Source organism: Thalassophryne amazonica, chromosome 1, assembly GCF_902500255.1.
Source record: "Thalassophryne amazonica chromosome 1, fThaAma1.1, whole genome shotgun sequence".
Taxonomy (NCBI): Eukaryota; Metazoa; Chordata; class Actinopteri; order Batrachoidiformes; family Batrachoididae; genus Thalassophryne; species Thalassophryne amazonica.
The window spans coordinates 53,239,154-53,383,332 of NC_047103.1; the positions used below are offsets into that span (position 1 = coordinate 53,239,154).

Below are 144,179 nucleotides of genomic sequence, written 5' to 3' on the forward strand. Positions count from 1 at the left end.
CGTGGTCTGCCCAACCAAGACTGTCCACTGTTCCCCTAACAACAAACCATGGGTAACGCAGGAAGTCAAAGCTGTCCTCAACAAGAATAAGGCCGCCTTCATAAGCAGAGACATGGAGGCGATGAAGGCAGCACAGTGGTAGGGCTGCAGATACAGAATATTTTTGAAATGTAGTATTCTAGCAATTATTTAATCAATTAATCGAATAATCAGATAAAAACATTTTTCTAATTGAATTATTCGAGTTACTCAACTAATCGTTTCAGCCCAACACAGAACGAGGTGAAACAATGCTTGAGGGAAGCAAAGGACAGCTACAGGAGAAAGGTGGAGCAGAAGCTGAAATAAAACAACATGAAGGAGGTCTGGGAAGGTGTGAAAAACATCACAGGCCATAACACAAATTAACTTAACAACTCCTTCAGTCAACCAGGTTCAACCAGTCCGTGCCCCCCACTCTCTCCCTCACTGCAGACATCTCTCATTCCCTCAGCACACCTCACCCCAGACATCACAGCAGCAGCACCCTCCTCCTCCGCAACTTCAACACAACCTTCTCCCTACATCACTGTGGACCACATCAGAGGACAGCTGAGGAAGCTTCATCCCAGGAAAGCTGCAAGCCCAGACAAGGTGTGTCCCCAACTACTGAAGACCTGACTGAACTGGGAGAACCGCTAAGAAGAACCAGCCCAGCGAACTGAATGGCGTGGTACTCACTTCACACCTGATGAAGACGTCGTAGTGGCTCTTCCTCGACGTCCTCACCCAGGTGCAACACACCCAGGACTGTCTGCAGTTTGGATATCGGGCAGGTGTTGGTGTGGAGGATGCCATCCTCTACCTGCTACACTGAGTCCTCTCACACGTGGCTAAGGGAAATGGCACAGTGAGGATTCTCTTCCTGGACTTCTTGAATGCCTTCAACACCATTCAGCCCCTTGTGCTTCAGGACAAATTGAACAGGATGCGAGTGGGCCCCTGCCTGGTCACTTGGATCTCCAGCTACCTCACTGACAGGCCGCAGTATGTCAGGTTGAGGGACACCATGTCTGACACTGTGATCAGTAGCACCGGAGCACCCCAGGGCACGGTGCTGGCCCCTCTTCTCTTCACCCTGTACACCTCTGATGTCTGCTACAACTCTGAGCTGTGTCACATCCAGAAGTTCGCAGATGACACAGCCATTGTTGGATACATCAGAGATGACAGAGAGGAGGAGTACAGGAGTCTAGTGAAGGAGATTGCTGCCTGGTGCCACACAAACCATCTACAGCTCAAAGGAGCTGGTCATTGACTTTGGGAAGTCCAGACCAAAACCATAACCAATTCTGATTGAGGGAGCTGAGATGGAGGCTGTGGATTCCTACAAGTACCTCGGGCTGTGGCTTGACAGCAAACCCACACCAACCACCTGTACAGGGAAGGACAGAGCAGGCTGTACTTTCTGAGGAGGCTGCGGTCATTTAACATCTGCAGAAAACTCCTGTGGATGTTCTACCAGTCCATAGTAGCCAGCTCTTTTTCCTCTTTTACACCGTGGTGTGCTGGGGGGAAGCACATGCAAGAAGGACACATCCAGGCTGGCTCCATGGTTGGCATGAAGCTGGACTCTCTGGTGACGGTGGCAGAGAACACTGGACAAACCGATGGACATTATGGACAATGCCAGTCACCCTCTGCACACCGTCATCAACAACCAGAGGAGCCTCTTCAACCCCAGAATGCTCCTTCCCAAGTGCAGAACCAACAGACTGAAAAACTCCTTTGTCCCTCAGGCCATCAGACTATACAACTCCTCACTCAGGGGGAGGAGTAACAGGAAGACAGAGGACGGGAATGAGAGGAACAGTAGTAGTAGCCAGTAAACCAGTAGTGATCAGTATGTCTAGTATTTATATTTGTGTATTTCTATTTCTATTTGCAAATTGTTTTTTTTTTTACTTTCACTTTTGATGCTCTGTGTGCTTATTACCAGTGATGCCGGTAACGCGTTACTTAGTAACGCGTTACTCTAATCTAACCACTTTTTTTAGTAACGAGTAATCTAACGCGTTAATCTTTCCAAATCAGTAATCAGATTAAAGTTACTTCTCCATGTCACTGTGCGTTACTATTATTTTTCATTGTGGGTCGATAGCAGCATTAAACTTGGTCTGTGGGCAGGGGATCGGGGTTCGACTGAACTGCACACTTTAAGTGAGCTGTGAGCTTTTCATCCACGGTTTTTTGCAGCTGCTCGACTCGTCGTCTCTTAAAGCACGGTGATCAGCACACCTGCACTGAGCTTTACAAAGACATTTTTATACTTTTTTCCTCCTTTATTTAGAGCTGAGCTGAGCCGCTCCGTATCTGCACATTAAAACAGCTGATCCTCCGCGACGCGTCAACAACTAACACTATTTTCCACTCAAATGCACCTAAACTCTCTGAGGACCACATGATGTGAAAACACAATAAAACTTTCTTACCTGTAAATCTGGTCACATTTTCTGCATAAATAAATGTTATCCATTCTTTGTGCTCAAACGCCAAAGTAGGGGCGAATCCAGATGGAATGGGGGCGTGGGGGAGGGATGTGCCCCCCCACAACACCCCTAGATTAAAGGTCCAGTTTTGAAGCCTTTTTTTACTACAACTACTAATACTACTTAAAATAATATTCATTTCGACAAGTAAAATATTTAGAGAGAATTTAAATGTTAGAAAAATGCTAGAATGAATTTAATAGTTACATTTATAAACAATGTAGGTTCGAAATTGCAAGTTTTACTGTTACAGTGCTGTCAACAGTTAAATATGAGGTCAAGAAAGAGGTCTTTATTTTACTTTTTATAAAACAAGTATTTATTTTCATTGAAGTCAAGAAAGGGTGACTATAAAGTGAGTTTTGGCAAAACAGGTATCATTGTCATGTTGAGGTGGCAGAGGGTTGTTGTCAGGAGCTGGGAAAAGTAACTAAAAAAGTAACTAGTAATCTAACTTAGTTACTTTTACAATTGAGTAATCAGTAAAGTAACTAAGTTACTTTTTCAAGGAGTAATCAGTAATCAGTAATTGGATTACTTTTTCAAAGTAACTGTGGCAACACTGCTTATTACCCTGTGTGCTGCTATACAATGCTGCTGGAACCTCAATTTCCCTGAGAGAGTCAAGTTCTACCTAATCTAATCTAATGTTAGCTAGTGATAGTGTCAAAGTTACTCGGGCTATCTTCCAGTTGTTTTTAACACCAACACCCAAATCACCAGTAATAATCACAGCTGCCTAGTCTGCAAAAATATGCATTAATCAAACAATCAAACCAAGTTCAGCCTGTTAACTTTAGCTTTTTTGGTAACTATGGAATTGGGGGGATGATGCAGATGCCCACCTGGTCTATGGGATGGATTCATCTATCCATGTATTCACTTACTGTACCTGGTGACAAGAACAGATAGCACTTTGGGATATCGAGTTGGGCAACCAATATGTGGACTTAGGTTTGATTCCCAGACATGGTACCTGCCACTTAATCTGCATTGTCTCAATCCACTCAGCTTGTGATGGGTACTGGTCTTGGCCGAGGAAGTAACCTGTGACTGAATGGCATCCCATCTAAGGGGAGTCGTTGATTCTCATCCGTGTCACTCTATAGAATCTCGGGATAAGCCCTGGAACCAATGACCCTCAGGGCCTACATACACCTGGTAACCTGTTTGCTTACTGAAAGGTGTACACTATGACCCCTATGATACACAGGAAAATCTACACTTCAAAAAGTATGCACATGACGTACTGACTAACCCGCCACCAGATGTACAAAGAATACAAATCATAGAAAATTAATGATCCTGAATGACAGGACCATCGCATCAGGCTTCTTTCAGTCCAGCTCTTTTTTTACTCCCTTCTGTTTATACAAGCAGCCAAGGTGGCTGTCTGACAAGCCACAACACCCACTTTTTCTTTCACAAAATGTCTGGTCAGGTCTGGTCTGATGTGTCTGGGTCCAGGCCTCTGAGCATCAGGAAAAGGAATCAGAGAACAGAGCTCCGCTCTCTTCCACACAGACAGCAGCGCTCTGCTGTTAGAAAGACAGACAACCAGTCAGGACGTCAGACTTTGTCTTTCAGCTGTTCGGAAGTGGGAAAGAACATTAGGGGTCATTGTGCTGCTGCATTCCGGCGCGGCGGCCCGACTGTTTTATCCAGAAGCTGTGATCCCTCAGCCTGCCCATCACTCCATCTGAAAACATAATTGATTGGGATATTAAATGGGCTGTGCGGCCCTAAATAAAATTCCATGCATGCTTAATTCTCCAGTGTGGTTTTGGATGCCGGACACTTTCTTCCCCGTCCAGACTATAGTGTTACACGCTGGACTGTCTTAACTTCGACCACCTCATAAAATCTGCCTCATAAATATTTTTTACATGTTATTTAAACTATCGCAGCTCTCTACGGTTCTGTGTGGTTTGATATTTGCAAATTACACATTCAGATGCCTGCAGACCTGATAATAGCATGATTATCAAAGAAAAAAAATAGTCTATACTGCATGCAGTGTTACAGAAATAAATGAGAAATTAATATGAATGAAGCGAATTCTTTGTGGTCATGTTGGTTTAGCCAAAAAACATTTAAAAATGATGTTATTTAAGTGAAGCTAAAATGTGGTGTATTTTACAGCTCAACTACATGTACTGTAATTAGGATGTGGCTATGTTGTGTTTGGTCTAGACGTGCACCAGTTCCAGTTATGATTTGCTTCCTGATAGGATTAGTCACCAAGGCTCTTCAGTGTCAGTCACAGCCCCAAGAGACTGTGCAGGCAGATAAAACACAGAAACAAATAATACACCTTTTCATAAAATTAACACAGGTGTCTTATAAGCAGCTTGTAAAATTTGGAACAATAAACAGGTAATAGATGCTAAAGAGACAAACCCCAAATTAACCTATTTTTATGTCTCTCAGAAAAAACACCCATTTGTGTGCCTGTTGCTATAAACAGAAATGAGCGGCCTTCCCTCCCTCTGTGTGGCCATGTCACACAAAGATCAAGTAGTGGGAAGCGGCCTCCGATGAAGTCCTACTGGAAGAAGAAAAAGTTGCAGTTCCTTGACAGGCCACTTGACGCTGCCTCCAAAACAGAGCACATTCCCATTCCTATCTAAAACAAATGCAGAGGAGGGGGAGAGCTGGCAGTTTTGTGAAGTACAGAGGATAAAATAAGTATTAAACACGACACCATTTTTCTCAGTAAATATATTTCCAAAGGTGCTGTTGACATGAGATTTTCACCAGATGTCAGTAACAACTCAAAGTAATCCATACATGCAAAGAAATCAAACTACAGATGTGTATAAATGTGTAATAATGTGAAATGACAGGGAAAAAGTATTGAACACCTGAAGACAGGGAGGTGCAAAAAGGCAAGAAAGCCAAGACAGCAGCTGAAATCTATCAGTAGTTACAGAGCAATCCTGCCCCTTGTCAGTGCAAATTAATATAAGCTGGTTCAGCTCCAACTGATGGCCTGGAAAAAGTTGTCTTAGTACCAAGGTGTCACACAAGAAGCATCTCATGATGGGTAAAAGCAAACAACGGTTATATGTATGTGGTATTTGTATTTTAGTCACTTGTTAAGTCTCATTTTGGTTTTGTTCTGATAATCTCTTTTCTGTGTGTATTACTTTTGTTACTGGTTTTATGCTCTGTTTATTTTATTCTGTGTAGTCATTAGTTGTATTTTTTGTTAAACTTTTGCCACTTTAGTCCCGTTCCAATTTGGGCTCTAGTTTTATTTTCTTGCTGATCACTTTCTGTTCATGTCAGTAGTTTTTTCGTCTTTGATATTTGCTTCCTCTTTGCGTTAGGCATTTCAGCTTTTTCACATTTGGTTGGGGTTTGATTTTCAGTCAGGCTGAGTCTGCTTCTGTTAGTCACACCCACCTGTCACTCTACTCCTGTCTCACCTCTGTCTTGTCTGACCACGCTCCTTCCTGAACCTTACCTGTACCTGTCTCTTGTTCACACCCTGATTGCCATGCTTGGTATTTAAGCCTCACTGTCCCCCATGTCTTTGCCAGTTCATTGTGCTTTCTAGTCCTCGTTCCAGCCTTTTTGTCTTGCCCTGATATGCCCTGCCGTGTTTTGACCGTGTTCTGCTTTTGACCTTACTCTTTGCCTCAGCCTATGACCATTGCCTCGTTGTGTTTTGATCAGCGCATGTTTTTGACCTCGCCTCAGCCTGTCACCTGCCTGTACCACCATCTCTGACTGTCCACCTGTGTACTGAATTCCAGCCTGTCTTTTAGAGATAAAGCCTTTTTACTCTCACGCCTGTCTCTGAGTTTTGCATTTACGTCCATCCACCTTCTGTGCCACGCCTACTGTCACCATGACACAACCTTATTGTTACAAAACATACTGATGGTACTGGTTATAGGTTTTCTAATCTTCTGAATGTTCCAGTGAACGTTGTTGGGGCCATAATCTGGAACTGGAAAGAGCGTCATTTTACCATAAACCGGGCATAACCAGGTGCTCCTCGCCAGTGGTGTCAAAAGTACACACATTTGTTACTTAAGTAGAAGTATAGATACTGCAGTTTAAAAACACTCTGGTAAAAGTTGAAGTATCAACTTGACCTCTTTACTCAAGTAAAAGTGAAAAAGTATGTGCTCCAAAACCTACTTAAAGTATAAAAGTATAAAGTAACCTTTAAAAAAAAAAAGATGCCACTATATGAATTGAAAGCTTAATTTAAAAACTGATTCGTTCTACATGTGGCCCAAGACCCAAAACCCCAAATTACCCCCCAACACCACCTGCACGAAAATGTTTCAATTCTAGAAGCTCTGAAATGCAATCTGGGACTATTCCAGACAATAAACTGCAGTGAGTGCAGCATCCATTTAGTGAAGGAAAAAAACAACAAAAAAACACAACTTTCCTTATTCAAATTAATTCCAGTAGTATTCTGCTCTTACTAGGATGCAGCAGTTTTCTAGTTTGGCAGATAGTTCTGGAGGAAATCACTGAAGAAATTAACAAACTGAAAATATGGTTTGACTGAAACAAACGGTCATTAAACTTAAATAAGACAGGGATGAAATGGAGGAGTAAGAGTCACTAGGTGTTCACAGGAAACATTTATGTACGTATGTATTTATTTATGTTGGGTGGGCCGCCAGAAGAGGAGGTACTGCTGGCCCACCACCAGAGGGCACCCTGCCTGAAGTGCGGGCTTCAGGCACGAGAGGGCGCTGCCGCCACGGACACAGCCGGGAGTGACAGCTGTCACTCATTAATTCCTGACAGCTGTCACTCATTCTTCATCATCTCACTCCATAAAACCCAGACGTCATCTCCACCTCATCGCCGAGATATCGTACTTCTTTGGAGGTAATCTTCTCTGCCAGTATTCTGTGATTTCAGGAGGTATTGTTTTGCAGCTGTCAACCAGAGGACCGGCATGGGTCGCGACTGTTTCGTCCTACGTCTGTCAGATAAGTGGTTAACAGACGCTGCACGAGTGTGTGTTAGAGGTGGAGGTGGCATTCCCACCGTTGTTGTTACGGGGTGTACACACACCCACACTTGACTGTCTTTGTTCTTCGCCAGCAGTACCAGATCCGACAGTCGGGGATGGTGATCACCTGAGAATTCGGGACTTGGCGGTTCCAGTATTCACCAGGTTCGGCGGCGGCGGAAATCGTGTGGTTCCGGCTCTTCTCAGGACAGACATCTTCTATCCTCGAGCCTGCCCACACGTCACCTTTGTGATTTGACTGTAATCATATTCTGAGATTGTCTGTGTATTCGTTGTGCACCTTCACAACATTAAATTGTTACTTTTTGGCTCATCTATTGACCATTCATTTGCGCCCCCTGTTGTGGGTCCGTGTCACTACACTTTCACAACAATTTATGTATGTTCATTGTTAGTTGCTTTTATATTTTCTGTTGTGTTTCTATTCAGGTTCTTTTTGCCTCTTTCTCTAGAATTGTATATAATAATAATTAGATTATTAATATATAAACAAAAATAAATTTAAGAAATATTACAATTTGAAAACAAATGCACCCGAACGTGATGACGGCTGCAGTTGCTAAATGCTAACTTTTAACATTGAAAATGCCATAGACATGCTAACGCGTTAGCGTTGCTCCCGTTTTTAAGTTATAAAATACATCTATCAACTGTTTCAGAAGACCATAACAGGTCGATTTAACATAGAAAAGGTAAATAATACTCATAGAAGTATGCTCTTTAGGGTTTTAGCGGGGGGAAATTAAGCGAAAGAAAGAAAGAATAAACGAAGCAATGGTCGAAGCATTGCTTCAATCTGCGAACCACTGCTTGGTTCACGGTTCAAAGCAAAGCCGCGCTGCAGAAAAGTTGATTACAGGCGCACATGACATGAAATATATATATATATATATATATATATATATATATATATATATATATATATATATATATATATATATATATATAAACATTAAACTGAAGCCAAGAGTAACGAGGCTGTTTGTTTTAAAAATGTAAGGAATAGAAAGTACAGATACTTGTGTGAAAATGTAATGAGTAGAAGTCAGAAGTAGGCAGAAAAATAAGTAATGGAGTAAAGTATAGATACCTAAAAAGTGTACTTAAGTACAGTAACGAAGTATTTGTACTTCGTTACTTGACACCTCTGCTCCTCGCATGATTTCTGACAGAGGACTTAAAAAAAATTCTCAGGAGAGTTGTCCAAGAGCCAAGGACCACTTGTGGAGAGCTCAGAAAGACCTGGAATGAGCAGGTACAATTGTTTCAAAGTAATGCACTCAACCACCACAGCCTGTATGCACATTCACCATGCAAGACTCCACTGCTGAAGAAAAATGTTTAAGCTCGTTTAAAGTTTGCTGCACATCTGGACAAGCCTGTGAAATACTGATAGAATATAGTCTGGTCAGATGAGACCAAAATCAAACTCGATGGATGCCATAATACACACCATAAATGAGGAAGCTTAGCCGCCGTTAGTTCCCCCCTGGCAGATCCCGAGCAGCCGGGAAAGCAGGCTGACTGGGTGACTGTGAGGAGGAAGCGTAGCCCTAAACAGAAGCCCCGTGTACACCGCCAACCCGTTCACATTTCTAACCGTTTTTCCCCACTCGACGACACACCCGCCGAGGATCAAACTCTGGTTATTGGCGACTCTGTTTTGAGAAATGTGAAGTTAGCGACACCAGCAACCATAGTCAATTGTCTTCCGGGGGCCAGAGCAGGCGACATTGAAGGAAATTTGAAACTGCTGGTTAAGGCTAAGCGTAAATTTGGTAAGATTGTAATTCACGTCGGCAGTAATGACACCCGGTTACGCCAATCGGAGGTCACTAAACTTAACATTAAATCAGTGTGTAACTTTGCAAAAACAATGTCGGACTCTGTAGTTTTCTCTGGGCCCCTCCCCAATCAGACCGGGAGTGACATGTTTAGCCGCATGTTCTCCTTGAATTGCTGGCTGTCTGAGTGGTGTCCAAAAAATGAGGTGGGCTTCATAGATAATAGGCAAAGCTTCTGGGGAAAACCTGGTCTTGTTAGGAGAGACAGCATCCATCCCACTTTGGATGGAGCAGCTCTCATTTCTAGAAATCTGGCTAATTTTCTTAAATCCTCCAAACCGTGACTATCCAGGGTTGGGACCAGGAAGCAGAGTTGTAGTCTTACACACCTCTCTGCAGCTTCTCTCCCCCTGCCATCCCCTCATTACCCCATCCCCGTAGAGACGGTGCCTGCTCCCAGACTACCAATAACCAGCAAAAATCTATTTAAGCATAAAAATTCAAAAAGAAAAAATAATATAGCACCTTCAACTGCACCACAGACTAAAACAGTTAAATGTGGTCTATTAAACATTAGGTCTCTCTCTTCTAAGTCCCTGTTGGTAAATGATATAATAATTGATCAACATATTTATTCTGCCTAACAGAAACCTGGTTACAGCAGGATGAATATGTTAGTTTAAATGAGTCAACACCCCCGAGTCACACTAACTGTCAGAATGCTCGTAGCACGGGCCGGGGCGGTGGATTAGCAGCAATCTTCCATTCCAGCTTATTAATTAATCAAAAACCCAGACAGAGCTTTAATTCATTTGAAAGCTTGTCTCTTAGTCTTGTCCATCCAAATTGGAAGTCCCAAAAACCAGTTTTATTTGTTATTATCTATCGTCCACCTGGTCGTTACTGTGAGTTTCTCTGTGAATTTTCAGACCTTTTGTCTGACTTAGTGCTTAGCTCAGATAAGATAATTATAGTGGGCGATTTTAACATCCACACAGATGCTGAGAATGACAGCCTCAACACTGCATTTAATCTATTATTAGACTCTATTGGCTTTGCTCAAAAAGTAAATGAGTCCACCCACCACTTTAATCATATCTTAGATCTTGTTCTGACTTATGGTATGGAAATAGAAGACTTAACAGTATTCCCTGAAAACTCCCTTCTGTCTGATCATTTTTTAATAACATTTACATTTACTCTGATGGACTACCCAGCAGTAGGGAATAAGTTTCATTACACTAGAAGTCTTTCAGAAAGCGCTGTAACTAGGTTTAAGGATATGATTCCTTCTTTATGTTCTCTAATGCCATATAACAACACAGTGCAGAGTAGCTACCTAAACTCTGTAAGGGAGATAGAGTATCTCGTCAATAGTTTTACATCCTCATTGAAGACAGCTTTGGATGCTGTAGCTCCTCTGAAAAAGAGAGCTTTAAATCAGAAGTGTCTGACTCCATGGTATAACTCTCAAACTCGTAGCTTAAAGCAGATAACCCGTAAGTTGGAGAGGAAATGGCGTCTCACTAATTTAGAAGATCTTCACTTAGCCTGGAAAAAGAGTCTGTTGCTCTATAAAAAAGCCCTCCGTAAAGCTAGGACATCTTTCTACTCATCACTAATTGAAGAAAATAAGAACAACCCCAGGTTTCTTTTCAGCACTGTAGCCAGGCTGACAAAGAGTCAGAGCTCTATTGAGCTGAGTATTCCATTAACTTTAACTAGTAATGAGTTCATGACTTTCTTTGCTAACAAAATTTTAACTATTAGAGAAAAAATTACTCATAACCATCCCAAAGACGTATCGTTATCTTTGGATGCTTTCAGTGATGCCGGTATTTGGTTAGACTCTTTCTCTCTGATTGTTCTGTCTGAGTTATTTTCATTAGTTACTTCATCCAAACCATCAACATGTTTATTAGACCCCATTCCTACCAGGCTGCTCAAGGAAGCCCTACCATTATTTAATGCTTCGATCTTAAATATGATCAATCTATCTTTGTTAGTTGGCTATGTACCACAGGCTTTTAAGGTGGCAGTAATTAAACCATTACTTAAAAAGCCATCACTTGACCCAGCTATCTTAGCTAATTATAGGCCAATCTCCAACCTTCCTTTTCTCTCAAAAATTCTTGAAAGGGTAGTTGTAAAACAGCTAACTGATCATCTGCAGAGGAATGGTCTATTTGAAGAGTTTCAGTCAGGTTTTAGAATTCATCATAGTACAGAAACAGCATTAGTGAAGGTTACAAATGATCTTCTTATGGCCTCGGACAGTGGACTCATCTCTGTGCTTGTTCTGTTAGACCTCAGTGCTGCTTTTGATACTGTTGACCATAAAATTTTATTACAGAGATTAGAGCATGCCATAGGTATTAAAGGCACTGCGCTGCGGTGGTTTGAATCATATTTGTCTAATAGATTACAATTTGTTCATGTAAATGGGGAATCTTCTTCACAGACTAAAGTTATTTATGGAGTTCCACAAGGTTCTGTGCTAGGACCAATTTTATTCACTTTATATATGCTTCCCTTAGGCAGTATTATTAGACGGTATTGCTTAAATTTTCATTGTTACGCAGATGATACCCAGCTTTATCTATCCATGAAGCCAGACGACACACACCAATTAGCTAAACTGCAGGATTGTCTTACAGACATAAAGACATGGATGACCTCTAATTTCCTGCTTTTAAACTCAGATAAAACTGAAGTTATTGTTCTTGGCCCCACAAATCTTAGAAACATGGTGTCTAACCAGATCCTTACTCTGGATGGCATTACCCTGACCTCTAGTAATACTGTGAGAAATCTTGGAGTCATTTTTTATCAGGATATGTCATTCAAAGCGCATATTAAACAAATATGTAGGACTGCTTTTTTGCATTTACGCAATATCTCTAAAATCAGAAAGGTCTTGTCTCAGAGTGATGCTGAAAAACTAATTCATGCATTTATTTCCTCTAGGCTGGACTATTGTAATTCATTATTATCAGGTTGTCCTAAAAGTTCCCTAAAAAGCCTTCAGTTAATTCAAAATGCTGCAGCTAGAGTGCTGACGGGGACTAGAAGGAGAGAGCATATCTCACCCATATTGGCCTCTCTTCATTGGCTTCCTGTTAATTCTAGAATAGAATTTAAAATTCTTCTTCTTACTTATAAGGTTTTGAATAATCAGGTCCCATCTTATCTTAGGGACCTCGTAGTACCATATCACCCCAATTGTTATGTGTCGGACGCAGCTCGGAGAACCGACCAGCGTTTGAAGGACCCAGTATGAAATAAGCAGAGCACGGTACAAAGGCTAACTGAATTTAATACATAACAGTGAAAATGTAAGAACAGAAAGGTGCGGCCTGGCGTGGTGCGCTCCCAGCAGCGCTAACGGTCCGGAGCCAGAAGCTGTTTCGGACCCAAGGACCCCGCCGACACCCCCCAGGTGGCCGCAACAACCGAGTCTGTGAAAGAAGGAACCATTATGTGAGTCCACACTCTACACACAGAACACTTAAAGGTGTACAAACAGCAAACACTTCCTGGCTTGATTGCTGATCAGCTTCCAACCTGCAGGCATGGAACATCCAGTTCACAAAACTCCACCGCAGTGGAAGCTGATACATGACTAACAAACAGCTCAATACAATAAGGTGTGAGGGACACCACATTTACTGACTGTATAACTGTTAGTCACAAAATCTAACGTACCTCAGGAAGTGTGCTGACGAGCGTGAGACCTCACCCCCTCCTCTTTCACAGACTGTGCATCAAACCTGGACGTTTCTCAGCATCCGCTGCTGATGAGATGGCTCCCGAGACGACGATCTCACCCGTCTGGTCACAAGGTCGAGTCTCTGGCAAATACACACTGTGCACTCCAGACTTAAATGCCAACATGCTCCAATCCATCCAGATGCACCTCAGCTGTGAGTCCTGACGAGTCGCAGGTGATCAGGGTGAGGTCCTGACAGCCTCAGCAACACAGCCACTCAGTCCCAAATGCACGCCACCTGGGAGGAAAACAAACAGACAAACAAACCGGCAGCCAGGCCCCCCCCAGCCATATAACACCAATAGAGCGCTTCGCTCTCAGACTGCAGGCTTACTTGTAGTTCCTAGGGTTTGTAAGAGTAGAATGGGAGGCAGAGCCTTCAGCTTTCAGGCTCCTCTCCTGTGGAACCAGCTCCCAATTCAGATCAGGGAGACAGACACCCTCTCTACTTTTAAGATTAGGCTTAAAACTTTCCTTTTTGCTAAAGCTTATAGTTAGGGCTGGATCAGGTGACCCTGAACCATCCCTTAGTTATGCTGCTATAGACGTAGACTGCCATGATGCACTGTTTCTTTCTCTTTTTGCTCTGTATGCACCACTCTGCATTTAATCATTAGTGATCGATCTCTGCTCCCCTCCACAGCATGTCTTTTTCCTGGTTCTCTCCCTCAGCCCCAACCAGTCCCAGCAGAAGACTGCCCCTCCCTGAGCCTGGTTCTGCTGGAGGTTTCTTCCTGTTAAAAGGGAGTTTTTCCTTCCCACTGTAGCCAAGTGCTTGCTCACAGGGGGTCGTTTTGACCGTTGGGGTTTTACATAATTATTGTATGGCCTTGCCTTACAATATAAAGCGCCTTGGGGCAACTGTTTGTTGTGATTTGGCGCTATATAAAAAAAAAATTGATTGATTGATTGAAATGACACCGCACATCAGCCTAAAAACACTATATCAACAGTGAAGTTTGTAGGTGGGAACATCATGGTGTGGGACCATTTTTCAGGATCTGGCACCAGCAAACTTCATATAACTGAAAGAAGGATGAATGGAAAAATGTACTGAGACATTCTTGAAAAAAATCTGCTGCTATCTACCAGGATGATGAAGATGAAACGAGGGTGGACATTTCAGCAAGACAATGATCCCAAACACAGAACCAAGGAAACTCTCAAATGATTTCAGAAATTGAAAATTAAGCTGCTGGAATGGTCCAACCAATCAGCTGACTTGAATCCAATAGAAAATCTACAGAAAGAACTAAAGATCAGAGTTCATAGAAGGGGTGCGTCGAACCTTCAAGATTTGAAGGCTGTTTATGTGGAAGAATGGACCAAAATTACACCTGAGAAATGGATGTGACTAGTTTCTCCACACAGGTGTCTTGAAGTTGTCATTACCAAGAAAGGCTTTTGTACAAAGTATTAAATAAATTTCAGTTAGTGTGTTCAGTACTTTTTCAATATGTCATTCCACTTTATTTACATATAACTTAATTTCTGTATGCATTTGTTTTGATTTCTTTGTACGTGTGGATTACTTGGGTTGTTACTGACATCTGGTGAAAATTTCATGTCAGTAGCACCTTTGGAAATATATTTACTGAGAAAAATGCTGACGTGTTCAGTATATGTTTGGTCCATTGTATGTTTTTATTCCATAATAATAATTTCTTTGTAAGTGTACTGGTCTGTAGAATGCCACACAAACAGTATCAAATGATCATGCAATATTAAAATGACTGTAAAACACAATTACTCATACTTTAAGTTGCGTTTTTCTTATAACAGTTTTTGAGGCCCTGAGACTTGTAGGACAGTATGTCCCATGACGCCTGTCACCCCAGAGGAGATATGAAGTTATCAAATGGTCCGAGGACAGGGTCATGGGACATACAGTCCAAAAGACTTGTACTCTGGTGCGACTTATATACTGAAAAATCACATAGAACCCAATTTTCATATTATCATTAAACTTGAAATTCATCGCACATTTATGAATCTTTATCAGGATTTCATAATTTGTAATGCATTTATGATGCATTAAATGTGCCGAAAAACATTTGCACGTGGGGATCCGCGGGTTCTAGATTGGGGAGGGTTATAAAATATAACATTTTTCAAGGGTGGTAATAAATTATGCAAAGCTTCTAATATGAGTTGGAATGGCATGTGAGTTCAGAATGTTTGTAGAACCTTAGACCTCAGCAGTTTTTAGAAGAACTCAAGCCTTTTTTTCCTGTGAATTTTTTTTTTTTTTTACTTTAATTTACCATCTTAATGTATTTATAAATTATTTAGGTTCTTGTTGCCATATACACACTAGTATTATCATTATTTTATTTTTACTTCATTTGATTTTTAAATAGACCACAATGGAAAGAAGTGTTTTCACTTTCTAGTGTCATCCATGTATTTTTAATGTATTTATAATTATATTATGTACTTACATTAAAGTTATTAAATAAAATCACAGATGCATGCACTCACAATTTTAATATAAGGATGATTCACAGCCCCCTGCTGGAATGGTATGTGAGTACAGAATGTTAGCAGTGTCCATTGTTCAGTGTTGTTGGCTAATATCTGTATATCTGTAGTTTCTCCAAAAATATTAGTTCTATCAATGGTCCATTTTGACGGCATTCATCCTTGATACAAAATACATAAGCATACCAAACAGCAAATGTCAGCTCTCCAGTTTGTCCGTGATCGACATTATAGACATGCACACACAGCATTGTGTCTTTTCTGCATTCTGCTGAAAGCAGGTGCTTTTAATTTTACCCACCCAAGACAGTGGCAAAAAACATCTCACTCACTCATGGTAATGGCAACATGACACTTAACTAAACCAATTGAACTACAAAAACACATCACTAACACTAACAACACCATTAGACTAACATGAACCACAATGACATTTAACCCCCCAAAACCCAGAACTCCCATGGTGCATTGCAGCACAATGTCCATTGTTCACTGTTGTTAGGCAATATCACTAATTTCTCTAAAAATATTAGTCCTATCAACTTTCTATTGTCACAGCGTTCATCCTTGACCCAAAATACATAAGCATACCAAACGGCAAATGTCTGTTTGTTCACGAAACCATACACACTCACGCACACAGAAGCCACGTGGCTATTATAATATAGATATTGCTACTTGCATCATTTTCTCTATAACATTAATATAGTTTTGACAGCTTTAATATATTTACATAAACTACAGCACCGCGCTTGTAGAGCACAAACCTCCGTCAACATTAGTTTCCAATTCCACAAAATTTTTACCTTGGAGAAAATTTTCAAGGTCAAATTCCTGTTCGAAGTGGCTTTTCATAAGCTTAGATGTGATCAAATGTCAGGCGTATGTATTTAGTTCATGCACTTGAATCAAAGTTTGTGGGGGTTTTTTTTCCAACTTTTTCAGTTTTTGAATTTTTTTTTCAGATAATTTTCACAGAACATTGACCATCTCTGCTATGCACAATTTGTCATTGCTTGTTGGCACTTGGTTTCTGACTGATAACTGGTTGATAGACAAACAGGCATAAAATTGGAACGTCCACCCAATTTTGGTGGTGTACGTAAATCCATAACAGAAAAATTAGAGTAATTGAGGCACTTTTGATTGACACATAATGCAAAATGTACACCAAATGGGCTTTTAAATATTAAATTCAAATGTCTACAAACTCCACAATCTGGATGCGATCTGGATAAAACTTTGTCACGTGATAGTGAGTGCCAGTCTGGACCTCACATTCAAACATGAGAGTGATTGGGGAACATTTAAGATATAATGTAAAATACATTAAATGGGGTTTTCAATGTTAAATTTAAATGGCCACAAAATGTGTAATCTGTATCAGATACAGATCAAACTTAGTCAGTCGATAACGGATACCATCCTACATAACTCCCTCGAATATGAAAGAAATATGATCTTTTTTGACAGTGGTATGAGTTTGAAAATTCGTTCAATGTGAAAGACAGGAATTTTTTTTCCTAATTTTCCAACATTTTTCCTGACTTTCCTGATTTTTTTTTGAAAATTGAATCATTTTTTGCCTATCAGGATATGAATCTTCAGTAAAAATGTTATAGTGACATATGAAAAATTGTGGGTTTCAGGCTGTTCACAGACAAACAAACAGGAGTGAAAACACAACCTCCTCCAATTTTGTTGGCGGATATAAAAAACTGAGAATATGTAACAGTTCACAAATCAGTTTTTATTAATTTAAACACAATCAAATAATAATGTCAAAAACATATGTACACATACTTTTGCAGACAATCTTTTGCAATTCACAATGAGGCCCATGTGGTGTAAAGTATTTCCAGTTTGCATTTATGCAACATAAAAAAGCGTGCTGTATGAATCTATAACACATTTCCTCTATTTACCTACTATTACTTTGATCTAGCAGCAATACGTAGATACCCCGCAGCGTGAGGGAGACTTTGTTTTGAGAACAGAAAGATCACAAAATGTGGTCAAAGGGTGCATGTCTGAACTGAAACGTAAAGGCCGACAGCGGTCATGTGCAAAAGAGGGAAAATGAGAAACACAACGAATTGGTTTCTGTTTAAGAAATTCACAGTCGATAGCACATGTCCTGTATGTTCACAAACCCTCCAAGTTAGTGGCTTTTCTCTGCATGTTAATTATGGTTTCCCCATCCACAGATGTAGAAGCGCTCTGAAAACTACTGCTGTTACAAAGCGGGACAGTCGAACTAAAAGCACTACATCATACAAAATGATGGGGTTTGTTTTGTTAAAGCGCTTGTATAAAAAGGTAATAAATCCTAATTAAGCGTGTGCTTGTAGAGGAGCTCTGTCACTAAAGTGGTTCCCAGGAGGTGCAAAAAGTGTGACGTATTTACACTTTATCGCCACCACGCTGAGCCGAAAAGGCTAATATAGGATTCTACTGCAATGACGTTTTCGTCCGTCAATACGGGGTCAGGGCTGCAAGCTGGTGAGACGCCATGAGGACACAAGTAGTGAGCTACGTCTCTGATGGACCAAAAAAAAAAAAGTTTTTTTTTTTCTCTTTGAGAAATGAATTCTGTTGTGGTATATAAAGATAAAGAAGTGACTGGAGTTTCCTGTAGTTGTGTCACAGAAGAAAACTCAAAGTTCATTGACACATGACATCCATGCTTTTGGTCTTGACAAAATTATCACAAAAATCCTGTTATCTACACATTTGTTTTACCCAAAAAAACAAACAAAAAAACACAACACTTTTCGGCGTCGCACAAGCTTAAGTGCGATGATATGCCTTTTTTTGTGTAACTTCGGTGAAAAAGTGTCACCACCTTTCAAGCGCTTGTACTTAATGTATATAGGAAGGAATAGTCCAGTGATTACAAACTTACACACACACACACACACACACACACACACACACACACACACACACACACACACACACACACACACACACACACAAAAAAGATTTCCTCTGTACATGATTGTCTCAGCACTGTAAATAACGTTGTTGTTTTTTAAAATTTCCTTAAATTATTAGAAAACCCCCTTTTTTGTTTCTTCCATAAATGTCTTCCTCATCTTGTGGCTGATAGATAATATTTTTCTAAGATGAAAAAGGCATGAGTCTTTTGTGATGGAGGTACCCTCAGTGGCAGGTGGCCACTCACAAAGTCTCTGTTCATAAATAAGAACTCCCGCACCAAAGGCTCACAGAGAAGCAGTCCCTTGTGTGTCTCTCAGCCGAGGGGCGGACACCGGAAGTGATGGAACACTGGGGAAAAGGATAACATGAACATGAGGACAAGAGCAAGAATGTTTGACAAACTTTTACCACCAGTAGTTGTGGGCGTGTTGTGGTTTGCTGTTGATGACTGTTGTGTTGTTGAGGGGAGTGGCAGGCGAGACCGTCTGTTTCTCTGCCCTCCTCACAGGTGTGAACCCTGACAGAGTCCCAGCGCAAAAAAGGTACCGTAAAACACTTTGACAGCTTCAGAACGCAGCCAATTCACAGTAACCATGGCAAGCAGCTGCAGTGCCTTAATGCCGCCTCTCCTCCGCTTCCGCCATACAAAAGTTTAGGGTTAAGACAAAATGCGGCCGCACGGCAGCACAAAAACCATGTGCTAAGCCCCCGTCCCTTTCCCTTTATTCCCCCACTCTCTTCTTCTTCGTGTCTTCCTGCGTAGTTGAAGGCAGACACCAGGCAGCACAGGGGGCTTTTTCTGAGCTGTGAGGTCTGCAGCAAGCGTGGGACGGTCGCTGGAGGGCGAAGGTGAAAGGCTGGAGGGCGTGCTGAGGTGGAGCACGCTGTATGATGGAGGTGGTGTCGTGCTACAAGTACTCCAGATCAAGAGCATGGTGGAGGGCCATGAGGTCTGAATGGCTGGAGATCCTCCAGAAGGGCATGTTGTGCTGCAGGACGACAACAGGGGGTAGCAAAAAAAAGAAAAAAAAAATTCAGTTTTTAAACATTATTTGCATCATTTTCAAATGTACCTGCATGTGAATGTTTCAGCAGTCAGACAAATCCCAGCTTTCAGACATCAAACTATTTAATGATTATTCATACAACAGCTGTGGGAATTTTTTTCTGCCTATCAGGTTCAAAAGACTGGAAGACATTAGCAAGGACCGACACCCCAGACCGTATTCCTTTCTTTATTTCTTGTTCCTCTTTCTGTTAAAGCGGGTAGATGGGGTCCAGCAGAGACGTCAAACTCTTGGATTACACTTGGATTAGAACATACATTCACTCAGTGCCCCCATTCACAGCATCTTTGGGGAGCTGACGCACCAACACAGGCACAGACGTGGGGTCCCGGCTCCATCCTGATCAGGCCAAATGCTACACAGACAACAGCAACAACAAATGGGAGGAGCAGGGGGCAAGCCCCAACTAGGGCATGTGCCCAACAAATCAACAGATGCCCTGCCACTGCACCCGAGCAGGATGACCCAGCAAAAAGAAACCACCTCAACCAGGCATGACAGCAGCTTTTTCTTTTTTTGGGGGGGGGGCTCTAAAAAAGGTTGTTGTTCAACAGGGTCCAGAGAGGTAGTGTGCTAGTAGGGGTCCAGAGGGCATCCATGGAATTTGAGCATTTATTTATTTATTTGTTTGTTTGTTTGGTGCATTTAAAGAGAATCTTAAGTGTTATTTTTATGAATCTCACTGGTATGAAAGTACTTGTTGCTGACCGTCACTGATGACATGCAGGTCATGGTTTCTTCGTGGAAAAGTTATTAAGTGAGACCGATCAAATGTTTTTGTTTTTACTTAACATTCAATAAAGAAGAGGAAAACATGACAGTATCTACTGATACCAACACCCGATCTGTTGCTTGTATTTTCCAAGATATTACACTTATAAAGTGCATACTGCAAGCACATTAAAGCTCATGTATTTGTTTCACAGTTTAACAGCTGTGCTATGCCCCCCCCCCCCCCAAAAAAAACCACCTTCAATCCAATCTTCTCCTTCATGTTTTATTTTTTTATTTACTAAATCTAGGTAAACTGATTTGTGTTTGTTGTTTAAATGGCTCATTAATTCCAGTTAGTGCAGAATTGCAGGAATAAAACTAGAACACTTGTAAAGATTGAACAATGTTTTAGTTGTTAATTTTTTTCATTTTCTGCCACTTATCCAGGTCTTGGTTGCAGTTGCAGAACCCCAAGCTCATGCCACACTTCCCCGTCTTAGCCAAGTTTTCCAGCTCTTTCTGGGGAATCACAAGGTATTCCCAAGACAGCTGGGAGATGTAATCACTAGCATGACCTGGTTCTTCCCTGAGCTCTCCTTCCAGTTGGATATGCCTGATAGCCCTCCCGAGAGAGATGATCAGGTTGCATCCTCACCAGATCCCTGAAACACCTCAGCTGGCTCCTTTTAATGTGAAGAAGCAGCGGCTCTACTCTGAGTCCCTCCCAGATAATTGAGCTTCTCACCCTGACCCGGAGTGTAAGGAAAAATACCTGATGGAGGAATCTCATTTCCGCCGCTTGTGTCTACAACCGTGTTCTTTTGGTCATTACCCAAAGCTCGTGGCCACAGGTGAGTATAGGAGTGTAAATTGACTGGTAACTCAACAGTCTGACCTTCTGGTTCAGCTCTTTCTTCACCACAATGATCTGGTACAGCATTCGTAAAACATCAGAAGCCACCCCAATCTGTCTATCAATCTCACGTTCCAACCTACCTGCACTCGTGAACAAGACCCCAAGATACTTAATCCCCTCCACTTGGGGGAATAAATCCCCTGACCGAGAGGGAACAATCCACACTTTTCTGAAAGAGGACCATAGTCTCAGCTTTGGAGATGCCAATCATCATCCCACTTAGTTGTTAAAAATACATAAATTCTTGTTATTAATTATTATTGTTATTATGTGCAAAAATATCTTTAAAATAACTTCAGAAGTGGACTTTTCCTCCAGAAGAGGGGGCAATCTAAGTTATGAATCAATCTCAGTTATGAATCCAGTTCCGGATGAGAATCCAGGCATTACTGTAGGAGGGCGGGGCCACAGTGTCAGCTTAGATTGAGTAAAACGTCGGAACAACAGTTACAGAGTTATATGAGTAGACACGCAGGACTGATCCCAATAAACCTCTTCCTGCCCTCAGTTGGACGGAAGGTAATGAATACAGTGACTGAAATGATCCGAACCAATTTGTACACCTGGTTGATCACCGTGCACACTGCTCTACATGTTGCCAAACAGTGTGCTTCTGACTCATTCCTCAAGTGCACCAGTCTAGACTTTTATACAGCAAACTAATTCAGGAACTGTGTGTGTGTGTGTGTGTTTTTAACTGTCTTCTGAATGAACCTCCGGCCTGTTACTATGTCACTGCAAACGAGCTGTTGTTCTCCAAGCCGAGCTCGGAGGAGAAACCCGAGTCGTGGAGAATGAAAGGAGCTTGTCAGGTAAGAGTCCTCAGCTCTTCTGTGTGTGGAGGCCATTACCCCCCCCCATCAAAGGTATGGCCTCTCCTAGGCATATGTTCCGCTTAGAAGATCCTGCACTGACCCTTAAAAAGCTCTTTGCTTTTTGTTTTGTAAATTGTCTTTGCTTTTAAGTTTAAAAGCTGGAGATGTTATCTCCCGTTCCCTCCCAGGTGACAGTAATAACTGAAGGCGGAACTGTTTCTCAAATTGTGGATTTTTTTTTTTTTTTTTTTTTTTTAAAGGAAAAAGTGAAGGCATGAGGGCTGAGAGAAGTTTTCGACATTTGCTTTGGTAGTTGGACACAGTGTCACGTCTGATATGCGCCTCCTGACGGGTGAAACTGTTGTGTTATTCCAGGTCCTCTCTGATGTTGACACAGAAACCTTTTACCGCTTAGTATGTCGTGGGACTTGCACCGCTCATATGGGAAAAAAATGGCTTATCCTTCCATCAATGTCACAAGTCATGGCTGAGTAAAAATATTTGCATCTGTTTTCACCCACAATAATCCTTCAGCACAATATTCCCAGGGCGTGGCTGCTTTTCAAACACACCTATTACTTTACACGATTTACAGAGGTGAAGTTTGCCGCTTTGGCAGTCTGCACTCGTCCTCACGCCTCACTGTTTATAGAGGAACCGGTGGGAAATGAGCTGTAGGATTTTCTAGCACCTTCTCCTCGTGAGACTGGTTAGATTTACAGAAAACAGCCGACATGGTCACAGCAATGATTTGATGTTCACAGATTCATCACACAGAACTCCTGCATTAGTCTGTTCCCACATGTTTCAGAGATACTGAAGCAACATGAGAGATCTTAAACTGGAAGAAATGTTTTGTTTTGTGTTTTAGCCAGATGTGTGTAAATCTCAAATGAAAGCAGTAATCATTAGTGCTGATCCGTGAGAGGAATAAATGGTAAATGGACTGCATTTATATAGCGCTTTTCCATCTGTATCAGACGCTCAAAGCGCTTTACAATAATGCCTCACATTCACCCCGATGTCAGGGTGCTGCCATACAAGGCGCTCACTACACACCGGGAGCAATAGGGGATTAAAGGCATTGCCCAAGGGCCCTTAGTGATTTTCCAGTCAGGCGGGGATTGGAACCCATGATCTTCTGGACTCAAGCCCAACACCTTAACCACTAGACCATCACCTCCCCTAAAGTTGTTTAGGGAGTTGAAGTTGCTCTCATCTAGCCACAGATTACAATCTGCCAAAATGTAGAAAAAAACAAACTCAAAAACGATTTTCGCAGCTGCTATTGGTCTTGTATATAACATAATTGGATTCTGTTTTGTAGTTACTGTTCTTCTATTATTGAGTGTTGGTTTTTGTTCATGTGGCTTCCTGCTGGCTGTATGACAAAGTTATTCTTGATCCTGAGGGAATACTTGTGTTCCATTTTAATGTCCTGGCCAGAATATAATGCAGTGAGTTTTATGCTATTGACAAAAGGATAGCTCATAGCTTAATGAATTATACCTCCCCTCTCTCCTATAATTCTACCCTTTCAAATTAACAATAGTAGCAACTTACACCTTAACTCAAGTGACCTCTGGTGACCAACAACTTCTAATGGCTTCTTTTACAACACATGCTGTCATTATGGGGTATTGTGAGTAGAATTGTGAGGGGAAAAATTAATGTATTCCATTTTGGAATGAGGCTGTAGGACAACATAATGTGGAAAAACTGAAGCGCTGTGAATACTTTCCGGATGCACGGTATACCTGACAAATATGAGTTGTCTTATGATCATGGACGAGTACTTTGCATATCATACATCCAAAACAACAGCTGGTGGCAAACACTCATGAAATGAGTGAGTCCCTCTTGTTGTCTTTAACTCTTGCACAACAGACAACAGGTGAATGTCATGCTTTTAGGTAAAATGTATACGCATGGTACTGGATTGTACTATTCTGCATTTTAACATAACAATTACTTATTTAGACAACTTTAACAAGATCACCACAAGAACCAGTGTATAATATTCACAAATAACACAATCAGACTAATTTACAATGATTTACAGTTCTCGAAGGAGTCCTTGCAATCCTGTTTCTATGTCAGAGTAAAGTACGAGGTCTGTCCGAAAAGTAACAGAACTTTTTATTTTTTTTCAAAAACTATATGGATTTGAATCATGTGCGCTTGCATCAGCCAAGCTTGAACCTTAGTGCGCATGCGTGAGTTTTTTTCACGCCTGTCGGTTGCGTCATTCGCAACCGACAGACAGTCTCACAGGACATGTTGTGGCATGCCCAGCTGTTACACAATTTCTTGGATACTCACTCGACTGAAAAGCCACCGAAAGCCATCTGAATCTTCCAAATGGTTTCCAACATGGAGGTGTTTGTTGTGCGCCATGAGCAGCTCCGTCCCGACGCGCGAATTCTTCCGCACGTCTTTCATTACAAAATCTCCTGTAACAGTGGAATGTGCTGATGTCCACATTTTCTGCGATTTCTCTGGTAGTCACACGATGTGCCGGATCAACACAGCCTTCACTTTGGAAATGATCTGGTCATTTCAGCCTGTCGATGGCCGCTCAGAGCGCGGCATGCCCTCCGCCGGTGTGGGCCATCTTTAATCCAGTTGTAATGGTCCTTAATGTGTGTGACGCCGATAGAATCTTCACCGAAAGCCATCTGAATTTTCCGAATGGTTTCCACCTGGCTGTCTCACACAGTTTCTGAAAACATTTTCATGGAGCAAAGCGGCAGTCGCTCAGCCATTTCCCTGACAATGAAAATCCGATGAGGGGGCTGGACCAGTGCTCACTCAAAGCCTGCCCACAGGCGAATGACACAACCGACAGGCGTGAAAAAACTCACTCATGCGCACGAAGGTTCAAGCTTGGCTGATGCAAGCGCACATGATTCAAATCCATATAGTTTTTGAAAAAAATAAAAAGGTCTGTTACTTTTCAGACAGACCTCGTACTCCCTTGACCATTACAATATAGCACGAAGGAGTTCCTTTTGACTACACATACTTTTATTTCAATGTTGTTTTTGCAGCGGAGGTATTGCATTCACTCTACCACAGTGTTGTGATGAAAAGGGAGCTGAGCCAAAAGGCGAAGCTCTCGATCTACTGGTCAATCTTTGTTCCTACTCTCACCTACAGTCATGAGTGTTGGGTCATGACCGAAAGAATTAGATTGCAGGTACAAGTGGCCGAATTTGGTTTCCTTAGGAGGGTAGCTGGTGTCTCCCTTAGAGATAGGGTGAGAAGCTTGGTCATCCGTGGGGACCTCGGAGTAGAGCTGAAAGGAGCCAGCTGAGGTGTTTCGGGCATCTGGTAAGGATGCCTCCTGGGTGCGTCCCTAGGAAGGTGTTCCAGGCGTATCCATCTGGGAGGAGGCCTTGGGGAAGACCCAGGACTAGGTGGAGAGATTATATCTCCACACTGGCCTAGGAACACTTTGGGATCCCCCAGTCAGAGGTGGTCAATGTGGCCCAGGAAAAGGAAGTCTGGGGTTCCTTGCTGGAGCTGTTGCCCCACGACCAGATCCCAGATAAGTGGTTGAAGATAAATGAGTGACTGAGTGTTTTTGCATCAGGCACTGCCAAGGGTGGTGGCCAAGTGGTTAGTCAGATTAGATTAGATTAGACAGAACTTTACTGATCCCTTAGGAAAACTCCCTCAGGGAAACTGAGGTTCCAGCAGCAGTGTATAGCAGCACACAGGGTAAGAAGGACACAGACACAGAGTCTCAAAAGTGAAAGTAAAAAGAAAAACAGTTTCCAAATATAAATGTAAACACACAATATAAATACCAGACATACTGATCAATAAAGGTTTACTGGCTACTACTGTTCCTCTCATTTCCGACCTCTGTCTTCCTGTTACTCCTCCTCCTCCTGAGTGAGGAGTTGTGGTGCACTTGGTTTCAGTGCGGAAGGTTCCTGGTTCAAACCCCACCCCTGCCGGTTTCTCCATGTAATATGGAGTTGCATCAGGAAGGGCATCCAGGGTAAAACTTGTGCCAATTCAACATGCAAATCCATATTAGATCTGCTGTGGCGACCCTGAGTAAAAAACAAGGGAGCAGCCGAAGGGACGTCCTTTTTTTTTTTTTGCATCAGGTGTGATTTTGTCTTAATAAAGACAGCAGCAAAATCACACTATGTTGTGTTCTTTTCACAGTACTTCTGCCCATCTCTTCCTCAGGCCATGTTCTGCAGCCAGATATGTTTCATAAAACCCCTAAACAGGGACTGTTCATGCATGTTACACATATCTTTTACAACTTTTCAAACCTACATTTCTTTCCCTTGCTTTGCATCACTTTCCTCATCCCTGAGTACGTAGCTCATCTTATATCATTACGCAAGCAGTGACCTTCTGCATAATGTTCTGCCTATGGATAACTGACTGACTGATGTGATGACCAATTTACACTGTTTATTGCACTGCTACTTTATGCAATTGAAGATGGTTTTCCCTTCGCAATGTGCTTTTATTAGCGTTATTTTCAAATAAAAGCATTATTTTTACTGAATTTTTATTGCAGAAGCTGATGGCTAACACAAAAAGATGAGTTAAATAAGAAAGAAATGGGATGTATTCATCTGTTTTAAGCTAACAGGCTTGTCATTGCAGTAAATATTGTAATTTCATCAGCGATAATGTAAGTCTCGTTTATGTGCGCTCTATTTACGTCATGCCTGAAAGGGCCTGTCTAGCGTTACACATGCAGCATTCACACTGCTCAGGGCACTGAGCAGGAATATATAATTATGCCATCTCTTTCCTCCCCTGCTTTGTAAACCTGAGATGGCGGAGGAAGAGCGCTGATTACACACTACGGACTTTCTCTCTTGTGCTCGGACGCCCTGTAAGAAGTTGTGTGAATGAAAGTGAAGAAAGAATGTTGAGGAGAGCTTTGGAATGGTATTGCAGGTATGTTTTGTGCTGTGCGGAGTGTTCAGGATGAACTGCTGACCTGACAGTGTGTATTTATGACAAACAGTTTTTGCCACCTCTTACCTTTTTGGAGCCTTGCTCCTCTTCCACTCCATCTCCAACGACAATGTAAACAACTTTCCTCCCAAACCTTTGAATTACTCTCTCAAAGCAGCTCTCCTTCCCTGTGGAGGAGTAGACAGCAGACGGAGGATGTGAGTAAAGTGTTGCATGGATGCAAACACACAAGCACAAACGCACACACTCGTATCTAACCGTATGCAATCCTCAAGTTGATGCGAGAGGTGCTATGCGACAAGAGCGCCTTCAAAAACACCACACATACAAACAGTGGAGAGTGTAAACAGTTCATGCTCGGACAGGAGACACGATAAGATCAGTGAGGAGATAAAGCCAATCTGAAAAGCATTAACTGTGTCCTCCTCCTCCTCCTCCCCAAACCCAAGACAAATAGATCAGCTAAATCACACGCGCATGCGACAGGAGAACCTTAATGCTCAGAAGAACCCACTCTCTTCTGTACGTCTGCGCAGATGGGCCTGAAAATGGCACAGCAGTCAGGCTCAATGTTTATTTTACATTGAAACAGTGAAGAAGAAGAAGAAGAAGAAGAAGAAGAAGAAGAAGAAGAAGAAGGAGCGGAGGAAAAGGAGTGAGATGTGTGTGTGTTGGGGGGGTTGTTGCTGTGGAATGACATAAATGTGCAGAAGTGGTTTCATATGCAGAGACTGAGCAGAGGAGGCCTGGGGAGGCCCAGCTCCAGGAAAATAATCCCAGGCTGATTAGCCCAATTCCTTCATAGAGGAACATCAACCCTCTCGGGTGACCCGCTCCCTCACCCCGTCCACGCCTGTGTCCCGTCACTCAGCTAAGCGTGTGTGTCTTAACTATTTACACTCTGCGCTTTCACAGTGACAAGCATCCGGTTCAGAAGTGAGAAATTACAAAAAACCCACACAAATCACACATCACCCAGTGGAGCATTCACCTATTTTGGTTGCGCTATAAATATTTTCAATAGGAAAGACGATGCCCAATCCGTAGAGCAGGACCTTAGCGAGGGCAGGGATGAGCTGTGTGGTGGTCACCAGGATGTTCACACAGTTTGACCTGTGAGAGGAATTAGATGACAATGCTTTAAATCAGTGAGAGAGGAGAACAGAAACACAAACTAAAGACTGTAATGGAAGCGTACTTTAAATAAGTGCCACAATGTTGGACAATGACTGACTGAAATGCAGCCTCATTTTTAAACTCTAGTTCACATACTTCTGTGGGACTGGATACATTTTTTCACTAAACTCATACCTTGAGTGGATTAATGTTAGTGCTTTCAGTGCCAGTGTTAACCAGGAGTCCGTCAAGGCTTCAATTTCTGCTCGCAATTGCAACCAGGCTTCCCTTTTGGCCGGGCCCAGTAGACCTGAAAGGCAGGGGAACATTGTTTAGGTTGGACCAGAGCTCCGAATACCAACAAAAGTTTCAACCAAATGCAGTGGCATGTGTGCGTTTCAGAAAACACATGCACTCTATGAAGTATCTCGACAAACGCTTTCCTACTCTGCAGATCTGCACGGAGAAGCACTGCTTGTTGGGGATTACCTCCAACATTATTTTTGTAGGTGGAGTAGATTTCTTTTACTCGTCTGTAGCGGAAGGCCAGTTTCCTCATCCAGTCCACGCCTCCCCTCACGCCTGTGGCCAGACATAGGTTGGCACTAGTTGCTGCTGCGTGAAAGCCGTCAGCACTGAAGTTATATGTGCTGCGAAAAATAGAAAGGGTGATGGACATGGGTGGGTGAATCTGTCATACATGCTACTTCACTGATGATGGTATTAACAAGAACCAAAGTGTACCAGTCCTGTACCTCAGATCCTGGCCATTGTCATCGGATGACACGTCATCAATGTGGACCTGGTCACATTCCTGCAACACGCAAAAACATTATCATTTTTTTTTACTAAAGCATAGTGTTTCTTCAAGGAATTTGCTTTCTTAAGTGAAACAGACACTCTGCACAAGTCCAGGTCTTCAGGAATCTGTGCTTTAGTTGGCCACTACATGGCTTAATCCCTTCAGAAATTTTCTTGAACATTCCACATTTTCATATCCAGTACCCCTAACACACCTGTCCAAACTATATTCAAATAAAACTAACTAACTAACTAACAGGAGGAGAACCTGTGTCCTGTGAAGTTCTTGCCATCAGGAGAGTCCAAATATATGAACAGTCATGCTGCAGTTTGGCATTTAAACAGCTATGGCAGCACAATGACACAGCAGATAGCAAGCTTGTCCCCCAAAGAAAAGGTCAAGGTTCAAGACCAGCTGTGCCCCAGTGTCGATGCACATTTGGAGTTGTGTCAAAAGGGCATCTGGCATAAAACTTGTGCCAAGTCAGTATGTGGATCCAAACAAAATCAACAGCTTCTAAGCAAAAAAGAGAGCAGCCAAAAGAAGGGAGATTTATGAAATATAGTCTGTAACTTTATTGTAATACAGGAGAGATTTTTTTTTCCAAATCTTTCATTAGTGTAATTCTGAATGGAAATCATATTGAACAGTGAGTAGATCTCAACATCTATGGAGAGGTGATCCAATATGTTCAGCATCACTCTCTGTGATGGACAAAATTTGGAGAGATGGCAATGATCCCTCTAGTAGAGTTCCAGAGACTTGTAGGATATCAGCACTGAAACTACAACCCCTGGCAAAAATTATGGAATCACCGGCCTCAGAGGATGTTCATTCAGTTGTTTAATTTTGTAGAAAAAAAGCAGATCACAGACATGATACAAAACTAAAGTCATTTCAAATGGCAACTTTCTGGCTTTAAGAAACACTATAAGAAATCAAGAAAAAAATATTATGGCAGTCAGTAACGGTTACTTTTTTAGACCAAGCAGAGGAAAAAAATATGGAATCACTCAATTCTGAGGAAAAAATTATGGAATCACCCTGTAAATTTTCATCCTCAAAACTAACACCTGCATCAAATCAGATCTGCTCGTTGACATTGACCCTGTGCCATGACACTGACCCTACGTGTCTTCTTGCAAGGAATGTTTTCGCAGTTTTTGCTCTATGGCAAGATGCATTATCATCTTGAAAAATGATTTCATCATCCCCAAACATCCTTTCAATTGTCCAAAATATCAACGTAAACTTGTGCATTTATTGATGATGTAATGACAGCCATCTCCCCTGTGCCTTTACCTGACATGCAACCCCATATCATCAATGACTGTGGAAATTTACATGTTCTCTTCAGGCAGTCATCTTTAAAAATCTCATTGGAACGGCACCAAACAAAATTTCCAGCATCATCACCTTGCCCAATGCAGATTCGAGATTCATCACTGAATATGACTTTCATCCAGTCATCCACAGTCCACGATTGCTTTTCCTTAGCCCATTGTAACCTTGTTTTTTTTCTGTTTAGGTGTTAATGATGGCTTTCGTTTAGCTTTTCTTTATGTAAATCCCATTTCCATTAGGCGGTTTCTTACAGTTTCTTACAGAGACGTTGACTCCAGTTTCCTCCCATTCGTTCCTCATTTGTTTTGTTGTGCATTTTTCGATTTTTGAGACATATTGCTTTAAGTTATCTGTCTTGACGCTTTGATGTCTTCCTTGGTCTACCAGTATGTTTGCCTTTAACAACCTTCTCATGTTGTTTGTATTTGGTCCAGAGTTTAGACACAGCTGACTGTGAACAACCAACATCTTTTGCAGCATTGCATGATGATTTACTCTCTTTTAAGAGTTTGATAATCCTCTCCTTTGTTTCAATTGACATATCTCGTGTTGGAGCCATGATTCATGTCAGTCCACTTGGTGCAACAGCTCTCCAAGGTGTGTTCACTCCTTTTTAGATGCAGACTAACGAGCAGATCTGATATGATGCAGGTGTTAGTTTTGGCGATGAAACTTTATAGGGTGATTCCATAATTTTTTCCTCAGAATTGAGTGATTCCATATTTTTTTCCTCTGCTTGGTCTAAAAAAGTAACCGTTACTGACTGCCACAATCTTTTTTCTTGATTTCTTATAGTGTTTCTTAAAGCCAGAAAGTTGCCATTTGAAATGACATTAGTTTTGTGTCATGTCTGTGATCTGCTTTTTTTCTACAAAATTAAACAACTGAATGAACATCCTCCGAGGCCGGTGATTCCATAATTTTTGCCAGGGGTTGTATTTTAGAAGCTCTCAGTGAGTCATCACCTTAACATTATCACAATTAAACAGTTTATGCATCCCCTTCATTACTGTGCCTCCTGCGACAGTCCACACTTAAAGTTAAAATTTGTTGAACTTTGATCACATGCCACGCCGAACCTAGTTTGTACAGCCAGTGAGTATAAAGTAGGGTTGTAACTGTGCTCATACACTAAGAATGCGTCAGAAAAATACAGTAATCAGGTGTAAGTAGAGCATGCAGGCATGAAAACATGCAGGGCAGGTGCCCTCCAGGAACAGATTTTGGCAGCCTTGACCTTGACTATAGAAAAAATAAATAAAATAAATAATTTAAAAAGGTGCAGCTGTCAGGTTTAGCACATAAATAGTTTGAAGTCCAAAATAAGTGCAACTCATGTAGTTACACAAATGACATAGGTGATAACAATATTCAGCAATAGAAACTGTATAGGAAGAACCTCCAGTTCTGGGGTGGGAAAGAGCAGCACAAGACAGTGATAATATGAACACACTTTGGTTGAATTCTTGAAGTTCTACAATGCAAATTTGGTCAGCAGGTGCTGCGCAGTAAATAAACACATTAACCTCCTTCTAACACCAAAAGATATTCCAGTGAGAGAAGCTAGTGCACATGGGTTATAACGTTTTTGCTAGAACATCCACCTCTTCTGCCTGAGGTTGTCCGTTTGTGTCCAGAGAAGGAGTAGGATCACAGGTTACACAAGGTTATCCCCTTGTGCACAAGTCATGCAGTGATGTGGTGTCTAACAGACACAGGTTAAAGATGTGGAGTGGATTTCTGTGGGGGAAATGGATCTGCATGGACAGGGCGAGCACGCGTATGGAACCAGATGGCCAAAGAAACATAATGCTGGATGTTGCAGTGACAGTTGGATAAACACCTATGGGAATATTGAGTCCTTTAACACCTGTTACTCGGCTGTGTGAAGAGTGTCCACTGACTGTGCATGAGGTATGCACATAAGCTGCGGCTGTTTCAGCTGGACTTTGAGACAGGCCTCACCCATGCAGATGGACACGCTGCATTGCAGTACTTTTTAAGATAAATTAGAGCTGTTCATCTGACCAGGGACCCAGTTGGCGTGATCCTTCTTTGTCTGTTACAATGCTGGACTGTGTGGTTTGTCTTTGTAATGTGTCTTTGTATGAAAGCATGGGTTTTGGCGGATCTTAATGAAGTATTTTCATGAGATACATTTTGGCTTCACCGTTTAACATCTGGACCCTCTGTGAAAGGTAAATCCTCCCCGTTCCTGCACCTGATCTCCACACAGCCCAGCTGCAGTAAGGAAGAAAAATAACTCTTAAAATAATGCTTAAACACTTATTAAAATTGTGAGTTTCACATTACTTATTTTTACTTCAATATTACTTTTGTGCTCAATTCAGTTTAATTTTCTGAATATGTACTTTTGCTCATTACTGTGTGCAAAGTTTACATGCCTGTACAGCCTGCTCATGTATGCCGCATCTGAATGATGCGCTATTAAAATGTCACAAGTCAGTATGGCAGACCTTATACCTGTTTGTAGGTGTTCTATGCACAACTGCTTTCTTGTGCCAGATGAGAAGAGCTTGCCAGCTTTTCAGTATACCTTTTATATTTCTGTGTAGGCTCTCAGTTGTCCAGGTGGTTTCCATAGTAGAGAAGCTTGAATCTTCGACTGGACTGGGTTGCTTGACGCGAGGACGTTTCGCTTCAAATCGCAGAAGCTTCCTCAGCTAAAATTCTTGCTCTGGAAGTCTGACTTCTGTTTGACTCTTGTAGAGAAGAATAAAACAGAAGCCAACAAAAGCTGGAGTTTTAAACCTAACCAAACCCCTCCTACTGAGAGGCAGACTGCTATAGGCTAGTGACTAAACAGTAGCTCTAATTAGCAACTATTGTGCTGTAGTTAGCACACCTAATGGCAGGACAGCTGTCCCTCTAATGATGGGATGGATGCCTTTCTGATGGCTCCCTTGATGATGTGAATGACTCATTACCATGAACAAAAGACTGAAACTCCTTTGACCTGAGTACCCTATTGTAAAGAGGGGATAAAGTGTGTCTCAGACCCCCTCCCCGGTTAAGGCTGGGTTTCAAACGTTTCACAAAGAATGCCTCCTTGACCCCTCTCTCAAACCATTTCTTCTCTCTGGCTAATATTTTAACTTCCTTGTCCTCAAACGTGTGGTTAGTGTCTTTGAGGTGGAGGTGAACTGCAGACTGAGGTCCAGTGGCGCTGATAGAATCTGAATAGAATACACTACATTGCTCTGTTTGTAACTAGGTATCCTGTCCTTAGGGTGAACTAATTTCTGTCTCAAGGTGTTAACCGGTTTAAAGTAAACTGGGATTTTGTGCTGTCTGAAGATCCTCTGTAGTTTTTCCCCTACTCCTGCTAAATAAGGGAGAGACACTCCTCTTCTTCTTGTCTCCGTCTCCTGTCTATCTGGTCTCTTTGTTCTCTGGGACTTCTGCACTTTGTCCAGGGACCATCGTGGATACCCACATACTGTGAGGGCTTTCCGGACAAGTTGTTGTTCTTTAGCCCTTCCCTCTGCAGTTGTGGGCACCTGTAGGGCTCTGTGTTGAAGCGTCCTGATCACCCCGAGCTTGTGTTCAAGGGGGTGGTTTGAGCCGAAGAGCAGATATTGGTCAGTGTGAGTTGGTTTTCTGTAAACCCCTGTCTGGAGCTGCCTGTTCTCTCCAATCGTAACATCACAATCCAGGAAGGCTAAATGATTGTTTCTGGCATCCTCACGTGTGAACTTGATATTGGCGTCCACCGAGTTGATGTGTTCTGTAAAGTCCTCAACTTGTTGAGGACATATGTGCATATGTGCATATGTGCAGGGGAAAAACTACAGAGGATCTTCAGACAGCACAAAATCCCAGTTTACTTTAAACCGATTAACACCTTGAGACAGAAATTAGTTCACCCTAAGGACATGATCCCTAGTTACAAACAGAGCAATGTAGTGTATTCTATCAGATGTCAGGAAAACTGTAACGAACACTACATAGGTGAAACGAAGCAACCTTTACACAAAAGGCTATACCAGCACTGCAGAGAGGGCGCCAGTGGACCTCAGTCTGCAGTTCACCTCCACCTCAAAGACACTAACCACACGTTTGAGGACAAGGAAGTTAAAATATTAGCCAGAGAGAAGAAATGGTTTGAGAGAGGGGTCAAGGAGGCATTCTTTGTGAAACGTTTGAAACCCAGCCTTAACCGGGGAGGGGGTCTGAGACACACTTTATCCCCTCTTTACAATAGGGTACTCAGGTCAAAGGAGTTTCAGTCTTTTGTTCATGGTAATGAGTCATTCACATCATCAAGGGAGCCATCAGAAAGGCATCCATCCCATCATTAGAGGGACAGCTGTCCTGCCATTAGGTGTGCTAACTACAGCACAATAGTTGCTAATTAGAGCTACTGTTTAGTCACTAGCCTATAGCAGTCTGCCTCTCAGTAGGAGGGGTTTGGTTAGGTTTAAAACTCCAGCTTTTGTTGGCTTCTGTTTTATTCTTCTCTACAAGAGTCAAACAGAAGTCAGACTTCCAGAGCAAGAATTTTAGCTGAGGAAGCTTCTGCGATTTGAAGCGAAACGTCCTCGCGTCAAGCAACCCAGTCCAGTCGAAGATTCAAGCTTCTCTACTATACCTTTTATAGGAGATGATGGCAAATACATTTGGTATCAAGAAGACACGTGTACATGGTAGAACTTGTGGTTCCTTTATGTTACTTTTCTTCATTACCACTGACTGTGCAGTGGTGTATGTGGGCTATTCTGAAAGAATAGCTACGGAACTAATAGTTTGTGCACACATCTGTGTGTATCTCCCAACATATGTGCACATTTGTCTTTCCCTGACTGTCTTGGAAAGGTAGAGGGATTCTACAACTCAGCGCTGATTCTACTGGTACACAGTAACACAATCCAGACATTCTGGTAAATGTAACCTACTACAAAAATTGAACCTGATGCTAACCGCCAATGAAATTATGACCTCTGATTGCTGCTGCGCCACACACCAACACTGCCCTGGGGCTAGTCAACCAGCCAGCCTGCAAGAGAGCGCAGGAGAAAGCAGACTAAAAATCTGTTATTAGTTTGCCATTTATAGGAGCACTCTAGTGCCTCCCTCTTTCCCCGCCTCCTCAACCAACTCCAAATGTGAGGGAATCCTGCCTTTGCATTCAGACCTACACAGTTTTCCCTGATGCAGATGAGAGATAGGCTAGCTCAGAGCTATGATTTAAAAAAAAAAAAGAAGCTTGCGGTGGCTCTTAATTCGCTAAAAGATAGTTGACGTAGACCATCATTAAGACCAACAAAGGTCTTGGAACAATGGTGATGTAAATGTCTTATGTTTTAGTTTACCTGTAATCAAACATTCACAACACAAACAACAACTGATGTTGCAGTTAAGTTTATGTTAAAAATATCTGCATGGGTTCAGGTTTTAATTTGGTTACCTAACTGTTTGAACTCCTATGCTCACCTTCTTGAAGTTACATCAGAAATAATAAGTTCTTATGGATACTGAAAAATCCCCGGTTTTCGCGTATGAAAGATCATTTTTAGATTTTTTTTTTTAAATCAAGTTTCAGCTGGTTGTTAAGACACCCAAACACAGAAAGGACTTCCTTGTTTTATGTTAATCTAAGTGAGGCCAAATGCTGACGTTACTGCATTCCTCTCTAATGCTCTTGAAGGGTAAGGGTAAGGGCTTTGGACCGTAAACCTTTTTTATTTTACTGGTTCCCCTCTGAACAAATTTTTCATCTCCCTGGATTTGTGGGGAGAGGGAGGGGCAAGCGATGTGAAGAGAAACTCAAACCAGCTGTTCTTTAACAGAATTAAAATCTTGACCCCCCAACCCCTGCTCTAATGCAGCCATTCTCTTGCCAACCTTCTCCCAGCAAGCCCCGAAATCCAAAGAGGAAAAGACTTTGACCCGCTGACCCTCTCCCCTCCTCTATGGGGCTCCAGCATCCCGATAAGGGGATAGGAGTGTTGGAGATCGCAGAGAGCAGTACATGGGGAAATGTGGTCCAAAGTGACCTCACAAGGAGCTGAGCTTTTGAGCTCCGTATTCTAGAAGATGAACTGCCAACTGGAGATGGGGTAAATGCAGGGCCTCTGTGCTCAGTTTGCCTAATGTGTTTGCACACAGTCACCAGCAGATATTTAATAGTTAAAGAAAGCAGCAATTTGTCATCACTTCAGAATCAACCAGCAAGCTTGTGGACAATTTATGTTCTTTCAAAAAAGACAAACACTTTCAAAAATTGTTCTCAGGACAAAACTTAAGATGGGGCTGTGCTTAATTCCTTAAGTAATGCAAGCAAGACTGTTTGTTTAGGAAAACAAAAACAGCATGCTGGGCTAAGCACCTTATAAAGCGTCCATTGAGAGGCAAGTGACTGGAATGCTTCTATTATCCGGTAATTACCTGTTGATGAATCAGACATAATCAGCCAACTGCAAAAGCTCCTGCCTCCTCTTTCATAGCAGAACAGGACAACTCACTTCCACTCTTGTTCTATGTCACTGCTTAATTGTACGCTGTCTCTTGGTGCCTTGTTGGATGACAATGGCACCTTGTATTTATTCTTCCCAAGTAATTGGTTTTGACAGCCTGTGCAGATCAAAACAGATATCTGAGAACAATATTACTCAGCATGTTAATTATAGGTCTGCATGAGGTGGTGGACCAAAACGTCCAACATAGCCTCAAACACAAACATATCTATCTAATTAGTCTCTAGTGGATAAGTGCAGGGCAGCACAGCTGTGTCGTGGCTAGTACTGCTGTCTCACAGCTAGAAGGTCCGAGGTTCACTTCCGACCTGGTCCTTTGCATGTTCTCCCATTCTGGGTGCTCCGGCTTCCTCCCACTTTCAAAGACACGCAGGTTAAGCAAATTGATGACTCTAAATTGACCGTAGGTGGGAATGAGCTTATTTGTTTGTCTGTGACAGGCAGCCTCTTCAGGGTGTACCCCATCTCTCACCCAATGACCGGGGGATAGGTTTGCTCCTGAACTGGAATAAGTAGGATTAGGAAATGATGGATGGATCGATAGACCACTGTGTGACAACATAATTCTGCAGTAATTTGTCAAAATTTACAAAACAACTGAAAAAGCAACGGTAAATGAATGTACAATGCATTAAAAAAACAAAAATAACTGAAGTGAACTTGAAATCTGTGTGCACGTGTGTTCTGAATGAGCCTTCTTTTTTTTTTTTTGGAGTAATTCCAACAATTTGTGCTCCCAGCTGGGGCTGGCATAAACCTCTGCACTGCTTCCTTTGGAGTTTTGGGAAAGCCAATAGACGATGTAGCTGTGGGTAATGTCGTACAGTAACCCTTACACATACTCATTAAGAACCACTTCTGAGGGCCTCATAAACTCCACAAAGCCACGGACAGCACAGGTTCAAGTCAGTCAGTCAAAGTCGTATACTCAAAGTGTGCTGAATGCAGGGTGTGGGAATATGCTGGAAAATTATTTTCTCAGCGATGACAAAAAAATGTGATTTGACCATAACTCCTGAAAAACAATACTTCTCCATTTCAATATAACAGCATAAAGAAACAATTACAAAAAGTTTAAAATCTTTAAACTCGTGGCTCCTGGTATGTAATCCACTTTAAAACATTACAAAAGGTTGAATTGTGACACCTGTGGATACACACATTTACAGCCACCTTACCCTGATGAATAGGGCTACGATGATACACATCTCTTGATTTGATACTATCATGATACTTGAGTGCCAATTTGATATGCATTTCAATTCTACAAGTATTCTGATTCAATATTACAATTTATTGCAATTTTTGTTTGCTTTTTCTAATGCTGACCATGGGGAAAAGTTGAATAATACACTTCTAGGAACTGTACAGCATAAGTCATGTTTACAAAAACAATATGCAACAAAATGTCTGTTTTCTATCAGGAGAATAATATTCCCTATTTGGTTTAAAAAAAATGGAAAAATGTCCTTTCAGTGTCATACACTTGACTGTATACAGAAGTGGCAAATAAAATGGCAGATAGAATGAAATGTTTCAGTTATTCAGTTCATTCCATAAAAAAATAACAAAATGTTAGAACAAAATACTCCTGAAACTTTTACAGCACAGATGTCAGTCTATTTTAACCACCACGCCATAGGACTTTTTGTCAAAGAACGGTTACTTTGGGAAAGTGAAAAACATCACTTGCATTGTGAATGCATCATCTATGTCATTTTGGACATGAGGCGCGTTTCACATTCATGAGCCATCATGCAGTTGCTTGAGTGTTGAGGGCTCCAGCGGCTGCAGAAGGACAAGGGGACGCCCATGGTTCACCAAGAGTTGGGGCTGGACAGGTTGTCTGTCTGGGATGTTGCTATCTGGGTGCGTCTGTCGTGTGGTCAACGTAATAACAGCACACATTCTGAGACTTGAGTATGTGGACGAAGTTCTTCACCAATAACATGAAAAATTTTGTAACGCATTTTCATCGTCATATTCAGCCTGTTCTTTTGTTGATGCAACATGTTTAGCAAATTGGAAGTTTATCTCTGGACGGACACTCACGTTAGTAGTTCCCTGAAAGGACTAAATGCTACAATCCGTAATGACTGCATCACTTTTTCCAGGAGTTCTTGAAAGATGGCTGCTATTTGGCTTCACCAGCTGGACAAAAAGTCAGTTGTGTACCTCAGCATCACAGGGTGTTTCAGCCAATTATCACAATACACCCTCTGCTGACGGAGGCCCATCACAGGTTGATCAAGCCTGGGTGTGTGTTCTGCGGTTAGCTGTTTGCCTTAGCAGCTCAGGTGGTGTCACTCCTTTTCAGCCACAGCCAACAGCTCGTCCTCTCAGCGGTATTGGTCAGCTCTTTAATGGCTTGTCCATAGGCCTGTCCCATGATTCTGACATCCCTAAGGAACTTCACTGTTGACCAGAGGATGACGTCTGGTCGCAGGGTGGTTGTTGCAATCTCCTGCAGGAAAACGAGCCCCTGGTCTAAGTCAACATCTGCCAGTCCCTGACTACATTCAGTGGGGTCGGATCCGGGTTTAAGGGACTAACCCTTGGCTTGTCCCCCTCCCGTGCAAATGATGGTGGGTGTTGGCACACATCCTATTTGTTGAAGGGTTGGGCATTGATGGATATCCTCTTGCACTCGGGTTTATCGGCTAGACACCTGAGGACTTTGTTATGTCTCCATGTGTATCTACCTTGAGTGAGGCTTGTCCTACAGCCAATCAGGATGTACTTGAGTGTCACAGGGGTTGTACACAGGGGGCAAGATGGGTCCTTTCCAAGCCATAGTTGCAGATTTGCGGGAGAGGGCAGCACGTCGTACTTAGCTCAGACGACGAAGCTCAGCCTGTTAGCTTCCATGCCCCAGAGTTCCCTCTATGTGAGTTTTCTCTTCTTGACACCCTCCTACCTCATGCAGCGGCCCTGTCTGGCTTGTGCTATGGCTTTGGAGCGTCTGGCTGCTTCCTCCTGTCAGCGCACCTCCACTTCCACCATGGTTTGATGTTCGGTTGCAGTTGCCTTTTACCAGAGAGGCGTTACAGCTGTAAAACCACAGCCTCCCCTGCCTTGTTGGACATGACCCACTATATCGTGATGGAAAAGAGCAGATTTGGCATGTAGCACTGCTGTTTGAGTCCATTGCTTCCCTGTTACTCGTGCATGATGATACCATGATACATCAATATGACAAACTTGGCATACCAATTTAGTCATGTTTAACACTTGGTAATATGTACCACCTCAAGTGTCTCCATACTTTGATTTTTAAAGCTGATGCATGGAGAAACCACATTGCATGGAGAAATGCGGCAAGGGTGGGGTTTGAACCAGTAACCTTCTGCACTGAAACTATCTATCTATCTATCTATCTATATATATATATATATATATATATATATATATATATATATATATATATGTTTTGTGCGCGTATGGGTTGGTTGGATGGAGGGTCTGTTACATATATCACACTTGAGTTTTAGCTGTACCATTTTCAAATCTGCTCCTTGAAAGTTAACATCAAGATAAAAAACTTCATAAACTAAACATTTGTTTAACATAGATTACATGTTTAATAAATGTTATTACATAATCATTTATACTATCCCAACCCTGTGGTATTTCAGCACAAACGTCCTCAATTCACAGAACAGAATTACTTTTAAAACAATATTTTCCTGAAAACTAATATATCTGTATGTGAAAATGACTTGGCAAGTTACATACATCAAAGGGAAAAGTGACCAAAAGGTGTCCGACTCACATATGCAACAAACAGTAGCTGATCTGTGCAATCAGTAACCTTCTGCAATGAAACTAATATATATATATATATCCCTCTTTCCCCTGGGGAAGGTAGTATGTGTGTTTCTCAAGCTTGGGTCCTCTACCAGAGCCCTGGGAGTTTGAGGGTTCAGTGCAGTAGCTTAGCTGTTCCTTGGACTGCACTCTTCTGGACAGAGACCTCTGATGTTGTGTCTGAAATCTCCTGGAGCCACTCTTCCAATTTGGGGGTTACAGCTCCTAGTGCTCCTGTTACAACTGGACCACTTTGGACTTTAAATATATATATATATATATATATATATATATATATATATGTGTGTGTGTGTGTGTGTGTGTGTGTATTCAGTCTTTTGTCATTACCCATAATGTAACACATTGCTATGCAAAGATGCATGTGTGTGAAATCACTGGTAGGGTCCTGGTTAGGTCTCGTGTTCTTTACTTGCGTTTTTTTTGTGTTCTATCCTTGAGGACTTGAGCAAAAATGCAGTGAACAACAGTTACTGACAGATACAATTTGCTTTGCTGACATTCCCCTAAGCTTTTGTGATCTTAAGCCAGGCATGTTCCTGAAAGATCTGACTTATTAGTGTTAAAAATGTGAATTCGTGTAGAGAGCAACACAAAGCGGAACTCTTCCAACTGTTTTGCACGCATTCACACACCATTACACAGCGACATGTTTCATTTTTGGTAATAGCAGAACACAGAATGTCTCAATGGTAACGAATATTTTTTTTTAAACTGTGGAATTAGAATCTGACTCATGTAACCTGAGTCAAAGGATAAAATGCCAAAAAAATAATCTCCCCCAAACACACACACAGGTCTTTCACTATATCTTCTTCCTGCCTTAAGTTGGGACCAAAACACTAAAATGTTTAAATATACTTTATATTTTACCTTATGACAGACAGTGTGTGCAGGACTGGGTATAACAAGTTGTGAAATGTTGAACTCCTGGTTGTCACACGTTTAAAATGACAAGATTTCAACATGGTGCCACATTGTAGGGCAAGCTGAAGAATTTGTAAAAACCTCTGAATGTCCCTTTTCCATTGAATCCCCAATTCTGCCCTCACCAAGAAAACAGTAGTCTGTCTAAAACCTACAATCAGCAGTAACTCACACCAGATGTTCCTACTGTACTCGGGAGTGAAGACCCTGCACCAGAAGCCACCTTAGCACTCCTTATACAAGCTTTCTGCTCAAAAAATGTTGTTTTATCCAAGGTCATTAAAACATCTGTAAGGAAAAATAAAAACACCAAACGAAGCACAACAACTGAAGACAGGTTACTGGCCCTGGATGAGTCCATGTCTTCACTCCGTCTGTTTGCTAAAAACGTTCGGGTGGAGAGGAAGGCTTCAGAGCCCCCTTTGTTCTCCTGGCATCTGTCACTAAGCAATCAGTGATGACGGCTCGAGTCTTCCTGTAGTGCTGGAACGAGCTCGGAGTGGTGACTGCAGCAGTCAGAGTAGGGCGAAAGAAAGACAGCCAGCTACCAAAACACAGAAATGACCGTCTCATTTAAACTCTTAAGGCTGTTTTTTTTTTGCTAACACACACAAACCGGCCACTTTTTTTAGATACCGGCTGTGCACGCCCGCTTCTTGTTCTCTCCTCGCTCTCTTCTCTGTTCTATCAGAGGAGCTGTGAGTGTGTTGGTGGGGAGCAAACCCACAGTGGAAGTGATAACAGCCATCATCACAGTATTCCTGGTGACCCTACAAGCTCATCCCATGTGAAAAAGGCTCATCTATGGTTCGCAGGTTCTCAATGCTGGCACTATACCAGCAGAGGCTGTCATCATCCCCACGCGGTCTGTGACCCCCAACAACTTCCTTCTCCATTCCCACTGCAGGCACCCGTTTGGGGGGAAGAGGAGGGTGCAGAATGGAGGGCGGGGTGATTACCTGAGGGTCAAACACAGGAAGTGGGCAACAAAAGGAGAGTTCTTCGAAACCACTTCATTCCAATGCACAGTCTGTGCCTGAATGGAGATGGAATTCAAACAGCGACACCGAACAAAGCACACGTACACGGAAGACCACAATACTTTCACCAAAAGTCCCACAATCACAAGAAGGGATACAACTTGGACGATTACCAACTACCTTAGACATTTTATTCTGTCTGCAATGCATCGATATTTCATTCTGTGATGGCATTTGTGATATTTTTTATTGAATGATAATAAAAATGAGTCTAAGTCTAACTTTGCCTAGAAACTGACTGAGGTTTAACCAAATGCACTGTGAAGCCGTGAGGCAAAAACTGGAACAGTTCCACCTAACTTAAAAGTATCACATACATTTGACAGATGAAGCTGATTCTCAGTGTTTCCTATTTTTGCAATTCTTTGTCCAAACCACACCTCAAGGAGTGCAACGTCGAATTTCAATCACTCAAACATTTCCCCAATATATAATCATATCCACACAGAGACGGCTTAGTCCTGCCAAGAGTCTGCGCTTCCACAGGTCACGCTGAGCAGGTGCTGCACCGCCCACTGTAACGCAGGACAAGAAGTCTATTCTTAAATATCATCATTTGTCACCAGACAGGAAGGTTATATATATTTTCCATGTGCTCACAGCTCCTGGTGGTTGGAGCGAGGTGTAGTTCTCCACACAGAAAGTTGACAGGGTGGCTTTGAAGCCTCCACTTTCTCTCTGTAGTCTTTCCAAAACACATCAGTGGCACCGCCTTCAGACTTGATGGAGCTATGTCGAGGAGCACGACAGAACTGTGCATCAGCAGCAAGTAATGAAAGACTCACATCTGTCTGCACAGGCCTAAAATATGCCACGTGACAGAATAAAGTGTTTATAAAAGTTTCACTGTTGCAATTAGACCTCAGCAGTTTACACATTATTGGAAAAATGAAAGACGGCTGCACAAGTGTGCAACTGCTGGCCTGATAGAAAGATCCACTCCCACTGCACAACAGTGGGGAATGGATCTATTATTCAACATTATGAACTGAACCTGTGTCAATTCAACATGCAGATCCACCTCAGATTTGCTGTGGCGACCCCGAGTGCAAAACAAGGGAGCAGCCGAAGGGACTTACTATGAACTGAAGTTAGCTACTAGCTGAAAAGTAGCTACGATGTGCAACCCTTAACCCAGGAAATAAGTGACCCAGAATGCATTCCATCATCAACATCTGGTGTTTTTTTTCCTCAGAAAGTTGAACCTGTTAACACCATCCATAGTTTCACTTTGAGCATTTATGTTTTATTTCCACATGTCTATGAAACAGCTGAGGAAATTAATCTGATTCTGAAAGAGTGTGACCATGAACGTTATGTCTATGATTATCTGCTTATTGACTGTGGTTGGGCAAATGAAAGAACAAAGAAACAACAATGTGATGATGGCAATTGAATGTTTAATGATGGTCACATCGAACTCATGGAACTTGGGAATATCGAAGCATCTGAAGCCAGGTGCAGCTCAAAGCAGCGTCGGACAGTTTCGTGATAGTTTTCGTGGTTGCTGTGTGCCACTTCAGCAGAAGTAAAATCAGCAGGGTGTAGTTGTTTTATAAGGTATATATTTATTACTTAGTTTGTCCAGTCTGGTTTTCGCTTACTGCATGTATTTTTAACTCGAGTACAAGAGGAAGTACGGCTGACTGTAAATCTAGACAAAATAAGACAATAATAATAATGCGCTTCCATGGTGGTTCGTAGGTAAGTATTGAAATTTATATCATCAGCTAAACTACTCATGCAGTTGCTGGACATCTTGAAGTGTTTTGAAGGTCACCTTGCATGTAAAACCTGAAACAAATGCCTCCTGCTGCTATATTTTTCATGGAATTTGGCCACAGGTGCTGTGATAAGCACAAATCTCGCTGTAATATTTTGGATTAATTCCAGTTACAGCTCCAGCCCCCCTGCGACCCTTAAGTGGAGTAAGAGGTTGAAGATGAGTGAGTGAGAGTGTTATTCTCCAAGGTTTTATTTATTCATAGTTTTAGGATGAAGTCATCACTTTTATAGCCAGTTTTATTGTGGTAAGTCAAGGAAGGATACATAAACATTTCCAAGTCAATGAATAAGTCTCGGACTTCATTTACATTAATCATTAAAGAATACAAACAGAATAAGGTCCAGCGAGCCACCCCCCACCCCTGTAACCCTGAACTGGAGAAAGCGGGTACAGAAAATGGATGGATGGGTAATATGGTACTGTGCGGTAAATTCATGTCAAGTAGGCACTTCTCAAAATTGTGTGATCATATTGTCACTGTAAGAGTGATGGAAACCACCAAGACACCCATGACTGTTCTGATGGAGATATGGGCTTCTGTGATTGGTGTTGCAACAAGATCTCAACCTTTCATGTGCACATCCTCAAGTATATCAGAATGTGCTCATGATGACAAAGCTTCAGCTCCAGTCAACAGAATTCTCAGTGTTCCCATCTCTTCATTGTGCACCTAAAACAATATTACCTTTTTCATTAAGAAAAAAAATCAGTTTGTCCTCCGTGGACCTTAAGAGAAACTAATAATCTGCAGTGAACATATAAGGTATTCTATCATCCCCCCCCCCCAAAAAAAAATCCAGGAAGAAACAAAATCTATTATAATATAGTTGCATTCTGGGTGGGTAAAGGCATTAACGTGAAAAACGTGACCACAGTCCTACAAAAGAACACCATAATCGATAGTTCCTCTCGAGTAGGTATTGATGAGTTCGGAATTCTTTCGCCACATTGGTTTAAAAAATAAAAAAATAAAATAAAATAATCACTGTCTGGAGATAAGAAAAGACCACACATCTGCATAGGTGATCTCCAGTCAAGACACAAAACAGTTCCAGCCATAGGTACATGCGTGTGTACATGTGTAAACAGCACTGATTTTTTTTCTTTAAACACCCCTCTCTCTTTAAAAACACGCCCCTTTCAGGCCAGGATTCCATCCTGACCTTCTAGGCAAAGACTACATATGTTGCTCAATAGCAAAATGAACAATGACTATTACTTTCCAAAGAAATGTAAGTTATCTGCCAGTTATTTAGCTGCATTCACGCTGGTTCTTAGTTACTGTACGTGAGAACAGAAGCTGCTTGTACTGTAACACAAGCACTGGAATCAAGCCTGGCTGTCTGAGGCACTGACATTACACAGGTTAGGGTTCACCTCACCCTTCAGCCTCCACAGAATGTGACCCTGGAGCAGGACAGAAAACCAAACGAATGTCTGCACACTTAGAGGATGAGGATGGCTGTTGCAGCTTGACAGTAAAGATAACTGTGTTTCATGACATCGCTCTTTAACAGCACCTCCTGGATGGAAGTGACAGAAGAAAGTTCAGCCCTGTGACTGCAGGCTGGCGGCTGGAAAACAGCCCACACTGTCCAAATATGGACCTGTGTGCGTGCACACTCACAGGTGTAACTGGGCACATATACAGTACATCATGCATTTCATGTAAACAGAGGCATCAGTGGACTGGCTTAAAATGTTCCCACCTTTGGAGGGTGCCCCTCCCTCTCTCTCCCCGTGAGTGGTTTGCCCTCGTGCCCTTTTACCTCCAGACAGGGAGGGTTGTTTTCTCACCCGGTTAGGGGGGACGGCAGTTCCAGTACCCTACTGAGCAGAGGACGCAGGGGGCTCAGCTGGCTCGAACTAGGCCCCTGTGTTCCCACATATTGGTTGACATTAGCGTTTGGGCTGCAGCAGTGCACCGACATTAAACTCACACCCTGAGTCACAGTGGAGCTGTCAGTCTTCTTACTGAGCTTCACCTCAGTGGGCTTCATTACACACATCACTGTAGACCATCAACAAACTCCACATTCAGCACTGTAACCTCAAATAACATGCAGTGAAAACTACTACAAATATTCTCACATAAATCCTGGAAGATCAAAAAAAATAAATAAATAAACTATTGTGGCTTAGTAACACAGTTGATTACAATACAATGGTTTTAGTATATTTCATTTCAATACTGTAATTTTGAAAATGATATTAAAATATTTATTCAATAACTAGCATTATCTTAGAATGATGTTGATGATTTTAATACAGAAGTCTGATTAAAACTGTGTAACATTAATTCTGCAGCATGTTCATCTCTGGTGCCACTGAGACCATTTATTAGGAGAATGAAAACAGTTGACATCACCTCAATATTGACAGCATTGCCTTCAATTACTTTTGAAGCATGTCCTTCAGTGAGAGAACAATTTTGGCAGAGGGAGGGGGAGAATCAGATCAAGTTGTACATACACTGTTAAAATAATAATAATAAAAAAAAGGCTGTTGTTTTTATGTTGGAAAAAAAATCAATCAATAAAAATGGCAGCTGCATGTGCCAAAATAATTCTGTAAAAAAGTACAATATAAATGGAATTACCTTTACAGAACAAGCTGCAAATTTTACAGTATAAAACTGTTGTTTCCAAAAAATAATAAACTAAATCAGACAATTTTTCTGCTGAATTAACTGATCATGTGTCTTTTAAATGGCTTATTTCTGTAAAATGTACATGGAGTTGTGTTTTGTACACTGACTCCCATTCAAGGAGATTTTTTTGGGCTTCTCTGATTTTGCTCCAGATCACCACAGGGGATTTGGTTATGGATCAATGTGTTGATTTGGCTTTCCTTATGCAGCTCCAGGCATGGGTGGCCTTGAATCAAGGATATTCTGCATGGAAGACAAATGCACAAACTGCTTGTGCCAGTATTCACTGTGCATGTCCATGCCCACTGTTCACGGCCTTTTAGCCTCTTTATTCAAATGGAAATGCATGATTATATAGTTCACCTCCACTAATGTGTTTTAGCCCACTGATGTATCCAACTCAATGCTAAACATACATATTTATCAAAACTCTTTATATTAACTTACTTTTAGTGTATTTGTACAAATAATTTGTAAAACATATAGTTTCTTTCAGTGTAAAAACCAAAGTCTACAATTTAAACACTATTAGGTCATTTTTAATAACATTGCATTGCTTTTAATATTGCAGTTTGTTTATTTTTTCAGACGATAGGTTTTCTGTGTTTACAGTAATATGAGTATATAAATTCTACAATGAAAAACAACACTGAACATTTTATTACTGAAAAATTATAAGGTGTGATTGGTTCAGTATTCTGCTATAGTACAGTGTAAATCGACTGCACTTTTCCATCTGAAGCTTTACAATCATGCCACAGACCCATCAATGTCAGCATGCTGCCATTCAAGGCGTTCACCTACACACCAGGAGCTACTTGGGAATTAAGGACCTTGCCCAGTGGTGCTTCCTGATTATCCAGTCTAAATAGAAATTTAACCATGGATCCCCTAGACTAGTACTTCCCAAAGTGCGTGTGTTTTTTTTTTTTTTTTTTGGGGGGGGGGGGGGGGGGGGGGGATGGGCACAGAGGTATTACAGGGGCAGTATGGCAAGGCAAATAGCAAATTACTGAAGCATAGTTTGCTTCTGTTGGATTTTTTGTATGCTTCAGCTACACTGCCTTTTGTGACAAACTAAGTAATTAATACAGGTAAAATATTTGTTTATTTATATTTAGGCAAAATAAATTAAATAACGAATATATTTTTTGTTATATAGTGTATGGTTTTTGGCTGAAAACCATCAGGTGTATCTTCCAATACTGATGATCATGCTTGAGCATTGTCAGCAAAACATGGACATACATACACACACACACACACACACACACACACAAACATATATATACGTTTGTGTGTGTGTATGTGTATATTGTAAAAGCCAAGTGGCTGTATATGGCTTTGATCACGGCCGAACTCAGGGAGAGCTGACATTTTCGAATGGTGTGCTTACGTATTTGGGTCAAGGATGAACGCTGTGTAAACGGAATGTTGATAGGACAAATATTTTTGAGAAATAGTAACTTTCGGTAATCAGTAAACAATGGACATTGTACTGCAATGCACCATGGGAGTTCAGAGTTTTGGGGTTTCAAATGTTGTTATTGTGGTTCATGTAGGTTAACAGTGTTGTTATGGTACAGATTTATTGTGTTTTTGAAGTTCAATTGGTTTAGTCAGTCTAGTTAAGTGTTACTTATGTATCATGCTCCTGGTACCATAAGTGAAAAGTGTTGTGTTTTTAATGCCTTTACGCCACCATCTCTGTCAAATTAAAAGCATCTGGTGAAAGCAAAATGCAGAGAAAAGACAAACAATCTCTGTGTGTGTGCATGCAATTTTGATCATGTATAATTGGGGAGAGTTGACATTTGCCGTTTGGTATGTTTATGTATTTTGGGTCAAGATCAACAGTGCCAAAACTGAACATTAATAGGACTAATATTTTTAGAGGAAGCTACATATATTAGCTAACAACACTGAACTATGGACAGTGATATTTCTAGACTCACATGCCAATCCAGCACTCATGCTATATATTAAAAATGTGAGTGTGATTTTATTAAGTAAGTTCAGTGTAAGTACATAATATAATTGTAAATACATTAAAAATACATAGATGACACAAGAAAGCTAAACCACTTATTTCCATTGTGGTCCATTTAAAAATCAAATGACAAAATAGAAATAAAAATTTAAATAACAATAATACTGATAATAGTAACAATAATGTATAATATTTTATAATAATAATAATAATAATAATAATAATAATGATCATGATGATACTGTGAAATATGTAATACGATAACAACAACCTAAACAATTTATGAATACATTAAGATAGTAAATAACATAAAACTATACAGAATTAACAGGAATAAAAGGGTAAGTTCTTCTAAAAACTGTTAAGGTCTAAGGTTTTAAAAATATTCTGGACTCATATGCCATTGCCACTCATTATAGAAACTGCACAATTTATTTCCACCCTTGACAAATGTCAGCTATTTTACAAACACTACCCAATCTAGAGCCCGTGAACTCCACATGGGCAACACGCTAGTACACACACACACACACACACATATATATATGCAATGACACAATGTAATTTTGTTCAGTAGATGTAGCTTTGTATAAATTACAGCGTTTGAAAGAAATTCCAAGGAGTTTAGAAGGAAAAGACATGCATGTGTGTAAGAATAATAAGAAAAATATTATTATTGGCAAAGGGGGGCCTTGCAGAAAATGTTTGGAACCACTCTGCATCATTGTATTTCTGTTTACAGTTTGGGGTGTTTTTTTTTTTTGTTTGATGTTGTGAGTTTGTAGAATTTCACTGTTATTTTTCACAAGTTTTTTCTTTTTAAGAGTGCACAATGCTACAAATACTACACCCTCCTTTAACAGGTCGAGTTGCACAGAGAAAACTAACAGTGACAGTGTGTGAATTAAAAAAAGAAAATCACAAAAAGCTGAGAGAGAGAGAGGAGAGAGAGGCGCGAAGAGAGAGAGAGAGAGAGAGAGACATAAGGGTTGAAACTGATCCCTGTTGACCCCTTCGGCCTGCCCTCTTTCTTTTAGGACTTTCCTCTGAATCATCACTCAGCAGCTCAATCAACACGGGGCGCTCTTGACTGGTGCACCATTCCACACGCACAAACCAAGACTATATCTGCTCCGGCTTAACCAGACTGTGCTCAATATGATGCTCAATTGTGATGTCGTAGTCCTTGCAATAAACCTTTAATCACAAATTGCATGCAAGCGGGTAGTCTCATGCTGCTGAGACAAAAGGTGTTAAGGACTTCCGATGGACCCACTAACTCTGCACCTGTGTTGCTGCACAGCCTCTGGGGTCTCCCTTTATGGCTTAGGCTAAATTAGATGGACCATATGCATTTCTGCACATGCTTAAATACATAACTGCTGCCGGTGCTGGTATTTATAGCCCAACTCTATTTAGCTCTGTTTGAGATGGAGGACTGTAAGACGCAGAGAGGAAACACAACTGGTACCGGCACTCAACACTCACACAGGCTCAGTGTCAGAGGACAGATCGATGTGACGGCTGACGACAGTCTGAGCTACATCTGACCAGACGTCTTTACATTGAACGATCAAAAAAAAAAAAAACATTCTTACAGCAGACCACAGACTGCTATCTCAGTTTTATACGAGTCTCGTTTAAATTTTGGTGGTGGTGGAAAAGCTTTTAAGTGTCAAAACAAATGTCATAATTTTCTTACTGAGATAGAGCAGAAGAAGAAATATATGCATTGCATGTTCAAATAATTTTATAAGCACACAGAGCTGCCATTTCATCTGTGAACAGTTTCATCACACATGAAAAGAAGTCAAAACACGGGACAGATGTTGAGCAAAACCACATGTAAGCATTGTCACAAACTGCCATTTTTTTTCAAATGATTGGGGCACATCTATTAAAGAAAGTGCAGCTACAATGGATTCTACATGTCCAGAACATAAGGAAATATTTAACCAGCCAATTGCAGCCAATTAACTTTCATCACGATGACTGCGTTTGGAATCTCAGTCACCCGTCTGTCTGGGGGAGTACGAATCTTTCTCTGCCCCTCTTCCATTTTCCCTCCTTTTTGGGTTAGCTCCATGTAACGCGGCCTGACGTGGCGCTGAGTAACGAGACTTGGCAGAGCGGCTGCAGATCTCTTCACACTTAAGTATCAAACAAAGCATTTCCTCTCCTGTGAGGTCAGCAGAAAGCGGGACAGTGAAAGAAAGCACTGGGTCAGCGGGATCAGATTCAGACGAACAACCAGCAAGCGGAGCAGACGGACCCCCAAAAAAGAGCTTGTAGTAAAACAAACAAGACCGAGAATTTGACAAAGTCCGTTGTCGTGGGAAATAACACAAATTGGTTTATGGTGAAGTGATCGCTCGCTGTGTTGACGGCTGGTCATGAACAGAGCATTGTCTGCGTGTCTGTGCACGTATGGACATGTGGCACATCCAGGCTGAGCCTATGGGCATCCCCGACCCTCTGGTCTCAGCTTCACCTCTCCCCAGGGTGAAGAAGACAGACACACAGTCAGACACAAAGCAACACACACACACCAATATACACCTCTGTACCACTGATTTCTCTATTCCTGTGACCTGGGGGCAACTTTTACACTCGCTATACATGAATCAGGGAGGCAAGGAGGCGTGGGAGGGGAGACAGTGGGGGGATTTCATGCTGTGACGGAAGGCTCTGTGGTGTAGGTGGACAGCGACACCAAGCACACAGCATGACACGCACAGCCGCCCGCAGAAACAACTAGAGCCTGACAAATTGCGGTAGCCCGTTATGGAAGGGTGGGGTGGGGAGGCAGCGGGTGAAGGCGGGGCTACCCACTCAGGAACGACAGAGACTGACAGCGCATGTAAAATTCATGGTATCCCTTGGGCTTAGAAGTAATACTTCACCACATTGGGACTGATAACTGAGAAACAGGCTCCACACTACGGACAGTTGTTGCTGCTTTTGCCAAAATCTCGGCGGACTGCTTTAGCTCCGCTGTAACTTATCCACCTTTTACAACTAGCATTAAATATTACAAATGAACACAAATGTCAGAAAATGTCTACAGTGAACAGAAGTCATTTGTGCAGCGGAGAAACGTGGCCTTCGCTGGGCAGAGAGAAAAACAGAATTTGACATACCTCTAAGTCATTAAAGAATAAATGTGTGTCCGCCAAGTTGAAGATCATTTCCTCCATCCTCAGGCCTAATGACACAGATGTCGGTGGATCCTAAAAAAAATAAAAGAAACAATTTTAAAATATCTATATTTCCACTTTTTATATAATTCTTCCTGATTTGCAGATTTTTTTTCAAGTAGATTTTCAAAGTGATCATATTATTCAGTGTCAGGAAACTCATGTCAGACACGCGGTCACTTAAAAACACATGTTGGTGTGCAGCCAAAAATATCCAAAGACACTGAACATCAAATTTTACTCATCTGTTGCTTTAATGGAAAAGAGCAGCTGAATGTTACAAAGAATAGTTCAGATAAATCTATTTCATGCCTAAATTTTGCTTAAAGCAGGCCAGTTTACAGACAACCCGTAACCATACATAACCATATAAATGCAGATGAAATACATTTTGCACAATATAGCCACTTTGAATACATTAAATAACAATTTTATGTACATATAAAGCACTTAGTTAAAAATAATCCCTTTTAAATTCCTCAGAATACTGTTGGCATAAAAGCAGACATTACTCAGACTTGAAAGTTTCAGCCTGTGTTTACGACCCTGTGAATGAGACTAGAATAGTCGTCAGAAATGCCACGGACTTGAACAGTAAAAGCACGTGTCTTCTCAGAAGGAGTGGTTGATTTAGATGAGTTGGGGTCGTAGCCTAATCGTAGACGGCCCGTTCTCGACATACTTTTACTGATGCATCATCCCATTTCTCTGTAGGTGATATAACACAATTCCCCCCTGAAGTACCCTGAGATCATCAGCAACCACTCTGAAGAGTTTCCTGATATGATTATTATCACATCTCCAAAACCTCACAGCTATCACAGCAAAAAGAAAGTGGACCAGCTGTCTACGGTAGACACAAAAGTGAAGTTTTTCCTTAAATCATGACGTCTGTTAGTAAAGTGAGGCATGCTGTAATGGTGATATGGTTGCACCGTCTGTAAGATGATACTTGGAAAGGAGTGAACTACATTATTAACAGTTAATGAGCCGGCGATGACGTGTTCGATTTTCACCTTAAGAAGATAACTGGAGATGCAATTATTCATTTTATGACACATTAAAATTTATAAAGACATAAAGACTGTTTTATACATAGCCAATATATATTTAATATGTATATAGATGTATACAGCAGGGTTTGCATTAGAAATTTTGGTCACTGAGTCCTGGGACACACTAGGTATTGAAAATATGGGTCCAAGGGCCAACCCCAGATTCCCAGGACCACAAGGCAGTAAAGCCGCCTTGCACAAGTGCCGAATTCAGTACACAGAGCTGCTAATTTCAGAAACTTCACAAGTGTGCTGCATAGTGTTGAGAACGCCGGTGTGATCCCTCTCCCCTTCACCCACTTTGCCTCAATTCGGATGACGTGCGCATAATGTCAAATGTATATGTACTGTCTTTAATTCTGATGTGTGCCATTATTACGGTAAACAAGTAATAATTGTGGATTAATTGCTGTATCTTGTCTGAGGTAATTGGAGTGTAAACATAATTTCGTTGTTGTTGCACTCGTGTAATGACAATAACAATAAATCTCATCACAAATTTTGCCATGAAAGCAAAGTGTGTCTAAATTATGTAGTTTTATATTTGAAAAAGGCAACATAATAAAAATAAATCTATGAACAAAAATATTCTTTTTCCACAATATTCCAGGTGTTGGATCTAGTTATTCTTTTAGCATATTTAGAATTGTCTGGAAATTTGTTGAAGCAAAACAAAATGAAATAAAATAAATAATGCAAGATTTGTAAAAAATTTTATTGATTCTAAGAGTCACAATTTCAGCCGATTTAAGTTAAAGTAAAATATGATGTAAAATTCATATTTCATTATTTTGTGTGCCATTTGAATGTAATACATAGGTCACGGATAATGTTTAAAATGTTAAAATGATATTAATAATGGATGGATATAGCTTTTGCTGTCATGTTCAAAAATTTACATCCAGTAGTTTTAATCTGTGAGGAGCAGAGAGCTGTGTCAGGCACTTTAGCACTGTGAGACAGTGTAAATGTAAACTCTTTTTCATTAAATGTTTTTGGATTGGATTACAGCTCTTGTCATTTGCGTTGGATGAATTTACTCTGTATGTGTTTTTTGTTTTGTTTTGTTTTTTTGTTAATTAGTCACACATCATGTCACGCCAGATCACCTTCAATGTTTTGTCAATTTTACGTTTGTATAACTTTTGTGAAAATTGCAGCATGTCATAAAGCATAACTCTGAACGAATTAAAAATCATCATGGGCAGTGCCGCTATTTGGCAAACATCCCATCCATAAAATCTATCACCAATTCATGTTAAATGTCAAATTAATAAGTAATGAAATCTAATGTAATAAGTTGGTGATGTTGTCTTCTTAGACGCGTGTGCAGCATGGTTTCTCATAGGTGGATCAGTAAGCTTTGGCTTTTAGGTTCCTAGTTTGGAAGAAAAATGGAAGTTAACCAATTTCATTTATTCTTCCAAACTTTCTGGATGGTTTGCTGTTGTATGCTGTCCACTCTAAGCTCCCCTTGTTACACATCTATGCACACAAAGAGCAGGCTGACCCTGCCTCCTCCTGAAGAAAGCAGAAGAAGAAGGAACAGAAGCAGTGACTCGCTAAAATGTTGACCACTGAATTATAGCAGTGAGGAGAAACAAAAAAAAAATGGAGACGTTATTTTAAAAATCAATTTTTTAACGTTTTGAAGCCCTAGTGAATCATTAAGGACAATATATAATACATATTGTATTGTATCAAAATAGCGTAAGCACAAATATGTACACAGTACACAGGTGTGCAATAATTATTCCAATCCATTTTAACTACAGACTTTATGTGCTATAAAACCAGGTGGGTCACAGACATTCAGTTCTTGGCAGCCTCCCATTTTCCAGGTTCCAATAGAGTTTCAAAATTGAGGAATTAGGTATGAATTTTAAAAATATTTTTTAGTAGGCAAAATTTTTATTACCTATACTTTATATCTGCTTACATATGAGTGTAACTGATTATTGTCAAAAACACCAGAGTACAAACACATTACTTTTGCACATGCGCTGAAATGCTACTATAGGGTATTTCCAAAAAGCTAAAATTTCTGTGTTAACATCACAAAACTGTCTTCATGGGTTTCATGTTGTGGAGGAACAGTAGATCCACTTTACTGCCTATTGTACCTGATTGTCCACTTTCACTGACTTTTGCACAGGAGTTCCTCCGATCTGTACAAATACAGCAAATGTGATTATTCATGTTTGGTGGATCACAACTGATTTTTAAAAGATGTTTTAAAGATGTTTATAGCTTTTCAGATTTCTCACATTGTTCTACAATGCTTTTACCACTGATTACACCCAATTTCAGGCTCTGATTGGGCATCAGATTTATTTATTTTGGCAGCAAAAACTTAGACAACCAGGTCCAAAAATCTGAAATGAGAGACCACCCTAAGAACCATATGTCAAAACAAACACTGTCCCATCCGTCCATTATAACATTATCACATTGGGGATCACATTGGGGAGGGCTGAAGCCTATCCAAGCACACACTGGCAAGTTAACTGCAACATGTTCACCACAGCATTCAGGCATACATGCAGTTAACCCATTCATGCTGTTGGACTGTGGGAAGAAGACAAAATATTCAGAGGGAAACCCCACAGACACACAACATTTACCTGAAAAGGTCTGAGGGTAATTGCAAAACCACATCCTTCATACTGAAAGACCTGGGCTCATATACACAAAGCACCCTAAGGCTAAAAATAGCTCCTAGTGACATTATTCTAAGAAAAATCTTAGTATTCCTTGAATTCTTAGACATCTGAGTTTTTCCTTGGTAAGATGAAAGTTGTCTGCAAAGCACCTTAGTCCTTAAGAGAGCTCCTAAGGTGCCAAACTAGTAAGAGTAGGGAAGAGGACTTTTAAGAAGCTTAAGAGTGTCTTAAGCAGAGAAGATGGCAGAAAAGACAGAGGAAGCAGAGATATTCTCTGTATATAGGATGACAGTGAATCAGTAACACGATACTGACTTGATCTATATTATTTTATGTTAATTTACTGTCTTGATGTATTTCTAAATTGTTTAGGTTCTTGCTATCATACACACTGTTAATATTAATATTAGAATTTTTATCATTATTATTATTATCGGTACTGTTATTGTTATTTTCTTTTACTACTTCTATTTTGTCATTTGATTTTTAAATAGACCACAATGGAAATAAGTATTTTCACTTCCTTGTGTCATGCATGTATTTTTAACGTATTTACAATTATGTTGTGTACTTACAATTAAATTGCTAAATAAACTCATGCACGTATGCTTTTAATATATAGATATTCGGCATGTGAATGACGTATGTTCAAACATGTTCAAGCTGTGTAACAATTCATTTAATTTTGCTGAGTTTCATCATCATGACATTAAGTTAACCTCACGATTACACGTCTTAATGTAGTTTAGGTTATACTGTATGATCGGGTGATTTCACTGTCCATTCATGACTAGAAGCACATAGCGCATTCGTTTTTTTTCAAATTTCTCCTCCCCCTTTCAATGACAACCAATCACAAATAATCAGTATGATGAACACCGTGCATGAAAGTATAACTAGTTGTTACCCTATAACACTGGTGAGTATTTTTGAAAGCGTTAACACCCCAGTGTTATCTGGCTCAGTCTTTTAGCATAAAATCCTTAGATTCTTCCTGTCACATGTTTTCAGACTACAGGAGGAAACCAGCATATTTCCAAGGAGACCGGATGAAAACCTTTCCAGTCCATACATAAGTACCACAGTTCAGGTTCAAAGCTACAATCTACTGATTATGAGACCCCCCCATCCCCACTGTAACACCACATAAAACACATTACTCAAAAGATCCCCCCCTCACCTTTCTCTTGTAGGTACACATGTTATTTTAATTCAGTCCATTAATGAGTGAAAAAGGAGAAGAAGGAATTTTGAATAACATGTTCCATATGGTGGCTTAGAAGAAATTGTATTTTAAACTATAAGAGTGAGGTTGACAACACTACCGGAGTGTTCATCTGAAACTTTCAAAAGTCTTAATTTTGATGCCATGTGTGATCTGTCATGCTCGGCCCCGGATCATGGTTTAAGTCCTAGTCCTTGTGTAATTTCCTCTGATTTTCTGGTTTTGCTTTTCATATGTTTATACTTTCTCATGTAAATCTCAGCTTGATTCTGTTTATTGCTTTTCTTTGTTTGTGCACTTTCGTCACTGGTTCATTCTTTGGTTATCATCTATTTTGTAGTCAGTTATTGTATTCCTTCACTCTGGGTCCTTTAAGTTACTTTAGTCTTAGTTTAGTTCTGTTTATCACATTTATTGCATAATGCTTTAGTCACAGGTTTTTGCTATTATTTATCTTCAGTGTCAGTGTCGGGTTGTGTTCTGTTAGTCTTGGGGTTTTTTTTGTTATCGTTTATCGTGTGTCATTTATTGCATTATTCTGCAGCCACCGGTTTTGTTCTCTGTTACTCTGTGAAACGAATAGTTTGTTTTGCCAGTTTTATTGTATTCACTTTTCTACATCAGTTCTATTCTAGTTTAGTTATAATCATTAGTTTTCTTATTTTCCACTTTTGACTCGTCACATTAGTTCTTATTTGATTGCTCCCGGCACCAGCTCTTGTGTCTTCGTCTCTCACTATGACTCTTTCTGCTCTGTATTTTCATCCACTACCACACTTGCACCTGCTCACGTGTCTTTGTCTCTTTCATCACTCCACTCTGTTTTCCATCCTTCACTATCTTGCACAGTGCACAATCTTTGTCTTCCCTGTTCACGCCCCCTTCCAGAGACTTCCACACACCTGCTTCACACCACCTTGATTATTTTGCTCCTTATTTAAGCCCTCACAGTTCCACAGCTCACTGCCCGATTGTTGACTTTGTTCACTCTCTCCCCTTCAGTTCATGTCTTGTTTGCTTCTCAATATTTTGACCTTGTTTATTTGCTCCGACCTCTGCCTTGCCTTAATCCTGAACTCAGCTTGTATTTTGACTCTGCCTCTGTTTTTGCCTGCGATATTCCTCGACGCCGTTGGTATGACCCCAGCTCGTATTTTTGACCACGACCCAGCCTGTACCCTGTCTGATACCTCTGCCTTGTTATCTGACTACCTGTGTACCAAATCTACTGTCTGGTTACAAGATAAAACCTTTAATTCATCACAACCAGCCATGTCTGAGAGTCTGCATTGGACTCCACCTGTTTCAATCCATCACGAGCCCCGTCATCATCAAATGCCAACATCAATGACGACTCAAGAGCACAGGAACTATTCTGGCGATTAATCGAGTAATCAGATAAAAAGTATTTTTGCATTTTTAACAACATCAACAGTCCATGGCTCTCCCTAAGCAATGGCACAATGTCGCTGCGTCATCACGGAGATGGTCAAATTTAGTGTATCCCTTTCTGTTTTTCTGGGTAATCATTTATTTTTTCACATCTTTACAAATTTTGGATCTTTCCTGGTGTCAGGAGCTCAGCCAAAGTCGGGCCAAAGTTTTGACATTTTGCTGAAATGGCGCTGGGATGTGGCTTTCTGTTTTTTGTTTTCTCCAACTTGTAAAATTTAACCATTTTAAGTTTTCTTTTTTTTTTTTCTTTTTTTTTTTTTAAGGTTGGTGAACTGGGTCCCTGTGTGATTTATTTATTTTTTTTTAATCCCGCTTTCTTTTTAATTATTATTATTTTATTTGAGTTACTGTGTTTGTGAAGTGTTGTGTGTTGCCGAAAAAAGCGAAAATTAAAAAGCGAAACACTTGGTGCGAGTCTGAGCAAAACACAGAAGGAAGAGTGGACTTCTTCCAGAGACTGTCAGTGTGTCCGGGGAGGGAGCTGTGTGAGGGCAGTGCTGAGCCACTCACCACTGGCCGCCGCACGAATAGCCACTCCCTGTGTTGAGCAGGCAGCAGACGAAACAGTGTTTTTTTTTAAATAAACAGACAAACACACTGCTTCGCTTTAAATGCACAGTAAGCTATTTCAGATGATCAGTGTGGACTGTTTTTCTCATAAAAGGCTTTATTTCACTCTGTGTGTCGCCTTGGAAAGCTGTAGCTTTTGTGCTAATTTGATTAGCGCTTACAAGGCTTATGCATGCTCCAGTCTTCTTCTGTTTGTTTTTCTGGGGAAGTTACAGCCCCACACACAGGCCTGGCATATGTACTACAACATTCTGTGCCTCAAAGCTTTTTTGCAATCTCAAGCTTTTTTGTAAACTCAAGCATTTTTGTAATCGAATTAGTCGAGTTACTTGACTTATCGTTTCAGTCCTAATTTGCTGCACCAGTTACAGCGCAACCAGAGGTACGGCTGACTGTAAATCTCTTTAAAATAATAATAATAATAATAATAATAATAATAATAATAATATTAATGTGCCCCCTACGGTGGCCCGGATATGACTATATGTGGTAGGGAGAAATTACATCCTGCTATATTTTAAGTCAGCATTTGTACATTTATGTATGTGTTTGCTATCTCTTCTGCCTCCACAGGTCAGAGTAGTTTCAGACACTGTCAGAATGTATTTTTATTTGGGAATTTTGAAAGTTAAACGTAATCAGGACAAACTTGATAAAAAAAAATACTGAAGGAAACCAGCTGAACAATAACAATAATACAAGGTTTGAAATAGTTGTACTTTTCACTAGGCTTAATATTTGGTTTGTTTGACCTCTTGAGCAAAGTTCTCTGTTAACGTTACCCTAATAAGCTTTGAAAACCAGGTGGCTTCTTTTCCTGGTGCCTGGGACAATTTTGTCATTTAGCTTTTAACTCAATCCAACATTGCAGAAATTCATCCCTGGCTAATAGATGTGGCTTGTTAAACAGCAGATGGCAATATACTGTGTTAAAGATAGTCAGCTGCTAATCTGATGAGTACTGACAGCAATAACTACAATAGCCACCCTTGCCACAGAGCAAGGAGAGTCATTCATGCCACTGCTATCTTCCCTTGTGATGCACACATTAATTAAATAAAACTATTAACATTAAAACAATGAAATGACACAGCAATTATTTCAAATGAACAAAGATAAATGTAGGCTGGGTGAACAAGTTAACACAAAACTTGACACATTAAAAAAAAAGTATTGCTATGGAGTGAGGCATGCTGGGAAGTGTGCAACATGGACAGTTACTATGCAAACAGCAAACATGACAAACAGTATGACGAAATGAATGAAAATAGGGAAAGCATTGGAAATGTCTAAAATATTAATTGAAAATCTCTTTGAAGGCATTCCACATGGAAAAATCCATAGAGTTACGGACATAAGTATGAGGACAGTGATGATTTTTGTAAGTTTGTCTCTGTACACATGTCAGTGGGGATGAAATAAATGCTCCATCCTCATCATCCTTCTGTCAGTATGCCATGGGTCCCTCCTCTGCACAATCAAACCATCTCAATGCTGCGCGATGTGGTTACACATGCTGCAGCAGCTGCTCGCACTGTGCACGAAACTATCGCAGCAGGTATTTTTTATTTATTTTTCTTCACAGCAGCTGTGCGATCCCGTTAAACATTTGCTCGCACTCTGTTCCTGCGTACACGAACTGTTGCAGTGGCATCGTGCATGCCTGCCTGTCAGCTCGATGTTTTCGTAGTTTGCTCATACGAGCTGTTCCGCTGTGAGTCGCCCTGAGTTGTACTTATTCATACTATGTGTGAAGGGGCTCAGTTCTTGCGACCGTCTTGCAAATACTGGCTTCCACTCTTGCAGGCATCTTTTTGTCACAAATCACTCCTTCCACCTTTCTCCACCTTACTGCCCACCCCTACCTGCACTCTCTTCTTCACCTCTCTATCACACTCTCCATTATTTTGCACAGCTAACTGTAAGTATTTAAACTAATCTATCTTCAACACCTCGACAGCTTGCAAACCCACTATTCCATTCCACCAAGGTCCCCCACATGGAGTACACACATGTAGTCCATCTGGCTCCTACTGACTTTCATTCCCCTTCTCTCCAGAGTATATCTCCACCTCTCCAGATTAATCTGAACCTACTGTCTTCTCTCACTACAAATTGAGATGTCATCTGCAAAAACCATAGTCCACAGAGATTCCGGTCAGATCAACTCTGTCACCAAATCGTTGATGTACTCCCACTTGCACCTTGAACACATGTCATTCTTACTTTGCCTCTCACCACTGTCATACTGTCCTTGTACATATCCTGTACCATGATCACATACTTTGCTGTCACTCCATACTTCCTCATACAATACTACAACTCTTCTCTTGGCACCCTCTCAAAAGCTTTCTCTAAATCCAGAAACATACAATGCAGCTCCTTCTGGCCTTCTCCGTACTTCTCGATCAATACCCAGAGCAAACCTTGCATCTGTAGTGCTCTTTCTTTGGATGAAACCATATGCTCACAGATCTTCACCCCTTTTCTAAGATGAGCATCCATTACTCTTTCCCATAACTTCATGCTGTGACTGATCAATTTTATGCTGCTGTAGCTACTGCATCTCTACACATCATCCTTGTCCTTAAAATTTGGAATGGGTACACATCTTCTCCACTCCTTGGGCATCCTCTCACTTTCAAAAATTTTATTAAACAATCTGGATAAAAACTTCATTACCACTTCTCTGAAACATATCCATGCCTCCACTGGTATCTCATCTGAACCAATTGCCTTTCCACTTGTCCTCTTCTTCATAGCTGTCCTCTTCTGCACTGATGTCCTCTCTGCACTTCCTGATTCACTTTCTCCACATTATCCAGCCCCATCTCTCATTTTCTTCATTCGTCAGCTACTCAAAAGACTACCTCGATCTTCTCATCCCACTCTCCTCACTTGTCACTACATTACCATCTGCATGCTTTATAATCCTAATCTGGTACACATCCTTTCCAGCTCAGTCCCTCTGTCTGGCCATCAATACAAGTCTTTTATCCTGCCTTAGTGTTCAATTTCATGTACAGCTCCTTAGCCTTCAGCACAGTGGTTTTCACCATATGGTGCATCTCCTTGTACTCCTGTTGACTTTCATTATCTCTCCCACTGTCCCAATTCTTTTTCACCAGTCTTTTTCTCCTTATACTTTCCTGGACATCTTTATTCCACCATTAAGTCTCCTCATCCTCCTTCCTCAGTGAAGATATCACACCCAGTACCTTCCTAGCTGTATCCCTCACTACATTTGCAGTACTTTTACAGTTCTCCAAAATCACTTCATCTCCATCCAGTGCTTGTTTCACCTACTCCCTGAATTTCACATGACAGTCTTCCTCCTTCAACTTCCACCAGCTTGTCCTTGGCTGTGATTTCACTATGCTCTCTTGAATGTGATTTCACTATGCTCTCCTTGCCACCATCTTACAGTCTCCAGTTTCTTTTAGGTTGCATCTCCTACTTAGAATTTAATCCAGCAGTGTGCACCGTTCTCCACTCTTACGTCACCCTGTGCTCTTCCTTCTTAAAATAAGTATGCATGACAGCTAATTCCACAATTTTTTTGCAAAACCAACCATCATCTGCCCTTCCACATTCCTCTCCTTGATACCATACCTACCATTACCTCCTCATCACATCTGTTCCCTTCACCAACAACTGCCTCCCACTGAAGTGTGCTCCAATCACCATGCTTGGGTACCTTCTTCTCTACCTCATCTAACTCACACCAGAAATCTTATTTTTCCTTCATTTTACAACCTACCTGATAACATTCATCATCACCCCTGCAGTCTCCAAAACAACAATCATCATCCTGTCAGACATTCGCTTAGCCTCCAACATACTCTTAATATACTTTTCCTTTAGAATATCACCAACACCATTTTTCCTCTCATCCAAACCATGAGCCAACACCTTCAACCTGCCTCCGGTGTTTCTGGCCTTACTTCCCTTCCACTTGGTCTCCTGTACACACAGTCTATCTGCCTTTCTCCTCTCCATCATATCAGCCAACTCTCTCTGTTTACCCATCACAGTGCTAGCGTTCAACGTCCCAACTCTCACTTCTAACTTTCCTCCTATTCCACTGCCTCCACCCTGTTGGACAACAGCACCAGTAGCAGTGGCATAACATCTACACAGCAACAGCATGGTGAATGCTTTATTTAATCTCTTCTGTGTTAGTGTCCAAGTGGAAAAAAGTCAGTCTAAATATTTATGGACCTGACTGTTTGCTAACCAAAATGAAAACCAACTGGGGACCATGAAGGAGCATAGAGCAAACAAACTATGCACAAATATATTCAAACTCAATACAAATTATAGTGAGGTACAATGTCTTTAACTTTAAAAAATGTGTTTGCTCGAACCAAAGGCAAATCCATCCACATATAAAACTACATCCATGACATTATAAGTCTAAAACGATTTAATTAACTCAGTATTTTAGAATGGATTTTGTGTCTGCCTTACATCCTAATAAGTTGGTTGTTGGTTGTGGAATGAGACTTTGTCAAACAGGGTTGAACTGTTTAAAAGAAAGGCCAGGCAGGACCAAAACCAGGGATTATAAAGTTAAATCACCTGAAGACACACCTGAGCCATCTACTGATTAGCCATCACAGCCGCCAATCCCCATCTTTTCATTAAAATGAAAGCTGACAAACCACACAAGTAGAAGTCGGTCTCCATTTCGTGAGGCTTTCTGTTTGTTTGAGTCAAACTTTTAGTCAGGATTCATGTAAAATAATTATCTCCTCACATCATTAGACTAACAGCTTCCTCTCCCAAACGCATCACGGTCTGGTGAGGTGCTGCACCATATGGGCCTGTTTGGTGGGAAAAGTCCATTTCTCCGCTGCAAGTGAATCCTTTCCAATTAAATCTAAACAATCAGTCAGTGAGGGAGTTAAGAATACAAGCAAGCCAGAAGGCCAAAGTGCTGCTGCTGTCACTGCTGCAGCACCACCTGTCCTGGGATGTCAGTGCCATCCAGAGGGGCGCCAAGTCTCCCTGCACAATCCCCCGTTCCTCTGAGCCCCGTACAAATAACAGCCTTCCCCCCACACCAACTTTAAGCTCCAGCCTGAGCCAACCCAATGGCAGCACAGCTGGCCTCAGCCGTCAGCTTTATGGGGGTGAGCTGCCTTGATGCCAATTAAAAGAGCCGATAAGAACAGCAGCGTGTTTATGTATGTATGAGAAAGAGACGGGGTAGTGGGTGGGAGGTCCCAGAGACTGAGGGAAAGTGTGGATGTGCATCAGATACACATCTATTTATAGTAAGAACAGCTCAAAAGGAAAAAGTGTTTTGTAACGTTTTTGTTTATGCCACTCACGCAGGGATGACACACACACACACATACATACATACATACATACATACATACATATATATATACATACATACATACATACATATATATATATATATATATATATATATATATATATATATATGAATGACAGACAGGAGTGGGGGGACTGATGGGGTGGTGGTTTTGGTAGATGTATAGATGGAGGATTTTGTCTGCTTTGCCTCTCTTCTGAGGTAGTTCAAAGATCTTTGTTTCTGATAGGGTTTGAGGGACAGAAATCTGTGGTTGGCGTGGGTGAGCACGCCTCTCTCTTCTATAGTATCACTTTAATGGGGTCGTGTCAGCAGGTCTGAACATGAAAGAAAGAGGAAAAGCAGCAACTAGTGAGGGCTCCTAGAGCACAGACCTCAGCCAACATACCTACTATTAGAGATAAATGTTAGTAGGATCACATAAAAACTTTAAAACTGATTTTCTTGAAACTTGGTGAAAGGGTGTGGTAAAGGTGATGGGGAAACAAGAATTTTTGTTTTCCATTTTCGTTAAAATTACAAGGTAAGGCATTTTTCAACATTTTTATGAATTTCTCAAGAGACAATACACATATCTTTATGGGGAAAAAAATCAGGCACATGTAGAGTGCTTGCGATAATGTAGATATCATGACTCTACATATGCATGTTTTTTAAATAAAGAGCTGAGCATTATCTCTTGAGAAATTCATGAAAATGTTGAAAAATGCTCTATCTCACAGTGTTAAAGAAAGTGTTTTTTTTTTTATTTTTTTGGTTCTGGATCAGCCCCTTAATCCGATTCTCCCCAAAAGTTAAAGGGGAGACCCTTACCCCCTTCCTGGACTCTTACCCCCAGTAAATAAAAAAAATAAATTGCATAATCCTGCTAACACAAATGGCACCAAAATATTTTCATTAATTTCTCAATTTCATTAATTTCTGTGAATTATCTTTACAAAAATATCTTATCTTGCAATATTAAAGTGGAAAAAAAACAATGATAGATCCGACCAGTTAAATCACATCCACTCCAAATGTTAGTGGATTTTTCGCTGACCTGTACCCCCACCATTCCACCAACTAAAAAAAAAATCAGTTTAACAGCTTTTGTGTAATTCTCTTAACAGGTAGACAAACAGTACTGAAAACATTATCTCCTTGATGGAGGGAAAAGTGGGATTGGGAAGGGCAGACGAAGGAAGAAAAGAGAGAACAAAAGGGAAAAGCGAGAGTGAGTGGGACTTTAGCTGCTGTCACATCCTATATGAACTCTGATGGAACAGGCTCTTATGGAGTCAGGAGTATTTCCTGTTTTAGAGGAGCACACTGGAGACCCTCATCGCCGGGCAACAGCACCATAAGCCTCGGCTCTCTCTTTACCCAGCATGCAGGGCTGAGAATAAAGTAAATAAACAGTGGAGGGTCGCGGGGCAGCCCTCTTTCACCCCAAAAACAAAACACTGCCCCCATCAAACACCCCCTCATTCCAGAACAAAGACACAAAGCACAGGCCGCAGACGCTAAGCCCTCCGACACACGGGGAGCAATATGTCATTTTCTGCTTCAAAACCAGACACTTTCATAGCCAAAATTACAAAAACACTGCCCTTGAGCTAAACTAATTCAATACCAGTCAGTGGACAATCTAACAAAGTGTTGGAAATACATTAAAGAAATTCATAGTTGACAGTAAACTGATGTCACATTAATACTTGTGGATTTTGCCTAAACGAGAAAAGCAGGAAGCGGAGCCGATGGCGCACTTAAAAAGTTATATTAAACTTCTGACTGCAACAAAGCCATGAGAAGATAATCCTGGCATTATTTAGCAAATTATTTATTTTTAATGTTTAAATATAGAGAAGCAATTCACATGGAACAACAAATATCAAAGCCTATAAATGTAAACTTCATTTTATGAGCATGCACAGTGCTGTAGGATAGAATATTAATATATGTTTTTATATACACAGATACGTGTGTGTGTGTGTGTGTGTGTGTGTATTTATTTGAGCGTCATCGAGTCAGGTCTTAAGAGTGTACTGTGCTCCAGTCTGAGCATGGACTGAGTTACATTCGCTCTCCTGCCAGGGTCTCCTGGGAAATTGTTGTCTGAAAAGGATGGATTGAGAAGCACTTAATTAAACTAACAATGTGGCATTTCTGAAGGAGAAAGGAACACTTAAGATGTGTCAATAGACATCCAGAGTGCAACTGTTGTGAGCCCCTACAGCTGAGCCCTACATAGCTCCAACAGCTGCAAAGAGCAGTCAAATTCTTGCCAAGCCTCATTGGACCTATTAAAAAAAGAAACAATTATCTGTGCACGAAGTCCTGCTTTGTGTTCTCATTATAGGCACAGTGAAATCTATCTGGTTCATTGGCCATTCCCCCACACAGCCATCTACTCTCTGATGCTTTTTTGTTTTTAATATTTATGTTTTGCTGCCACAGTCTGATGTCACTCACCCGTCCGTATCTGTTGGCATAAGAACCCGTAAGCAAGGAATGGAAAACGATGATTGTTTCATCCAGGTCCCAGATGAAAACTCGCTAGTGGATAGATGATGGTGGAGGGGGGGGGAAGAGAGGGAGAAAGAAAAATAGAGAGAAAAGAGGCAAAATCAATGGCGCGCTCTGTAGGGCTGCAAGGTGATCCTCCTGGTCAGGAGGATCAATAGGCCAAGAGCGTGTACTTGTGTGCCACAGGGACCGGGATCCATTTGCTTGGGATGGTCACTGCAACACTCCTTCCATCATCCCACCTCATGCTATCCATCCTTCCCCATTTACGATACAGTAATCAATAGTGACAAACTAATTAATGAGACATGTTAACATGCCATGATGTCAGCACTAAAATGGGTGCTATTAACTTCTTTCAAATTCATATCACTTTAATGAAATGTCCTCACATCATCAAGAGTGCATTTTGACATATCAAAGCCTTTTATGGCAACAGAACTATTGTTATTCACAGCCAGCGACCAGCAGTTGCTGAATAGAATATATGTATTATTCAGTCCACTGATGACTTGATTCTAACAGACTGTCAATCACACGCCTTACTGCTAATTTATTTATCACGTACACATGAGAACTTTATGTATGTGCTTAGTGATGTCATATATTCCACAACGAATGAATAATGCATTTATAGTTTAGGAATCAAATCTTCAAGTGTTAAAGGTGGTGTGGCAGCCATAGATTAAGTGGATTAGTGTGCATGTGCCTCAGACAGGGCGAGGCTGTCTGTCGCCAAGGTAGCGAGCTCACCCTACCTCAAGGTCGGAGTCGGGCGGCGGTGATGGGTTGTTGTTCCTTCTTCCTCGTCCACGTGACTTTCCATCTGAGGCCCGGCGCAATCGATCCGAATCTGAATCTTTAATGGGGGTTGATGGACTGTGGATGGTACTGTACTCTCCTGAAAGGAAGGAAATAATGAAGAAGAAGAATACGAAAAGTGTGCATCAAAGTGATTACAGCTTTTAGCAAAGACAGTGAGGGACCATTTGTTTTCTTGTGGGACAGGTACGGTTCCTGTGACATTAGTTGGTGAGTCTGCACACCAACAGAAATCACAGAAAACAAATGCATTTGAAATAGTATTGTACACCTTACTACAAGAAAACACCCTGTCAATCAGAAAAAGTAAAGACATCAATTCAATTTATTTACTATATAGCGCCAAATCACAACAAAGTTGTCCCAAGTCACTTCACATGGGTAAGATCTAACCTTACCAAGCCCCCAGAGCAAGCACATATGCAACATATGAGGTCTGTTAGAAAAGTATAGGACCTTTTTATTTTTTGCAAAAACCTGATGGATTTGAATCACGTGTGCTTGCATGAGCCAACCTTGAACCTTCGTGCGCATGCTTGAACTTTTTCACACCTGTCGATTGCGTCATTTCCTGGTAAGCAGCCTTTGTGTGGGACGTGTGCTGTGCGCTCGGTGGATTTTCATTTCAAGGAAAAAGACGGAACGACTGGAGCAGCGGCGCATCAAATTTTGCCAGAAACTGGGCGACAACCAGGTGGAAACCATTCGGATGATTCTGACGGCTTTCGGTGACGATCCTGTGGGCATCACACAGATTAAGGAGCGGTACAACCAGTTTAAAGACGTCCGCACAACGGTGGAGAGTGAGCCATGCTCCGGTCGGCCATCAACATGCTGAAATGACCAGATCATTTCCAAAGTGAATGCCGTGGTGATGCGGGACCGTCGTGTGACTGTCTGAGAAATTGCAGAAGAGGTGGACATCAGCCCTTTTTCGGTACATTCCACTGTAGAAGACAGAAAATTTGGCCATGAAAAGAGTGGCTGTGAAATTCATGCTGCTTCTGACAGCGGAGCAAAAGCGCCTTCCTGTTGAAGTCTCACAGGACATGCTGTGACATGCCCACCTGTTCCACAATTTCTCGGATAGTCACACGACGGAAAAGTCACCGAAAGCCGTCTGAATCATCCGAATGATTTCCACCTGGCTGTCGCCCAGTTTCTGGCAAAATTTGATGTGGCGCTGCTCCAGTCGTTCCGTCTTTTTCCTTGAAATGAAAATCCAGCGAGCGCGCTGCACATGTCCTCACACAAAGGCTGCTTACCAGAAAATTATGCAATCGACAGGCGTGAAAAAGTTCACGCATGCGCACGAAGGTTCAAGGTTTGCTCATGCAAGCACACGTGATTCAAATCCATCAGGTTTTTGCAAAAAATAAAAAGGTCCGATACTTTTCTAACAGACCTCGCATGTGAGGCAATAACATTAAATCTAACACCTTGTGTGAACATAAGGTGTTTAACAACTAATGATACAAACTGGCACCCAATTTTAAAGTGAAATATATGAATATGTCAATACCCAAATACCTAGATAAGTCCAAATGATTGACCATGAGTTGTGGTCAATGATACGATTTTAACATTATAAATTGGTTATGTTTCTACTTCTGGGTGTTCAAATTTGCGTAAAAGTTCAAATGTTAGGACAAGGCTCAGAGGGAAGTTAACTTTGCGAGGTAAAAACAAAATCAACTTGTCTGGTAGTCGTAGGTGGTATGATGCATTAATATATCTGTACTTTATGTTCAGTTCACAGTTCAAACAGTAACATAGTTCAGAACGGGAAAGTTACACTGCGCTATTTATGCTATGCTAACAAGCTGGCTTAGTCCTCTGGGCTTCTTCTGTGCTGTGCTTTCTGTAAATATATGTGATGCTGCCCCCAGTGGTGAACACAAGGTGAGCAGAGGTAGCACAAATATGCTGCAGCTCAGCAGTAAAAACCTGAACTGTGTCCCTGGTTTTTAATGAATTATATATTCACAAATAAACAATGCATCTTTTGAATTATTCAAATTTTATCAGAGTAAATTAATCCATCTATCCATCCATTTTCTTCTGCTTTATCCGGAGTCGGGTTGCGGGGGCAGCAGCTCAAGCAAAGCCGCACAGAACTCCCGATCCACACACACCTCCCCCCAGCTCCCCCGGGGGAACCCCGAGGCGTTCCCAAGCCATCCAAGAGATGTAGTCCCTCCAGCGTGTCCTGGGTCTTCCCTGGGGCCTCCTCCCAATGGGACGTGCCCGGAACACCTCTCCAGCGAGGTGTCCAGGGGGCATCCGGAAAAGATGCCCGAGCCACCTCAGCTGGCTCGTTTCGACGTGGAGGAGCAGCGGCTCGATTCCGAGCTCCTCACCCTATCTCTAAAGGTGCGTTTACACATAAGCAAGACGCGTTACGAATGTCATTTTTCTGTCATTCGTGACACATTCCTGACATTCTTAATGTGACTTAACGCATCTGAATAGGTTTCTTAATAGTACATGTTGGTGCGTGATATTCTTGATATTCGTGGAGAATGTCTTTGGCTGTCAAAAAAATCTTCCACAAATGTCACACATCACCCTCATTTCGTCTCACGTCGTGGAGGTCGCAACTCAATCAATCAATCAATCAATCAATTTTTTTATATAGCGCCAAATCACAACAAACAGTTGCCCCAAGGCGCTTTATATTGTAAGGCAAGGCCATACAATAATTATGTAAAACCCCAACGGTCAAAACGACCCCCTGTGAGCAAGCACTTGGCTACAGTGGGAAGGAAAAACTCCCTTTTAACAGGAAGAAACCTCCAGCAGAACCTAAGATAAGATAAGATGGGACCTGATTATTCAAAACCTTATAAGTAAGAAGAAGAATTTTAAATTCTATTCTAGAATTAACAGGAAGCCAATGAAGAGAGGCCAATATGGGTGAGATATGCTCTCTCCTTCTAGTCCCCGTCAGTACTCTAGCTGCAGCATTTTGAATTAACTGAAGGCTTTTTAGGGAACTTTTAGGACAACCTGATAATAATGAATTACAATAGTCCAGCCTAGAGGAGATAAATGCATGAATTAGTTTTTCAGCATCACTCTGAGACAAGACCTTTCTGATTTTAGAGATATTGCATAAATGCAAAAAAGCAGTCCTACATATTTGTTTAATATGCGCATTGAATGACATATCCTGATCAAAAATGACTCCAAGATTTCTCACAGTATTACTAGAGGTCAGGGTAATGCCATCCAGAGTAAGGATCTGGTTAGACACCATGTTTCTAAGATTTGTGGGGCCAAGTACAATAACTTCAGTTTTATCTGAGTTTAAAAGCAGGAAATTAGAGGTCATCCATGTCTTTATGTCTGTAAGACAATCCTGCAGTTTAGCTAATTGGTGTGTGTCCTCTGGCTTCATGGATAGATAAAGCTGGGTATCATCTGCGTAACAATGAAAATTTAAGCAATACCGTCTAATAATACTGCCTAAGGGAAGCATGTATAAAGTGAATAAAATTGGTCCTAGCACAGAACCTTGTGGAACTCCATAATTAACTTTAGTCTGTGAAGAAGATTCCCCATTTACATGAACAAATTGTAATCTATTAGACAAATATGATTCAAACCACCGCAGCGCAGTGCCTTTAATACCTATGGCATGCTCTAATCTCTGTAATAAAATTTTATGGTCAACAGTATCAAAAGCAGCACTGAGGTCTAACAGAACAAGCACAGAGATGAGTCCACTGTCCGAGGCCATAAGAAGATCATTTGTAACCTTCACTAATGCTGTTTCTGTACTATGATGAATTCTAAAACCTGACTGAAACTCTTCAAATAGACCATTCCTCTGCAGATGATCAGTTAGCTGTTTTACAACTACCCTTTCAAGAATTTTTGAGAGAAAAGGAAGGTTGGAGATTGGCCTATAATTAGCTAAGATAGCTGGGTCAAGTGATGGCTTTTTAAGTAATGGTTTAATTACTGCCACCTTAAAAGCCTGTGGTACATAGCCAACTAACAAAGATAGATTGATCATATTTAAGATCGAAGCATTAAATAATGGTAGGGCTTCCTTGAGCAGCCTGGTAGGAATGGGGTCTAATAAACATGTTGATGGTTTGGATGAAGTAACTAATGAAAATAACTCAGACAGAACAATCGGAGAGAAAAAGTCTAACCAAATACCGGCATCACTGAAAGCAGCCAAAGATAACGATACGTCTTTGGGATGGTTATGAGTAATTTTTTCTCTAATAGTTAAAATTTTGTTAGCAAAGAAAGTCATGAAGTCATTACTAGTTAAAGTTAATGGAATACTCAGCTCAATAGAGCTCTGACTCTGTCAGCCTGGCTACAGTGCTGAAAAGAAACCTGGGGTTGTTCTTATTTTCTTCAATTAGTGATGAGTAGAAAGATGTCCTAGCTTTACGGAGGGCTTTTTTATAGAGCAACAGACTCTTTTTCCAGGCTAAGTGAAGATCTTCTAAATTAGTGAGACGCCATTTCCTCTCCAACTTACGGGTTATCTGCTTTATGCTACGAGTTTGTGAGTTATACCACGGAGTCAGGCACTTCTGATTTAAAGCTCTCTTTTTTAGAGGAGCTACAGCATCCAAAGTTGTCTTCAATGAGGATGTAAAACTATTGACGAGATACTCTATCTCACTTACAGAGTTTAGGTAGCTACTCTGCACTGTGTTGGTATATGGCATTAGAGAACATAAAGAAGGAATCATATCCTTAAACCTAGTTACAGCGCTTTCTGAAAGACTTCTAGTGTAATGAAACTTATTCCCCACTGCTGGGTAGTCCATCAGAGTAAATGTAAATGTTATTAAGAAATGATCAGACAGAAGGGAGTTTTCAGGGAATACTGTTAAGTCTTCTATTTCCATACCATAAGTCAGAACAAGATCTAAGATATGATTAAAGTGGTGGGTGGACTCATTTACTTTTTGAGCAAAGCCAGCATTTAATCTAATAATAGATTAAATGCAGTGTTGAGGCTGTCATTCTCAGCATCTGTGTGGATGTTAAAATCGCCCACTATAATTATCTTATCTGAGCTAAGCACTAAGTCAGACAAAAGGTCTGAAAATTCACAGAGAAACTCACAGTAACGACCAGGTGGACGATAGATAATAACAAATAAAACTGGTTTTTGGGACTTCCAATTTGGATGGACAAGACTAAGAGTCAAGCTTTCAAATGAATTAAAGCTCTGTCTGGGTTTTTGATTAATTAATAAGCTGGAATGGAAGATTGCTGCTAATCCTCCGCCCCGGCCCGTGCTACGAGCATTCTGACAGTTAGTGTGACTCGGGGGTGTTGACTCATTTAAACTAACATATTCATCCTGCTGTAACCAGGTTTCTGTAAGGCAGAATAAATCAATATGTTGATCAATTATTATATCATTTACCAACAGGGACTTAGAAGAGAGAGACCTAATGTTTAATAGACCACATTTAACTGTTTTAGTCTGTGGTGCAGTTGAAGGTGCTATATTATTTTTTCTTTTTGAATTTTTATGCTTAAATAGATTTTTGCTGGTTATTGGTAGTCTGGGAGCAGGCACCGTCTCTACGGGGATGGGGTAATGAGGGGATGGCAGGGGGAGAGAAGCTGCAGAGAGGTGTGTAAGACTACAACTCTGCTTCCTGGTCCCAACCCTGGATAGTCACGGTTTGGAGGATTTAAGAAAATTGGCCAGATTTCTAGAAATGAGAGCTGCTCCATCCAAAGTGGGATGGATGCCGTCTCTCCTAACAAGAACAGGTTTTCCCCAGAAGCTTTGCCAATTATCTATGAAGCCCACCTCATTTTTTGGACACCACTCAGACAGCCAGCAATTCAAGGAGAACATGCGGCTAAACATGTCACTCCCGGTCCGATTGGGGAGGGGCCCAGAGAAAAATACAGAGTCCGACATTGTTTTTGCAAAGTTACACACCGATTTAATGTTAATTTTAGTGACCTCCGATTGGCGTAACCGGGTGTCATTACTGCCGATGTGAATTACAATCTTACCAAATTTACGCTTAGCCTTAGCCAGCAGTTTCAAATTTCCTTCAATGTCGCCTGCTCTGGCCCCCGGAAAACAATTGACTATGGTTGCTGGTGTCGCTAACTTCACATTTCGCAAAACAGAGTCGCCAATAACCAGAGTTTGATCCTCGGCGGGTGTGTCGCCGAGTGGGGAAAAACGGTTAGAAATGTGAACGGGTTGGTGGTGTACACGGGGCTTCTGTTTAGGGCTACGCTTCCTCCTCACAGTCACCCAGTCGGCCTGCTTTCCCGGCTGCTCGGGATCTGCCAGGGGGTAACTAACGGCGGCTAAGCTACCTTGGTCCGCACCGACTACAGGGGCCTGGCTAGCTGTAGAATTTTCCACGGTGCGGAGCCCAGTCTCCAATTCGCCCAGCCTGGCCTCCAAAGCTACGAATAAGCTACACTTATTACAAGTACCGTTACTGCTAAAGGAGGCCGAGGAATAACTAAACATTTCACACCCAGAGCAGAAAAGTGCGGGAGAGACAGGAGAAGCCGCCATGCTAAATCGGCTAAGAGCTAGTAGCTACGCTAAGCTAGTGGATTCCTAAAAACACGCAAAGTGAATAATGTGTAAATAATTTAGAGGTGATTCAGCAGAAGGAGTGCTTTAGTTAAGGCACGTAAAGATTACACTGGGAAACAAATCGTAATCTAGATAACTAGATCAATCTAACTGCACAGATTAAACAGCTAACAGATACAGCAAAACACCGCAGTGCTCCGGAACAGGAAGTGATACAATACCGCAGTGAGAGCCAACCACCAGTAGAGGCAAGATACAGAGTGTTTCTCACATCAGGAGTGATGTGAGAAACACAACAGCAACTGAGCGTATTGATCCGTCTTGATGAGTATTGATCCTTAATAGAACGTGACAACGTTCGTAGTGGTTCCTGTGATGGTTCTTGGAGCCCAAACTGTCACGCGTTATTACGAAGTGACACGGAAACTGTCAAGTTTTGACACGACTTGTAACGCGACGTCACATTTCACTGCGCGCCACGACGAATCAGTTTTCTGTCACATGCACACAATTAGCTGTTGTATTTGATGAGCGGGAGAACGAGTCTGAGCAACCAGAGGAGAGAGAGGAGACTCACGTGCTGGCGACATCTCTGCACCTCCTCCAGTCCGGCGGAGGAAGTAGCGTGCGCACAATTAAACCCTGCTGCACAACGTTCAGTTTGATTGCTGACACCAAGTCAGCTAAAAGTCAAATTTCAGTGCTCTTCAGCGCACTCCTGCAGGTGTTCCACCTGCTGCATGTGCCTGATGTTTGGGAAAATGCGCCAGACGAGAGCCACATGAAGCCACACATCTGGCGCTGTCCTCCTCCTCCTCTCTGCGCCACTCCATGGCACAGAGCACAACTACGCATGCAGTCACAAAGTTCTTCTGAAAAACTGGAGCGATCTGAATTCGGCTGGATGAATATGGGGGTGTGTGTGGAGACAATTCACCTCGTTCACAACGTGACAGAACTTAACGATGCGCTGTTACGCGCAATAGTGCGGAATAGCGCGTAACAACGTGGAACACTATTCTTGACCGTGTGTAATGGTTCCTGATAATTCTCCAGCAACACGTGCCATTAATCGTAACGTGTGGTAACAGGTTGCAGCAGTTCCTGAGGACACCTGACGCCTCTGCCCTGAATAATCACATTCGTGATCAGCGGCCAAGAATGTGTACTTCGTGGCATTCGTGACTTGTCATCGTTATGTGTAAACGCAGCCTAAGGGAGCACCCAGCCACCCTGCGGAGGAAACTCATCTCGGCCACTTGTACTCGCGATCTCGTTCTTTCAGTCATGAGCCAAATCTCATGACCATGGCTGAGGGTAAGAACATACAACCCCTGGCAAAAATTATGGAATCACCGGCCTCGAAGGATGTTCATTCAGTTGTTTAATTTTGTAGAAAAAAAGCAGATCACAGACATGACACAAAACTAAAGTCATTTCAAATGGCAACTTTCTGGCTTTAAGAAAGTCATTTCAAATGGCAACTTTCTGGCTTTAAGAAACACTATAAGAAATCAGGAAAAAAAAATTGTGGCAGTCAGTAACGGTTACTTTTTTAGACCAAGCAGAGGGAAAAAAATATGGAATCACTCAATTCTGAGGAAAAAATTATGGAATCATGAAAAACAAAAGAAAGCTCCAAGACATCACTAGTATTTTGTTGCACCACCTCTGGCTTTTATAACAGCTTGCAGTCTCTGAGGCATGGACTTATTGAGTGACAAACAGTACTCTTCATCAATCTGGCTCCAACTTTCTCTGATTGCTGTTGCCAGATCGGCTTTGCAGGTCGGAGCCTTGTCATGGACCATTTTCTTCAACTTCCACCAAAGATTTTCAATTGGATTAAGATCCGGACTATTTGCCATGACATTGACCCTATGTGTCTTTTTGCAAGGAATGTTTTCACAGTTTTTGCTCTATGGCAAGATGCATTATCATCTTGAAAAATGATTTCATCATCCCCAAACATCCTTTCAATTGATGGGATAAGAAAAGTGTCCAAAATATCAATGTAAACTTGTGCATTTATTGATAATGTAATGACAGCCATCTCCCCAGTGCCTTTACCTGACATGCAGCCCCATATCATCAATGACTGTGGAAATTTACATGTTCTCTTCAGGCAGTCATCTTTATAAATCTCATTGGAACGGCACTAAACAAAAGTTCCAGCATCATCACCTTGCCCAATGCAGACTGGAGATTCATCACTGAATATGAGTCATCCAAAGTCCACGACTGCTTTTTCTTAGCCCATTGTAACCTTGTTTTTTTCTGTTTAGGTGTTAATGATGGCTTTCGTTTAGCTTTTCTGTATGTAAATTCCATTTCCTTTAGGCGGTTTCTTACAGTTCGGTCACAGACATTGACTCCAGTTTCCTCCCATTCGTTCCTCATTTGTTTTGTTGTGCATTTTCGATTTTTGAGACATACTGCTTTAAGTTTTCTGTCTTGACGCTTTGATGTCTTCCTTGGTCTACCAGTATGTTTGCCTTTAACAACCTTCCCATGTTGTTTGTATTTGGTCCAGAGTTTCGACACAGCTGACTGTGAACACCCAACATCTTTTGCAACATTGCGTGATGATTTACCCTCTTTTAAGAGTTTGATAATCCTCTCCTTTGTTTCAATTGACATCTCTCGTGTTGGAGCCATGATTCATGTCAGTCCACTTGGTGCAACAGCTCTCCAAGGTGTGATCACTCCTTTTTAGATGCAGACTAATGAGCAGATCTGATTTGATGCAGGTGTTAGTTTTGGGGATAAAAATTTACAGGGTGATTCCACAATTTGTTTCCCTCTGCTTGGTCTAAAAAAGTAACCGTTACTGAATGCCACAATTATTTTTCCTGATTTCTTATAGTGTTTCTTAAAGCCAGAAAGTTGCCATTTGAAATGACTTTAGTTTTGTGTCATGTCTGTGATCTGCTTTTTTTCTACAAAACTAAACAACTGAATGAACATCCTCCGAGGCCGGTGATTCCATAATTTTTGCCAGGGGTTGTAGATCGATCTGTAAATTGAGAGCTTTGCCCCCTTGCTCAGCTCTCTCTTCACCACAACGGTCCGATACAGCGACCGCATCACTGCAGACACTGCACTGATCCGTCTGTCGATCTCATGCTCTATCCGTCCCTCGCTCGTAAACAAGACCCTGAGATACTTAAACTCCTCCACTTGAGGCAAGGACACTCCACTGACCTGAAGAGGGCAAGGCACCTTTTTCCGGTCGAGAACCATGGCCTCGGATTTGGAGGTACTGATTTTCATTCCGGGCGCTTCACATTCAGCTGCAAACCACCCCAGTGCACGCTGAAGGTCCTGATTTGACGAAGCCAACAGAACCACATTGTCCGCAAACAGCAGAGATGAGATTCTGTGGTTCCCAAACCGGACCCCCTCTACACCCTGGCTGAGCATAGGAATTCTGTCCATAAAGGTAATGAACAGAACCGGTGACAAAGGGCAGCCCTGGCGGAGGCCAACGCGCACTGGAAACAGGCTTGACTTACTACCGGCGATGCAAACCAAGCTCCTGCTGCAGTCGGACAGGGACCGGATAGCCCTTAGCAAAGGATCCTGGACCCCGTACTCTCGGAGCACCCCTCACAGGGTGGCCCGAGGGACACGGTAGTGAATTAATGTCTACATTAAACAAGGAATCACATCGGATTGAACTGAATCGTTCCATAATAAAAAGTATCGTTCCTGAATTGCATGATAGCACATGTATCTAGATACGTATCAGATTGCTTTATAAGGGAGATAGACATCCCACGTGAATATGTTTAAAGGGGTCATAATTTGCAAAATCTGTTTATATCTACTGTACTTAAATAATTTTAAACATCCTCAATATCCCAAATGTCTGTTAAAGTACACACTATCCTACGATAATCAAATTTGAGGCCTGAAGGGACTCATTTCAAACTTCGGCTACGTAGGCTATGACAGTCCCCAACTGAACTCTTAATTTCACTGTATGTATGACAGACCCAAATTCTTTGTGGTACAGAGATGTTGCATCACTTGTTGATTTTAAGAAGTAACCTGAGTCACTAACAGTTTCTCTAAATTTGGTGTGATTGCTACCTGCAGGGTTATCGGCAAGGGCCTGGCTGGTGATGCCAGCAGGAGGCTCCTGCAGGGTGTAGGTCGTGGTGGTGGAGGGTGTGCTGGGGCTGGTGTTATTACCAGTCATGTAGGGTGAGGTGTAGGGTGAGCTGTTGTAATACTGCGCATACTGGCCCTGGCCAAATGCTGGATAACTGGGGTAGTCCTGTGGAGAAAGACACAAAGTCAGGCAGCATACTCAGAGGATCAGAGGAGGTTTATGTAGGTAGAAACATCAGAAAAATGCAGGACATAGTTTGTTAAAGATTCAACAAAAACAGACACAAAGAAAAAATAGAAAGACAAGCGCTGATTTGGAACAAGAAGGTGGAGACAAAAAGATGGCAAACTTGCAGGGGAGTAGGCAGCTGGGCAGAGTAACGTGAGATATGCCACACACCAATGTTGCTACTTTACAGTGCAGATTCCAAAACATAAATGCAAACACATGCCTGTTATGTCCTACATCTGGACAATGATCTGTCTTGCATTTTTTTCTCTATTTCTTCTTCCTTTCCTCCATAGTGTAGTACATATGTGTTGGAGTAGGTACAGAAAATAATCTAGAATAAAGAGCTTCTGACATCCTGAGTGATTTATGTTTGAATGTGTCATGGATGAAATGTAACATATTGCGTATGAATGTTTCATAAAGATTTCCACATTGGGCAGACATCTGAAATATCAAGGGATAGTTATGTAGTGACAACACGTTAAAGGAAAAGAACAATAAGCACAGAGCTACCTGTTGTGTGCTGTTGAAGCCAGTAGAATTGGTCAAGGAGTTGTTTCCTGCATACAGTCCCGATGTCGTTGTGAAAGTTCCACCTATAGTGGAAATATATGACTGTTATGCACAAATGTTGCATCATAGTTTATCAAAATGCATAATTATATCTTTAGTACCATCGAGCAGTGCAGTGACAAATGAAATGGGACTGTGGTCAGATGGGGATAAAGGCTGGTCTTTCGTGAAACTAGCATGTGAGGTGGTGAACAGAGGGAGGCCTGAGGGAGCGCTTCCAACGGTCGCCTTATCTTTCTCTTCTTCCTTCCTTATCAGTGATTGGATCTGATGTGATGAATGACAGAGGGGTAGTGGGGAGCAGAAAAAGGTGAGGGAGGGACAGAACCTGTTTCTAAAGCTGGCCGATCCCGCCCAATGTGAAGAATACAAGAGACTGTTGTGCTTGAGCCACAGAAGGGGAAGAAGCGGGAAAAAGGTAGATGCCGAAAGATGGAGCATAAGGGTGTTTGTGTGTGTGTGTGTGTGTGTGTGGGGGGGGGGGTAGTGTAGTGTAGTGAAACACCAGTGGATAGAAGAGGAGGGCTGAGGTGAGAATGAGATCCTGCTGACATCCTGGCCCAACGAATATGTCCGGTAATCTTTTCAGTTGCTCCAAAGATGCTCCTCATAGGTAATTAAATCATTCGAAGGCGTTGATAATGTCTAATAGCTTAATAATACATGAGTTATACAGAGGGGAGGGGCAGCAGCGCCGCTCCAGGGGCATGACTCCTCTTTGCGTGTCATGTCAGGCCAGAAAACACTATGACCAGCAGCTCAGAGGGGATCACAGACTGGCACGTACACACCCAGATACAAGCAGAGAACAACTGGAGACCTATGCAGGTCTCATCAAAAATAGTAAATCAAAATGAACACGTTATTTTTGACAATTCTTTAGGTCATTCAATAATACTTGACTACACCAAACCTATAATAATAATAATAATAATAATAATAATAATAAGCAACCCGCCCCCTCACCCCCCCCCCAAAAAAACAAACAAACAAAAACATGCCTGCCCATCTATCCATGCATACTCAAATAACCACTTATTGCATGATTTTAATTTTAGGGATCAATTTACGTGCAAGATACAAGTTTTAATAGACTTGAATGGAATACTTTGTCCCAAATGGATGTGTTACCATGGCATTTAAAAAAAACAAAACAGACAGAGATAGTGATAAACCTCAGAGACCGAGTGAGTTTTTGCAGCTGGTCAGGTCATTTGACAGTGAACGGAGATCACAGAAATCAATGAACTCCATCCGTTTATTTTCACCTGCTTTTCCTGGGTTGTGGGAGAGGTGGAACCTATTACACACTAAACCCTATTAAAAAAAAAAAAAATGTCATAACAGTTCTTACAAGTTCAACAAATCTGATGCCTGAGCTTCATTACTGATCTTTCACTTTACAAAGACTGATCACTTCACCATATATCCACAGGGGACATTAATGAGTCCTACTACTGCATTCTTCAAACAGCTTCTTCACTGCACTTCACACTCATCACAGCAGTGATCCTCCCATAGCTGAAAAATGTCCCGCAGCTTCAGTGAAAACGACAGGGGCAGATAAATTTACTGTTCCTAAATGGGGGGCGTAATTACACCTCTGTTCGCAGAGACAAACAGAGGGAGATCCTTTCATCCTTTGGACATTGGCCCCATCAGGAGGGCCCTCCCACACCGTGACAAAGGTGAAGCAGCTTTCGTAATGGAGGGAGAAATCGGGGAGGAGGGGGCAAGAAAGCAAAGAGAGAGAAAGAAAACGGGGCGCCGTGTTTAGCCTCATCAGTTAGCTAAGAAGTCGGCACGATGGCTTAGAAAGAGAAATAAATACCTGTGGTGCTCCTGCAAGCGGCAGTTATTTGTGCAGTTGTTTCCAGCAATTACACAGCAGATTAAATTGTTCTTCAAATGAGCCTAGATCATTTATTTCCATTAACTTGTCTCTCTGTTGTTGTTTTGTCTGACACTTAAAAGCATGCAGCTGAGATCTTAAAACTTTTCTTCCCCCAAGGAAAGTTCAGCATCAAGTGAAAGTCCAGGAGATGAATATGACACAGACGAGAAGCAGGAAGGCGGGAAGACAACGAATTATCCCATCGCTCAGTTCAAACAGTCATAAAAACTCTTACTGGCATGTTTTGAGGGTTAATCTGTGCAGAGCAAGCAGCCACATAAAAGCCAAAGGGACCCCTGCTAGCCCAGTGAGAATGGGCCCGTGCTGTCGGGAGTGGTGGTTATATTAAGGGAAGAAAAAGGGGGCCTTGTGGTTCCCCTGAGGGCATGTTTTCTCTCCATCCCCCTGTCCTGCTCCAGTTAGTTCACTCGCTCAAGACCAGACATCATCCCTCCCTCTTGTTCTTCTTCCCTCCTGCCTTCTGGCTCCACAATTGGAAGTCCATTTGCTTTGCTTGATCAGTCCCCTTGCCACGGGCTACGTCTATCATCAGTGCACAATATTTGTAGCAGAAGTTTGTACGTCCCACTTGGGAATAGACTATCAAGTCCAGATGGGGTGTATGTTCGGGGGGGTGAAAAAAAAGAAAAAGAAAAAGAAAGAAAAGCCAACCAAGAGTTCACCATCTTCAGCTCACAGTGCCACTGGGACAGAATGCCGGAATCCAATTATTCACCTAACTGGCATCTGCTCATTCCCTCCACCAGCACGACCTCCTTTGCGCACCTGAGCTGTTTAAGGAGAGTTAATCTGTCAGTCTAAGAGTAACTGAGCAGAACTGAAGTCGAATAAAAAACACTTTTGTTCACCTTATGATGTGGCATCATGACAACAAAGCTCCATGACATCGGTCGTGAAAAGCAGCAGTAAAAACATTAATCTAATCATCCTCTGCCTTGACAGCTGGCTACAGGCTGGGGCACAGGCGAGAGGAGGGGGATCAGACACTTGGGCCTGAGGCACCTCTGCCATGCAGATCAATAGGCCAGAAAGAGTAATGATGATGGCATGGCTGAGGGCCAGAGCCACAGTTAGAGATCCCAACGCCACAGCAATGGTCAATCTGTCACCTGACTTTGCTGTCAATTACTAAGACACTCAAAGCTCCGCAGGCTGTCTGATAGTCACCGAGAGCAGGAGAGTTAGAGGGAACAAGAGAGAGAGAGAGAGAGAGAGAGGAGAGAGAGAGAGAGAGAAAGAGAGAAAAAGAGAGAGAGAGAGAAAGAAAGAGAGAGAGAGAGAGAGAGAGAGAGAGAGAGAGAGAGAGAGAGAGAGAGAGAAAGAGAGAGAGAGAGAGAGAGATAGACTGACTGACTGAGTAACAGCATAATACTGAGAAGATGAATGGGCACATAATGCTGTCATCGTGAGTTAAACCACTGAGGGCAGGATAGCAGCTTGCGCATTCTGCCTCACATGCTTCGTCTCTTGATCCTTTTCTTCCTCTCTCTCCCGCTCGCTCTCTTTGCTTTTCTCTCTTTTGTTTAATATCAAGTTGCCCGCCTGCTGCAGAAGGCTGTGAAACGCCGGCTGTGGCTGAATGTATTTGGTTAAGAGCCATGGAAAAGAGGCTTCCGTGTGCCACATCTGCCGCTGAGCTGGCATTATTTATTGTGAGGTGCTCTGGAAGCTTTTCAGCAACATGTGGAGATATTTCCATTTTCAATATTATGTAGTGGGGGTCCCTACATGAGCAATGGTCTCCTTTCCCACTGCAGGTGCTGAGGAACAGCGGCTTTTTGAACTGAGAAAAAGTACAAATAACACTACATGTTAGCAGACCTGATTTACATTCGTTTTGAGTGAGTCAGGGCGACGGCAGTGGTGGTTGTGGTGGGGGTCACAGAGAAGTTCAACAACTCATTTTTATCGGTTTCAGTGTTATAAATCTCTGCGGTCTCAGCTCTTAAAACAAATACAAATACGATCACAGGGAGAGGAAAAACAAAAGCCGGTGAGCAGGGAGCGACACGGCCGGTGCCTCCTAAGTGCCTGTCATTTTTCCATCTGTGTTGATTCTTGTAAAGAGGAGAGAGAGGCGGTCACTCTGGCCACATATAACAACCGCCAGGATGTGCAGCCATCTTCAGGGGTGATGGTGAGGGCTCTGTGGTAAATCAGGCTCTCTCTGCATGCACTTATATCAGAGTTGGACCCATTTCTCTTATATTTTTAAACAGGAACACGTGGCAGAAATGCTAGAATCCAACAGAGAAACAACGAAAACACAAGCGATGAGCGACAGTGATCGATACAGAGAGGGCAAGTGTCTGCTAAGTATTTTCAGATCAGGAGATGAATAATCCACTTTGCACTTTTGTCCCCCTTTCAAGTTATGAGTCACTCCCCATTAGTCTGATAGTATCTTGAGCTGTATTTCTGCACAGTGAAGACACGCAGAGTTACAGAGAGCAAAGGATTCATTGAAGACGTCCTCACCTTGCATCTGGTAGCTGTAGGGAGCCTGTCCCGTCTGTGGTGTCGTAAAGCCGGAGCTGTAGCTTAGGAAGCCTGTTTGCCCTGGAGACTGGGACTGGCTCAGACCCCCTTCCGTCTTTATGCCTGTCCACAATGGACCTAAATCAGTTAGTGACAGCACATCGGTTTGATGCACAACCAACAAAGTCAACACAAAGCTTATATCAGAGTGCAAAGAGACACACAGGCTCACATCTGTCTGTCTGATACCATTATGTCATCTGTAAGAGGTTTCACAAGTAAAACGTCTTTGCTAGTAACCCTTAATTGAATTTGTTAATTAAACTGGCTGCTGTCACAATGTAGTTTCTATGACAGCCTGCACAAACCCACTCAAATAAACAATGTAAAAATCCTCCACATACCAAAATGTCTTTTGGGGGGGGTCAAACACTCCAAAGACTTTGGACAAATAAAGCCTACAGTTAACTCTATGCTTTCTCCTGCACTGCCAGAAGAAACCTGTTTTTGCAGCTTTTGTTTTCAGATTTTTATCACATCTTTCTCAACAGCAAGCAAATTCTACTTCACTGTAGTGAAGGAGACGATGCAGGCACTAAACATCAACTCAGCGTCTCTTGTCTTCTCTTACGAGGGGGAAACGATGTTCGCTACCAGCACTTTCTCTTCATGTATACAGTGCAAAGAGAATCTTACACTGATAACATTACCTGATACATTGTAGAAAGACGAGAGGAGGCTATGATTGATGTTATGGAGCGCTTACCATAGGCTGGGATGCCGTAGGGCTGACCGGGCTGGGGGTAGCTAGCATAAGCTGCGGCCTGCTGCATTCCTGTGGTGTACTGCGTCTGCCCATACGCAGCCATATTTTGGGATGAAGGAGTAGGAAGAATATGCGGATATGTTCTGCTATTTGGGAAAAAGAAACAAAAGACAAAAATGAGAAAAGAAGGCAGGAAGAACGAAGGCTGTGTTTAACCCACAAATCCACAACACAAACTGTGTTGACAATTGACTTGCCATCGTTGCTACTTAATCTTAAATACTGAATTGCATATACCATGTGCACAAAAGAGCAACAAATGGAAAAAGCAAAGTCTGGATGTTAATAATTACGACAGTTTTTTTGGTGCATAAATTGCAGGCATACAGGCAGACAAAGCCAACTGAAAAGCCGTGATCTATAGCAGAAGGATCTGATTAAAGTTCCGAACGAAGCTGGATGCTGCTTATTTTTTTTTAAAGAAAAATAAAAGAAGCCTTACTTGGACGGGTAAATCTGTGGAGAGAACTGGTGAGTTTGTCTTGGGCTGAAGCCACTGCTTCCAATAGCTGAAGAGAGTTAAAAAAAGAGAGAGAGAGGCAAGCACATATTTAAACATTAGGAAATAAGGTAAATATTATCTTTTGCCAACAGAAATTCTGGATTCTAAGGAAAGTGTAATTACACTGCATTTATTTCAGTCACCTTCCAAAAGGTTGAATACTGGACAGCAATAATGAAGTAAAATAATCAGGTAAGAATGGCAGATTTTTCTGCCTACCCATGTATCTGTGAGATACGTCTTTGCTGCTATGGTGACTGCTGGTGTAAACACACACAGGATGGTCGGAATCAGTCTGGGCCTGTGGCTTTCATTTGCCCGGGGCATTTAAAGCTACAACCACATTGGAAGTGACATCACTGATTGCAGGTAATGAGGGCTACTGCATAATTACTCCTTCATTAAGCATGAGACGATGTGGTTCCACACCGCTTGTAACTTGTGAAAGTTTGCCCACAAATAACTCACAGAAATACAGACGTTTTTTGAATCTGTCATGAGAGTTATACAATGCCTAAAAAAGCCTTTTTCAGGCACCAGTGCTCAGTGTGGAAAATAAATCAAAATAAATTAATACAATAGTATAGCAACCAAGTAAAATAAATGAAACATAAACAAATGACCATTATGAAGTGCCACCAAGTAAATTCTGCCAACTAAAAGACTGTAGATGTTTTGATTTTAAGAGATGTTACTGTAGGTTTTAATTTAATGCATCTTGTTTAATCCATAAATTGAAAATAAATAACAAAATAAAATTAACAAATAAATTCTAAAATGTATATTTGCAAAATTGGTAAAATAAATGTGGTGGTAAGTGTAGTATTAGTCTCCAACTAATATTATGACTAAAATAATAAACTCATGTACAAAATACATAACATTTTACATTTAACACAAGACATCTTCATGAGGACTAAACGTTTAGTTACTCCTGGTTAAATTACAGTTATTTATCTGTTTATTTTTATAATATTATGTAAATAAATTAAAGCACAATTTGAGCATAAATTATGCATTATGCAATTTTATCTCAATATGAAAACAGAACTTGAAAACATGATTATTTTAAAGTAAGTCCTATATAGACTCCCAAGGCCCAGTGGTGCCAGTGCGTATCTCCGGATTCCGTTGCTTGAAGTGGATCAGAGTCTACAGGTTACTTCCCAGCCAAGGCTGAGACCCATTTACAGCTGGCTGGACTGAGACCACGCAGATGAATCAAACTCAAAATAATGGATAAGTACTACACTTACCCATTTAATAAATACAAGTAAATTACATGTTCTACAGCCAGCAAGTCAGGAGAATGAACAAAAAACTTTGAACAATAATATCGATTGGAGTTCAATTATATCAATCAATAAGTCAAAAGAAATAATGGATTGAAAGACAATGGCAGAGTATTTTTAAAATTGAATGTAGCTCATAGACAGATTTCTTTTACAACTTTGACATTGAATATCACATTTGAAACCATTTTTGGTTTAAAAAAAAAAAGAAGAAAAAAAAACCCCCATAACTATTTTCATATTTTTAGCATAAAAATGTGATGTTTTTCTTTGCATTTGTTTTCTTATTGTGGCTTAAATATATTATTGAAATAAATATCATTATTGGACACCAATATGGATATCTTGGAAATTAAGACTGTATTTAAAAAAAAAAAACAGGTTCTGATGTTTGACAGAATAAACATCTTAAGGAGTAGAGGCTGAAGATGAATTATCAACAGAAACAATCTGTTGCAGATGAAAGTGAATGAGAAATCAAAACAAAAAAAGTCCTATAAGCAACAGCCACATTTGTTCTCCACGCTCTCACTTCTAACAGCACAGAGTTTATGAAAGCGTCTAATTGTTTGTGACTTGTAAAAGAAGGGATTTGGTTGTGGGGGAGCGCTAACTATATCTGCTGTGACCCCTCTCATACGTTATTAATATTGAAAACTTTTCCCACATCAGCAGCACCTGCCGCTTGCACAAAACCTGCTCCTCTGAACACCGCTCTGGGTTTCCCCATGGAGGATATGAGGTATACGATTACTAAATTTCATTAATACTGTCACAGACAAAAGTCATAGCTGTGATTTATAAGCTTCCAGCGTGAAGGTATCAAGTACTCAGTTAAACGGTTAAGGAAATACAGGAAAATTAGTAGCAAGATAACACCGTGCACGCTCAGACTCAGAGCTAATAAGAGTAGATTTATAGAAAACACAAGACGGATCTGCAAGTCAACACAGTGAGGCTTAAAAAAGAAATAAGCTGTGTGCCTGAGATGTGCGAGACAGATGTAAGGTAACGAAGGACACGGTGCGACTCCACTGGTCTGGATCATTACAGCTCATAATTCAGTCGTCATGGTAGCTGTGCACAGCACATATAAATGTGCTGACAAACACGGTAAACGCTTCCATTCCCCAACACTCACACACACACGTACAGTATACACAAACCAGTTTTCCATCTGCGTGTTTCACCTGATCCTGAGAAGCTGTCCAGAGACGTGTCTGCTACAGAGGTGGCAATTTCGCTGCTGCTCATTGGCTCAGTTTTAACTGCCAAAAATATAAACCACACAGTCACAAAATCAATATAAACAACAATAAGAAAAAATTAATAAATTTTAAAAAATGCTAAGAATAAAATATATGATTATGTATGTATAAGTTGTCCCGGCTTTCACATTTGACAAATTATCTTTTGAAAAATGCAGAAAACAATATCAAAAAGAAACATAAGTATGAAATTGACAGTGGAAGGAGAATGTCAGAACGTCTACTTTAAAATTAGTTTGATTACCATGTGAGCAAATCTGAATGCCCAAACAGGTTATCTTTATCCTTCTTTATTGTACTGGAGCCATTTTACAATATAAAACTTGCTCATTTTCAAAATTGACATTTCAACAATTATTTGTTGCACACCATATTCTGCATATATTTATGAATAGCATAAGTACAGAATAAAAGAAAATAAATGGCCAGCACCATGCAAGCATATATGTGAATAGTAGTGATTTTCCTCCCCTATATTATTATGTCAGTAAAAGACAAAATTTTAAATCTATAAATTTAAGGTGGAAAAAACTGAACTTTAACCTACTTTATTTCAGAAAAAACACATACCAAAGGAACAGCATTTTCCAGATTAATAAAAACCTGATTACTTGTGGGTTTATAGTCCAATTTATGATTCCACAAATGCAACAACAGGAGATAATAATCAAAGATTCAACATGATCTTCTTGTAAAAACATGAGCTAGATCACATAAGTAATTCAGTTTTAAAAACTAAAGTGTGATCAAACCAGTTATTCATTCGGGTGTATCAGCTGACATTTATTAACTTTTTTTGTACCTTCTTTGATTTATTACAGGTTTTTTTTCCCAAGAACTTGTAAGATGTCTTAGTTTTTTGGGGATTTTTTTTTTTCCTGTGCAGTTCAGTTACTGATCATAAAGAATTCTACAGGGAAGTACAAGTACAGTTGAAATATCCAGGAAATGTACGGAATATTTAATATGTTGAAGAGTAGAGCGAACGCTGTTTGACCTCAGCTCTACTGTATAGCTCAGCAACAAATCTGCAAAGACAATTTCACAGCTGTCTGACAGCTCAGAAATCTTTGAAATCAATCCATTTCCCTTCAGGCAGACTGGAGGACTTTTTTTTTTTTGGCAAAACATATCAACAATGTGGGCATAGAAGTCATGCTCAGTGGAATCCTTCATGGTTGAAGGACCCGCCTGCTGTCATGTTTTACATGTTTCCGCTAGAATCGGTCTGCATAAAGACATACGGGGGTGATACTTTTTTTTTTAAATTGCGAGCAATACATCGCAGGAAAAAAATAGTTGTAAAATGCATGCATGGACCAACACACACTCAGCTCAAACGACACACAATAACCACTGTATTCAGAAAACAGCACGGAGAGTCCAACAGAAAACAAAATGCTCTGTATGCAAGTTCACAACCTGACCGTTCATTACGTGTGCCAAACCATGCTGCAAACAGAATAACACAACCAGGCTTTGTGAATGAAAGGCACAATAGTTGAAGCAACGTCAAACATGTGTCTTCAAGACTTCTTTTCTTAAATTTCTTAGATATTGGAGCTCGTTAGCAAATTCCAACGTGTAAACTACAAGGAGTGGTTTTCATTCTCACTCTCTGCCAGGTCAGCTGAGGAGAACACCAAGTATTGTCCTTTCATTTTTTTCGCTAAGGGAAAACAAACCTGCAGCGGACTGTGAGTTAGAACCTAACAACCAGTCTGCAGTGGTAAGCATTGTGATGTTATCACCTATGGGAAGAAAGAATTACAGAGGGACACATGACAGCCTGCACCACGTCATTGGCCTTCACACTAATAATAATAATAATAATAATAATAATAATGATGATACAAAAAGAACAGAACTCAAAGCAAAGAGTAACTAGATCTGGTTTGTGATATGGGCAGCACTAAAACTCCCAGATTAAACACAGGTGAATCACCTGAGTAAATAACTATGTACAGGAGAAACTTCATGCAAAACTGCTTCATTTTCATAGTGTGGGCTTTTGAATAATTCCATGGTTACTTAAATAAACAGCTAATACTGGCAGCGCCAAAAGGACTGATCAGAGCAAAGTTAAGAAACCTGATTGTGAGGTCCTAATAATCTCCAATGCAAAGCTCAGTGACTGTTGTGCACTACAAATGTAAAATTTTGAAGAAAAAAAAAAAAATCACATAAATAGTTCCTTTACTTTTATTACATAATGGCTACACTGAATTGTCCTTCATAAGAAAAGGTGAACACTATTCTGTATAAACTCTAACATGACATCCTTTACCCATTAAAAAAGAAAAGAAGAAGTGAGTAGTCTTATAAGATAACATAACTGTGTATACACACACACCTTCAGTGCCATTGGGTGTCATGGAATTATTATTGATGTGGGAGTTGTCGAGGCTGGGACCATTAGGAGATTCACTGCTTCCACTTACTCGGCTGTGAGGACTGGCTAGATCCTGCATTTCCATAGACCTGATGAGGTACGGACACACACACACACACACACACACACACACACACACACACACACACACACACACACACACACACACACACACACACACACACACACACACACACACACACACACACACACACACACACACACAAATCAAATTACTCACATCACTCTGGTGTCAAAGAAGGACAGGTAAAATGGAGAGCACACAAAGTGTTGCACTCCAGATAAAGAAATGCACCCATGAAAATAAATATTAACAACACTTTTAAAAATAATAAGCACATGAATGTAAATGATTAGAAAAACTATATAGAAACTATTAGAACAGGTGGGAAAAGTACAAGCCAGAATGTTACACACACGCATGAAGACAGACTGAAGAATTCCAAACTGTGAAATTAACAATAAACATTTTGACAGGACAGTTTGTGCATTCTCTTGCTCCAAAAAAAACAAAAAAACAAAAAAAACAAATTCAGTGCAAGTCAATACTTTAAATGACACAAGGGCCCAGTGTTTACTGTCAATTTTCCTCTGGTGTACCGTGAAGCGAAAATGGCCTTAAGTGTATATCGTGCTGTGTGGTGTCAGAGACTGTTAGCAGATGTTTGCTGGTTTGAGGTGACGGTTAATGTGCTTGTTAAATGTGCAGCACTGTGCGTGATTATGAGAGGCCGTGGCTCAGTGATGGGCAGATGAGAAGCTTGTGAGGCACGTGTTTGCTCTGGCAGGCTCCTTAATTGTTGCTGTGTTTATCCTAAAGACCGCGCCACTGAAAACATTATTCTGTGTTCTGATTTGTGCACTCACAGGATTTTATCAAGTGTAGACTCCAGAGCAGAAAGACAGCACGAGTGATTTAAAATACACAGACACCCCGCCACCCTCATCCCCATCCCGTTTGTCTTTGCCACTGTTCCCAGCTAATGAAATTAGGAGAAAATGTTTCGTACATTATGCTGCCATTTCTAATTATATTTCAGAGTTCGGGGTATCTCTGCTATCGATAAACATTGGCCTTTTACGCGAGGCCACAGAGATAAACGCTCACATAACTGTGAGTAGTCTGGCTGCTATCAGATGGCACAAAGAAACCAGAATTACAACACAAAAAGATTAAATTATGATATGAATTTTTGTATTTAAGATGCTATTATGATAGTGTAGTTTGACAACTGCAGTCATTTTTTGCGGCTAAAGTCCAATTTATTATTCAAGAAACACACACACACACATCATAAAAAAGTTTTCCAAAAGGTATATATTTTTATTGCTATATAAATATCACATCCTTCATAATACATCCCACCACAGAATTCTAAACACTGAAGGATCCCTTAGACTAAACTATCCTTTCTGCTTTTCACACTCACAAGCTGAACCAGTTTCCTTCTTTGCACAAACTTTTTTCCCGCCCCCTCATTAGCTGATGCATAAAGGTCTCACTGATGCCTAATGAAACGGTGCTGAGCTGACAGCTCTCCAGCGGGGGCGACCTCTGATGCCCCGCACAGAGCCACATGGCTCCGGTGCATGCTGCCGCTGACTGTGCTGTGCTCTCTTACCTGGACCAGGATGACTTTGGGTCCTCTCAAACCACACTCCCTTTCTCTATTCTCCCTCCACCTGCCCCAGCAGAAACAATGTCACTCCTTGTTACTGCAGCTCGATGTCACCGTCCAGAACATCCATGACACAAAAAGGCTTGTCTGAAAAAACATTATTGTTGTTCTGGAGCAGAATGGGAAGAGAGGGATAGCAGGGGAACAGAGGCGCACATTGTGTCTCTCCGAGCAGCAGCCCCTGCTTTGCTGTTGTTTCCTCCTCCAGGTCCTCCCTCCTCCCTCAGCAAGGGAAGCACGGCCAAATGACGGAAAGGTGATTCATCATTGGTCTACGACAGCTGCAAACTGGATTAGCCCTCCCCCAATCAACATGCAAAGCGGCTTAGCCAAGGTAAGCAGGAAAGGGGGGGGGGGGGGGGGTTGAAGGTAGGCAGTGGGGTGAGGGGTTGAGGGGCAGCGGAGACTGGGAGAGCCTGCCCGCTTTCTTGCTTGAGGTAGCCTGCTCTTGGAAGGAAGACGGGACTTGTTGAGCAGACGCAAGTCAAGCGTGACACCCCCAGCATCTTCAGCAAATCTTTCATCTGCAATTGACACTATCTGAAATTTATCAGCACTCCCCCGCTCGGTGTACTGACTAATGATCGTCAGGGCTGCTTCCCGCAGGTCTGCCCCAGCCTGGGGCCATGGCACAGCACAGGGCTACACAACCTCCCAGCCTCTTTACAATGGACACAACCACACAACAGCATACACACTCAAACAGACATTACATAAATCTTTTTTTTTCTTCTGTGGCAACACAAACACACACACAATCATGTGCATGTCTTTTTCTTTAACACAAAGAGACACATAACTCATGCTTGCATGTATACACACACACATTCATATATGGGGCACTTCAGAGGGACCCAGATCAGCAGTGCAAACACACACACACACACACACACACGGGGCACTTTAGAGGCCCCCACATCAGTGGTGCATCTCAGACAATGAAGGAGACTGGAAACAAGAACACGGAGAGCATATGGAGCCACATATGTTTCCTATGACGCTACGAATGCCTCTATTACTCTCCTTAGCTGACAGTTACATTTTGCTGTCCACTGCTGCTCTGCTCGTCTCTCTGCAAACATCAAGCACAGCCATATACTTGCATGGCTATAACACTATATTAGACCTGACTCCAGCCCACCACGGGAATACAGGACCCAAAAGAGGTCAAAGGTATTCAACTGGTCAGAAAGAAAAGAAAAGAAAAAAGTCACAAATTATTTTTACAAATCTAGGCATGATTTTTTTTTTTTTTTTTTTTTTAATGGCTCCCTGTTTACATGAACCAGTGTAACCTGAGCTGCATGGTCTTAGTTCTTTTTTCTTTTTTTTCTCAGCAGGCTTTGCTCTTCACACCAAGGCAAAGCCTTCATGAATACCCTTCTAGTCTCCCACCGCTTGTGGTACGGCCATTTTAGCACAAATAACCATTATGCTTGTCCTTCTCCTTCAACGGCGCAGACACCAGTACAGCCTCATGGTGTTTCTCAAGACAAAAAACAAAAAAACAAAAAAACAAACAAACAAAAAGTCTAACCCTTGAAGAATTTTTTTTTTCTTTCTTTTTTCATACAGCACATTATCAGTGATCACAGAGATGAGTGAAGGTGTGCAGAGAGGATGAAGTGGCTGAAGTTTCTGTTCAGCAGTACAGGTTTACAAAAACCTTACCACGCCGTGGTTTCGGACGTTCACAGCAGGTGAAACCAGCCAGGTTTTTGTTTTTTGTTTTTTTTATTTAAGAGCAAAACTAGTCTGTTTCCAGCACTACTAACTACTTATTGTCTGCCCCCCCCTTTTTTTTTTAAAGGATGCATTCAGCATCTTTTTGATGTGCTGCTTACTTCAACCTGAACTGCTGGTTCTTTGAAGCGACCAAGAACAAAGCACAAGCTAGATGAAGCGTTGGACGTGTCATCAAGAGAAAGAAAACAAAAAGTGCCACAACACGCTTCACTCCTGGTTGTTTGCTGGCCCTTTTGTTTCGCTTTACTTATTTCAAGACCTGCATTTCGAAAGGTAAACAAAGTCGCAGCCAAGCTTTTAGTGGAGATCATCCCAGCATGCAGGCTGTCTGTGCACACACAAATATCAATTCTTCTTCTGCTACATGTAGCTGCTTACTATGCAGGCAATGTTAGAAGGTGGAATATCACCTGCAAATTTTGAAAAAAGATATATATTTTTTGTAATGGTTTGATATTAGTGCTGCAAATATAAATGATCACACAGTACAATCAGTTTGATTGAATATAGTCAGGTGCTTTTTTATTTCCTTATACAGCTCGGGTGCTTTTTTTGGATAGATATTAATTTTACAGTCGACATTTTACACACTATGTGAGCCATGTGTTGTGAGTTACAACTTTCGAAAAACAACGCTTTAATCAAAATCCAACTTTTAAAACAACTAATCCTCACTTAAGCTAGTCAGCTGAATCCACATGGTGGCCCAGGAAAAATAAATCCACTCGCAAAGAATGTAGATGCAGACAACAATTGGACACAGATGTGCATGGAATTAGGCACAGTTTACAAAATGCTACAGTTCGCTTATGTCCCTATACACGGCCAAGAATTGTTTTATAATAATATTAATAATAGTAATAATAATAATTATTATTATTAAAAAAGACAGCTGCCAGCACATGCAATGTTAAATAGTGTTCTCGACACCCAACCTCAAAAATTTCACTACATGACAAATGGAAATTTAGCCACAAAATAAACATACAAATTTGAAATTAATAACATAGCTTACATTGTGTATTTAAAAAAATATATATATTATGGTGAATTTTATGATTACAAAAATGAAAAAATAAAAAAATAATCAATTAATCTCTTATTTCTACAATGTATGTGTATTTGTGCTGACGTAGCACACAGGGCTATTCAATGCTTTTTGCATTGCAGGATGATGAGCAGATTAAAATTTTATCTATAATTAAAAGCATAATTATTAACAGATGTGGTGCTTGTTGATGTGCAATTTGTCTCTCTCATTTCTTCCAATCTGACATGGTGCTCGAGCAAATCACCCAATGGCTACATTAAATCTGTTAATACTGTGCTCTTCAACCTACAATTGCCTTTGAGGGGCCATCACAGCAGATTTAAGGTGCACATTTTATCACCGCCTGCCTACCACCATGACCACTGAAGAACAAAGGCCGGTGACAGATTTTAAAGTCTATATCACATTTTAGCTGGTGACTCTTTAATTTAACATTCTCACGACTGTTACGGTCTTATGGTACTGAAATGATCACAGATGGGAGAGAAATTGTAAAAAAAAATCTGTTCCACTATGCTGTTGAACACATTTGTTATTTAGAGACAACTTACTGGCATCCTTATTATTTTCATTTAAACATATTGCATTTTGAAAACATATGCACAAGTAGGTATTAATGATTGAGGGGTTGATGACAATCACCAGAAACCTTTAAAGCTCAGTTCCTGCTCTTTCAGCCACATGTTCTAGATCTAAACAGTGGCGTGTTAACAGAATAACGCCCACAGTATTTAGTAAACAACACTTGGCCACTAATCGCCCAGTATGAGCTACTTAATCAGAAGTCCTCATTTCCTCCTTCTCCGTTACGAATAGCTGAGACCAGGCAGATCAATTAGCCTTCTGTGTCTTTCAATATTTTCAATCTGAGAAGAGGACATGTACTCGGTCATACACGCGCCCACACGGAAGGCATCAGGCCTTTGGCAAACAATGCCACCGCCGACCGCTCCAGCTTCTGCGCACTGCGGCCGCACATGCATGAAGCCACACAGCCAGACCTCAGTCTGTCTCAGTGTAAAGCAAATACAGAAGGTAAGCAGCACCAAATCAGCCTGCTCATTATCTGTTAATTGGATAAATAAGGTTATTGTGTGAGTGAATGGCTGCAGCAGGCGGCCGTGCACGCTGTCATGTTTGTCTACACAGAGAGCAGGCCACTCTGCAGGCAGTCTGCTTCATCTAACCTCTTTATTTCAGCTCTTTCATCTTCTCACACACAATTTTATACATGCAGAAAAACCAAAGTGTTTGAGAATGATAAATGTTAGAGACACACACACACACATGCAATAAAAAACATCAAAAATCTGAACCGCCTCCATTTATCACACACAAAATAACTTTCTGGGCTGTGATCAAATACTAAACATTAAACCAGAGCATCCTTCAATTAGACGAGCGTGTGACTGCATTGACTGTACTCCTTCTATGCTACACATGTAATAGTGGTGCCTGGAGAATCGGCACGGCCCGGAGTCGAGCCTGCTGTGTGGGTCAGGCGCTGAGAGCCTCTCAGCTCTTCTCGCAGCATTCCTGGCCTCAGCAGATGGCATTAAATGTCAACCGCTTTAACTGTGTTGGTGTTTTTGCTGCCACAAAAAAAAAAAAAACCCACACACAAAGGGAAAAAAAAGGAACCAAAATTACATGTACGATTCAGTTTTGACTGTAAGATTAAAAATGTAAACGGGAAGAAACAAGACAAAATCCCACATTCCACAGGGAAATTTGGCTGTATTTAATAACTTTTTAAAACCATGATCATGAAAGTACTGTGTTCTTAAAAACATAAAATCTAGAATTTTTATATTTAATATTGAACTGATATGAGGAGCAAATAAAATATTTGCTTTTTAAAAGTGGGTTTATCAATAGAAATAACTTTTTGTGACAGAATGGGCCATTAATTTGGACCTTGAATTTTTTGATTCTACAGAACATATATTATTAGAATAGATAATACAATACCATTTTCAGCAATACTCACCCCCATTCGTAAAAAAGTATTTAATTACCCTCATAATTAATTTTAAAATTGCTATTTCATAATTTCATGTTTTTAAAAATTATTTTCAATGTTAGTCATTTCACTTAAATACAATGAGGAATTGATTTATTGTATTGTCTTTCAATATGAGTAATTACATGTGCCCTTTGGGGATTAAAACCTGCCCCTTAAGTGATATTATCAAAATTCTGATTCCTTAGAAAAAAAGGTCTGCAGTCCTCTGTCTAAACTATTTTTAAATGAAGCTGCAGTAGGGACTGAATATTTGATAGTGCAGTAATTAATTTGTTACACCAAATGCTGTGTTGCCATAAATGTTTTAGATGAGAATTCTTAAAATAACTGCTTAATTAAACCTATGAAATAAAATGTACCTCAAGGACATGTTTACTTTCGAAATTCATCCCACATTCTGAAGTACGAAAACATAATGGCATGTCAAGCATCATGCAAAAATCAAAGTCATACTCACTACAATTATGGTTGAATCCCTGCGTGTTTGCGTTTATCCTGCCTTATGTCTTCTTTTTTGAAAACAAAACCAAAAAAAATTAAAAATCTAAAAACAGAACTATTGTTCAGTCCAGCAAAACAGACAGCAGATCTTGTCAAACAGCTCTTCAGGCGGTGGCCAAATCTGCAGCACAACAAACGAACACTACAACAATGCTTTTTTTCTTTTTCATTTTAGGTGTTGGAACCCATGGAGCCCTGTGTGCGGTATCTCAGGAGACTAAGTCCGAGTGAGAAAGAGAGTTGTCCGATTACCGCTTCAGGCAGTGACTAGAAAGTGTCTGAGGGAGAGGAAAAAAAAAGAGAGAGAGAATGAGAGAGTGAGAGAGGGAGGGAGAAAGGCAGTGAATGAGGGAGGGAGAGGGAGGCTGCTGCTGTTTGAAACAGCACAAAAGTTGCTCGGTGCTCTCTCGCAGGAAGACTTTGGGTCTGAAGGAGGCACCAGGGAGTTGCGCCTCACACCAGCTACCCATATGTCATTCACTCACACAGCTTTAAGCAATAGAGCCCTCTCCAGATTGTATCAGTGGACACTAAGACAATGAAACAGCAGATCTCTCCACCGGCCTGCCTGCCTCAGCTCAAACACCCCGAGGGCCCACACTTTCCTTCTACCCCCTTTCTCTCAGGTTTTTATGTTCTCTTTCCCACCACAAACCACATTTATTTTTTTTCCCCTTCTGCCTTGTGTGTCTTGGTGGATTTAGCTCTGTCATAGAGAGTAAACAAAGGTTGAGGTCATTAACTCAGGTGATGGGAGGCCAGAGGTTTACCAGAGGCGGAGTGGCTCTGCTCTTCCAATCTCCACCGAGGTCTAGTGGAAGTCCTCTGTCAACACATACGTGCTGCGTCTGTGTGCAAGGCAATGAGTGCCTTCTGTCTGCTCCAGGTTATTATTTCAAACCGTGTGAAGCTGCAGCACAAGGCCGCGCTGCTACTGATGAGCTCACACCAGATAACGAGGCTTCTAAAGCTTTTAGTTCAACACCTCGTGATGTTTTTCCACCAGTAATCTGACAAATATATCATATCTTTTTTATGTCTGGTTGAAAGAACAGGGGACAAATTAGAACTTCATTTCCATGTAATAAAACCAATACTAACACTGAAAAATGATTAGCAAAAAAGAGGGGGAAAAAATTCATACATTTACTATGGTAAAGAGGTGGTGAGTGAAAAAGAACACCCATGGCTAGAAGAATAGCATGCTGTGTTAGCGGTCAGCCTACGTGTGCAGTACTCCAGTGAGTGGGTGATGATAAGGACTGAAAAATAATGATACATGTCATTACAAACACACAAGAAAGAAAGAAAAGAACATGTTCTGTTGGTAAATTTCTACTTGATACAAAAAGCAATTCAGCCAACCTCTGCAGCAGTATTCAATGAGGAGCCGACAGGAATGGACTTAAAGGAGCCATATCATGGAAAAACATTTTTCAGCCTTTTACACTCACATATGGTTGGAGTTTCATGTTAAACATCCACAAAGTGCCAAAATTCTGCGACTGTCCATGGAAAAAGTTACCTGCTGTAAAGAAATACTTTGCCTTGAAATGGCACCTTTTAGACTACTGTGACATACGTATCAGATGCCAAAGGGGTATCTGTACTCCTGCTACAGCTCCATTTTCACTTTCACTACTGCGCATAAATGGACTGCATTTATGTAGGGATTTTCCATCTGCATCAGACGCATGCATCTGCATGTTTGCCACTGTGTTACATCACCTTTCTTTCGAACAACACTCAATAAGCGTTTGGGAACTTAGGACACTAATTGTTGAAGCTTTGTAGGTGGAATTCTTTCCCATTCTTGCTTGATACGACTTCAGTTGTTCAACAGTCTGGGGTCTCCGTTGTCGTATTTTGCGCTTCATAATGCGCCACACATTTTCAATGGGTGACAGGTCTGGACTGCAGGCAGGTCAGTCTAGTACCAGCACTACGAAGCCACACTGTTATAACACATGCAGAATGTGGCTTGGCATTGTGTTGCTGAAATAAGCAGGGATGTCCCTGAAAAAGACGTTGCTTGGATGGCAGCATGTGTTGCTCCAAAACCTGGATGTACCTTTCAGCACTAATGGTGCCATCACAGATGTGTAAGTTGCCCATGCCATGGGCACTAACACACCCCAATACCATCACAGATGCTGGCTTTTAAACTTTGTGGTAACAATCTGGATGGTCTTTTTCCTCTTTTGTATGGAGGACACGACGTCCATGATTTCCAAAAACAATTTGAAATGTGGACTCAGACCACAGCACACTTTTCCACTTTGTGTCTGTTTCAAATGAGCTCAGGCCCAGAGAAGGCGGCGGCGTTTCTGGATGTTTTTGATGTATGGCTTTTGTTTTGCATGGCAGAGGTTTAACTTGCACTTGTAGATGTAGCAAAGAACTGTGTTAACTAACAATGGTTTTCTGAAGTGTTCCTGAGCCCATGAGGTAAGATCCTTTACACAATGATGTCATTTTTTAATGCAGTGCCGCCTGAGGGATCGAAGGTCATGAGCATTCAATGTTGGTTTTCGGCCTTGCCACTTACATGTAGAAAGTTTTTCAGACTTTCTGAATTTTCTGATTATATTATGGACTGTAGATGATGGAATCCCTAAATTCCTTTTAACTGAACACTGAGAAACATTGTTCTTAAACTTTTGGACTATTTTTTCCATGCAGTGTTCACAAAGTGGTGATCCTCGCCCCATCTTTGCTTGTGAAGGGCTGAGACTTTTGGGGATGCTCCTTTTATACCCAATCATGAATGTACTCAGTTCCCAAGTACTTATTGAGTGTTGTTAGAAGGAAAGGTGATGTAACACAGTGGTAAACATATCACTGTTCCAGCTTTTTTGAAACATGTTGCAGGCATCCATTTCAAAATGAGCAAATATTTGCACAAAAACAATAAAGTCTGTCAGTTTGAACTTTAAATATCTTGCCTTTGTGGTGTATTCAGTTGAATATAGGTTGAAGAGGATTTGCAAATCATTGTATTCTGTTTTTTATTTACACAACGTCCCAACTTCATTGGAATTGGGATTGTAGTCCTGCATCCTGCAAGCACAAAGCACGGGCCGGAACGTAGGGTTTTACTAAGTCAACCAGGTAGGAAGGTGCCAGTGCGTGAACAATTATAGGCTAGTAGGAGGACCTTAAAATCTGCTCTCACAGAGACAGGCAGCCAGTGAAGGGACGTCATAATGGGTGTGTCAAATATTCTGCTTTGTGTCAAAAGTCTGGCAGCAGCATTCTAAACAAGTTGGAGACCCCTAATGCTGGAATGTGGTAACCCTGAAAATAGGACGTTGCAATAATCCAATCAAAAAGAAACAAAAGCATGAATCAGGGTCTCAGCGTCAGCCATAGACAGGATGGGACGAATCTTTCTGTTGTACTGACCTGAGTTCCTGAACTGAGTTCCTTTCCATTTAAAGCAACAGGCACCACAAAGCATAAATTACAACCCAAGTGATATCTTTGAGACCTGATTTTTTTTTTTTTTGGGGGGGGGGGGGGGGGGGGGTCTGTGGGGTATTTTAGGCTTCCATGTTTAATCTCTTTTTGAGACACCTAGTGGCCCCTATTAGCTTGCAGAAAACATGGACACTGCACTGATCACAAGGACGTATACTGTTAGAAATGTCCTCTAAGAAAGGTGCAGGCTGCAGGTGATACCAAAGGCTCATGTTTCGACATCCGAGCATGAAAAGTATTGCACATTGAACATGTTGTTGATAACTCAATCGACTAATAGACATTTGGGGGTCTGAAGAAATGATTTCTAATTGTGAGTACATATGCCAATCAAGTTACTGCATTTGCTCATCACTATTTCAATAGGCAGCTGTGCAAAATTAGCATGAGGTGCAATTTTGCAAGTGAGCTATTTTCAAATTGCACAGTGCAATTACCCAGACTTGTTTATATATCAAAGTCTAAACTGATATTTTCCTCTTCCTTTGGTGCGTGCAGTGCTGTATGGTATGTTTTAAATCAAGGCTCCAAACAAACTAGCAGTTTCAGTGAAGATGTTTGGTCATTACCTGATTCTCTACTTTCTTGTTCCACAGTGCACGTGTGCGCACACACACCCACACCAAATAAATGTGGATTAAAGTTTAGAGAAAATCATTAGGTTTAAGATTAAATTACACCATGAAGTTCTTTCAATTTCGAATATTTAAATAGTCACACTGACAGTCGGTATAAAAAACCTCATTTAAAGCATAAATTACAGCCATAAATTAATCTATTTTACAAGACTAGAAAAAAACGTTAATCGAATCTTCGACATTTGCCAAATGGACGCTTAACAAAAGATGCACTGATAGAGTTCGGATGACAGCAGTGCTAAAACTTCCATGTGCCAAAAACTATATCAAGTCAGTAATTTGAGAACAGAGCCAAGATTAAATGTGAAGCAGTTTTTTATTAAGGATTATCTTGATGGGACTCAATGGTCTTCATGTGAGGTTGCAGGGATGCATGCCTGCAATTTAGAGTGAAGAGAGATCTGCACTGTCCTCTGCTGCCAAAAGATTAACCCACTCAGCTTCACTCACTTCCAAATGGCTGATTCTGCTTTCACGATAAGGAATAGAAGGTTAACGCACAGCTCACTCGAGTTGTGGTCCTTGGAAATTTAAAGATTTTTTTTTCTCCTCTATTGTTCCACAAAGGAGACTATTGAGGAAAATTGTTTACTTTCTTGACAAAAAATACACAAACCATGTGAAAGGGGCACGAATGATGTGACAAGGCATCAAATGTGGCAGATGATACAAAATGCTAACACCATGTTGACACACTTGCAATACTTTTATATGTGTATGCTGCAAATTTGTTTGGGTAGAATTACTACAGTGTTTGTACAATGTCACACATTGGGGGGGATCAAGTTCCTTTTTTTGACATAAGTCTCAGCACTCAAACCCTTCCCCTGTGATGGGAAGTTTGAACCCGGGATAACTTTGGATAAAATAACAGTTTTTATATATTTATACAAGCATTACCAGGTGAAACGTTCACCTATTGACTAAGGGCAACATTAAAAAAAAGCCCTTAACTACACAAATCCCCCGCCCAAATCCTTCTCCTTGCAAGTCACACAAAAGGGAGGAGAAGGTCGCATGATGCCAATTGGTCAAAGAACTCAGTAAGGTCTCAGTTGTGGATATTTCGCAATTATTCATTGTGGACATTTTCTACACATAGCGACAAACCACTGGAAAAGAAAATCAACACGGATGTCCAAGAGAAATCCAAGAACATTACTTACTACCCATTAAAGGGCACTCTCCTGTGAACTGTAACACAGATTTAAAAAGTAACTCCCCCAGCAACATCAACAACTAAAGCGACCAATGAAAAACTATGAAAAAAACTAAGAAAAACTAAGACGGAGTCTTTCAAGCATATACAGTACAATATAACATTAACCCATCCATCTACCAGGCTTTCATTAAACTCAAAAGCAAATCTTTGATCATGACAAGTTGTCACCACAAAAAAGATTTTTGACAGTGCAGACAGATAATTTTGAAGTCCCTCAAGGTAAATTAGTAGCAAGTCAAGAGCTTTCAAGTGGTGAATGAAAGTTCTGAGTGAAGCCTGAATTCCGTATAAACAAAGTTCAGGTTGGCACGCCTCGCCAAAGAGCGCTGATAAAAGTAAACACGGTGCGTACTTCAACACGGACAGAAATAAAGAACAAAGGAAAAGGTTAACCTCAGTGGACCGCACGACCTTTAATTGACAACATGGCCTCAACATTGCATACTGGTTCCAAACAAAATGAGAATATGTTTTAAATTGAGAAATATCTATTTAACTGTGTTATCAAACATACTTTTGCTCAGTGGAGGCAAAGAGATTCATTCATACATACTTTTAAAAACTATAAAAGTAATTTCTGTATTTTATATTGTAAAAAAAAAAAAAAAAAAAAAAAAAAAAATCACAGTGCACACTGGCTGCTTAGACAAAGGTTGTACTTCATAGCTGGCAGAGCACACCTGGGAAAGGTCTATGAAGACCCCAAAATCCACAGACAGACATTTTATTACTCTCCAGTGACACCAAAAAAGCCAAACAAGCACACTTCAGAGACCTATTACTCAGAATGAGACTTCGCTAAAGCTAGAAGTATCACCGCCAGCACAGCACTGACAGTATATGGCCTGTTAAAAGACAAAGAGCCCTGGAAGAATGAATTACATGCAAACTGTAAGAGTTATTTCATATACAGTTTTGTGCAAAAAAAATTAGGCAAGATGAGTTTCTTCCCATAAAGCAAATTTACTGAAAAAACAATTTAGAGCCTCGATGTATCACATAATTTACGATAAAGAGTGCTAACGATTACAGAATGCAAACAAAATAAATCTCAAGTGCCTCCACTTTACCTTTAAAACTGAATTCTTTAGGGTGAAGTATCCCACTGTTTTAGGAGAACATTCATTGATTATTATCCCACATTTTTTTTGTATTTGTGGGAACAGATGTTTGCCTGTAAAGCTACACAGTACTCAGGTTTTATTAATCAAGTTGCAATTATTAAAATTTCTTTAATATATAAATTTTAATAAAGTACAAAATTATTGCTGACTTCTGATTTTTTTTTTAATCAATGTCTGCATAATTCTAATGTAGCATTTTACAGACATACTAATGAAGAAATAACACATTTATACAGAACTCAATTTCCCTCATTGGTAAGTTTTAATGAATCACTTTTAAACCCGGCATAAGTCTTTCCTTCCCATTTTATAATTGGAAAAACATGCTCAAAAACAGCTTTTGAAAATAAATAATACTAGTACATTTGAGGAAAAAAAGAAAAAAGATTAGGAATCATTGTGCACACAGTTGTAGAACATGTTCAATTTCACATTCATGACACTGGGCCCAAAACATTCAGAGGGGTTTCAGAGGCAGTGATTCATTGTACTGTCTAAACATTCTCTATAGTTCACTGATTGTTCTGCTACTAGCTGCCATGTGTGTATATCATTTTTCTTTCAAAACTGTGTGGCAGGAACTGAGTGTTTGAGTTGTAGTTAGAACTTTTTCAAGATTTTTTTTAATTCCTGACTATAGAACAAGAAATATCAATCTCACTTTTGGAAATGTGACATTTGAACTGATTGACACTGATTATGTCTTTATCAATATTAAAAGATTTTTGGAAGCACCACGTGGTATTTTAAATAATTCTATGTTTCATTTCAACAACATCAAATATCTTATCTCTAATCATGAGGCACTTTTGCTGTGCTCATGTGAATGTTTGAGGATCTTCTGGTTACATCAATTTTGATATTGTATGTCTTAACCCCTCTGCATTACACATGCCTATAACTGCACTTCTGTTCCTTTGTCCAAAACACGGTGAAATCACATGAAATGCCATAAACACAGCATTTGCAGTTTAATGTATGGGGGGAAAGACAGATGTGGCAGATTTTTGCATGCCACACACACACACACACAAATTAACAGATGTACTTCAGTTTGTGTCCAATTTGAAATTTAGAATCAAATAAAGATTTTGATTACAGGTTTACAAGTCAGTGAACATTGATTCTTCTTATTAACAATATACAATCACTGCCCTGAATCCTGCAAACATAAAACAATTATCTCCATTAAGGAGGTCATGTGATTGTTATTTGATTGCCTTATAATGAGAATACGCAGAAAAGGTTTTTGGCAGATAACCATGAAACTTTGTGAGATGATCAAATGAAGCAAGAATAAGAAGTCATTATACCCATTATACTTGAGGATGATTGGGATTTGAATCTGTACACCCCCACCCCCCACAACGGTGCCCAGCTGTGAACACAGCGGGTGGGATCATCACGACATAGGTCGTGCTGTTGCATGAACCAAAAACATGCTTGTGTCAGGGCACCTTAAGTCTACATACATACATAGTTTCTAATGATGTGTTAAGTGGGGCTCGAAGTAATGAAGTGTTTGGTCAAGCAATTGACTAGGAAGCTTTAACACTTCAACAAGGCTTCATGTTGTCATTGCTAGCCAATACCCCCTGTAACAGTCTTTCTTTGATCAGCTGTCCCTTTATTGCCAATGAAATTGTATCAGGGCTAGCTGTCCATGTTGAGGTGCTACTAACTGGCTGATGACACGTTCTGGGTCAGCCTTCAAAAAGATTTGAAGGCTGTTCAGTTTTTTTCAGATCAATGCAGTGCTTTCTGAGGTGTTTGATCAGATGTGGCTTGCACCCTGAATTAAAGCCAATTATCTGCCCACAAACACCGCACTTCGCCTTATCATCTAAAGCGAAGCCACACTTTGGCCATTTAATGTGGACCACCATTCACAATGTTGTGATGTTAGCCATGGATGCTAGCTCATGTCTAAACAAATAGACACACTGTTGTAGTGATGAAGACAGGCCCTGGCTGGTATGTAGCCTTTGTTTAGGCGAATAAAACATTACTGAAGAATAAGCAGAACTGAAATTTATCCCTGTCCTACCACCTTAAAGTGCAATAAATTCAACAGTTCATGGATGGTATTCCTTTATTCTTCTGCTGTTTAAGATTAACAATAGTGTCCAAACCAGCACTGCTTCTAAATCTGTATCAGCTGCACCCGGAAATACCAATATGTTTGGTAATAGATTTTCAGTAGCCATCTAATGGCAGCATTTGTCAGGCCTTCTCCAACTGTTTGGCTTCTAGCGTGTGCAGCCCAGGCAGCCAGAAATGCGGCACTCCCCATCTCTCTCACAGCTGCCTGCCTTGCTGGGTCCAGGTCAGCAGAGTACTGGGGCCCAGGCAATTGATGAGTGGGACTGCAGTGGGTCTGACCCATGGAAAGGAAGTCTGGTTATCGCTAGAACCTTATGTCATTGCACCGCCAATTACAAATGGCTTAAAGTATAAAAATGCAGACATTGTAGTCATAACTAAAGGCCGACAATCTCACCCCACCAAAGCTGACTCCCTGTTCCTGTACCCGATATCCCCCAACCCCCATATGCCCAGCCACTGTGACATTTGTGAAGCCAGGAGTCCACATAACAAAAACACATTAGGCAAATGTTTGGGGTCAAACGTCTGTTTGAATTGGCCAGATGAAAGCCACTTAAACTGGGCTTGTGCCATTCTGCTTAGAGACTAAATACAGTTACAAAAGAAGCACTGCTGTTTGAGACAGTAGATTGTCTCACAGACATTAACACTATGGTACTGTGTGTGTGTCATACACACATACACAAACAGAAGAGAGAAGGCTCTTCATATATATATATATATATATATATATATATATATATATATATATATATAAGCGAAGTCAGAAAAAAATTTAACAAATGTGTAAAAATCAATGTTCATTTTTTTTGTCTTAAACTATAAACAGAACGTTAAATCCAATCAAGGACGACAACAAATAATTACAAATTACAATAAAAAGTAAATTTACTACCAATATTTCTTAAACACTGTAGCCAAAGTTAGTAACTTAGAAATTTATGTCATGTCCATCACATGACTAATATTCCCCAAAAGCATAATGAAGATCCACAAAGAACATGTTTCCTCATCATTTTCAGAGAATTAAAGGTAGTGCTCTAAAAAAAGGAGGAAAGGGCAGTACTACTATGGTACAACACAGCACATTCCATTAGGATTTCCAATATTTGTCCCCCAACAACATAATGAACAACTTGACGTTGTGCTTTTGCAATTATTTATGATTAAAATGTTTAATTTACTGTTTAAATGTAATGTTTAAGGTTAAAATCTTACATTTCAAAGGGTTTGATTGTACTTAGTATCAAAGACTTTTCTGTTTAAACCTAAATAACTCGTGTGACGGACATGACATGCTGTGATGGATGTGACAAACAATGCCCTCCAAAAGTACTGGAACACTTGACTTTTCACGCATTTTAATTTGTTTAACCCATTTCAAATACAAAAAAATACAAAAATAAATTATCAAATTATCTTCTTTAAACTGAAACTGAAAGCAAATCTCTACAACTTGATATAAATTAATCTATATATTAAAAGTCAAGTGGCCTCAGTGTGCATGTATGCATTGCTACAATTTGCCAGAATGTAGGCTACATCTGAGATGCAAGCCTAAATCTGATGTTTTGGTGAAAGAAAATATCACGTGAAAGAAAATATCACGTCCGAAGTAGTGATATTTGGGGCATCCTTTTCTTCCAAAGAGAAGTTATGACCAGAGCTACTGAAAAGAGGACGGAAATGTTTTAGTCAGATTTTATTGCCAGTGACACAGAAACTGTTATTTTTGTCAGTTTTTTTTTTCTTCATTTAATTTAGATACAGTACACTATATTTTTACTCAAAGTAAAAATATGCATAAATGAATCCCTATTTCATGCTTAACCTTAGTCCCTAAAGTTGGTTCCTTCAAAAATGCTCATGCTGAACAAATTTATGCCCAATTGACAAGGTCAATACTCTAGAATGGATGAGAATACAAGAGAGTTTATGTACTGAAAGAAAGCTTGGGATGTACAGTTTTTGAAATAAAACATCCTACAAACCACATGTGGATGCTATTTTTTCAGTGCAGAAGAATGTGAATTTCTTTTACATTTTTGTGAGAAAAAATGTCAGTTTCATTAATGCACCACTGAAATGTGAAATAGCACTCACACCACACAAATTAATGTTTAATTTGTTAATGATGACAATTTAGTTATAAAAATCTTCTTTGAGTCATATCATAGCACATGCATCTCGATATGTATTCAATTTACAAGGCATATATATATCACACGTTTGTAAAGCTGAAAATCCTAATAGGTTTTATTACAAAGCTATTACAAAGCCCCTTCACAAACAGTAAGAATGCGGTTGAAATGCGCATGAATTGCACACAAAGCAGTAATCATATGCAATACGTGTAAAATCGTAGCTGCCTCCAACGCCTCATACATCTGTTGCTACAACTATTTGCGCACACCAGCGGCTGAAAGACAGAGAGTGCGCTGAGCCCATTTGATCCCAGCATCCCTGTTGGCCAAATTCCAGGTGACGCACACGAACATCTACACCGTTCACTTGGCACTTAGAAAATGTGTGGCCATTCGCGATATTAGCATGAAAACAGTCAGCAGACAATCACTTTTGAGGTGGCAGTGAAATTTGTCTAAGTGCCCGCAAGACTGAAGTTGCCAAGTATGCATTTGGCATGCCAGAGTGTCGGCTCCCCCCACAACAGACCACAGAGTGACACCTTGGTCTGTGCGCTGAATGGAAGGGGGTGTGGCTGGCTGTCAACAGGTGTTGAGACAACTCTGATCCTGGACATCATAGCTGCAGAACATGTACCATGTTTTGACGGACACTCGCGTGTGTGCTTGCTGTCCTCACGTGGCAATACCTAAAACATATATCACTTTTGCGACAGCTGGAGAAACAGATCATCAGTTCATGTGGACACGCAGCAGGCAATATGAATGTCACATCTGTCTGTCCGGCCCGACACGCGTGTCCTGTGAGCGGCGCAGGACTATATGACAAGCCAACAATGTGACAAATACGCCACTATCAGTCATGTATCCGCAGAAATATGCCGTAACAAACACTGGTCAGTTATCATGGCGCTTAAGTTTATCTGCTTGTTGGTCTAGTGGTTAAGGTGTTGGGCTTGAGTCCAGAAGATCATGGGTTCAAATCCCCGCCTGACTGGAAAATCACTAAGGGCCCTTGGGCAAGGCCTTTAATCCCCTATTGCTCCCGGTGTGTAGTGAGCGCCTTGTATGGCAGCACCCTGACATTGGGGTGAATGTGAGGCATAATTATAAAGCGCTTTGAGAATCTAATGCAGATAGAAAAGCGCTATATAAATGCAGTCCATTTACCATTACCATTTTTGATTTTAGCCATTTCACGCTCCTGTTTAAGACAGTGATTGTAGTGCAGTGCTAAAGTTCCTGTCTGGTAATCAGAACTTTTGTAAATTGCAGGTTTGAATGCCGGGAGTGGCATTTAATTTTTTTATTAAGCAGGGTTATTTAACCATGGGGTTCTGTGTTGCGTCCCCTTTTATTTATATCAACCCAGTGATATTCACTAATTATACAGCTGGTTTTTATTTTATTGTTCTTCACATCAGCGGCGCAATGTGGTGCACCACATCTCAGCTGCTCACACTGTGTTCCTGCTCTCACAACACCGTCATGTGCACAACACTGTCGCAGCGGATTCATTCACACATGCCCATCGGCTCAATGTTTTCATGGTTCGCTCATACGAACTATTCCGCCGTGATTCACCCTGATTTGTAATTATTCGTACTATGTGTGAAGGGACCCTTAATCAAAACAAATTTAACAAATTTGTTTACAGAAAGTGAAGAAAAAGGAATATTAGGCTGCTCAAAAAATAGCAATGTCTGCATTCTTCTTTACAAACTCAAACATTTACTGTATAAACTGAAAAATGCTTGGATATTTGCAGTAGTGTTCAGAATAATAGTAGTGCTATGTGACTAGAAAGATTAATCCAGGTTTTGAGCATATTTCTTATTGTTACATGGGAAACAAGGTACCAGTAGATTCAGTAGATTCTCACAAATCCAACAAGACCAAGCATTCATGATATGCACACTCTTAAGGCTATGAAATTGGGCTATTAGTAACAAAAAGTAGAAAAAGGGGTGTTCACAATAATAGTAGCATCTGCTGTTGACGCTACAAACTCAAAACTATTATGTTCAAACTGCTTTTTTAGCAATCCTGTGAATCACTAAAGTAGTATTTAGTTGTATAACCACAGTTTTTCATGATTTCTTCACATCTGCGAGGCATTAATTTTGTTGGTTTGGAACCAAGATTTTGCTGGTTTACTAGTGTGCCTGGGGTCATTGTCTTGTTGAAACACCCATTTCAAGGGCATGTCCTCTTCAGTATAAGGCAACATGACCTCTTCAAGTCTTTTGACATATCCAAACTGATCCATGATACCTGGTATGCGATATATAGGCCCAACACTATAGTAGGAGAAACATGCCCATATCATGATGCTTGCACCACCATGCTTCACTGTCTTCACTGTGAACTGTGGCTTGAATTCAGAGTTTGGGGGTTGTCTCACAAACTGTCTGTGGCCCTTGGACCCAAAAAGAACAATTTTACTCTCATCAGTCCACAAAATATTCCTCCATTTCTCTTTAGGCCAGTTGATGTGTTCTTTGGCAAACTGTAACCTCTTCTGCACGTCTTTTATTTAACAGAGGGACTTTGTGGGGGTTTCTTGCAAATAAATTAGCTTCACACAGGCGTCTTCTAACTGTCACAGCACTTACAGGTAACTCCAGACTGTCCTTGATCATCCTGGAGCTGATCAATGGGTGAGCCTTTGCCATTCTGGTTATTCTTCTATCCATTTAGATGGTTGTTTTCCATTTTCTTCCACGCGTCTCTGGTTTTTGTGTCCATTTTAAAGCACTGGAGATCATTGTAGATGAACAGCCTATAATTTTTTGCACCTGCGTATAGGTTTTCCCCTCTCCAATCAACTGTTTAATCAAACTACGCTGTTCTTCTGAACAATGTCTTGAACGTCCCATTTTCCTCAGGCTTTCAAAGAGAAAAGCATGTTCAACAGTTGCTGGCTTCATCCTTAAATAGGGGACACCTGATTCACACCTGTTTGTTCCACAAAATTGACGAACTCTCTGACTGAATGCCACACTACTATTATTGTGAACACCCCCATTTCTACTTTTTTTTTTTTACTAATAGCCCAATTTCATAGCCTTAAGAGTGTGCATATCATGAATGCTTGGTCTTGTTGGATTTGTGAGAATCTACTGGTACCTTGTTTCCCATGTAACAATAAGAAATATACCCTACAACCTGGATTAATCTTTTTAGTCACATAGCACTACTATTATTCTGAACACTACTGTATCTTTCCTGTGAATCACTGAACTAATATTTAGTTGTATAACCACTGTTTCTCAGAACTGCTTCACATCTTTATTGCATGGAGTTGACCAACTTCTGGCACCTATGAGCAAGTATTCCAGCCCAGGACCACTGGACTACATTCCACAATTCCTCTGCATATCTTGATTTTGCCTCAGAAACTGCATTTTTGATGTCACAGATTTTCTACTGGATTAAGGTCCAGGAATTGGGTTGGCCACTCCATAATGTTAATCTTGCTGGTCTGGAACCAAGGTGCTGCGCACTTGCTGGTGTATTTGAGGTTGTTGTCTTGTTGAAACTCCCAATTTCAAGGGCATTTCCTCTATGGCATAAAGCAACATGACCTCTTCAAGTACTGTGATACATTCAAACTGATCCATGATCCCTGGAATGTGATAAATCGGCCCGACACTACAGTATGTGAAAGATGCCCATATCATGATACTTGCTCCACCATTCTTCACTGTCTTCACAGTGTACTGTGGATTGAATTCAGTTTTGGGGGGGTTGTCTGACAAACTGTCTGTGGCCTCTAGACCCAAAAAGAACAAGCTTGCTTTCATCAGTCTACAACATTCTCTTCAGACCAGTCAATGTGTTGTTTGGCAAATTGTAACCTCTTCAGCACATCTTTTTTTTTTCCCAACAATGGGACTTTGGGGGACCTCTTGTCCATTGCTTGGCTACACATAGGCATCTTCTAATTGTTACAGTACTCACAGGTAACTTTAGACCTTCTTTAATCACCCTGGAGTTGATCATTGGCTGAGTCTTTGCCATTCTAGCTGTTCTTCAATTCATTTGAAAGGTGGTTTTCTATTTTCTTTCTGGTTTGGGTTGCCATGTTAAAGCACGTGATCATTTTACCCGAGAAGTCTATCATTTTCTGCACTTCTTTACATGTTGCCCCCTCTCCAATCAACTTTTAATCAAAGTACGCTGTTCTTCTGAAAAATGACTGGAATGACCCATTTTACTCAGATTTTCACAGCGAAATGCACGACAACCAGCATGTACAACCTTTGCTGCCTTCATAAGTGCCACCTGTTTGACACCTATCAGGTCTGGATGACAGGTTAGGCTGGATGCAAATGCAGGACTCTGACAACAAGCTCTGTAAGTAAAAGCAGTTTACTGAAACAGTAAACGGGGTCCAGTACACAGTGAGGCAGTCCAACAAGAGTAACAAAACCAAAAACAGACAAAAAGCATGGTCGAGGATACAGGCAGGTAGTCGTAACACACGTGAGGCAAGCAGGTCGAGAAAACACAAAACAGAGCTGGATAGAAGGCACCAGGTGCATCAATCCAGTGAGGGAGCAAGGCAAAATAAGGAACTTGTATACACCCAGGTGATGAGGTGCAGATTGAAAGCAGGTGTGCTTGGAACACTCCAAAAAGAGGGTGTGTCCAGAGGGAGGGAAATACCCACCAAGTGCCAGCAGAGACAGACAAGAGAGAAAGGGACAGACAGACCCAAACAAGAAAAACCCCAACACTGTTATGTTTCGGACGCCGTCGGAGCACTGACCCAGCATTTGACAGGACCCAGCATAAAATAAGCAGAGCACGGTTCAAAAGATAACAGAATTTAATAATCATAATAAGTGCAGTGATAAACAACCAAAAATGTCCGCGGTCTGGTGAGGTGGAAACACGGCGCGCTCTCAGCAGCGCAAACGGTCCGGCGCCACAGCAGTTCGGACGCAGGGACCCCGCCGACACCCCCCAGGTGGCCGCGACAAACCGAGTCTGTGAAGAAAGAAAACATGAGGTGAGTCCAACACTCTCCACCCAGAGAGACACAGCTCAAAAGGTGCACACAATCAGCAAACACTTCCTGGCTTAAATATATATCAGCTTCTTACCCTGCAGGCACGGAACAACTCAGTTCAAATCTCCACTGCAGCAGAAGCTGATTAGACAATTAGCATAACGTGATAGCTCAATAACACAAGGTGTGAGGGACACCAAATCCACTGTCATTACTTCATAAAAGTCACCAAAAACCAAATTACCTCAGGAAGTGTGCTGAAGAGCGTGAGACCTCACCCAATCCTCCTTCACAGACTGTGGCGTCAAACCTGGAGCGGTCTCTGCGTCCGTAACGGTGAGATTGTTCTCCCGACGCCGATCTCACATGTCTGCTCACAAGGTCGAGTCTCTGGCAATCACACACTGTGCATTCAAGGTTTAAATGCAGCAATCTCTGATCAAGACAGAATACACCACAGCTGTGAGTCCTGATGACCTGCACGTGAAAACAAGCCTCAGGTGTTCAGGGTGAGGTCCTAATGCTCAGCCACTCAGTCCTGAATGCATACCACCTGGTGGGAGAAACAGAAAACAAAAACAAAGCCAGCCAAACACCCCAGCCCACAACAAACACGAGACTAAACAGAACAGAAAGGAACTGAACAAACGAATCAAAGCAAAAAATAAAAGCAGACCAAACTCAAATCCTGACAACACCTGCTTTTTTTCACCGAAAGAAAAATGCAAATGCTATTTTTTGAACAGCCTAATATTCCCATTTCTTCACTTTTTGTAAAGTGCAGTGTTCCCAATGAATCTGCATGTATGGAAACAAAAGTTATCAGGATTTTCAGCTTTATTCACTTTTTTTTTAAACACTCTGCTATTATTTTGAACACAACTGTAATATGTATTACAGCTGGTAAAATAACACATTTAACTGACGTTCACATTTGTTCTGTCCAAAGCAAGTGCAAGCGAACACACCAGGGGTATTTGCAGTGATGAATGTGCATTGCCATCGGACACCAGTTTTCACAAAGTTTTAACTCCTACACAGACTTGTAACAGCTGGGCTTATCTGTCTGCTTGCTTTTGCGTGTGCACTTAAAAAAAGTGAAATTCAAATTATCGAGGCACAACATATATTATAAGTGGTTTTACTGAACAGAGGGAAACACACTGAGATGCTCAATTTCAAGACAAATGATCAGCAATTGTGCTGGTTTCAGACTGTCATGATGCGTGACTAAGAGGTAAAACATATCTAAATAACCAATAGATAATTTATCCCAAAATACTTCATGGCAACTACATGTGTCTGGTACATGTTTTAGTGCTCTTTGTGAGTAAGGGAGACAGTCTTTCATTCTGTGTTTTTATTAGAGTACTACTGCTACAAGATCAATATTCCACAAACCGGAAAAGCTGTCCAAGTTACTTTAGACATGAAAACGCAGACTGCTGCCATCAATTACCAAATGCAACTGAAATTCAAAAAAACTTCACTCTTTCCAATCTCATCCAACACTAACCACCCTTCGGCCTTCAGACCACAAAAACGCAGCTTCTTAATGCAGTTCATTTGAATAAACATACCTTTGAGAAAACATCAATAGTACTGAGTGAACTGAAAGATATGCCAACATTCTGTGTTTGTTTCTTCTTAATGTATTCATAACAGCAGTGGCCCTGCTAAAAGGTGACTTCCTCTAAGAGGAAATGGAATTTGCAATGTACTCTCAACATCACACAATCTCCCTTTGTACTTTGTGTGAAAATGTCATGAGGTCAGAACTAGAAGTGCAATGATGATCGAGTTTTTCCGTGGAAAGACCAAAAATGTTTTATCACACAATATTCAAGGGGCGTTTTTCAAGCTAATACAGTAGCATCAATAGGTATACAGAGAGTGAGAAGATACCTCTTCTTCAGATCACAAACTTTAATGTGTAAAATAAATACATTCTTAATTATATTTTATTATTTGTGTGTTTGAAATGTGCTCAATAACACCATTTCACAGAAAAATAATTATGACTATTGACTACTATACAAATTCTGACTACTTTGTCACACAGCCTGTGTGGGCATATCACAGAAGTCTTGAAACAAAAAGACCAAACATTTTTATCAGGTCTAAAGTTTGCTTGTGGCAGGGTAATTTTTAGATGTACAGAAAGGTTGATAAAAGAGTTTTGGGCCATATGACCCATTACCTGAAAGGGGATGATCAACAGAATCTGAGTAGTTGTGCACACAATACACCCCTTCATGAACACTGAAAAACATCTGTTTATAAATTGTGACCTATCTTGCCCATACAGTGTATCCACAAAGTATTCACATCGCTTCACTTTTCAACATTTTATGCTACATCCTGATTCCAAAATGAATGCAATTCATTTTTCCTCAAAGTCTGTACACAATACCCCATAATGACAATGTGAAAAAGTTTTTGAGGTTTTTGCAAATTTGTTAAAAACAAACAAACAAACAAAACAGAAATCACATGTACATACAGTAGTGTTCAGAATAATAGTAGTGCTATGTGACTAAAAAGATTAATCCAGGTTTTGAGTATATTTCTTATTGTTACATGGAATACAAGGTACCAGTAGATTCAGTAGATTCTCACAAATCCAACAAGACCAAGCATTCATGATATGCACACTCTTAAGGTTATGAAATTGGGCTATTAATTAAAAAAAAAAAGTAGAAAAGGGGGTGTTCACAATAATAGTAGCATCTGCTGTTGACGCTACAAACTCAAAACTATTATGTTCAAACTGCTTTTTTAGCAATCCTGTGAATCACTAAACTAGTATTTAGTTGTATAACCACAGTTTTTCATGATTTCTTCACATCTGCGAGGCATTAATTTTGTTGGTTTGGAACCAAGATTTTGCTCGTTGACTAATGTGCTTGGGGTCATTGTCTTGTTGAAACACCCATTTCAAGGGCATGTCCTCTTCAGCATAAGACAACATGACCTCTTCAAGTATTCTGACATATCCAAACTGATCCATGATACCTGGTATGCGATATATAGGCCCAACACCATAGTAGGAGAAACATGCCCATATCATGATGCTTGCAACACCATGCTTCACTGTCTTCACTGTGAACTGTGGCTTGAATTCAGAGTTTGGGGGTCGTCTCACAAACTGTCTGTGGCCCTTGGATCCAAAAAGAACAATTTTACTCGCATCAGTCCACAAAATATTCCTCCATTTCTCTTTAGGCCAGTTGATGTGTTCTTTGGCAAATTGTAACCTCTTCTGCACGTCTTTTTTTTTTTTTTTTTTTTTTTTTTTTAACAGAGGGACTTTGCGGGGGATTCTTGCAAATAAATTAGCTTCACACAGGCGTCTTCTAACTGTCACAGCACTTACTGGTAACTCCAGACTGTCTTTGATCATCCTGGAGCTGATCAATGGGTGAGCCTTTGCCATTCTGGTTATTCTTCTATCCATTTTGATGGTTTTCCGCTTTCTTCCACGCGTCTCTGTTTTTTTGTCCATTTTAAAGCATTGGAGATCATTGTAGATGAACAGCGTATAATTTTTTGCACCTGCGTATACGTTTTCCCCTCTCCAATCAACTTTTTAATCAAACTACACTGTTCTTCTGAACAATGGCTCCATTTTCCTCAGGCTTTCAAAGAGAAAAGCATGTTCAACAGGTGCTGGCTGCATCCTTAAATAGGGGACACCTGATTCACACCTGTTTGTTCCACAAAATTGACGAACTCACTGACTGAATGCCACACTACTATTATTGTGAACACCCCCTTTTTTTTTTTACTTTTTTTTTAAATAATAGCCCAATTTCATTGCCTTAAGAGTGTGCATATCATGAATGCTTGGTCTTGTTGGATTTGTGAGAATCTACTGGTACCTTGTTTCCCATGTAACAATAAGAAATATACTCAAAACCTGGATTAATCTTTTTAGTCACGTAGCACTACCATTATTCTGGACACTACTGTATGTATTCACAGCCTTTGCCATGAAGTTCAAAATTGAGTTCAGGTGCATCCTGTTTCCACTGATCATCCTTGAGATGTTTCTACAGATTAAGACACACACCTGTCTACATATAAGGTCCAACAGTTGACAGTGCATGTCAGAGCACAAACCAAACATGAAGTCAAAGGAATCTCCGAGACAGGATTGTTTTGAGGTTCAAATCGGGGGAAGGGTACAGAAACATTTCTGCTGCTTTGAAGGTCCCAATGAGTACAGTGGCTTACATCATCTATAAATGGAAGACGTTTGGCTCCACCAGGACTCTTTCTACAGCTGGCCACCCGTCTAAATTAAGTGATCAAGGGAGAAGGGCCTTAGTCAGGGGGGTGATCAAGAACCCGATGATCACTCTGTCAGAGCTCCAGAATTCCTCTGTGTAGAGAGGAGAACCTTCCTGAAGAAAAATCATCTCTGCAGCAATCCACCATTCAGGTCTGTATGTTATAGTGGCCAGACAGAAGCCACTCCTTAGTAAAAGGCACATGGCAGCCCATGGAGTTTGCAAAACAAAATTCTCTAGCCTGATGAAACAAAGACTGAACCCTTTGGCATAAATGCAGGTGTCATGTTTGGAGGAAACCAGGCAGCATCCCTACAGTAAAGCACGATGGTGGCAGCATCATGGCAGCGTAAGGATGTTTTTCAGCAGCCGGAACTGGGAGACTAGTCAGGATTGAGAGAAAGATAAATGCAGCAATGTACAGAGACATCCTGGATGAAAACCTACTTCAGAGTGCTCTTAACATCAGACTGGGGTGATGGTTCATCTTTCAGTGGGACGATGACCCTCAGCACACAGCCAAGATATCAAAAGAGTGGCTTCAGGACAACTATGTGAATGTCCTTATGTGGCCCAGCCAGAGCCCAGACCAGAATCAGATTGAACATCTCTAGAGAGATCTGAAAATGGCTGTGCACCAACGCTACCTATTCAACCTGAAGGAGCTTGAAAGGTGCTGCAAAGAGGAATGGGCAAAACTGCCCAAATATAGGTGTGCCAAGCTTGTGGCACCATATTCCAGAAGACCTGAGGCTGTATTTGCTGCCAAAGGTGCATCACCAAAGTACTGAGCAAAGGATGTGAATACTTATGTCCATGTGAATTCTTTGTTTTTTATATTAATATTTATAAGATTTTTTTAAGATTTATAAGATAATTGGCAAAGCTTCTGGGGAAAACCTGGTCTTGTTAGGAGAGACAGCATCCATCCCACTTTGGATGGAGCAGCTCTCATTTCTAGAAATCTGGCCAATTTTCTTAAATCCTCCAAACCGTGACTATCCAGGGTTGGGACCAGGAAGCAGAGTTGTAGTCTTACACACCTCTCTGCAGCTTCTCTCCCCCTGCCATCCCCTCATTACCCCATCCCCGTAGAGACGGTGCCTGCTCCCAGAGCACCAATAACCAGTAAAAATCTATTTAAGCATAAAAATTCAAAAAGAAAAAATAATATAGCACCTTCAACTGCACCACAGACTAAAACAGTTAAATGTGGTCTATTAAATATTAGGTCTCTCTCTTTTAAGTCCCTGTTAGTAAATGATATAATAATTGATCAACATATTGATTTATTCTGCCTTACAAAAACCTGGTTACAGCAGGATGAATATGTTAGTTTAAATGAGTCAACACCCCCGAGTCACACGAACTGTCAGAATGCTCGTAGCATGGGCCGAGGGGGAGGATTAGCAGCAATCTTCCACTCCAGCTTCTTAATTAATCAAAAACCCAGACAGAGCTTTAATTCATTTGAAAGCTTGACTCTTAGTCTTGTCCATCCAAATTGGAAGTCCCAAAAACCAGTTTTATTTGTTATTATCTATCGTCCACCTGGTCGTTACTGTGAGTTTCTCTGTGAATTTTCAGACCTTTTGTCTGACTTAGTGCTTAGCTCAGATAAGATAATTATAGTGGGTGATTTTAACATCCACACAGATGCTGAGAATGACAGCCTCAACACTGCATTTAATCTATTATTAGACTCAATTGGCTTTGCTCAAAATGTAAATGAGTCCACCCACCACTTTAATCATATCTTAGATCTTGTTCTGACTTATGGTATGGAAATTGAAGACTTAACAGTATTCCCTGAAAACTCCCTTCTGTCTGATCATATCTTAATAACATTTACATGACTCATCTCTGTGCTTGTTCTGTTAGACCTCAGTGCTGCTTTTGATACTGTTGACCATAAAATTTTATTACAGAGATTAGAGCATGCCATAGGTATTAAAGGCACTGCGCTGCGGTGGTTTGAATCATATTTATCTAATAGATTACAATTTGTTCATGTAAATGGGGAATCTTCTTCACAGACTAAGATTAATTATGGAGTTCCACAAGGTTCTGTGCTAGGACCAATTTTATTCACTTTATACATGCTTCCCTTAGGCAGTATTATTAGACGGCATTGCTTAAATTTTCATTGTTACGCAGATGATACCCAGCTTTATCTATCCATGAAGCCAGAGGACACACACCAATTAGCTAAACTGCAGGATTGTCTTACAGACATAAAGACATGGATGACCTCTAATTTCCTGCTTTTAAACTCAGATAAAACTGAAGTTATTGTACTTGGCCCCACAAATCTTAGAAACATGGTCTCTAACCAGATCCTTACTCTGGATGGCATTACCCTGACCTCTAGTAATACTGTGAGAAATCTTGGAGTCATTTTTGATCAGGATATGTCATTCAATGTGCATATTAAACAAATATGTAGGACTGCTTTTTTGCATTTGTGCAATATCTCTAAAATTAGAAAGGTCTTGTCTCAGAGTGATGCTGAAAAACTAATTCATGCATTTATTTCCTCTAGGTTGGACTATTGTAATTCATTATTATCAGGTTGTCCTAAAAGTTCCCAGAAAAACCTTCAGTTAATTCAAAATGCTGCAGCTAGAGTACTAACAGGGACTAGAAGGAGAGAGCATATCTCACCCATATTGGTCTCTCTTCATTGGCTTCCTGTTAATTCTAGAATAGAATTTAAAATTCTTCTTCTTACTTGTAAGGTTTTGAATAATCAGGTCCCATCTTATCTTAGGGACCTCATAGTACCATATCACCCCAATAGACGCTTCGCTCTCAGATTGCAGGCTTACTTGTAGTTCCTAGGGTTTGTAAGAGTAGAATGGGAGGCAGAGCCTTCAGCTTTCAGGCTCCTCTCCTGTGGAACCATCTCCCAATTCAGATCAGGGAAACAGACACCCTCTCTACTTTTAAGATTAGGCTTAAAACTTTCCTTTTTGCTAAAGCTTATAGTTAGGGCTGGATCAGGTGACCCTGAACCATCCCTTAGTTATGCTGCTATAGACGTAGACTGCTGGGGGGTTCCCATGATGCACTGAGTGTTTCTTTCTCTTTTTGCTCTGTATGCACCACTCTGCATTTAATCATTAGTGATTGATCTCTGCTCCCCTCCACAGCATGTCTTTTTCCTGGTTCTCTCCCACAGCCCCAACCAGTCCCAGCAGAAGACTGCCCCTCCCTGAGCCTGGTTCTGCTGGAGGTTTCTTCCTGTTAAAAGGGAGTTTTTCCTTCCCACTGTCGCCAAGTGCTTGCTAACACGGGGTCGTTTTGACCGTTGGGGTTTTTCCATAATTATTGTATGGCCTTGCCTTACAATATAAAGCGCCTTGGGGCAACTGTTTGTTGTGATTTGGCGCTATATAAATAAAATTGATTTGATTTGATTGATTTGATATATTTAATAAACTTGCAAAAATTCCAAAAAACTATTTTTTTAATGTTGTCATTGTGGGGTGTTGTGAGTAGAAGTCTGAGTGAAAAAATAATTTACTCCATTTTGGAATAAGCTGGAACAAAGTAAAATGTGGGAAAAGTGAAGCGCTGTCAATACTTTCCTGATGCACCGTCAACTAACCACAGGTGGTTCAAATACTCTCACAGAAGCACAAAACAAACATGTACCATTAGACAAACTTTGTGGCTTTAATTATTAATTGCATTCAGAGGTGTCCAGTCTGGTCCCAGAGCTCTCCGTCAGTGTGCCATAAACAACAGGTTATCCACAGATGCACAGTGAGAGAAGGCACGGAGTTGAGGTGTTGACCTGAACATAATAACATAATTTCGTAGCATATGTGTGGACAGGTTAATACAGAAATTCTTTGCAAATAAATGAATGTCAGACCTCTGTTGTTGGTGTTGTGTATCTTTGAAATGCCTTTTTAAGCACCTCTATACTTGAGATAAATGTTGGAAAACTCCTTTTCCAAAGGATATTACTGGTGTTTATACTCATGTTGAATTATATAACTTGAGATCATTTCTAGGGTTCATTTTATAGAAGGTAAAAGGTGCCTAAATCTTTAGTGACCCAAAAGTGCACAATCAGTAAAAATAATTGAAACAGTGCATTCAGACTGGGTAAAAATCACAGAGGAGCTCCCCTTGTAAAACTAGTCCTGTCTGAATATGGTCTATGGAATATGGCGGCCTTTTGGCAGTGATCAAAGGTGATGATTGGATGTCTGTTACTTGATCTATTCAGAGGATCCTTGAGTCCCACTGGAATGACTTTGTGTCAAACAAATTGATATTTAAAGAGACTCAGATGAACAATATTATTTGCATTGTGAGGGAGTGTCAGTCACATTTTGGACATGTGGTGCATGTTTCTGGGCATGATTCAGTGTGCAGGAGCATCAGTGTTAACCTTTGCAAATGGAAAAGGCCAAGGGGATGCCCACATTTCACATGGCTGTCACAGTATGCTGGTTACAACCCCAATTCCAATGAACTTGGGATGTTGTGTGAAATGTAAATAAAAACAGAATACAATGATTTGCAAAGACTAGGAAAGTTGAACGCTCAAAGAACACCTGTTTGGAACATTCCACAGTTGAACAGGTTAATTGGAACCAGGTGAGTGTCATGATTGGGTAAGGAGCATCCCCAAAAGGCTCAGCCTTTCACAAACAAAGATGGGGCGAGGATCACCACTTCATTGACTCTGTTTTATGCCATGAATGGACTGGTTTATCCATTACTCCCAGAAGACATCCTGTCTTCTTTCCACTCCATATGCTCAGTGATTCTGGACTCTGTTGCACCTTTTTGCTGCAAATCCATTAAAACAAGATCCGACCCCTGGTTAAATGCCACGACACAAGCCTTCAGGCAATGCTGCAGATATGTGGAGAGAAGGTGGAAAAAGGACAAACTACAGGTGTCTCTGGGTATTCTGAGGGAGTCTGACTACCAGAAGGCTGTAAAGGGGGCAAGAGCTCCATATTTGTCTCGTATTACTTCCAGCAGGTGTCACTGTCCCAGAGTGTTGTTTCAGACCATAAACCCAGTTGTAAACCCATGTACCTGAGTTTCGATGGATGCTACAACCATGACCTGTGAGCAGTTTCTTCAGTTTCTCATTGACAAAGTCTTACAAGTCAGACAGAATGCTGATTATAAAGGTAATATTGAACTGTCTGTTACTTGTGCATATTCTGCTGTGCTCATACCGAATTTCTTTTTCGTCCCTTACTGAGGTAGTGAAACACACAAAACCTACAAGTTGTCCTTTAGATGTTGTTCCAGCTAAGGTGCTGAAAGAGGTTTTTAATACTGTTACGGCAGGTCTCCTAACTTTTAACAACACTTGTCTTAGTTCAGGGTCTGTTCCAGCTGCTGTAGTTCGACCTTCTTATAAAACCTTACCTGGACTCGTCAGTTCTATCCAATTTTACACCTGTGTTACATTTGCCATTTCTCTTCATGGTTTTAGAAAATGTTGTTTTTATGCAGTTCCAGCCATTTTTAGAAGACAATCACCTCCTTTAAAAATTCCAATCCAGCTTTAGATCACGACACAGCACGGAGTCTGCACTTTTAAAAGTACATAATGACATCACCCTGTCTGTTGATGCAGGGAATCCTGCTGTGCTGGTTCTGTTGGATCTCACACTTTGACTCTGCCTTTGACACTATGGATCAGACAATACTTGTTTGTACTGTATTTAATTGTATTTGGCTGAGAGGAGGTTTTTTTTTTTATCACTGATGAACTCTCATCAATTGCTCCTCTTTGTTGTGGACTGCCACAGGGTTCTAGTCTTGGCTCTATTCTACCTTCATTGTACATGTTACCCTTGGGAAAAATTATAGCTGAACACAACCTGTCCTTTCATTGTTATGCAGATGATCTGCAAATCTATCTGGACTAATGGAAGCAATGCTTTGTTGTCATCATTTAATTATATTCATGATGTAAAGCAGTAGCTGTCCCAAAATTTCCTTTACCTGAATGATGGTAAAACAGAGACCATTGTGTTTAGACATTCTGGCATGCCGAATGCTGTACTGTCAAATGATGGTGTTCCAGCTAATTATTTAAAACCAGCTGTCAAGAATTTGGGAGTGATATTTAATAGCTGTTTGAGGTTCGATAAATACACATAAACTCTGCTGGCAAAGCAAGTTTTTTCCAGCTATGTCTTCTGGCTAAAGTAAAGCCCTTTCTCAGTAGATGTGATCTTGAGATGGCCATTCATGCTTTCATCAGCTCCAGACTTGATTATTATAATGCACTATATGCTAGTGATAACCAGTCTCTCTTGCACACCTCCAACTTAAGCAAAATGCTGCTACTCATCCTTTATTGAATACTTCCAGATGTGAGCACATTACACCTGTACTTTACTCACTCCACTGGCTTCCAGTTCATTTTAGAATTGATTTTAATGTTTGTTTTAAAGCTATTCATGGCCTCCCCCCTTCCTACTTGTCTGAAATGTTAACTCTCCGCACTTACAGTAGGACATTATGGGCATCTGGTCAGCTTTACTTAGATGCTCTGAGGTCAAAATACAAACCCTGGGATGATCATGCTTTTGCGGTAGCTGGCTCCAGACTGTGGAACAAGTTACCTCCTGATTTACACACTATTTCTGACCCAGCACTCTTTAAATCAAAGGTCAAAAGTTATTTATTTAAACTGGCTTTTAATAACTAGTAGTGCTGTGATGCGTTTTGTTTTTATGTGCTGTTTTAACTCCATCATATGTTTTATTTTTGTCAAGTCTTGATCTTTGATTTTACTGTAAAGCACTTTGGACATTGTCTGGTTGCTGTAAAGGGCGATAGAAATAAATACTGATTGATTGACTGAATTTGTCAATTACATGTACAGAGGTTGACTACTAACTCAGGTATTTCATCATAAAATATTTACTACCACCACTGTGCAACATATGTAAGGGCTCCTTCACACAGTGCGAAGTTTGGTCGAATACGGCGAAATAGTTCAAACCATGTGCACCACAAAACATCGCGCTGATGGGCAGGTGTGCACGATGCTGGTGCGATGGTTTGTGCACGCGGGAACACAGTGCCACCAGCTGCACGATGTCGTTACACATTGTGCAGCTGCTGTGAAGAAAACAATAAAAAAAAAAGAAAAAAAAAGAAAAATACATGCTGCAATGATTCAGTGCACGTGTGGAACATTACAGCTTTTGTCAGCAGCTGCCCTATGTGTCGCGCAGCTGAAAGTAAAAAAAAAAAACAACAAAAAAAAACTTTTAGGTCAAGCTACTGTGCAGAAGTTGAAAAGAATCAACTGACATCATAAAAGGGTTGTAATCGACAAACCAAAAATGCGGCTAAATATGATATAAATGTTTCATATAAGCCAGTATGTGATATGGATTTTGTCAAAAGCTGCCTCATAACAAAAGGAAAACAAAACAAAAATCCCTCCAGATAAACTATAGTGAAACAATAACGAACATTTTCCTCCATAAGCAGTAATCATTTAAAATGATCCAAATCCCCAAGCTCTCTTATCATTATGACTTTCGCTTCCTCCGGAGTTTCATTTAATTTGATCCACACTTTACTGTTCCTGGTCCATGCCGCTTGTATTTTTTTCTGCTTACAAAGGCTTGTCCTGCAATCTCCGCATGTTTCTTTGTCAAATCCTCATTTACATACACCTCGGTTCCTTTCAGCTTTTTTGTTTGCCTTCATTCTTAAACTTTCTGTTCACAAACCGGATGATGATAACCGGTTTCGACTTTTTGTCTCTTCTTGAACATGAATGGGAATCAGCAACATCAGTACTATTAATGTGGATGTCCTTGGAGGAACAAACTGAACAACCTGTTGCTCCAGGGAGTGAGTTTCGTCTCGCGTGTCATCTACATCACCGGCACCGCTGCCCACAGCAGTGGCCCTAGCGTATGTCTGATGATTAATGTTCAGTCCTGAAACAATTACTTCCTCCATCTTCATTTGTTGCTCAAGGTCAGCAACACGATTTTCCAATGATCTAATTTTATTGTCTTTCTCTTGCAAGATTTTTTTTGAGATCACAAACCTCCTTCAATAAACAAAGCAGTTCAGTTTGCTTTTCACCACTCCACTGAGTTCCTCTGACATGAAATTCAGGGAGAGTTTGATCTCGTCCAGCTCTTCACTTACTTATGGCTTTTTTTTTGGCATTCTGAACAGTTAGGAATTAAAGGTTGTACCTTATGGGCAGTAACTACACCGACTGACCGCAAGAGGTTCGTCCCCATTGTTGCACCGCCACTGGATAGTGGCTGAGCAAGCCTAGCCAGAGCCCAGGCCTGCTGGTAGATGAGTGCAGCCAAGCCCAGGCCAGATGGTGCCACTGCCGTTGGCGCTTGTCAGCCCGCCTTTGAGGCCCATCCGTGCTGCAGCTGCTGTTGCTGGAAGTCCCTCCGTCAGCGCTTGTCAGCCTGCCATCGAGGCCTGTACGCTCTGCGGCTGCTGCTGCTGGAAACCCCTCTGTTGGCGCTCATCAGCCCGCCGTCGAGGCCCGTCCACTCCGCGGAGGCTGATGCTGCTGCTGGAAACCCCGCCGTCCATGCTTGTCAGCCCTCGGTCGAGGCCCGTCCACCACACGGCTGCTGCTGCCGGAACACCGCCATCGGCACTCATCAGCCCGCCGTCGAGGCCCATCTGCTCCGTGGCTGCTACTGCTGCTGGAACCCCCTCCGTCAGCACTCGTCAGCCCGCCTTTGAAGCCTGTCCGCTCCGCGGTTGCTGCTGGAAACTCCACCATCAGCGCTCGTCCTTTACCATGCCACGTCATCATAAACCTTTATAAATAGTGACACAACCGACAAAATATGCAAAAGGCACAGTTTGCCCAGTGAGTTGTTGTGTGTGTTGGTAGCTTCCCTGTTTTGTCTCCTTCTTGCATGACCGCTACATTTTTGAGAACTGCATACTCAGGATAGATTTACCATACAAGATCTATTGTTTGCTTTTCTTAATGATTGATGCAAATAAAGTTCAAGACATATTCAGTGACTTGGAAATGTTCATGCACCCATCCCTGAAGAAATCTAAACAAATATGAGTGTAAAAGTAATGATTTGCATTAAAACTACTCGTTATAGTTCGTACAATTACTTATGGACTCTGACAACTGAGTTACTATGTATATAAATGCTTGTAATTTCAAAATAGTTCATGTGATATTTTTGTTAAGCCCCTTGAAATTAAGCTGAAGGAAGACACCGCAAGCAAATCTTAATTGTTTCATTTCAACTCTATTGTGGTGGTGTACAGAGGTAATAATGTAAAAATAGTGCCAAGGGCACTGTAACTCACCTGGATGATACAAGACATCACAGTTTCAGCTAGAAAAATGAGTATGGCCAAACTACAAAGGTCATATCAAGGTCAAAATTAAAAAAAAAAAAAAATCTCAAAACCAGTCAGATATGTTTTGGAGCTACCTAATAGCAACCATTGTACCATTTTTCAGCTCGATAGCTTAATAAACTGCTGACCAATGGCTCTAAGTGAAATTTTCAATATGGGGGCCATGACAGCCATATTTGAAATTGGATCAGAATGCCTCAAACAAAATTTGGTGTTGCCATGGGTAGGAACATGCACACCGCGTTTCAGCTGGTTTAGTGGTTTCTGAGATGTTTAAAGTGACAACTGGAGAAGTGGGCATGATCACAATCCAGGTTTCACACCAAGGTCAAAACTGAAAATTTCACAATCCCATCAAATATGTTTTTAGGCTTGCTGATTGCTACTCATGTAGCAAATTACAGCTCAATCGCTGCATAGATGACTGACAAATGGCTATATATGAGATTTTCATGATGGCTGCAGCGGTGGTTATGTTTGAAATCAGATCACATCAAGGTCAAAACTGAAAATTTCATAAAACCTGTTGGAAATATTTTCAGGCTTGCCAATTGCTAACCATGGAGCAAATTTCACCTCAATTGCTGCATACATGGCTGATAAATGGCTATATATGAGATGGGAGCCATATTTGAAATCAGATCGGGATGCCTCAAACAAACTTGGGTGTCCTCACGGATAGAAACATGCACACCAAATTTCAGCATCATTTGTCCAGCGATTTCAGAGAAGACAACTGTTACAGATGCCGACGCCGATGGACAGACGACCCACGGCATAAGCTCACCGGACTTTTGGTCCACATGAGCTAAAAATTGTCTCACTATGAAAATATTTATGGACTTGAATGCACCCTTAATTCTACAATGCACAAATTATTAAATGAATGTGGAAGAAGACAAGTTGCACTAAAAGGATTTATGAGGCAAGACTCAGACAAAAAACAACAAACTATAGACGTACATATTTAAAGTGTTCATCTTTTATCTTTTACGGTTTAGGTTTAGACTGAAAAGCAATTGTACTGGAACGTAAAGCATAATAATGTGCATGAATGCACAGTAAAGTGTGCTCATTGGAGGTGGAGCCACAAACGGACTGTGGGAGATGACCAACCATCATAACAGCATTAAGAGAGAGCACAAAGCTGAAATTGATCGACAGGTCAGATTTACTTGCATTAAAAAGCTTTAAAGACAGAAATGATTGATTGTTAAATAAGTTAATGTTTCTCAGCCGTAAACTAAATAGATTCCCATTGATATCTCACCTCGTTTAAAACTCCATCTCAAGCAAGCCCTTTAAATCCTCTATGATCAGTTGTTTCTGACTGTACTATCATTTTTTTAAAATCAATTTTGCAATGTAAATGAGCTTGGGAAAAAAAGACATTTGCATAACAATTACAGCAATTTGTATAAAAGCAAAGTAACCAGAGAGTGAGCTGCCAAATGCCTTCAGGATGTTCTCTTTAATGAAGTCTGCGTTGACACTTTTGAGAATGAATACACCTTTTCAACCCCATGAATCACAGGTAAACTATTACTTTCATGTGGATTGCACTCTGATTAACCTTGTGTTAAAGATCCGCACAGTGAGGCATGATCAACTACCAGAGACCTCTGATGACGAGTTCATAAGTCATCAGTACCATCAGGTCTGTACGCCTTCTTTGAAAACACAAACAAACCACAACAAAGAAATTCCGGTCATCCGGGGAACTACCTCTGACTCCAAAATAAACACTCCGTTTATTATGAGGATTCTGCCAGGAACAACAAAGAGAGTGTGAAGTCTTCTTCCTTTCAACTTTGTGACTCAGTTCCTAAAGTCCTGGGTGTTTTTACATTCTTAAAAACAAACAAAAAAACAACAACAACAAAAAAACAAAAGGCCTCTTTACTGCAATAGTTTTGTACCACAAAATAATCTATCCCATTAAAATAAATACATTTTTAGGATTTTTCTGTGTGTGTTGACTTGTACCACATACAGAACACCTATAAATATCTCAGCAGCCTGCTGTGGAAACAAACAACAGCTATGCTTCAGATCACATAAAGGAGTAGTTTTCTTGGTCACAAAAACTTCCAGTTGCCTTAGAAACAGTGTGAAAAAAGTTGTTGGATGACTGGTCAGAACAATAAGCGGACTGATTTTCCTGAATAGGTGTTATGAGAGAGAGAACCTGGGGTGATAGGTGGCTTTGCACATTCCCTGAGCTCTTCCACTAAAGTTACACCTGCTCAAAAACACACATCACAGTGGAATGAAGTGCTGTTTGTTCTCATCCAGTCAGTGGAAGGCACTGATAAAAAAGCTGTAAGAGGACTTAGCTGATGTCCTTTTGCCATTTGAATGCGGATTTTCATTTTGCCAGGGCAATCTGGCAAAAAAGAAAAAAAATTTGTATAAGCAGTTTTTAAAATCTAGAACAATTGAAGCTGAGATAAGATATAAGTCATATAAAAACAAACTAACACACATTATGCGATCATGTAAAGACAGTATTATAGTGATTTATTGGAAAAAAGAAAACGAATACAGTATAAAGGGTACTTGGAGGTTCTTAAATGAAATCGTAAATAAGAAAAAAGATGTCAAAAAATATCCTGCCTATTTTTATACAAATGCTGACAATTGGGAAATGCGGTGGATTAGTGGTTAGCACTGTTGCCTCACAGCGAGAAGGTCGTGGGTTCAATTCCCGTGGTCTTTCTGTGTGGAGTTTGCATGTTCTCCCCGTGTGTGTGTGGGTTTCCTCCGGGTGCTCCGGTTTCCTCCCACATCCAAAGACATGCGGGTTAGGTGGATTGGAGTCTTTAAATTGTCCATAGGTGTGTGTGTGTGTTTGTCTGTTTGTGGCCCTGCGACAGACTAGTGTCCTGTCCTGGGTGTACCCTGCCTCACGCTCCATGACTGCTGGGACAGGCTCCAGCCCCCTGCGACCCTTAATTGGACTAAGCGGTAGAAGATGGATGGATGGATGGATAGATGGATACTGACAATTGTTAAAGAAAACAAAGCTATAGCAGATCATTTTAATGGTTATTTTGTTAACGTGGGTAAAAACTAGCAAATTCAATTGTTCCTTCCAAAACGTGCTCCTTGAATCACAGCAAAACAATAGAAACAGTTTGTGATTCAATGTTCATTAGAGGAATGGATGAAAAAGAAATTATTGATATAGTTCACAAACTTAAAGGGAAAAAAAAAAATCAACTGATAGTGACAGTTTTGATATGTTTTTGGTTAAATATATTATTGACTGCATTGTTAAGCCTTTAACATATAATAATTTATATTAATGACATTATGTTATTACTGATATTTTTGTCATTAATGACTGGGAAATTTCCTTTCAAAATGAAAATAGCTAAAGTAATCCCATTGTTCAAATCTGGTGACAAGCATGTCTTTTGCAATGATAGGCCAATCTCCCTCTTACCACAATTTTCCAAAATTCTGGAAAAGGTATTTGAAATTAGGTTAAATGATTTTTAACGAAACATCATATCCTTAGCGAGCAGCAATACGGTTTTAGGAAGAATTGCACTACTTCGCTGGCTGTGATGGATTTCGTTGAACAAATTACCAACACGATTGAAAAATAAGCAATATACTGTAGGGGTTTTTTTTTTTGATTTACAGAAAGCATTTGATACTATAGATCATACCTTGCTATTGGACGAATTACAGAAGTATGGTATCAGGGGATTGGCACATGACTAGATAGCGAGCTACTTAGACAGTAGGTATCAGTGTGTCCACTTTGGTGGGACAAATTATGAGTTTTGAAGATTACTTGTGGGGTGCCCCAGGGTTCAGTCCTTGTGCCACTGTTGTTCCTTTTGTATATTAATGATATATGTTTGGTTTCTAAGTATGTAAGTTGTATTTTATTTGCAGATGATACGACTGTGTTTTGTAGTGGGGATCATTTGGGACAACTCCTGGACAAGATGGAGAACGAATTACATAAATTTAAAAAATGGTTTGATTTAAATAAATTATCACTCCATTTTGGTAAAACTAAGTATCATATTTGGGAATAAGTCCAGGAATTTAAGCAAAAAACTATTACTACATGATACTGAAATTGTAACAGATACAAAATTTCTTGATGTTCATATTGATGATAGATTAAGCTGGAAAACACATTAACTATGTTAAAACTAAAATGTCAAAAGCCATTGCAATTCTGCATAAAGCCCAGGACTTCCTCACCCAACATGCATTGACCACTTTATATCATGCATTACTTGTTCCAAATATGACATATTGTGTCGAGGTTTGGGGAAATACATACAGAACTAATACTAAACCAGTTTTTCTGTTGCAAAAGAAAGCTATAAGAATTATCAGTAATAAACCATATCCAGAGTCAACAAATTCGTTATTTGCTTATCTGCAAATTTTAAAATTCTGGGACTTGGTTGATTATAGTACAATACAGATTATGTATAAAGTTAAAAATAAGCTTTTGCCTCTACATGTCCTGAATCTGTTTAAAATGAGAGACTCCAGCTACAGTTTGAGAGGAAAATTATTATTTGAGAAATTGAAGATCCGTACTACTGTTAAAAGTCATTGTGTTTCCATCAGGGGTGTTAATATTTGGAATAATTGTCCTGATAATATTAAAATACTTGGTACACTGGTTGGTTTTAAAAGGCTTTACAAAAAGAATATATTTACCCGCTATAGGCTGAAGGATTAGGTTTATGTAAAAATATGGCCAGCAACACTCACGGCAAGGGGACGGGATCAGGAGCAGAGACATGTTTCGACTAGGTCTTCCTCAGTGTGTGAAGGATTAGGTTTACCATTTTTGTCACTGTTCACTCTTACTTGTTTGGTTGTGTTTTGAAATTTTGTGATCAAGTTAAATTGTTTATGCACCTTTTTTTCCTCTTTTTTCTTGTACAGTTATTATGACCATATGTGTATATATGTGTGTGTGTGTGTGTGTGTATATATACATTCTTTATTTTTAATGGTATAAGGGGAGGGTGCTTATAAGCTTTGCTTCTGCCTTCACCCTTTCGGCCACACGGGTTCTTCGTACATTGTTTCTTTTATGTTTTGTTATTGCCTTTGTTGTTGCTCAGCTGTGTGCCGGATAAATAAATAAATTCAAATCTTATTTATTCTGTATTCAAACCATAGTTGAAAGCAATACATCTTCTCTGAATAAAACTGAGACAAAGAAGGACTGACGTGCTTGAAATGTTTTCCACTAGCATGTAGACACCTGTTTCTACATGATGGACAACTGCATCTTGGTGTGAATGAATAATGAAACAGAAGGGATGGTATTAGGTTTGAATCTTAACCTGATTTTGTATGTGCGGTGGTGGCCAAGTTGTTAAGAGCACTTAATTCCAGTGCGGAAGGTTCCCAGTTTAAAACCTACCCCTTCCAATTCTCCATGTAATATGGAGTTGCATTGCTAAGGGTACCCGGTGTAAAACTTGTGCCAAATCAACATGCAGATCCACCTTGAATATGTTGTGGCAACCCAAAACAAGGGAGCAATCAAAGGGATTTACTTATTACATCCAAACACAACCCCAGCTGTTCGCTGTGGAGGGAGTAAGGAAATGTTAGGGTAATGTCCAATGACATCATGGGGAAAACCCAATGAAAACAAATCTGGCTGCTCTTGTTGACAAATTTTTGTGGTTTGAAGACTGCAAATGTGTCCATGTAAAATATAAATAAGTATTTATTTATTTTTACATTTGTCACTTTTATTTGGAATGAAAAGAGGTTATTCTATCGGTATCAATACCTGACTCACTGCACGATGACCTAAAATCTCAGACAGCAACCTGTGACACTAGACATTAAAGTCCTTTGGATGTGATGAGGCCCACTGGTGCCTTTGTGTATGCTTCGATAATGTCGCATGAAGCAAATTGAGAGTCTACAAATCCATCTGGATGGGATGGCAATCCATCACAGGTTGCGTCCCCAGCTAAAAATGGTACTCATTTACAACTGGGTAGACTGGGACAAGGACACAGACAGGCAGCAATCAAACTCAGGTCTATATATTGGTAGTTCAACTCCTACCTCAGGCCTACTTTTCATGTGCCTGCCTGAACAAGGCCGGATTTATTTATTTATTTACTAATAGGTAAAACAACTCATTCAGGGATTTACCGAGCCCGTCACTAGAATGCTTCCCTTGCTAACCCATGGATGGTTGCAAATATTTAAAAGCTGGCCTCGCAACCCACCAAACCCCTAAATTTGGTGTCCACAGTACATTTTTGGCAGTCAAAATATCATCTTTTTAAAAAATAACTCAGCAAAGACAATTTTACACGTTCCTTCTCTCCATATATGTGATACTTCAATAAATGAAAAGTCATTAACAGCATGGAAATTATAATAACTATATACTTAAACAGATTAGCTGAAGTTATTAGCACTTTTGTATGCACCGTTAAATGTTGTACACTTTTACCATGAATTGTGACATGTTTCATGAAGGCATGGTTTCTGATGAAAAATGACCTGGACTTCTCAGCTAGTTGAAGAAATTGGTAGTACACTGAAGAACATTTTGCCCTTTGATATGTCATATCCAAAACACCTAACCAGCTGCTTCACTTTTTCCCCTGCATTCACTTCAGTTTTTTTCCACATAGTCTGACTTTTGTATTTTTGATTCAGAATTTATGTAATCACTTTAGCAGTGTGAGTAGGTTTGGTGAACTACATTTGAGTTGCCCCGACATACAGAACTGCAGCAAACATCAATATTAAGAAAATCATATTTTTACACAATAATCATTTTTGGCTGAGCACCACGTACAGTAGCCACTTTTCCCAGATGAGCTTAGGAAGGTTAAATGGGTCTGCTGAGGACAAGTTTTCAGCATTTTGCTTAGTGTGTGTTCTTACATCTGGCTTTCACAGTCGGTCCTTAATAAGCGCAAATGTGTAAAATTGGCTTATTTACCACCTCATTTGCTGTGGATACTGAATAACAGTGAACCAAATCTGGGTTGAAATTTGCATATGACACTTACTAAAATCCTCAGGTTGCCTAACATTCACAGCAAGACTGTCAGAGAGGTTCAGCCTATCCATTGCATGATGACTATGCAATTTACAAAATTACAAGCTAGGTGAAACCCTGCCCCGAAGAAGCCCAGTCTCTGCCTAAATTATTAATAAACTATTGATGAGAGCTTGATAAATGCAGTACGCTCACTCTCCAAAAGATATTCTTGTCTTCTGCCCTGATCCACTTTTTTCCACTTTGGCTCCAGATGTTTCTCTTGGTATGAATGTTATTGTAAAATTTGCTCATTTAAATGACAAAAGATGATTGTTTTCAACATTGGATCACCTTGCAGATCTAAACACAAACAACACACTTGCATGCCAGCTAATTAGAGCTTCACACTGTGACAGTCGACAATCTTCCCCAATTCTCTTGGCCAGCCACCAAAGTGTTCTAATGTGTTCACACAAGGGGAATAAACATGCCAACCTGGTGGAGGTATGCAAATATCAACAAAGAATTACAGCCATAATTTGGATTACTTGTCAGCCTTTAGGTGTTAATATAAAATCCATCACATTAAAAAAAAAAACCCCTCAACATTATTGCCTACTCGAGGAATGGAAAAACTATTTTACCTGGAAAACCTGAATTAAAGCATGAAAGCACAAGTGGAATGCATAATACCACACTGTGGGACATTAAGTGAACAACATAATGCACATTATCAAATGACAGTCAAGCACTTTAGTCTCCCTTTTGAATGACCTCAGGGCCTGGTCTTCCCTATCTCCACCACTATCAGCTCCAGCAGCTGCAGAGCACTTAATAAATTGCACCTTTAACAAAAGGCAAAGGTGATGGATCGAAAAATGTTTAGTCCTACCATACATTTTTAATGCGGCCTCTCCCTCAAATCGGCCACTGATGAATAATTAAAATTAATCTCATTATGGGAGTTTTCATTATAGGATCATTTAATTAAATGAAAGCCCAAGGCCCTCTGAGGGCCTGGAGCCACTAGGGCCCCGTGGCTGACTCCTCTAATGGGTCAAGGACAGGAAAGTGCCCTGGTAATGCACAGGAGCCCATACATTATTTAATGGATCTCACTAAGTAAGGACAGATCAATGATAACTTGTCATCTCGTCAATGTGTTGAAAGCATTCCAGAGCCCACTGCTGGAGAAATCCCAAAACTGGAAGAGAAAAAGATCTGTGCACACATATGGAAAGAGCAGTGTCATTACGGTGAACAAGGAAGCAGCTATAAATATTTGTTCCTTTGCATGAAATAGAGGAGGCTGTGCACTGAAGGGTGCAGCAACAAGGGCAACCATAAAGAAGCCTGTTGCCTAAATTACAGTCCAGGTCAAGTGTGCTTTAGTGCAAATAATGAAGGGTATAAGGAGTATATTTGATACCAAACAATAAATGATACACCAGAGTCAAATGGGAGCCATTAAAGACCTTCTAAGTGAATAGGAGGAGGGGGTGAAGAGGAAAAGGGTGTCTGCATTTGTCGTTGTCTCCAGGAGCACTTAAGCACTCTAATTATTACACTGTAGTGGAGATACACACACCCTGGTCATGCGCTAAGATGACCTGCTCTTCCGCCATGCAGAACAAGCTCTCTGCTTTTCACACAACCACCAAAACAGATAATTGTGGCTACAATCATATAATGCATGTGAATGTCATGTTTCATGAAATTTTACAAGCTATGTATGTGGTTATTTGCAGTGGTCGTGCTGTCATTAAGTCAACTTGTGAACAGGTGATTTCACTGATTAACTGATTCCATCTGCTCAAAGTGATATTAATCAGTGAAATCACAGGTGGAGTCAGTGGCTGCAAACAAAACCTGCACCCTCTTGGCCCTTTCTGGAACAAGTTGCCCACCCCTGATTTATGCAAATTGTGGATGCACTGGGATTCCAGCAATGCATTCAGGACCCAACGCACATTAGTGGAAATACCCTGGATTTGGTTCTGTTGCTGTCACAAATATTGACATCTTGCCTCTTGCATCTATGGTCTCAGACCACTTATCAGGTTTACATTTACCCTGCCATGTTTAGCGGAGCAACAAGCTTGTCTACTACTGCGGCATCGTATTAAACCCTCAACTATGACTGAACTCGAGGCTAGACTACCTGATATTTTAACTTCAAGTTTGGAGAATGCTAAATCAGTAGACAGCCTTGTGGATAGTTTAAATTCAGCACTTAAAACTACACTTGATAAGACTGTGCCTCCTTTTTTAAGGCCACGCCTTCCCAAGGCACAGTCACCTTGGTTCAATGGTTACTTGCATGACCTTAGGCAGAAGACTAGAGGTTTGGAACGAAAATGGCGTAGTTCCAAATCAGAGATGTTCCACCTTGTGTGGTGGGATGCTATTTTAGATTATAGGCATGCACTACTGGCCACAAAGCAGGTCTATTACTCTGATTTGATCAGTAAAAACAAACATAACTCAAAGTTCTTGTTTGACATGGTAGCATTTCTCATTCTCATTCACCTGTTGGTCACAATCCCTTTTCAGCGCAGGACTTCTTGGATTATTTTGAGAAGAAAATAGATGATATTAGGTTGAGCATATTTTAGCATGCCTTGGGTCAGCCATTAAACCCTGCTATGGAGGTGGGTGCTACCACTGAGGTGTTACCTAGATTTACAGAATTCAATAGTATTTCATTAGGTGTGCTGACGAAACTCGTGGCATGTACAAAAAGCACAACCTGTTTATTTGATCCCATACCAACAAAACTGTTTAAGGACCTGTGGCCCATTCTTGGGCCAACTGTGCTAGAAATTATCAATCTGTCATTAACCTCTGGATCTGTTCCGAAATGTTTTACATCTGCAGTGATTAAACCATTACTTAAGAAATCAAATCTTGATCCTAGTGTATTGAAAAATTACAGGCCGATATCAAATCTATCATTCTGTTCGAAAATTTTAGAAAAGGTGGTTTCACGGCAGCTTGTAGACCACCTCACTGAGAATGATCTTTTTGAGCCGTTGCAGTCTGCTTTTAGGAAATATCACTCCACAGAGACAGCGCTCACTAAAGTAGTTAATGATCTTCTGTGAGCAATGGATTCAGACAGCACTACGGTTTTGGTGTTGTTAGATCTTAGTGCTGCGTTTGATACCGTGGATCATCATATTTTGCTCAATAGGTTGGATAATCTTTTTGGGATTACTGGACGTGACCTTGCGTGGTTGACGTCATACCCGTCCAGTCGTAATAACACTACCTCTAACCTTATTGACATGAGATTCGGGGTTCCACAGGGACCCATTTTAGGCCCCTTGGTTTTCTCCCTGTACGTAGCACCCCTTGGGTGTATACTGCACCGTTTTGGTATTGCCTTTCATTGTTATGCTGATGATACTCATTTGTACATGCCGATAACTGTGGGAAATCTCATTCCCATAAAATCACTGGAGGACTGTCTTCTATCAGCGAGAAACTGGATGTCTAGTAACTTCCTACTTTTAAACTCTGATAAGACTGAAATGATGGCTCTTGGTCCAGCGAGACATCAGCATCAATTTGGTCAGCTGGCGCTCAGCCTGGGTTCGTGTGTCATACATCATATGTACAAATTGAGGAACCTTGGGGTAATTTTTGATCCCATGTTGCCCTTTTACCTCCACATCAGGGATGTTATGAGTTGGTTCAGAACCCTGCTGCCAGTCTTTTGACATGAAGCAGAAGGTTTGAACATATCACACCCATTTAGGCATCTTTACAGGGGCTCCCTGGCTCTGTAAGAGCAGATTTTAAGATTTTGTTATTAACTTATAAAGTTGTTCATAGACTGGTGGCGTCTTATCTGGCCGATCTGGTGAAACCCTATGTGCCGGCCCGGGCTTTGCGGTCACAGGATGCGGGACTACTCTGTGTTCCCAGGGTGAAGAAGAAGTCAGTGGGTCAAAGAGTTTTTTGTTATCGTGCACCTGTTCTGTGGAACAGGTCTTCCTACGACCGTGAGGCAGTCGGAGTCCGTGGACATTTTTAAGTCTTATGAATAGTTTTTATTTTTTATCTGTTTTATTCTTTTACTTCTGTTTTTAATTATGTATTTGAATTTTTTTTATTTATTTTCATTTTTATGTTGAACTGTTCTGTGTGAGGCGCCTTGAGATGGCTTTTGTTGTGATTTGGCGCTTTATAAGCTGATTAAATTGAATCTTTCTGCTGCCGACACAAGAAAACATTAACGTCAACTGTTGTTGACGGCACGACATACGTTTTACAACTAAGTTGTGAGTACACAGTGGATCGCTGTCCAGCGCAAATGGACATTACAGCCGTCCAGATGCTGCGGGGGTGGCACAACACTCTTGCATGCCATATGTGTTGGGGGGAGCTTGCAAAATGTGTGTGTTGCTTGGTAACGGCACAGTCGTGGGTCACTTAGGAAATGTGGGGCCATTCGCACAGCCACGTCGAAAGTGGTCACCTGCGCTCTACTCTCGTGACAGCTGCGTGAACAGCCCTGCCTTTTCTAAGTACCCCGCGAGTGGTGTTGGATGTTCGTTGGTGGCACCTGGACTTTGGCCGACTCCGGCGAGTGTGGGCTAAATGGCTATTCATCCAGGATTCACCGTCATGAAGGCTGCCCCGATAGCGCCATTCGGCCACTGTGTGAAATGGCCGATGATTTCGTTCAGCTACCCGGCTGCAGCAACATATGTCTGACCTGTGTTCGACACACTGTGCAAATGCTGCAAACACGATCAGATGGCAGTGTGACCTATGTTCGACACGTTGTGCTGACCTCATCTTGCACGACATTCAAATGGGTTTCCACTGTGAGCAGCATGCAAATGTCGAGTGCATGTACCGTGCCCGAATGATTGTGGTGACTGCTGTATGAGGCGTTCGAGGCGGCTCTGATTTTTCACAAGTGACATAGGTTTCCTCCTTTGTGCGCCAGTCGGCTTCAATTGTGTTATGTGTGAAGGGGCCCTTATTTTTGAGGCATTTCTGGACTGCGCTCTCAACATCCCAAGCTAGTTTATGTGTGATATGAATCCATTCACAAGCCCAATACTGTAGCACTTGAAATTAACGTAGAATAATGAAAGTGCAAGGGTGTACATAGCGCTCAATTCAGACAAAGCATGAACAAAGTGTTTGTGGGGGTCGCTTATGTCCATGTGCCCTCATCAGATTTGAATGAAATTTGTTTTTGTTTTTATTTTTAATCAGGCATCCCTGTATGTCTAAGAACTGTCATATAAAGATTATAGTGAGATTCAGCTATATAAACACTTTTCTGACCATTATTCTACACGAACATGTGTGCAGTCATCTCTATGTACGTGCAGTCATGACTAGTTACAGAACAACAACAATGGATGTCACTGTTTACATGCACAACAGCCACCTTGATCATTGAAGAAAATTTCAAGAAAATACATTTATCTCTGTAATCCTGGCTGTGTTTAAGGACACTGAGGTAGGAACATGGAGCCAAGCACTTATGTTTCCTGACTACTAGATTGTGCAGATGTCTACTGCATTGAGATTGTCTGAATGTAAATAACTGCCAGTAGAACAATATAGGCTATAAACCCGAAGTTAATACAGCATTTCTATTCAAATTCGCGTTTGTAAACTTACATCATAATGTTCAGAAAAGAGTTAATACAGCTGAACCCCACTATAATTGTTAAATGACAGTTAGTAGACACATACGGGGCTGACTGATAAACATTTTACTCAAATCTGATGTTTTGGCCAACTTGATCACCCCCTATAAGCTCGCGCCTTCATTATCCCACATTCATTTCAAGTGGCATAGTATTGGGCTTGCTAATGTAATCATACCATGCATAAACAAAAAAACAAACAAACAAACAAACAAAAAAAAAACAGACAAATCTGAGAGTGACCTGATTCCTAACACCCTTCCCCCAAAAAAACCCAACAACAACAACAAAAAAACAACTGCCTGTTACCATTAAGAATGATATGGTGACTTTCACACCAGGCTTTAAAAGTGACAACCTCATCATGGTACTCTTTGGGGCAGTCATCCCTGCTCAGCAGGCTTAAAAATCACTGTATCACCTAAAAATGTGATGATATAGTTGTTAGGCTACAGCGTGCTGTGGGACAGCCACCGCGCAATGTGGAACACAGCTAACGTGGGTGACATGACATTCAGATCGCCCGCTGCGTGTTATGATCTGACGGTCCATTTCATGTGGGGCAGCCTGTAAATGTGTGCGGCGTGCGCATGCTCGCTGCAGCCCATTGCAACAGCGATATAAGTTTTTATGTATGTCCGCGGGAGGACAGCAAGCAGACACACACGCGTCACAGTGGACAGTTGTTAGTTCATGTCTGTCCAAACACGGTACTTGTTCTCCAGCCGTGACATCCAGAACCACAGATCTCCAGATCTCTGCTTACTTAGGCAAATTTCACATCCAGCTTGACAGTGATCGTCTGCTGACTGTTGTCGTGCTAATAGTGCGAATGGCCACACATTTTCTAAGTGCCAAGCGAGCTGTGTTAGATGTTCATGTGTGTCAGCTGGAATTTGGCTGACACCTGCTGTGAAAGGGTTCGATGGGCTCTCACAGCACTTTTAGCTGCTGGTGTGCACAAATAGTTGTAGCAACAGGTGTATGAGGCATTAGAGGCAGCTACGATTTTACATGCATTGCATACGATTCCTGCTTCATGCACACTTCATGTGCAATTCAACCACATTCGTACTATGTGTGAAGGGGCACAAACACAACCACAAGTCTTGGGGATATGTAGATGTTACCAATTTGATGAGTCACACTGATGACAGTATTCTTGGTGCTCCGTCCCCGCCTAAAAGCAAAATGAAAGAGGTCCAAACCTGGAACAGTAACCCTCACAAGCAACTTAATAATTACTCATTCAAAACATTTCATAACCACAGATGTAAGAGTTGCTGGTCTCGTCAATATTAACAGCTGGACAGCAAGCCTTCAACATAGGAATAACCATCACCACCAAAATAAATAACCGTAGATTCCTAGTACAATCATATCATGCATGTGAGTGTCCTGTTTAATGAAATTTTACAAGCTGTGTGGTTATTTATAGTGGCTGTGCTGTCAATTTCATGTGTGAATAATGAGGTGGAATAAGCTGTGATGCTGGCTCACTGATCAAACTTTAGAATCATTTCACTGTGTTATTTAAAGTTTTTTACAGGGATTAAACAAAAACAAAAACATACAACAACAATCACCAAAGCAGAATTAATAAAATGATATAGTTGTACATTTTTTTCTTTGGGCTGTTTGTTCAAGGTAACAGCAGGGAATTTTGCATTTCTGGTATGAACATATTGATTTTGTACAAGTATTACATTAGATGCCCTTTGTCAAAACCACATCTACTTGCAGAAAGAAGCTAATGTAGGGCAAAATAACAGAGCTGATCAAACAGCAGGTGAACAGTTTTTTTTTTTTTTTTTTTTTTACCTATACTTGTATTCATGCTTGTAGTGTGTAATAATTACACTTTGTCTGTGGCTGTCTGTGGAGAAAATTATGTTTCATACAGTCACTATTGAACTGTTATTGTCAAATACCAGCACATTTTGTTGATATATCTTATTTGGTAATACAATGTTTATATGGGAAAACAAAATAAAAAAGCACATTAGTAGGAGGAAATAGCATAGGAGGCCACAGCATGAAGTTATGGGAAAGAGTAGTAGAAGCTAGGCTTAGAAAGCAGGTGAAGATCTGTGAACAGCAATATGGTTTCATGCCGAGAAAGAGCACTACAGATGCAGTGTTTGCTCTTAGAATACTGATGGAGAAATACACAGAAGGCCAGAAGGAGTTGCATTGTGTATTTGTGGATTTAGAGAAAGCTTATGACAGGGTGCCAAGAGAAGAGTTGTGGTATTGCATGAGAAAGTCAGGAGTGGCAGATAAGTATGTGAGGGTAGTCAGTGCAGGACATGTACAAGGATAGTGTGACAGTGGTGAGATGCAAAGTAGGAATGACAGACACACTCAATGTGGAGGTGGGAATACACCAAGGAGCAGCTCTGAGTCCTTTCTTGTTAGCAGTGGTGATGGACAGGTTGACTGATGAGATCAGACAGGAGTTTCCACAGACAATGATGTTTGCAGATGACATTGTGATCTGCAGTGAGAGTCTAGCCTAGAAAGGCGGAGAAATGCTCTGGAGAAAAGGGGAATAAAATTCAGTAGGAGTACGACTGAGTACAGGTGTGTGAAAGAGAGGGAGCCCAGTGGAATAGTGAGGTTACAAGGAGTAGAGCTGGTGAAAGTAGATGAGTTTAAATACGTGGGGTCAACTGTCCAAAGTAATGAGTGTGGTAGAGTGGTGAAGAAGAGAGTGCAGGCAGGATGGAGAAAGGTGGCAGGAGTGATTTGTGATAGAAGAATATCTGCAAGAGTGAAGGGGAAAGTTTACAAGACATGAGAACAGCTATGTTGTACGGCTTAGAGACAGAGCTGTAGATGTTGCAATTCTCTCTGGGAGTGATGAGAATGGACAGGATTAGGAATAAACATATCAGAGACAGCTCAGGTGGAACGGTCAGAGAGGTGAGACTGAGATGGTTTGGACATGTGCAGAGGAGGGATGCTGAGAATGGAGCAAAAAGGCAGGAGGAGAAGAGGGAGGCTAAAGAGGAGGTTTATGGATTTGCTGAGGGAGGACATGCAGTTGGTTGATGTGACAAAGGAAGATACAGAGGACAGGGTGAGATGGAAACGACTGATCTGCTGTGGCAACCCCTAACGGGAGCAGGCGGAAGAAGAGGAGATGATTAGTTGCTTGTCAGTCTGCTGGTACACACTCCTGTCAAGTTGGTTGCAGCAATGCACTAACAGGTGATATATACCATGAAAACTACAAGAAGCTAATGTTGTGCTCACATAAACATTAGATTGTTATTTGTTCCAATCTAACTTCTGTAGTAACGTCATCCGTTTGCCCCTGTACACTGTTGATCATAACATTGTGTTTTGATGAGTGGATAACAGCAGTGGACAGTGCAACATTTGTTTTTAGTTAGTTTTATTGTTTAATATGAGACATGTATTTTCATGTTTTTTTGGCTGATGACCAAACTGTGGAAGGATACTGCCATTTGTAAATATGCTATTGATTATTATTATTACTGTATTATCATTGTTATAGTAATAGGCACAGTAATGGTCATTCAATTCAATTTATTTCATTTATACAGTATAGCGCCAAATCACAAAAAAGTTGCTTCAAGGTGCTTCACACAAGTAAGGTCTAACCTTACCAACCCCTAGAGCAAGCACACAGGTGACAGTGGTAAGGAAAAACTCCCTCTGATGGTCATGGTAGAGAATGTAAAATTCCATACATACTTATACTAAAAGTATATAAGATTTGGTTTGTCATCACACAGTTAAAGTACAAACATTCTCACTGAAATTCTGTTTCCAAAATGGCAGGCATGGTTTTTTGTGTTTGTGCAGGTGCATCATTTACACATGTGGCCTTGACTCAGTCAAGAAAACTAGATTTTATTTTGCTCTGTCTTGCCTCGTCATTGTGAGGAAAATTGGATTAAGTATATAATGAGCTACTACAATGTGCTTTCACCATTTTGTTGTAACACTCTTTTAATACTGTGAGCATTTCCTTCATGGGGACATCAATAACCATGTTGTTGAAAGGTCTGTAATTTTGTTTGAAGGGGGAGCAGTTCACGTTTATAAGTGGAACAGAGAAACATGCCTGAAGGCTTTTGTTTAGAAGTAAAACCCACAGATCCATGAAATTGTTAACATTTGTTTTGCAAAGTCCATTAAAGGTCTTTGCAGTATTTCACCTTAGACTCTGAAATGTAGCCTTATAGTTATGATGGACGTAAGGAAATACTGCATGATATCTTTGATTTACTACTATGGTCTGCTGTTAAACTAGATTACAGGTCAAACCAACACGGCTATTTGCAATAAATTATGTTATGTCTGCTAAAGAAGAGTCGTAAGATTACTTGTATTGCAGATATCCACCTGGTATGGTTTATTGGTGACACGAGTACTGCAATCTCTTGGTTAAATTAATCTGATGATTTTAATGTGTATTTAAATGAAAGATATACTGTATATGCCAGTTCATTAAAGCTAATTTAATCATAGTCTACTGAAATGCTTATTAAGGAGCCTCATAAATGGCATACTCCAAGGTGCACACAAGTGTCCACAGGGTGGGACAGTTTATTACACTAAGCCGGTATCATTTTCTATTGCATAGATTATAAATTTGTTATCTCTTTAAGTGGGAATCAAAATATGCTTTAAGATACGGGTGTGGTCAAATAAGGAACAATTTAAATATCCAGATTTTACCAAAGGACTATGACGCGATGGTAGCAATTTTCTTTCCTCGAAAGAAAGGTGCTGTAAAGTGTTATTAATATCAGACTTTCAGAAATTAAATTATCAACATTACAACACTGTGACAAAAGTGTGATAATGAACATGTGCCACACACGTTACATATGTTGTACTGACATATATACACTCACATATATATATATACACTCACATATATATATATATATATATATATATATATATATATATATATATATATATATGCAATTCAGGTCTGCATTTTAGAAAGGAAACAAACATTAGCATTTGGTCAAAACAACTGAGTAATTAGTTTAGGGCATAATAAGCTGGAGTAGGCACACAATGAAAGAAAGCATTCTTGCATTAAAATGAAT

The 144,179-nt window shown here is 40.8% G+C and overlaps 1 protein-coding gene and 1 long non-coding RNA gene across 15 annotated transcripts; both read right to left on the minus strand.

The window, feature by feature from the left end:
* Positions 1-5,208: 5,208 nt before the first annotated feature.
* Positions 5,209-8,652, minus strand: LOC117519428. The gene is made up of 3 exons (XR_004563286.1): positions 8,643-8,652; positions 6,931-6,934; positions 5,209-5,334 (listed from the first exon to the last, which is right to left on the minus strand). It is a non-coding gene; the product is annotated as an uncharacterized LOC117519428 (long non-coding RNA).
* A 10,662-nt stretch (positions 8,653-19,314) lies between these two features.
* Positions 19,315-97,267, minus strand: eya1 (EYA transcriptional coactivator and phosphatase 1). Of its 14 annotated transcripts, none has more exons than XM_034170051.1 (18): positions 96,940-97,267; positions 89,921-90,048; positions 89,253-89,318; positions 87,490-87,567; positions 84,948-85,014; positions 84,446-84,588; positions 83,680-83,817; positions 79,227-79,309; positions 78,461-78,647; positions 67,740-67,879; positions 66,928-67,011; positions 52,105-52,194; positions 28,859-28,917; positions 28,593-28,753; positions 28,299-28,413; positions 27,979-28,100; positions 27,054-27,154; positions 19,315-19,505 (listed from the first exon to the last, which is right to left on the minus strand). In XM_034170051.1, exons 2-18 carry the CDS (start codon positions 90,042-90,044, stop codon positions 19,425-19,427), a joined length of 1,839 nt encoding a protein of 612 aa, XP_034025942.1. In that variant the 5' UTR covers positions 90,045-90,048; positions 96,940-97,267; the 3' UTR covers positions 19,315-19,424. The 14 variants fall into 14 exon arrangements, with proteins under 14 accessions (XP_034025942.1, XP_034025866.1, XP_034025880.1 ...); XM_034169975.1 differs by having other exon boundaries at positions 67,740-67,882; positions 96,940-97,266; XM_034169989.1 differs by having other exon boundaries at positions 83,680-83,802; positions 84,446-84,591; positions 96,940-97,266.
* Positions 97,268-144,179: the final 46,912 nt, after the last annotated feature.

Bases quoted from the DNA above. Each gene is read 5' to 3' on its own strand.
- eya1 (XM_034169948.1), bottom strand. From the start codon at position 90,044: ATGGAAATGCAGGATCTAGCCAGTCCTCACAGCCGAGTAAGTGGAAGC. The intron at 79,310-83,679 runs GTGAGGACGTCT...TTTCCACTATAG, and splicing joins CTACAGCTACCAGATGCAAG to GTGGAACTTTCACAACGACA. The intron at 52,195-66,927 runs GTGAGTGACATC...TATTTTTTTTAG, and splicing joins ATGCCAACAGATACGGACGG to GATCCACCGACATCTGTGTC.